The following is a 144179-nucleotide window of genomic DNA, read 5'->3' on the forward strand; positions in this document are numbered from 1 at the left end:
TTATAGACTGTGATTGATTTTGTTAATGTGTCATCATATGAGAATATGTGATTTATTGATTATATAAATACAGAATGAATTATCTGGTTAATCCAATGCAACCTGAAAAATATATTACCGTTTGTAAGTCAATTATCATTGACAAAATGCTTCTAAAACATTAGAATTCAATTTGCTAAAGTTTGTCAATATTTCATTGTATTCAAGGGCGATATTGATACACTAACTCGGCGATGAGAGTGCATAGATCTTGTAAATTGTATGTTGTTTTTTGTATGAATATTTATAAATATAGCCACTTGAAGTCATTAGCCAAGAAATAGTTAAGATTACTTACTGAAATCTAATATTGTTATTACTACAGGTGCTAGCATTCTTCCTTATTATTTGATCCATTTTTGTAGAAAAGTATATGAGCGTATCTCTTGCAAATTGAAGTTAAAGTAATTTAAAATAATTCTGTTTTAAGTATCACTTTTGACAAGGAAATTTATGTAGAGTTTTATATTGAATATTTTTTTTCATAAATGCCTTTTACCAATATCATCTCTGTCTGAATTTAAATTGTAATTAAGAATGCAATTGTAATAACTGTAATAAGAATAAGATTCTTGATTCAAATTGTAACTTAATGAAATTTAAATTTTATCTAAAAATGAATGGAATTTAAATTACAGACAGCAAGAATGAAATGAATTATGTTATGATTACTATTGATTATTGTCATAGAGTTTTTGATACTCAAGCACTCAGTACTGTTGACTGTAGTACCAATTTTACCCAAAGTCAATTTGATATGCCTTTTTGATATTGAATAAAATAATAACAGTCACCATGAAGGGCAGATAAAAGTACTTTGAAAACACTTCAAAAGTATTTGTAATAAGAAAAAATGGAAGAAAAAGATCATAAACAACATTGTTTGACATTGCCCTTTTGAAAGCAAACATTACTGTTGTATACAAGTGAATCTGCCAAACTTGAATCTCTTGTGACCTTAAGAATCTGTTCAATTTTGGTGAATTTTGAGGTGCTCTACATGATCTCTTCTAAAAAATTGCTTCCATTTAGCCAATTATTTGACTTAATGACATTTGACTGTGGCAGAGTCAACTGTATTTCTTTCAGTCCATTTTTTTAATCTGTTACCTGTTTGATCATCCTAACAAATAATTCCTTTTAATTCCTTTAAAATGTTTATCTATCTTTTTTATCAAAGATTCCAGAAGTAAGTGTAATTTCTTTTAACTCTTACCATTGAATAGTTATCAACAGTTACTATCTCAAATTGTCTGCTATACAAGAAGCAATGTTGTTAACCTTTTCAATGAATGTGGTTTAAGGTCCTACTTATAGAACAAACTTTAAGGTATTAATTGTCCTCATGCCAAATCTAAAGAGACCATTTTCCAAAATAGTACTTGACTTGAATCACTTTTTGTATTGTATATTAAACTCACATATCACCTTTTCTGCATATTGCAACTGTACAGTTAGAATTTGACATTCTTGTTGCTTAGTATGAAAGTAACCTGTGTATATCAATAAATGTGGTTGTTTATTTCATGTGATTTTTTTTTTCAGATGTAAAGTGCATGTTATTTATTAGCAAGAAATGAATTTGTTTTAGTGGTTATTATGCATTTGATGCAATACTTTTTTGTTTTTGTTAAGAAGCAAGGCACAGCTGGGCTGTGTTATTTCTAACTGTAAATAGATGTAGAGATGTACATATATTTCAGCTGATGTTAGTGATATATTGTGTTTTGGAAGGTTAGACATGGAGTAGAGTGTGATTTCTGTTTTATTTTGGTGCTTTATAGCTCATCATGAGTGACCTATGCATTAAAATGTGTGGTGTAAGATGATGCTAAGAGCATCCACCAGGATTCTTTTGCCAAAGTTTGTTTTTATTTTGAAAAAAAACATCAAAAATGAGATTGCAGGAATTAGTTGGGTTTTGTTTTAGTTGTATCATCGATGATATACTTTGATCAGATGTATTTGATTTTCCTTGTTTCTCTACCCCTCTCTCTAGTTATAAAACATTAATCTATGCATTTATCATTGTCATACACTGGCAGATGTAAATTTTTCAAGCACTTGTGTAGTCTTTTAATAATAAGCCAGTTCGTAGTTCCTTTCTGCGCATGATCAAAATATTCTGCTCATGATCAGAGGAAGGTCATTTGTACTAAAGTGACATGGTGGTTTAAAATCTAATGAGATAAGCACCAACTTTGATGTCTTGCTTATTCATATATTTTTTTGAATTGTGGTTTTCATTTACATTCACAAAAAACAACAATGCGTCCACGAACGACTGGTATTCCACAGTTTGCCAAGTACATTGTACAACATGCTATGATATGCATTCAAAGTAGGAATGCAACAAATACCTTTACAAAGTGTTCATTGGTGTGCACCTGGTCTATTCAATTTCTTCATCCTGCTATGTAAGGCAAGCTTACGTAATATCTTGCTTTGAAATCTGCCTATCATAATGAAAGAAATGAAAGGTCATTTGACCAAAATTGTCCATGAAGTAACTACGAACTGGTCTATTACACTGTGTAAATGCATTATGACCATGATGTTGCCATAATTTTTATGTATTTGAATTTGATTTTTAATTCATTTATCATCATCTATAAAAAAAAGTATAAACATGGTGTGTAAGAAAATCATTCCAGTAGATATATGTAGCATTCCTGACTTGTGTGTATAAGACTACAATGTGTGTAGACGTCATTTCAAGAAGTTTGGCTAGAGAGGGCAGCATATACATTTATGCTAATGAAATGAACTATGTATGTTTTTATTTCATGATTGATATGAAATATAAAGAATTGCCAATGATTCAATCAGTAAGCTCAGTAGCAGTGTAAGACATTTATAGAGATACCAAACACTCAAATGTTATCAAAGGTCTTAAATTAATTTTGCTTATATCTATCTACTAATCCTTATTAATTTAGTCCCTTTCATTTGACAGAAGTGAAGTATACCATTCACCGCAAATCCCTGATTTATTAACGACATAACCATTACGAAATGGGCATCATTCTTAATGGAAAATAGATGCTCACTCTGTACATGTACATTGTTTAATCAATCGTTTGAAAAGAAAGCTATCTATGCTCAAACTTTAATGGAATAACCTATCCAAGGAGTTTATTTGGAATTTCTTTATAGGATTCTCATAGTTGTCACTAGAATATTAATAAGGTGTCTCAGATATACATGTTGTATATCTTATCTGTAAATAGGAATGCAAATTTGCCATTATTTATTTCATTTCACTTTAACATTCTAACTTTAGAACTCACTGTAATTTTTTTAATTATCTTCAGTGAAATTCGTTTTTACACTACTTTATAATCATAGGATTTATATTATTTGCTAGTCTGAATGCAAATTAGATTTTTGGTTCTCAACAAGAAATATTGTTTTATATTATATCGAGATTAATACAGAATAAACCACTGCAAGTTCTGCTAATCAGTATATTTGTGTGTGTTTGTAGAATAATTGTTAACTGAAAAAAAAAAAAGTAAAATAAGAATTATGAGAAGAAACATTTGAAAAGTAAGATGTGGAGGGAGAGAAAGGTAGAAATGGAGGGAAGAAGAGAAGAGAGAGAGAGAAGAGGGGGGCAGAGACAAGACAGTGACAGGTAGAAATAAAGGTGCAAAACTAGAAAAAGAAGAGAGAGAAAGTGAGAGGAGAAATAAAGAGAAAAGAGAGGGAAAGACAGAAAATAGGACAGAGGCATAAACAGTGGTATATCCCAATCTGCTCATCTATTGCATAATTACAATGCTATTTGGCTTTGAAGCAATACACACCTTGGAATTTCCTGAACTTGTTTTCAATAGGGTTTATGAAATGCCAATTTTTTGAAATTGAGTTTCCCTTTATAGGTATTTTGGGGATGGCGAAAGAAGAGAGGAGCAGATAATAAACAGCACATCAATGGTGTGGAGCTCATCCGGCATCTCGCAACAAAATTTAACGCAATTTTATATTTTCAGCCCAGTTGACACTGTAGTGAATTATATTGGTGACATAAATTGAGGATATAGAATTGAAATTGATGAACAAATGACATAGAAGCATTTTTTGTGATCTATGAATAAATTTCATATGAATTAAGTATTAATAATTATCTAGTCAAGTTTCTTAACTCTGTGTAGAACATTGGTGAACCTAATGTAGCACTCAGATGGAACAAAAATAACCAAAGTCAACGAATAAATAAGTAATTTTTGTGAGTTTTTTAAATATATTGATAAATTAGCATATTCAATGAGTTTCAAAATTCTATGCTGAAATTTTGTATCACCACCTCGAGCTATTATATAAAGCAAACAAAATTGAAATTGATCAACAAATGAGGAAAAAACATTTCTTTGTAATTCTGTGTAGAAGTTTGGTGAACCTCATAAAGTTCTACAAAATGGAAGAAGAAAAAAATAGTAAAAATCGGTCAACAACAATTAAAGAAGAAAAAGCATTTTATGTGAATTTTTAAAAATATGAATAAATTAATTTCCCATAAATTAGCATAAAAATTGTTCTAGTCAAAATTTCAAATTCTGTGAAGAAGATTGGTGAACCTCATGAAGCTCTTCTAGATGAAAGACAAAAATCAAAATCGGTCAACATATAAAAAAGAAGCATTTCATGTGAATTTTTCAAAATATGCATAAATTAATTTTGCATAAATTAGAATAAAAATTTCAAAATTCTGTGTTGAAGATTGGTGAACCTCATGAAGCTCTACAGGTTGAAGAAAAAAAAATTGTTCCACAAATAAAGAAAAAGAAGGATTCCATGTGAATTGTAAAAAACATGCATAAATTAATTTCGCATAAATTAGCATAAAAATTGTTCTAGTCAAAATTTCAAAATTCTGTGTAGAAGATTGGTGAACCTCATGAAGCTCTACCAGATGGAAGAAAAAAAAATCAAATTCGGTCAACAAATAAAGAAGCAGCATTTTATGTGAATTTTTCAAAATTTGCATAAATTAATTTCGCATAAATTAGCATAAAAATTGTTCTGGTCAAAATTTCAAAATTCTGTGTAGAAGTTTGGTGAACCTCATGAAGCTCTACCAGATGGAAGCAAAAAATTCAAAATCGGTCGACAAATAAAGAAGAAGCATTTTTTGTGAATTTTGAAAAATGCGCATAAATTGGCATATTTAATGAATTTCAAAATTCTGTGTAGAAGTTTTGAATCCCCCACCTAGTGCTATCATATAAAGCAAACAGAATTGAAATCGGACTTGAAATGGCGAAGTAGTAGCATTTTGAAATTGTGGACGGACGACAGACGCCACGCCACAAGCTCATCTTGCCCTTCGGGCCAGATGAGCTAAAAAGAGAGGAGAGGGAAAATAATAAGTATAAAGAACAGACAAGACATTTAAAAGAGAGAAAAAATTGTGTAAGAATACATCTCTTGATCCTTTCATTCTTTTTAATTCAAATAGCATTACCTACCATGGTGATAATTACTCCAATGGATAATTACGTTAAAATCCCCCCCCCAAAAAAAAAAAAACCCAAAGAAAACCTACGACTTCTAAAGCTTGTTCTTGCATTCTTCATGTTTTATTACAAAGATAATTCATCCTCAAGCTTATTCAGCAGATCCTGATTGATTGGAGAGAATGTGAAAGGAATTATTCTAAAGAACATGTTATCATAGGAACCTCACAAATCAGCCACATAAAATTTGAATTTAGATTTGATGTATTCACACAAGGAAACAAATCATGTTCTTGGTAAATTTGAGAGGTTTCTACATAAACACGATCAGCTTTCTGAATTAAGATCCTACTTTGTAATGATCCTTTCTCTTTTGTGGACATCTAGACAACAGCAATTGTAGCTTCAAGCAAACTGCTCCTTTTTTTCTCCCTCCCTCTCAACCCCCCCCCCCCCTTCTCTCTACCTCCTGTCCTCCTTTCTCTCACCCTCTTTCTCTAATCCATTCTACCCCTCTTCTCTCCTTCTTCACTCTCTTCCTCGCATCTCTTCAACATTCATCTCTCCCAAGACTAATCCATCACTTCCACAAAATGTGCCTTTGAGATAAATGTGAATACTTACAATTTCTGCCCTCTTTAGAATAAAAATTAAAAAGGGAATCAAACTTACAATTTACAATACTCATTAAATTCTGGATGCAATATATTTTAATAACATGGTACATAAGATTTCAGCAACAGTTATATTCATTATTTAATAATGATTTCTCAATTTATGCAAAATGCCGTTCATTCATTCCATAAAGCAGTAACTGCATGAACACTCACTTCAGCAAGACATGATAAAGAATTAGTATGAAATTTCAAAAATTTCAATATTTTCAAGTATCTTACAATTGAGGTAAATAAAAAAAAGACAAAGCACTGCATGAAATTTAAAAAGTCTGAACATTAAAGAGAAAGATTCTAGCATTACAAATAGTATACTATTTTTAGTATTCAAGCAATATACTTCCTTCACACTTTATTTTAGGAAAACAAGCATTTTTTTTTACAAAAGCTGCAATAGAATTTTTGATTATTGTAAAGAGAAAGTAAATTCAACAAATTATCATTTGATATTTCTGTAAATATTTGTAGAGGTATATCATTGCATTCACATTTATAATTCATAATTACCATTACAAAAGTAATAAAAAAGAAACAATATTAAATTTGTATCATGATTTACAAAAGAATTTAAAAAAAAAGATCATTTGTGATGTATACTAACTTCAAGCTATGCAGTAGATTGACATTAATAATAGGGTTTTGATAACTACTTTGTATAAGCTTCATTTATCAAACTATGACACCGGTAACTCTACCTAGGTCCAATCTCTTGGGACCAGAGATATCTGTTTGACTTGGGCAAAATTTAACTTAGAAGAGGTATATAACACGTTTTGAATAATCAGGTGTCAAAAATTGCTTGGACTTAGGCGATTATTTGACTTATGGAAGGTTGACTTAGGCAGAGTTAACCTGTACTCAGTTCTGTATAATAACCCCCACCCCCAAAGAAAAAGAAGTGTCATTGAAATACATCATCAAGATGCATATATTTTGACTGAATAATGACATTTACAAAACCATCCCAGGGTATAGTTAATGCCATGATAGAAGAATCTCCATCTTCAATGAATAATTTTGTGAGTAAATTTTACACTGCACTACATCTACTGAAACTAATTGCACACAAGAAATAAGGTTTCAGAAGATACGAAGTGGTACTCAGCTGGAACACTTTGATTACATTACCTTTCTCATATTGACCACAAGAAGATTAATTTACATCAATGAGCTAAATTTCAAATATGGGTAAGAACATCTTTACAACCCTGAGATCATTAATTAATCATTTTGCAGAATGTTTTTTTTTCTAATGCCCATCTAACTACATGACAAACTTCATATAAAATAAACATGCAGCATTAGAGAGAATTAAAGATGATTTCAGCTATTACAACACTTTACCTTTTCAGGGCTTCACAAATTCCTATGAATTTTCATTGCAAAAATTTGTTGCATAAGACAATTAAGACAATTAAACTAATGACAAATATGAAAATGGTATGAATAAAACTTACCATTATGGTGGGAGACTCAAAAGCAAAGGTTGGCTATTATCTGAAAAATATGGTACATGCTTATCATCCTTAAAAATAAATTTGTCATGTTTTTACAGTTTGGGGTACTCTCTAATTAAATCCACACCATGATCATTGTAACACAATCCACCCCTCCCCCTCATTTTTATCCATTAGATTTGGTATAAATTTTATGTCTATGTTAGATTTCAAAACTTAAAACTCTCTGATAATACATAGTACTGAAACAGACAAATGTTGTTTAACCACATCGAAGTTGAGGTACAGTTTGAAAGAAAAAAAAGAGACTGAAGTATAAAGATTGACTAAGTAACCCATTTTTAGTTTCTCTTTTTACAAACTAGATGTGTTGTGAGTTCTATAGGACACAGCTTACCCCTCTGCTTCTCTTTAAAAAAAATGAGCACAGACCTTTGACCCATGTCCTGTGGACTATGAAGACTGACAAATTTTCATTTTACCTCTATTTTAGTGTGATGCACCTATACACCAAAATTATAATTTCATGATACTAGTTTTATACAGAAACCACAATTTTAGGATAAATGGCTGAAGGGAAGGATGGACAAAAAAATGATATGGTTGACCTTCAAAAACATCTGCAAGGAGATAGATTAACTTACCATTTTCTACAAAAAATATATTTTCAAACAAGTTGACAAAGGAATTGATTTTGAGCATGAAAATAAGTACTCTAACATAAGTTTGGAAGGAACAGCTGGTTATTGCTCTTTACACATTTTGATAAGTGCACTACCTCAAGATATGACATTAAAACAAATAAAAAGAGTTTCACGTTGCAAGATACAGAGTTATTGAACATATTTTCCCTCCAAAGATCTCAGCAGCGAATTGTACAAAGCTACATGCAGTGTATTTTGTCTGCAAGAACACATAATTGCTATACCAAACATAATTAATAACCTCAACTTTCAAAATATTCACTTTATACAAAGACATTGTCTTAAAGCAGGCATTTGATAGATTACACACAGGACGTTGAAGGGAGGTATAATCGCCCAAGAAATATCGCCTATCTTCTTTCAGTGTATGAATTACCCATTATTGTCATGGATTGAAGGATGAAGAAAATGGGTGCAAAATACTCACTAAGAGCCAAGTCCTAGATAGATTAATAAACATAACTTGGTTAATGCTCAAAACCATCACATGCTTTCTTGGTTGTTCATTACGTATACTGACTGTGAACAAGGTTTCAATGAATTTTGTGACATTTCAAACCTCTCCTTCTAAATACTCCCTAAACCCGACAAAACCCAACCGATACCAGACCTCTCTACGTCCAATGGAGTGGTTGCTCCAAACCCAACCAGAGTAATAACTAATCAGTATGGAAGAATAGGATTAACCAGTCCTCTCTACGCCCAATGGAGTGATTGTCTCAAGCCTAACCAGAGAAACAACCAATCAGCATGGAAGAACAGGATTGAAGATAAGATCATCTCTTGCCCAACATATCAATACATAAGATACAGCTGCTCTTCCTGATTACACATGAGCTGAAAAGAGAAAGGAATATTGATAAATTTGAAATTAAATACGAATATGATTTTACTCAAATATGAATATCCTTAAGAAAGCAACATCTAAGCTATTGTCTATAGAAGCTTAAAAGTGCCACACAGAGGTTCATAAAATCATCTTGTCATGTCTTCATCTTTTAGAAGAGATGATCAGATGGCAAGATCTTGGATCCAAGACATGTGATCATCTTTTCTTAAAAAATGTAGACGTGATGAGATCTCAGATCTTTTCATCTGATCATCTCTCCCATCGGATGTAGACATGACAAGATCCGAGATCTCGTCATCTTATCCTTTTCACTAAGAGATGTAGACATGACAAGATGATTATATGAACATCAGGGTGGCATTTTTAAGCTTCCATAGTTGTCTAATCAAGGTTTGTTATTATTAATTTTGCTGTAGCAGCACAGATATCACACAAAAATGAGATCATAAGAGAGAGGGAGAACACAAAAGCAAGAGAGAGCAGGGAAACAAGAGGAATAAAAGAGAAGGAAAAAGAGGGAAGAAAGACGAAAACAAAGGAGGATGAGTGTGTGATCAATACTAATGGATAGGAAAGTTTTTTTCTTCAGCTTTTCTTTCAGCTCTTACTTCTTTTTTATCACTTTTTCTTAAAATATATCCCTCATCTGATATATTGCCATTCTCTCCTTACAAAGCTGCCGGCATGAGGGAGAAGATGAACTTAAAGATTTAAAGGGAATGAAGTTATGAAGAATATTAAGGAAACTATCAGAGGAAGGAATAGCTCTTCAAAAAAACAAGATGCATGAATCACTATTAATTAAATCAAACGAGTGGGCAGGGTCCATAGAGCAAACAAAAATCACATTCTTGATTACTGAGTAGGATCAATGACTGTTACAAGCCTGACCTGGGATTTTTATTGGGGACTTCGTGTTTAATGGTCAGACCTCACAACCCTTTCATTCAGCCAATGAGATCAAAGGATAAGAAAAAATACTATGATGTTGGCATCTGAGTTTTGTAGTCTTTGAATATTTTTGTGTTTTTTGCTATGCTTATGAATATTTAGGAGGATTGGTTGATGAGTATAATGTAATATGGTATTACTTATAAACTAAATACTGAGAGTAATAAACTTGCGACATTTCAATTTCTTTAATTCAAAGAGTCATGAACACTTCGTTACATTTTTTCTATTTATATTGTTATATAAAGCAAGGGGTTGATTCTACTTTTTGCCCTCCTTAAGTCATTCTTAGTATTTGTCTTCCCATACATCAGTATAGCAGGGTAAAATAATACTTACAATGATTGACTGAACCTAATTTCTCATGGTTGTTCCTGTCTTCTTGATTTAAAATTCTCTAGCATCTCAACAACATCGGTATGTCCAAAGAGTCTTGCATCATCTATAGGGGTGTGGCCCCATCTGTATAGGATGATAAACAATAATTGATTCTTAGCATCTTTTGGGAGTATTCAGCATATGTAAGGATGAGTTAAGTATGACTTAGAGTCGCACTGAAATGCCGACGCATACATGATATGCAATGCGCAATCTTATTGATCAATACGCAGTAGTATGCATCCTCATGGTATGATCTGACCAATGGGGTGATGCTTTTTATACCCCATGCAAATAGACATTTAAGTGCAACTCTAAGTCATACTTAAATCTTTGTGAAACACCCCCTGTTGCAGTGAAAGTTGCAATCAAACAACTACATAAAATCATACACAACTTTATTTTCAACCAATCAATAGCATGCATTTGGGACTTGTGATTGATTTTTGCTTAATTGTCATATATGTATACATCATATATTACACTCTAGGAATGGGATAATCATGAGGTCACTAATGATTTGCAAAAATTACTAATTTTCATTGAAAGTTTATTCTTGATATTATATTACTGTCTCAGAATTTTATTCTCAATCCTATTACATATTTTTCTTCACCATTTGGGTAAAAACTTCCGTTTGAATATGTTTTAAGGAAGATGACTGCTAAAAACACAATTTTCCAGTTTGATTTTAAATACACCATTATAATCATTTTTAACACAACAACTGTGACATAAGAATGAAGTATTATTATATCAAGTCAATTCGAGATGAATTTTGCTGCTTTTATTTAATTTCATGTCTTTATTTATTTTTTTAAAGGTACTTGACACTGCAGTGGGGGAGGAGTGAAATAACATCACCATGGCAATCTTTCAGAAAGTTTTTTAGCTTCTATGACTCACACATCAACAATAGTTGTATGATAATCAAAATGGTAGAGATAATAAAAACTGAAAACACAGTTGGTATTGCAAAGAAAGTTAAACAAAAGCTTAAAAGTCGGCGGTGCATTAAAGAGTGTTCACATACTATGAACAAGGTTCATAAAGCTCTACCTGGAGTGGGGGACCAAACCTTGTAGCCACTTTTGAAGAGTTGTTCAATTACAGTGTGGGTCAGTATTGTTTTGGGTGACTCACATAATAGGTTAAAGTGGACATCAAACAAGGTTAAGAATGGAGATGGTATAGATAAAGGTACTAATAGTGACTCATCATCTAGGGGCAGGGGGGGGGTAGGAAGGGCTGAAGGTTCATAAGTGGCCTGGATACATGATGGAGATAGAGAGATGGGCTAATAACTTAAATATTGAACACTAATTTCATCCTCAAAAGTATTAATTGTTTTTCATCAGTCTTTTAGCAAATCCTTTTAAGGAATCCAAGAAATAAATGGTGTCACTAGGTGTGAACGAGAGGGTTAGAGCCAGGGACTTCAGCAACCATATTGCAATCTCAGGCAAGTGAAGCTGCACCCTTTTACAGTCAATATATTTTTGTAGAGAATATACACACCTATTTCCAATAATTAATATACATAAATGGGGAGTTTAATGATATAGTGGTGAACACATGGAACAATGTCAAAACATAGGAAGGAAGACAAAGAGAAATAATAAGAGAGAAAGAGAGAGGGAGAGACATTTAAAATAGAGAAATGAGGGGGGATACAAATTAAATTAAAACAATTCAACACTGCAAAGACAATTTAAAAAATGAATTGGAAAAAAAAATACATACATACATTACAATAATCAAAGAATTGAGATTTAAAAACCTCAAGTGGAGACAAAATGGGGATTAAATCTCTGAATAGGAGTGTATTGACTAGAACAACATCTTGATTGAGATAATGACTTTATGATGATGAGGGGGTGAGGTCAGGGATTAAATCCTCAGGGCAAACTTCTTTTTTTTAATCTTTCCCTTTGGTAACTTTGTTTTAAAGTTGTGTGTTTGATCTTTAAACAGATCAAATGAAACATTGTCCATTTTCAAATACTTTCTAGTTTTTTAAATTGTTTTAAAGAAAATTCTGGACAATTAACTATAATAAATAATTTATTCTGCAATAAGCATTTTCCAGCATGACTGTATGTTGTAGAAAGTACTTCCAATGGGAGTTATACATGCATGTTCCCATTGTTTTGTGGTCCATGCTTCAAATGAGAATTTCAGCAAAATTGTAAATAAATAAATCCTTAATTGACATTTAATGAAACATTAATTTATTGGTTAACTCACACTAATAATTGGTATTTTAAAAGAAGAATAACTTTGAATTTTTTCTCAACAGAAACTTGTTTCCAAATTTTGGTGCCTACATCTTTTTTCCAAGGTGAAATAAACTGCATATGTGATAATAATATTATCCAAACATATCGAATTTACACAATCTATGAGATTTCAATCTATGATATGCAATAACGCAGGCCAAATCAAATCAACAATATAATATAAGCATCATTCCAAAATAAATTGACGTCAAGATTATTATCCTCCTGTAGTCCAACAGAGTAAGAAATTCCCTTGTGCTGATTCAGAGCTGATATGTTGACATATCAGTAAATTGGCAACCTATCATCAAGTTGACAATCACTTCTGATGCAATTAAAAACCAGTTACATGCACATTTTAAGTTTGTTTGGAGAAGAGAGCAAAGAATAAACAAAATAATGGAGGAAGGGATTCCCAACTAAGACATTTCAAAGTCAAAGTTACAAGTGTTTATCATCTTGAGGGATGCAATAAGCAGATAATTGGATGCCCCCCCCCCCTCTTCATTAAAGGTGATGTAAGTTTAGTCATCATCATTACAATGATGAGATGGGAAACAGCGGTTAAAGATTAAATCCAAACTTATAAAATTTGAGATAAATTTGACATCACTTCTATACTTTTCAAATAAAAAATTTATGAAAGAAAACAAAAATCTTGATAAGCATTCAAATTCATAATGAGTATTTACATTTACTTTCAAATTTATGGTTAATTGGATCCTGGATTTACCCACTTGATAAATTTACACGAATTAACTTTTTCAGCAAGAATTCTCTTAATTCTCCTACTGCATAACTTATATTGAATTTTGGGGGTAAGCAATCTATTTAATTTTCATTAACTAACTTTGAACTTGTTGGAGACTGAGCTTGCTTATATGAGAGCTGGAGTATATATATGGAAAACATGTGTTATAGTGAAAACATTCAGTCTCTTAACAGGTTAAAAGTTAGACAAGATTGAGGAATATTAATATATTAATATCGAAGGGTATTTCATTCAGTTGTCTTAATGTAGTTAATTTGCTTGCTTGAGAAGATGACAAAAGGATGAATGTTACATACATGTAGAACAAAATAGTACAAAACAGTGTCAGCATTTATGCAGATGAAACTCTCCATGTTACTTTAACTCTGGGAGAGTCCACCTTCAGGGCCAGGACTACTCCAACAACTAGAGGTGTTTCCTTATGACATAGACATAGACTGAGTCATTGTCAAACTTGGCACTCCTAGACTTACTGGCAACATCATCCTGACATCTAGAACTTAAGATGAGCTTTTAATTGTTTTTTAATGAGGTGGCATCATGCCACTCATGGAGCTCTTTCAAGAATGTGTTACTTTGGTAGAATGAACACCAACATCTAAATACTGTATAGATGAGTGGAGTTGTAACTTTCTTGATAGTTTTTTGGGTGCATGTGTGTAAAATGGGAGTGGGTATGCAAACAAGTCAACATTTTTTTCTACCCCTGCCCCCCCCCCTTCAAACACTATTTCCGAACTCTCCTTTATCTTCTAAATTCCATCTTTCATTCATCTTTATATATCAATTTCCATTTTGCTTAAATGATTATAAATGTTAATGTACTTTCACTCTCATGCTATATTATCTTGTAAATATTTTCATTTGTTCTTTTGTTATTTAATATTGATTTTTTTTCTAATCTATACAAGGACCTGTGATACATGGAATACTGACATCATTCAGTTGAGTCTCATATATGTCTATCAACCAGAATTATAGCAAACTAACCACTAACCACCAATAGGTTAGATAATCTGATAACATACACATGATAGACACATCTCCCTCATAGCAGGCTTTAAGTTTGGTTTTAACTGGGCACACAAATGATTTTTGAAGGATGTGCATTTTTATGAAAATAGCAAGGTGTAACAGTCTTATTTCATGCTGCAAAAAGTTGCAAAACCACCACAGAGGTTTGGAAGCTTTACCACATGATCCAAGCATTGTTTTACAAGAAACAATACAATAAACCAAATAAATTTGGAATGAATTTTCATATTTTTGTAAAGTGTGCAGCAAGGAAATGGGAACAAATGAAGCCATTTTGTTTCAGATATCAGAAATGATTACACTGACTCACTGGTGATCTAAGTGTGTTGTTTTATCTAAAGACAACAGGTTAATTAGCCCTAATCACTTTATGACCACCAGAGCAAATATGAACTCTAGGAGATAACAGCTTTAATCCTATGGCCTACTGCTGGCTATTGAAACCACTAGACAAAGTTTGATCTTAAACTCATTGAATGACTTCTGATTGATTGAATTGATTGATGGATGGATAGACAGAAGGACTGACAGACTGATAGATCAATGAATATCTGAATTGATGAACAAAGTATCACTGCAATGATGGCAGGCTTACAAAACAAATAATCTAATGATAAGATACATTAGAATGATGGAAGAGGGATAGACAGATAGGCAGACATTCATGTATATGTAGTAGATGGATAATAAAGTACATAAAAAAAAATCACCATTATATTGGTATTATTGGTAAGTCAGGTAACTAGGAGGTTAACTACGGTTCAGGTGAAGTAAATAAAGATAGATAAAAGATTTAGTAAGTAAATTATATAATTATAATCATGAAATCATATGGTAGTAATCCCTTCATCTTTTGCTTACTATTAATAACTTTGCAAATAATCAAGCAGTAATTATGCAATCAATAATTTTAACATTCTGACTGATCCTCCAATAATTAATACCTGGTCTGAAATATATTTGTACTGATCACACAATTGACACAAATATAAAAATAGACAATGAAGCAAATCAGGATTTTTCATTTTTATTAGCTCTCAACTTAGGGTTTTAATTACATTATTGCATAACAATAAGTATTATACATTCGTTCTCTCCCTCTCTCCTATTCACTTTACTGAATTCTCTTGGTTTCTTTCTCCCTCCCATTCATCTGTCTTCCCACCGCTTCCAATCTCCTCTCTCCCCTTGCCCTCCCATCATCTCTCACTCCAATGTCTGTCTTTCTCTGTATTGTCTGCATCTCTCCTTGTGCACAATCTTTTTCTGGTTTACGCTATCAGTAACATCATGACAATCAATGCATTACTGTTGCCTGGCTACACAGATATCATTCTAATCAAGAAATTGTAAGACATTCATAGGGTACTTCATACACCTCATATCTGATAAACTAAACTGTGTGCATTATGAGTCATACGGTTAACAGACACTGCTTCAATGTAGATGTAAGAGGGCAGCAAACAAGAAACTGTAATGGTAGATAGAAGATGGGTATCAAAAGCTAGGGTACCTGTTTCTTTCTTTAACTCAATAAACATCCTATTCTGGGTTTGACCTAAATTAATATGGTGAACATTTTGAGCCAAACTATCTACGCTATTAGAATATCATGTATCATAATTCTTTCACATCTTTCGATATATATACTGGTCCTGATAGTATCTTTCTGGAAAAACTTGCAAAGTTAATCTTAAATACTCTGAAGCATAAAAACATGAAAAGTTCTTGACGGTTCTGGTTATTAGTAATCAAGAGATGGCAGCATTTTACAATTAGAAAATATACATTTGAGAGGGAATAAGATGGTAGGAATACTCAAGTACATGTACAGAATTATCTTCTTTCTTTTTTGCTTTTATTAGAGTATGGAAATGGCCTTAATAAAATTTGTTAGATGAAGAAAATGTATGTCAGGGATGAAGGCAAGGGATATAAGAGTGAACTGCCATAGCAGAACATTTTTTAAATGAACAAGAACTACATCATCATCATCATCATCACCATCACCATTATCACCACCATCACAACCAGTACCTTCATCATCATCATCATCATCACCACCACCACCACCACCATCATCATCATCATCATCACCACCACCATCATCATCACCATCATCATAATCATCATCACCATCATCATCATCATCACCACCACCACCACCATCATCATCATGTCATCAGTATCAACATCAGTATCAGTATTTTCATTATTATGAATTATTACAAGTTCTATCATCATTTAAATGATGGGTCTAACTCACCTGTCTAGTACATCAAGACTTACACTGCACTTCTCAAGTAAGAACTCCACACATTCTAGATGACCTGTAAATAAACAAATAAAACAGAAAAACGATCAACGTCGTTTCCTATGCAGCATTTAAATAGTGTAATGGACAAAAATAAGCTTTTTGCCAGAGAAATGAATGACTTATTTTATGTATTTTTTATTATTGTCAAAATATTAAACATGCAATGCTTTATACGTACTGGTTTTCTTGTAGAATGCTAAATGGTGTTGACACCTTCCCAATAATTATTAACTATCATAGCAGCCCCTACACCCAAACATCATATCTTAGTCATCCTTTCCATAAAGTCTAAGATCTGCTGTTTGACTTATTAGGGAAAAATTCTTATGGATTTTACAATTGACTGTGGTTATGAGGGACTCAGATGTAACTATTTCATTACACCAATGGCAATACGTCTAGATTCAATTACATGTAAATACTTTGATAAATTATCTTCTGGGAGGGAATTTGTCATAAGCATTGCAATATATGAGAATAAAGTTGAAATATTCTACCTTCTGCAGCTGCAAGATGGAGAGCTGTCCTACTATCATAGTCACTCTCAGACATGTCCATACCTTGGAGGAAGTACTGCCTCAAAGCACTAGCATCACCATTATAAGCACCAAACAATAACTTCATGATCCTTGTTGCCTAAAGTGTAGATTAAGAGAAGGTTAATGATTTAAACCCCTTGAATACCGGTACTCAATTCTGCAATTCAATAAGTATTGATAGGGAACAACAGCCTGATTCCAGCAGGCGATGGGTTAACCCTTAGACTATTCAATTCTACAATTCAAGAGACTTTGTACATGGACTATCCACTTCAACCACTAATAATGTTTGAGATTTCAAAGTTTGAGGATTATATCTGCAAGTTTTAATCAATACTGCTTCCAAATAAAATAGAGGCATTACAGGTGACAATGCTGCAAGGGCAAACTTAAACACTAAAAATCTATCAAACTCTATTCTCTATCACTATACAATTTTGTAGATTATATCCCAGACAACCTGCGTGCCATTTTTCCGCGCAATCGTGTGATCGATGGCCAAGATCTAAAACATGATGAAAACTATAACATTCAGGTTTATATACAATGCACTCTCAGCTAAAAATGACCCAATCAAATCAAGGTTTTCAGAAGTTTATTACAATAGCTTATAACACGTCATTGTCTAACCTGACTGTGTGTTCTTTGCGTAACAGGGTCAATCTTCTTTGCTGAATGATGTCTCAAGTTATCATAGTTGTGGAAGTTAAAGTGTGTCACCAGATCCTGCAATGATAAAGATTGTATAGTTTCATCCTACAATATATTGTAGATATTCAACACACACCTGCATCAAACCAAAACACAATTGAATTTCATATAATCAGGCTACTTTATATTTGTTTGTATAATACTACAAACAAACTTTTTACAAAGGACTGATCATGGTAGTGATGTTGATGATTTTCTCAAACTGAAATATTTCCAGTTATTTGTATCAATTCTGGGAGTGGCACATGATAATACGCTCTTCTTGAAACCTGTCGGCAATATTTATAGTTTTTTTTTACTGTATGTGTTTAAAGCTGTGCTCTTCCATAATAAAATATTGCTTCTTTTCCCTACTGTGAGTCCACACAGTAGCATTCTCAACAGTTGTGTAAATTTGGTATGACAGCTGAAATATATCACACTGAATAATGAATATTGACAACAGCACTATCAAGATCAAATATGAGATGGTAAAACTACTAGCTATATACAAATACCTATAGAAATAAATTTCCTTGGCAAGTACAAATGGTAATTGCAACTGGGCAGGAGCCCATTTCATAAAGTTGCTTGCAAGCTTCGTCATAACTTAGTGCACAACTGGTAATCCTTTTCTGCCCTGAATGACAAACCCTAAAATTTCCATCTTAAAAAAACACAAGAGTTTTTTATAACCCTAATCAAATCTTCAGAAATAACAAACTTTGCATGCTTCTTAACAAAGAGTATATTAATCTACATAAATTGGATTTATACCTCAACTAATGGGGGAAAAAATGACTAAGAATCTTATTACGCAGAAGAAATGGTCACCAATCCTGTGTGAAGTTGCGAGTAACTTATCCAACAGCTTTATGAAACACAATCCACACCCTAAATTCTACTTTGTCAATTGCTGAATGTAACTTTCTCAAAATGTCATTTGCATAACTTTTTTTTAATTGTGGATTAAATGGACTTGACCTTTACGATATTACCTGACAGAACTGAATACCTCTGGTGCTGTTACCATAGCTATCAAGCAGAGGAGACCACATCATTATACCCATGATATTAGGTACTACCAGCATCACTCCACCAGATACACCTGATTTAGCTGGCATCCCAACCTGCATTGCACGGATACAACATGAATGGAATGCTTTATACCTCTGCTGGGTGTTTCATAAAGCTGTTTGGAAGTTAAGAGCGACTTTAAGAACGACTGGTGAACCTTTCTTTCGCGTGTAACCATCGTCAATGAATATACCATTTACCACAATAAAGGATCACCAGTCGTTCTTAAAGTCACTCTTAACTTACGAACAGCTTTATGAAACGGCCCCCAGGTGTCGATCACTACCTCATCACTTAGCAATGTACATGTGAAATAGTGAAGGGGGCCTGTTCCATAACACTTGCTATCAATAGTAAAAGTTTACTTTCAGAGATCAAATGGCAAGATTTTAATAAGTACCAGTATTCAATTGCGAATGAGGTTAAGCTTTAGTGAAGGTGGTTTTACAACCAGAGAAAATCTTGGATTTATCACATAAGTCAAAATATGGATTGTATCATCATAAGTTTTCCTCTGTTGAAATGAGAACCTATAATCTAAAATCTTTCATGTAACTTGCATCATCTTGTCCTGCAGTCGTTCTTTTTTTTTGGGGGGGGAACCAGCTTTTTACTATTCAGACAAGCCACAGGATGCATTATGGCTATCAATAGAAAATTGTTTTAAATGTGCAATGTAAGGGCAGCAGTGCACATACGAAATAGGTCAACTTCAATTTGTCAATTTGAAGACATACATTATATTCAATAACAATGCATTTCGATGGAGCTTTGGTTTAAAAAGCACAAAACATCAACAAAATAAATAGATTATCAAAGCAGGGATGTTTCATAGAATAATCAACCTTTTTTGGGTATCCAACCTGTTTTTCTTACTATTACTTCACAAATTTCAATAAGCCATGATCATTTTATGGCATTTGAACTAGAAAAAAAAAGGTCAAATCATTTGGGGGTCAGACGTATATACTCAATGGAACTGACCAGCAACATGTTTTACATGACATTTTCAAGGGAGTTACTAATCTTTTACAATCTCTGAACGAGAAACCAATGACTTTATTATTTTTAGGGTGACATACTTGCCTGGAAAGCAAACTGTCCTGAGAAATCATACATTCCACAAGATAGCATGAGGCTGAGTGTGTCTCTAACAGCAACGGATTCAAACACTTTCTTGCCAGTCAGAGGACAGATCCCACCATTGGCAAGGGTAGCTGCGATGACGGAAGCTGACTCACAATTCACTTCCAATGAACAGATCTAATACAGATGGAAAAAATGAGAGCTCATTGATTGTACAAAAACTGAAAAGAACACCATCGAAAGAAGGAAAGGGTACTGATAATAAAATGGAACAAGTGTATTAGATATCTAAATCTTGTCTTGCCTTTAAGAAGCAGTTAAATAGCACATAGACTGTCAATTATCTTTTGGAGTTTTCTATCCATTCATCACCGTCTCCCTTACACCATTACTCAATATCATTAGTTGCCCGTTCATAAATCATGTAGCTTGAGCACTATAAAAAACAAGTGGAATGCCTCTGGCCGTCTCACCTGCATCACGCGGTTCAATATAGCAGCAGTGCTCACTTTGAATACTACTCTAACTCGCACAAGATGTTCAGTGATACATGGTTACTCTTATTTCCCTTTTTTATGAACTAGACCAATAAACTTAAAGAGATATGATGATTATTCAACAAAAAAACCCCAACATGGCCAAAGTTCATTGACCTTACATGACCTTTGACCTTGATCATGTTACCTGAAACTCGAACAGGATGTTCAGTGATACTTGATTACTCTTGTGTACAAGTTTCATGAATCAGATCCGTAAACTTTCAAAGTTACAATGGTAATTCAACAGATACACCCAATTCGGCCAAAGTTCATTGACCTTTGACCTTGGTCATGTGACCTGAAATGCGCACAGGATGTTCAGTGATACTTGATTACTCTAATGTCCAAGTTTAATGAACTAGACCAATAAACTTTCAAAGTTATGATGGTAATTCAACAGATACCCCCGATTCGGCCAAAGTTCATTGACCCTAAATGACCTTTGACCTTAATCATGAGACCTGAAACTTGCACAAAATATTCAGTGATGCTTGATTACTATTATGTCCAAGTTTCATGAATCAGATCCATAAACTTTCAAAGTTATGATGGGAATTCAACAGATATCCCCAATTCGGCCAAAGTTCATTGACCCTAAATGACCTTTGACCTTGGTCATGTGACGTGAAACTCATGCAGGATGTTCAGTGATACTTGATTAACCTTATGTCCAAGTTTCATGAACTAGGTCCATATATTTTCTAAGTTATGATGACATTTCAAAAACTTAACCTCAGGTTAAGATTTCGATGTTGATTCCTCCAACATGGTCTAAGTTCATTGACCCTAAATGACCTTTGACCTTGGTCATGTGACATGAAACTCTAATAGGATGTTCAGTAATACTTGATTAACCTTATGGCCAAGTTTTATTAACTAGGTCCATATACTTTCTAAGTTATGACATCATTTCAAAAACTTAACCTCAGGTTAAGATTTGATGTTGACGCCGCCGCCGCCGCCGCCGTTGCCGCCGCCATCGCCGTCGGAAAAGCGGCGCCTATAGTCTCACTTTGCTTCGCAGGTGAGACAAAAATCAGGAAAAATACTTTAGAAGTCCCCCCCACAAGTGCTAAAATGTAACTGTTTAAATTCTTTGTAGGCAAAGTTATACTAAGTTTAGAATACTTTGCTCACATACAGGTATTTTTATGACACATATAGTGGGAACAGAAAAGCCTTTATTTAAAAAAAATAACCCAATGTGGAATTTTAGAGGACAATAATTGATGATATCATTGGTATAGCACATGCTCAGAGGAATGGAGCACCAGCACATCTAAAGACATTAGAAATCATGCCCACGGTCATTAAACTGACCTGGAAGTAAAGGTCAAGTGTATCTACTGGATCAGCTCCAGCAGGGAAACAGTTGTAGTCCTGGAGAAGATAGGCCAAAGCAAAGTTCCTGAATCCTGTCTTCTTCTCTGAAAGAAACCTGGACATGAGTACAATTCAATAACAGTAATATTGCTTGTTAAAAACAGTGAAGGGTAAAATAAGGATATAAGTGGAAACAGGTTACTTCATTATTTTGTAGAAAACATGCATGGTAAAGAAAAAAAGGGGACCATTTGCTATGTTAATATGAAATTTACAGGGGGATATACTCAAATTAATAGTTCAATTCATTTCCCACACTTTGTATCTGATGAAAAGGCGCTATATAAATGAAGCGTATTATTATTTTTATGATCATTATTAATAGACTGTTTGCATCTCTCTGACAAAATGGCAAGAATGCATTTCATACTTGGATAACTAAAGAAAATGGGTAGTGGAAGATGGAAAGAGGCAAATATCAACTCAGAGGTAACATAGGGGTAACATATACAAACTGTGAGCTGTACAACCTATCATGAAGAGATTAAAGGGGAATGAAACCTTTGGAACAAATAGACTTGTGTAGAAACAGAAAAATCAAAGAATAAGAATAAAGAAAGTTTGAGAAAAATCGGACAAATAATGAGAAAGTTATGAGCATTTGAATATTGCAATCACTAATGCTATGGAGATCCCTCCATTGGCAATGCGACAAGGATGTGTGATGTCACTGATGAACAACTTTCCCTTTGGTGGACTATAAAATACCCTCAAAATGTCTCTTTTTGCTTTTTCTTATGATGATACAAACTCTTTATCCATGATGTATTCTTAAAAAATATGTATTACATGCCCTCATGTAGAAAGAACACATGATCTAGGGATAGATGTGATAAAAGAGGCAATTCAAGTGAAATATAAACTAAAGTAATGGGGAGAGTTGTTCACAAGTGACATCACACATCTTTGACGCATTGCCAATTTGCTATCTCCATAGCAATAGTGATCGCAATATTCAAATGCTCATAACTTTCTCATTATTTGTCCGATATTTCTCAAACTTTTGTTGATCTGTTTCTTTGATTTTTCTGTTTTCACACAAGCTATATTGTTCCAATGGTTTCATTCTCCTTTAAGTTCAGTAGAAGAAAGGCTTTAATACTTGGATGATTAAGTTAAGGATGGTTTATCAAACTTACGTGGCATTGCTGAAGCCAACCATCTCTCCCCCAGCTGCTTCTCTAAACTTTGACATGATGAAATCAAATCTATCAGCTGCAGTTAGTTCAGGCTATGGAACATAAAAGGGAATTTAAAAAAAATGTTCAAACAAATCCAAAACAAGGACAATATGCAAGAACTTACTCTAAACCCTAACAACCCGGGTGTAAAAGTTGCTTGAGACTTCAAAGAAAAACATCATGAGACATCGCAGCAAAATCTTTTTGTGATTTGGACTTATCGTGTGAAGCGGGGGGGGGGCAACCCTTACCCCCCCCCCCTAAGAAAATACAAAAAGCCTATAGGTTTAGAATGTCAGTGGCATGTTAAGAGTAATCTGACTCAAATGAATAAAATTACTCAGAGAGCAAACTGAAATGATATCCTTCTGTTGCACTGAATATTAAATGACATTTTATTTACTCAGGGCAACCTTTCATTTTAGCAAGCTCTGCATAATATTGTCATTATCAAACTTCTCCCACTTTAATAAAGCGCATGAACTCACAGGAGGGTATTTCTCAATCATACATTTTGCTATGCTGTTAAAAAATAAGTATAAACTTGAGCATTACAAACCTTGATGAGGGCAGCAGTCACTATGGCACCAGAGTTCAACATGGGATTATGAGGCATATCTAAAAATGAAAAAGAAACCCTTTTACAATGACATCACTACAGACATTTTATACTTCATGCATTACACTACATCTATTGGCCAATAATTCTATACAGAGATATCTGAATTGTTTTGCTTTGAAACATACCTATCATATCACAAATAATTACTGAAGTGCATCCATGACATTAATTTTATTTTTTAATGAGTAGCAAGTAGTGAACTGAGGCTAAATGGTGGGCCAAAAATAGGGAAATCTTCTGGGGCCAGTAATACAAAGAATAGCAATCAACGTAAAACATATTTTTACAATTGATTGCATTGTCTTCAATGTATGATACCGTAAGTAACGGTGTATTAACCGCACCTTTTTCTCGGCGGGGCAGAAGCAAAAGTCGGGGGTGCGGTTTATACACGGTGACGGGTCTGAGCCAGCCCGCCGTAACCCCTCCCGTACATGTACGATGTCTGCCAGTTCACAACACATCGAGTGGCCGGGCGTAGCCGCCCAGGCAATGTCGTTTAGAGGGGTATGAGCCGCGGGTAATGGGAAGCGATTATTGCAATATTAATTAAATGTTGTCCATAACAAACGCACCCACCTTCATGACACTAATTTTGACTTTATTCTCGATTCAAAGTAGTGAAGTTCCCTGGCGAATTTAAAGAGACGCCAAGCATACTCGGTAATATTTTGTCACCGCTGAGCGAGAGTTGAGTGAGCTTAGAGATTGCGTTGTAATGTGGTTATAGTGCGACTTAAGCTGGCGCTATTCAAAGTCCCGTTTCGCGCCAGCTTGTTTTTTTTCCTTCCTGTTTGCTTTTCACAAGATACCATGTAAACCACGCACGAGAGAGACGGCAAGAAGCCGTAAAAAACAAATGGAAAAAATGCCAATTTCTTTGTTTCTTGAACCTTCCTATAATCCCGTATCCAAAATTCATGCTAAGACATCAAATTTCTGAAAGTGATTGTGAGATTGTGATGCAAGAAATGTGAATGTTTCTTCCTCCTACACTGGGCCTGGGAAAGACACAGATCATAATTTGATAAGATGTACTGGCATGACTTGTACTGTATCGTAGTTTGCAATGTAATGGCAGTGCTGTGTGTGTAGACTGTGAGGTGAGCGAGTGTGTAAGTTGCCAATATTGTCGGGACCGTTCTTTCTTTCTAACATTTGTAGATGAATTGATCAAGAACAGCATATATCTGCATACCGGTAATCTCTTTGGATACTTTGAAATCTTAAAAAACTTAGATTGTTTCTTCGTACCTCAAATATGCATGTAAATGTGAGAAGATTTTTTTTTTTTTTTTTAGTCCAAAGTTGGGGGTGCGGTTAATACACGGGTGCGGTTAATACACCGTTACTTACGGTACATTGTGAAAATCAAGCGTATGATTAATCACTAACCTTTTATAACATGCCCTAGGTGGTTTCTCCTTAATTTCACAACTAACTAAAGTAGCCATGTTGCCTTTTGGGTTACATAAAAATGTCAACTTACGTGTTTTTAAATCTACAAGAAATTATTTTTTTCAATGATTTTTCACATATATTTTTTACTTTTACATGAAACTTACTGTTATTATTGAGGAACAAGGCATTGAAGGACTGTCCGCTGGGTTCGAATCCGATGTGTCTGTGGACAAAATCAGATCCCATGAGAGTAGAGGCAAGGGCGTAAGCAGGTGCCTTACTGCTTGATTGAAAAGAGAATGGGTCTGTAGTGTCTCCAAAGGAGCAGCGCTGACCATCGACGGTACAGATACTCACTCCCCAGGAATTGGGGTCCTGACGAGCCAACTGAGGGATGTAATCTGCAATCTAGAGGTAGAGAGAGGCTGTCAAATAGCTGAAAGGTATTGATATGCATGTACTTGTGCATATAAATGTTGATGCATTACCTCTGTTCCTATGCAATATAGTTATAACTAATTACCTGCTTGGTCATTGCATTGTGTAGTATCAGTTCTTCACAGCAAAATACTATGCTATGCTTGGAAAATATTAATCAGAGTTTCCATTCAGAATTTACAAGGGAAATGAAATTATGTTGATATTCATCATGAATAAGATGATGATGATGATGAAGATGGTGGTGGTGGTGGTGGGGATGATGATGAATCATGATGTTGGCGGTGAATGTTGGTAGTAAAGACTATGACGGTGGTGGTGGGTGGTGATGATGATGGTGGTGATGGTGATGATGATGGTGGCGATGGTGATGATGGTGGTGGTGATGGTGATGATGGTGGTGATGGTGATGATGATGGTGGTGGTGATGGTGATGATGATGGTGGTGATGGTGATGATGATGGTGGTGATGGTGATGATGGTGGTGATGGTGATGATGGTGGTGGTGATGGTGATGATGGTGGTGATGGTGATGATGGTGGTGATGGTGGTGATGGTGATGATGGTGGTGGTGGTGGTGGTGATGGTGATGATGATGGTGGTGATGATGGTGGTGGTGATGATGGTGATGGTGATGATGATGGTGGTGATGGTGATGATGATAGTGGCGATGGTGATGATGATGGTGATGATGATAATGATGATGGTGGTGGTGATGATGGTGGTGGTGATGGTGATGATGATGGTGGTGATGGTGATGATGATAATGGTGGTGGTGATGGTGATGATGATGGTGGTGATGGCGATGATGATGGTGGTGATGGTGATGATGGTGGTGGTGATGGTGATGATGGTGGTGATGGTGATGATGGTGGTGATGGTGATGATGGTGGTGGTGGTGGTGATGGTGATGATGGTGGTGATGATGGTGGTGGTGATGATGGTGGTGGTGATGGTGATGATGGTGGTGGTGATGATGGTGGTGGTGATGATGGTGGTGGTGATGGTGATGATGATGGTGGTGATGGTGATGATGATAGTGGCGATGGTGATGATGATGATGATGATAATGATGGTGGTGATGGTGGTGGTGATGGTGATGATGATGGTGGTGATGGTGATGATGATGGTGGTGGTGATGGTGATGATGGTGTTGGTGATGGTGATGATGATGGTGGTGATGGTGATGGTGATGATGATAGTGGCGATGGTGATGATGATGATGGTGATGATGATGGTGATGATGATGGTGGTGATGATGGTGATGGTGATGGTGATGATGATGGTGGTGATGGTGATGATGATGGTGGTGGTGATGGTGATGATGGTGGTGGTGATGGTGATGATGATGGTGGTGATGATGATGATGATGATGGTGATGATGATGAATAAAATAATGATGAGATGATGGTAACAAATGATCTCACCTCTCCAGATTCATTATTCTTTGCTTCTAAAAATGTTTCTTGAATAGTAGCAGCAAACTCTGGAAAGTCTGGGATGATTAATTTGTTCTGAAGGGCACGGCCAATTAAGACAATATTGTCTTGTATGCACCTATATGAATAGAAAATAGATGTCTCTTTTAATACAGAGTATATAGTATATAAGCTAAAGATGCTGGATGGCTCAAGAGCTATACAGTTCAAGAAATGCTCAATAGTTACATAACCATGGAACCATGAAGAACTTATGAGCTACATGTATACTACGCAACATCCCCCCCAAAAAAAAAAATTAATAAAACCAAGAGCTATTTATGTTCATCACATCAATCGCAAATCTTATAATCAACAAATGAATATTGTAAAGCTTTAAATGGAGAATCTTTTTCATCTGGTGCAATTCCATAATACAAACTTCATGCATGAGTAACTAAAATAAATTTGAAGAAAGGCTATAGAAATGTTTCACGACTTGGGCCTAATCATCACCATCATCATCTTTGTTGTCATCATCATCATCATCATCATCACACCATGATCTCTTATCAGCATCAACATCACACCATATCCATTGCCAACAACATAGCCATCAAAACTGTCACCATCATCGTGATCATTACCACAACCACCACCATCATCTTCATTCCCCTCTTTATAGATATGAATATTATTGAAGGAAGACTTACTCCTTGAATTGATCAGCAGTGAGGTGCTTATCTCCTATTCTCTCTGGAAACTGAGGAAGATGTTTTGTACGGAATTTATCCATCGATTCCTTTAGTCTTGGGTCATTCAAAGTCAAGCCTTTACTTTGAAGAGCCTGGCAAAGACAGAAATGCAGTTGATATTCTTTTTTAATGATACCTGTTCTCGACCAATACAGAAAACAACATCATAACAACAGTAGTTAAACACGGAAGTAAGAAAATGAAATCACCAGTGATAGAATACCTGTTTATATGCTTTACAACATTGAAAAATTATTCAAGAAACCAAAGCAAAAATTTTGACTTACATCGAAGAATGTACTGACAGAGATGGTTCCATCCCCTTGGCTTAACATGTGAAACACAAGCTCTTCAAGACTGGGAAAACTGTATTAAAGGGGGAGCAGCAAAAAACACAATGAAACACAGATTTTATCTATGTATACAAATTTGCATGGGTGACATCCAGCGATAGAACTTACTGAAATGAGAGTAAAAAGAAAATAGCTGCAGGGGTGGGTAAATTTACAGGGGATATTTTTCTCATTCTATTCATTCCAAATTTCACTTTGAAATTGTTAAATTCAATTTTTATCTATGCAGATTATACGTAAGTTTGAAAGATCAAAACTGTTTTAAAGCACAACAGGAATATCAATATCATGGGAATGAATATGGTGTAACCAGGTAAAAATCACCTCTCTATTAATATCTCTGCCCCCCCCCCCATCTTGCTTTCTTTTTACAACTCCCTCCCTCCTCGCCTAATATCATCCCTGCTTACCACTTAAAGTACAGAATTATTGAGGTATTTTACGGGATAAAACAACTATAAAAGGAATATTTTTAAAATATATGCCAATGAAAAGCAAATGTTTAATATTTCAAGCATATTGTACATGTATATATATTCCACTGAAAGGGAAAAAAATCATGAAAATCAACTTGAGCAGAAGCAAAAGCAAAAAAAAAAAAGCAAATGTTTTAAAAAATGCATTTGAAAAATTACAGAACAGGATAATTAAAAACTGTAACATGCTATCAGGAACCCATTTCATTCAATGCAGAAAAATGTGAGTGCTCATAAACAATTAATTGGTATACATACTGTAGTTTTCATTTTGTTGACAATTATCCAAAGTTACAAACTGTCCAATTGGTGATGTGATAATTTGAAAAATACATAAAAATGGAGTCTAGATTTTCACTTTTTGGAAAAAGCCACCTGAGAGTTTCTTCCAATTTTACCTTAAAGATAAAGCTTCACGCCCCTCAAACCCTTTCTCCTCTCCCTTGATTTGCTCTCTTGCACTTTGCTCCTTCTTTTACCTCACTTTCAACTCTTCTACAATACTGACAGCTCTGAATATATGTGAACTTCTTGAAAATGAATTAGGACTACATGTCTATGCAGTGATAAAGTTCATTATTCCAAAATACCTTCCCAGCTTTTTCATGCAAAATCGAAGTTATTATATAAAATATATGCAGGAGTTTATGCACTCATACAACTCACGAGGTAATACTGGAATATATATAAATGTGACTGTAAATCTATAATAGGGCTAACTACATGTATCATTATCATAGCGAAGTTGCTTGAAACCACATCATGAAATAACTGCAGCCAACTGTTCAAGACAGTAATATGAAACCAGTTTGAGTCTGCAGAAAGCGATGTCACCTTCAACGAAAAAGCATCATGGATGAAATATATTTGATGAAAATGACTTTTTTTTTCGAAATTGTTGCAATTTTGTGTCTCGCCAAGTATAAAAATAACCAGAAATATCGTGATTCCCGAGGGCATGCAACAGAATTGTATCAAAGCTTCATTGTAATATGACTGGGATGGAATAACACTTGCCTTTAAGAGCCTTGCACGTAAACTTTAATGTTGACCTGAAAATGACCTTTGACCTTACCATGTGACCTCCGACTGCAGCATAACATGCAGGTCCCCCAAGTCCATCTACCATCCAAGTTTGGTTGAAAAGCACCTTACGGTTGCGGAGTTAGGTAAGGTTGACCTGAAAATGACCTTTGACCTTATCGTGTGACCTCCGACTGCAGCATAACATGCAGGTCCCCCAAGTCTATCTACCATCCAAGTTTGGTTGAAAAGTGACTTACGGTTGCAGAGTTAGGTGTCATAAGAGAGTCTTGCATGTAAACTTTAACGTTGACCTGAAAATGACCTTTGACCTTACCATGTGACCTCCAACTGCAACATAACATGCAGGTCCCCCAAGTCCATCTACCATCCAAGTTTGGTTGAAAAGCGACTTACGGTTGCGGAGTTAAGTGTCATAAGAGAGTCTTGCATGTAAACTTTAACGTTGACCTGAAAATGACCTTTGACCTTACCATATGACCTCCGACTGCAGCATATCATGCAGGTCCCCTAAGTCCATCTACCATCCAAGTTTGGTTGAAAAGTGACCTACGGTTGCGGAGTTAGGTGTCATAAGAGAGTCTTGCATGTAAACTTTAACATTGACCTGAAAATGACCTTTGACCTTACCATGTGACCTCCAACTGCAGCATAACATGCAGGTCCCCCAAGTCCATCTACCATCCAAGTTTGGTTGAAAAGCACCTTACGGTTGTGGAGTTATGTGTCATTAGATTTGTGACGGACGGACGACATTTGGATCCCTAAGTCTCGCCTTCACCTTCAAAAAACTACAGAAAATTGTCAACTTTACAATTCAATATGCAATTCTAAATTTCAGACTGATAAAATCAATAAAAGCGGAAAAATAACAGCAATTTAGTTTACAAAAGCCTATTCTGTCAAAGATGATGTATACCTATGTCCTTACAGGAAATCTAATATTGTGAAAAGCTTGATGGATTTCATGCATACAACTCCACTCTTTTTTTTGCAATGATGTCACAATGGAAACAAGCATGAGAATTGCAAAAAAGACGTATCATTGATAATATCATACATGCAGGATCGAAATTGCATAAAAAATGAATCAGGAAGTTTAAAGTTGGGCATGAAATCAATTGATATGATTCTGCTTTCAGTATCCAGAAGGACTTGCATCCAGTTTTTAATGTACAGACTGACATCATACAGCATAGATGGTTGTATTCTCAAATTAAACCTACATTGTAGATTGTAAGTTTAATTGTAGACTAAACAAACATTAATCCAAACTTAATATGTACAATGTATGCTTGGCCTTTTTATCCAACATTTTTTTCAAAATGCTATTTATTCCAAAGAATTAATTGACATTCATTGACATAAAAGTACTCATATCACCACTTTCTTCTAAATTTAACAAGAGAATTATTTTGGGGATTGATATTCAATACAGGATTTATTTGGTGAATAAGTTGACAAATGTCACTTCATAAAAATGTGGTCTAAATTTACCAAAACGCCGGGTTAATTTTTTCAGAACTAAGAAAGTACCATACTCATATGATATATGTGAATAGAACACATTCTACAGAATTAAAGGTAAAAGTAGAGAAAAAAAAACTGAAATGAATTTCATTGAGACAGGATATTATTTTCAGAGGAGAATGAAATAATTGGAAAATATATTCAATTAAATTTGCATTATTACTAAAGTTAAAGAGTATTCAGTTTTTTAATATAAAATTGTTTTTAATGGTACATGAAATAAACAGTGTACAGTACTATGGTGCCCAAAATTTAGGGGTTTTTTTTTCATAATCAGAGAATGATCTTGAGAATCAACATCACAAAAATAAATGGTTGCCAATTTTGATGAATTGATCGGAATAACAGTGTAAATGAAAATGAACAAAACTGTTTCAAATTTTAAATCTCTCACCTTTTCCTTACTGTAGACACATATCCACTACAGAATAGAGACAAATCAAAATATACTACCATTTATTTCTACATTTTCAATAAGGATGACTACTTGCAGAAACTACAGATAGGGGAAGGGCAAATGTGATTATTGACGAACATAAATAGAAATTTAATAGAGTAGATGTAGAAGATGAAAGACAAAAACAAGTCAGCAAAATGTAGAGTTTAAAATTGGGATCAAAGTGAAAAAATCATTAACAATGTCATACAGGTAGGACGGAATGGACAGTCTATCACAGGGATTGTAATTTGTATATAATGAGACTCTCCATTCTTGTGTTGAAAAATATAGAAAGAAGAAACTTCTGATTATAAAACTTAGAAAAGTATACATTTACATAATTGGAAACATGCTTATTTTCTTGCCATGGCAAACGTTTTGATAATCGTTCAAATGCTCCTTTCTCAAAGGGTCAGCACTGACCCGTAATCAAGCTGAAATTTACATGTAAAAATGTAACAAGCAGTAGAACCCAGAACTACATGTATTACGTCATAAAGCATACTTTGCTGGTCCTACTTAACAACACTACATAAACAAGACAAAATATAATACATGTAGTCTAGTTTTCTTTTTATTTCTACTGCCATTTCAGGTGCTCATTGGAAATAAAAGGATTTTATTAAATAGTGATATGTGTAGGTACATGTACATGTAGATCACAATCAAATGATAGGCTGAAATGTATCGCATCACACGATGTGACCAGTCTAATTTACGGACAAATTCACTAACAACTGATACGAATGACAAGTTCTGACTGACCATGGTTTTTAGATGAGGATAGATTACCAAATATGATCCACATTACATTTATATGTCCATGCTATCTCGTACTACATGTATTTAGACATAAATTTTCCTCAATTTCACAACGTATATGCAGGGGCCTGTGGCAGAAAGAGTTTAAATGCAAGTGAAAATATCAAGAGCAAATCCTGTATATGGGTGCTTCATTGGCTGAAAATCATATTGCGTAAGTTTTTTGAGTTGCGTTTGATTGCAACTCTTTCTGCAAAAGGCCCCTGGACATACATGTATACAAATAAGGGGACTGATAAATCCTCTCACTATTTTTTTTCTTTATCATTATTTGTTTCGGAGAGGAAAAGGGAACTGAATCACTAAGACCTGCAGGTCTCTCCTCCTGGGCCCTGTTGTACAAAGAGTTACGATTGATTTGATCAATCGTAACTCTATTGAAATCCATCAGTGTCATAATTTTTTTCATGAAAAATTTGCACAATGTCCTTTTTATGCAAAGAGAAGCGCAGTGAAATTTTAAGAAAACAATGAATGCATGAATATACATCACAGCTAGAAAATAATTTGAACAAACATGCATAATAGATGTTGACGTTGCTGGCCGTCCATAGTTGCGATTGATCGGATCAATCTTAACTCTTTGTATAACATGGCCCTGACTGATTGGGGGGATGAAGGTGGACCATTACACCGGGATTTCCCCCTATGTGTAGTCTGTTCTTAACATGCAAAGGTGGAGACTCACCTCTACACAACGTCGTACTCATGAAACAGTTTTTTCATTGTAACATACATGTAGCCTGCATCTATAGGGGAGACGTTTACACACAATACAGGCATCAGTCATCCACTAGGGGTGGACTCGAACCCATGACCTTTGGTTCGACAGGCAGAAGCTTTATCGATTGAGCCAACTTTGCACTCTTATGTACATGTATTTTAACATTATTTTTTCCTCGTTGTACATGTAAGGCACAAAAAGGTTTGAATCATAATATATGTGGAAATGCCATGAAGTATTGTGATTTGACAGTCTCCTTTGGCAAATCCGCACAAATTGAAATACTTCTCAGACATACACCCTTTAATGAGTTACCGTAGTGATATCATTGACTCTCCAATAAATCACCGTGTTGTGAACTGTTTCTGAGGCAGTTTTCAGTGTAATGCCATTTTACTTTTTTCTTTTTATTCAAACTCAATTTTGAAAATAATTGACTGTCAGTGTCAGAGTGGTGAACGAAATGCAGCCCTCTGTCAAAAATGCCATCACTGATATGACGGGTATCTGTTGGGCTTTAATTCGAGCTAAAACTGATATCTGGACTATTGAGCCATTTCAATTCATTCTAATCTATTTTTTATACATCAAAAAAGCTTTGAAATGAGTGAAAAATAAAGACGGAATCAGCTGTGTTTAAAACATGATAGGCACTGCAAACATGGAGGTATCTACATGTACAATGTATTGTACAGTAAATTGAGTCATGAATATTGCAGTCAAACTTTTAATAGCAACAATTTTACTTTACATTCAAAATTTATGATGCAATATGGTTTTTGCTAGCAAATATGTGATGTAAACATCTTTTTTTAAAGCGTGCACATCTCTCACAATAAGGGGCGGGTGCTTTAGAGTAGATGTAAGCCTAAATTTTTCATGTATAGGCCCTATTTGAATATCACTAAAACAAAACATACTGCAATGACAATCTGAGCTTAACAACTGTGAAACAAACAGCACACTTCCCCCCCCTAACATGATTTTCTCATTACATGAAACCCGGGGGGGGGGGCACTCGACCAAAAAAGTGGTGGGTGTGTGCCGCGGGCGAGACAAAAAACGGGGGCCTTGGAGCGGGCTTATTGTAAAAAGGAGGGTCCTCGGAACGGGCTTCGGAACGACAAATGTTTGTGAAAACGGGGATCCTTGGAACGGATCGCCAGCGTGTGAGTGCGTATGCATCCCTATGGAACGGTCATGTGTGCATGATGCAGCTAGCGCGGCCTCTGCCGGGGGAGCTCTGCGGCCGCTTTTCACCAAAATTGCGGCTCATTCAATGCGATCGGAGCGGCGTAACGAAAAATATGCGAAGCTTTGGAGCGGATTCTCTCTTCTTTTTTCTCGATAAGAAGAAAATGCTATGCCTTGGAGCGGCTTTCTTTGTTCTTTTTCTCAACAAGGCAAAAATGCTATGCCTTAAACGGAAATTTGAGTGTGAAAATGGGGGTCCCCTCCGCGGCACATACCCACTATGCATTATATACTGAGTGCCATGAAACACGTACAATACATACTGAAAACCATCAGGTACATGTATTCCTGTATTACGGGGGGGACCATTCCCATAATCGTCCAATTTGATTGATCTAGAAAGACATGATGGAAAGGCAAAATAAATCTAGAAAGCCACATTGAATTGGAGTTCTAATTGAATATCCACATAACATTCAAATAAACAACACTTTGATCGTGGGCATCCACAGCACAGAAAGACATACATGTAGATGCTACAGAACAAAAATGCTGATGAGCACTGGGGGAATGTGATACTAAAATATTTCTAGCCTAAAATAATAATATAAGTGGGAATCAACCTCATACTTGGTGATAGATAGTTCACTCTCTCCATAAACGATACATTATTTGCCTAAGAGGGGTGTGTAGTACTGAGAATGGTACAATATCATCCACATTACTTTCTGTAAAGCAAAATAGTGGTCATGCAATCATCTATTTCATGTCATAAAGATGACTTGTTTCAAATGGTTTAACATGTGAGTGGTTCTGCTGCTAGAAACCTCATGCAAGAGATTAAACCAGTAATGGGGAAAATAGGGAAGGGTGATATTACAGTAGGGGAAGTCGGGGTATTAAGTTGTGACACTTTTTGCATTTTGCATGTTAGAACGTATATGACCAATAAAATTGCCTTTAAATTTAATTCTTAGGAAATATTTTTCACCTATATATAACTTTCTACCCCTACACTGAAAGTCATTGTGACCTTTGAAAAAAACGATGTCAAATGGCTCAACTTGCCCCATTTGTGGGGTAAGCTGTGCCACCTTCTGGGGTAAGTTGAGCCACAAAAACTATATACAAAATGTATGTGGGAATAATCAGCATGTCAATTTTTTATTCAAAGTCCTTTCACTTGGTAATTTGCTATACATACTAACATTCTTTAAAAGTAAAAGAACTGCCACATGAATTTGCTCCTTTCTGCATGCACATCAATGGCTTTTTAAGGTTTTTTTTTATTATACATTACCATAAGAATTACCATGGCTCAACTTGCCCTATGTTGGCTGGCTAAAATGACCCCATTCCGAACTTCATGCGATATTTTCACAGCCACACATTTCTAATGCATCCATCAAGTAAAAGACCATGACAAGAATGAGAATCCATACCTGGAATATTGCTCTTATTTCTTTTAAGTGTGTGGGTCAGAAGCACTGATCGCTTTCACACTTTTTTTTTGTGAAATTTGTATTTTTCCATCTAAAAAAGTACTTTTTGTTTTAAAGTTGAAAACAATGTGGTGGGGTTAAGGTTTATGTAATGGGTCATCAATACATGACACCACCATAATGTCTGACTCATTCATTATTGGTCTAGGGTGGTGGCTTAACTTGCCCCTATGCTCAACTTACCCCGCCTTCCCCTAATCTATTTGTACATTGAGGCAATTCATGAATGAAGAATGAAAAGTATATGAGACTGGCTACTTTATAATAACTCTCTCACTGCCTGTAGGTGTATACCCTGGCAAATGAGAGTCTTTCACCTCACTTACAATGTAATACAAACTCTGAAATTTGAAATACTGTGAATGGAATGGAAGCTTTCTGCCATAAAATAATTCTGATATTGGTACCAAACACAACAACTTTTAAGTACATGTATTAGCTAATTTCAATCAGATTCTCATTTTGAAATCTAAAAAACTTTAAGCTTGTAATAAGTTTGGTACATAGTCACTATGATGAAAAGGGAAAGTTGATTCCTTGTAGAGTCTGTGATACTTTGTTCAGTGTAAAGCAAGGTTTAGGTTGGAAGCAATGCCACATAAGATCATGAGAAGTGAACAATCAATTAAATGTATATCCCAGTATAATGAATGCACATTTGCAGCTATTCGTAGTGAAGTGATTTTATTATATTCTCTGTTTTTATACTGTACAGACCAATTACATTATCAACTTCTTTTCAATAAAAAAAAATGCCATGCATATATGTATTACATCATGTGTACTTTAAAGTACATGTACATGTACTAGGGTTGAATGAAACAAGGCATCACTAAAACTACAGTGTAGGCCTACTATTTATAGTGCACGCCAATGATGCTGGATAAACAAAAATGGATTTTGATTTAAGCAGCATGAATTTGATTTATATCTTTTTAAAACAACCAATGCATTAAAGCTACAATGTAAGATACCTTTCCTGCATTTACTCATCAACTACAGACTACTTATGATGTACAGATATGGTGAGATGGAAAAGAAAACCCACTCAGCTTCCACAATACAAAGCAGCAAATGAAGTTCATGAGAAATCAATGCAATGCAGGCCTTGAACGTTGCACATTTCACTCACAAATAAAATGTGAAAAATCACAATATAGTGTAGCATATAGTAGGAATTAGACCTGGGTCACTAGGACTTATGACTGACCCTTTAAAATGGAAGGATTGCCAGAGATTTGAAAGTAGTATTTAAACATGGTATGATAGTAACCTTCTTCCAGATAAACATGTAAAAAATGAACTGCTTCTGAATATGAAAATGTCGATTCACTATTGATGCCACTATTAATTTGCACTTTGTTTTTTCTATGGGTTTCAGTTCAATTCATTCATTATCTAGCAAAATAGTGAAAGATAAAAAATTGATTCTACATGTAGCTGAAAGTACATGTAACGACAGTCTAAAAATGAACAATGTAGATTTCAAGGTTTAAGAAGGTGATTTCTACATTCAAGTTAATAAACAAGATTCAATTCAGACAAAACAATCTGAGAAAATTAATTTTTGTTAGATCAATGTCTGCAATACGAAAGATTTATTGCCATGCATTATCTTAATAAAACAAAGACAAATAAAAAATGTAAAGAAGTCTTTGTTATTTCAGCTGAATATTTTTTTTCATATAAAATTCAGATAGAGGTCATAGAACTACATGTATCTTCAAATATCTTCCCTAATGTACACTTCAACGAAAATTGTCAATAGGGAATGAACAACAACTCAACATAATTTCAAAGCTCAACTTCATGAACAGTAAAGACGTACCTGGCACGAGTATGTGATGACCTGTGTTCACAGGAACAACAAAACACATATTAAAAGCACACAAGTATTGAAAACAATTCAGAGAATATTATCACAAATAAAAAAAAAAGAATATTACCAAGTAAACGAAATAAATGAGACTCTTGAAAAAAGTTTTCAAATTTGTAATTAGTGTGACTCCCTAGCAACCTGAATTTCTTGAAAGCTCTTCAGATATGCCAACATGCAGGGTGCTACATAGCACCTGCCTGATTGTCTGGGGCAAGCAAAAGTTAGAGTCGGGCAAGTGTTTTGAAATAAAGACCAAAACTACTTGCCCGAAGCAAGCAAAATTCTCACAGTAGAATGACCAAAATTAGGGCTGATATGATGTACTGACCCTAATTTTGATCATGGCAGGCAAGATAAAATCACTTTGGAAAAAGAAATGCAGTATTGGTAGATCAGTTCATATCAAAAGAGAGAAAAAGGTCAATGGTTTAAATAACCGCAAAACTTTCCTTGAAGGGTAAAACTTTATTCAAGGACTTTTACAGGCAAGTGAAATAGATTTTGGGGCAATTATATTCCAGCCCCAACTATTTAAAACTTTACTTAGTCAGGCAAGTGCTTCTCAAAAGTTATGTAGCTCCCTGCAACATGGCATTATACAACTGTTTATCATATCCATCCCTGATATTCTAAAATACCCATGGGTGAGTAATCTACATGTTGATCAATAATTATGTAAACCACTTCATAAAAATTGTCAGCACTCAGCAATGACTGGTGTTATTGAAATCCTTTTTTATTGATTGAACACAGGCCTTCGAATGTCAAATGCACTCATTTGGTCAGTGCTGACAAGTTTCCTAAAAAAGTACCCTCAATTGATTGCAATGTGTTGAAGGCAGCAGGTGTTAAGCTTTCATTCAATTATTGAAGCATCACTCACCCTGCTAATGATCAAATCATATTCAAATAAAGAAAATGAAATATTAGTTTGAAAGAAAGTACTCTTTGCATTTGTCATATTTGACTTAGATTTCATTAGAGATACATGTACTTCACTAATTTCTCATATTTCTGTTCATGTTTACATCAGAATCATTACGCACTAGTAAGAATGGTCAAGAAAGCAGAAAACTATTTTTAATTTTATCCAGCACCCTGACAAAGAAAGGTTAAAACATGTACAAGTACACCTTCGAATACTAAATGGTTATTGATTATCAAAAAGAGCTTCATGTGATCATAAATCGTGCATTTCAGAATTGGCATAAAATCTAGGAAATCACATGTCAATTTCATGCAATTTTCCAAATGAAATATCAAAATTACATACATGTATATGGCTATTAACCTTGAAGCAACAGGCCCATAATTTTTAGTAAGCAAGCCAAGCCTGGGTACAGAAGAACATCCTATCAAACCCACAAATTAAAATCTTGCAAAAAGGAAAAATCCAGTGTGACCTAAAAACATTTGAAATTCCTATGTACATGTAGGGCCTAAAACAAACATCCCCCCCAAAAAAAAAAATAACAAGTGGAATACCTCTGGCTGTCTCACCTGCATCACGCGATTCAATATAGCAGCAGTGCTGACTTTGAAAACTACGTATATAAAATAATTATTCACAAAAAACACCATTCATGTAATGATGGAATACTACGTGCATTGACATTTGACCTTGATCATGTGACCTAAAACTTGTCAGTGATACTTGATTACCCCTATATCCACATTAAACTTTGAAAGTTATGAGAGCAATCCAATACTAACTTCTAAAATGGCCAAAGTTCAATGACCTTAAATGACCTTTGACTTCGGTCATGTGACCTGAAACTCGCACATGATGTTCAGAGATACATGTACTTGGTTACTCTTATGTCCATGTCTTATGAACTAGACCAATACACTTACAGAGATATGATGGTAATTCAAGAAATACCTCCAATATGGCCAAAGTTCATTGACCTTAAATGACATTTGACCTTGGTCATGTGTAATTCAACAAATACCTCCAATATGGCCAAAGGTCATTGACCTTAAATGACATTTGACCTTGGTCATGTGTCCTGAAACTCGGACGGAATGTTGAAAGATACTTGATTACTTTTATGTCCAAGTTTCATGAACTAGACCAATAAACTCAAAAGTTTTTTGGTCGCGATTCAATATAGCAGCAGTACTGACTTTGAAAACTACTATGAAATAATTATTCACAAAAAACACCATTCATGTAATGATGGAATACTACGTGCATTGACATTTGACCTTGATCATGTGACCTAAAACTTGTCAGTGATACTTGATTACCCCTATATTGACCTTGTGACAAACACACTGAGAGAATACTGAGTAGATCATTTGGGTGTGGAAACGACCCACAACGAATAACAACAACAACTTAAAAGTTATGATGGTAATTCAATAAATACCCCCAATTTGGCCAAAGTTCATTGACCCTAAGTGACCTTTGACCTTGGTCATATGACATGAAACTCAAGAAGGATGTTCAGTACCATTTGATTAATCTCATGTCCATATATTTTCTTAGTTATGCTGTCATTTCAAAAACTTAAACTTAGGTTAAGATTTGGTGTTGACGTCCCCGCCGCCGTCTGAAAAGCGGTGCCTATAGTCTCACTCTGCTGTGCAGGTGAGACAAAAATTACTGTTAAGTGTTAACATTATTGACAAGTTAATTATTATGACTCTTGTCAAATATATACATGTATATGTATCTTGTCAGATATCATTATTATTCGTTCAATATTACTCAACTACATGTTCATATTTTTAAAGAAATGTTTGTTAAAAGTAGTATCCTTCTCATCACCTATTCTTTCTGAATAAAATGTACATGTAAACCTTTTTTATATGGATGGACTGTATAATTTGTTATCTGTTTGCACATGTATTGATTGGAATTTTACTCTGAACAAATCTATGTAATTGATTCATTCTTTAGCTGCAAGTTTGATTTTATTAGAATACCATTTTTTAAGATAAATATTTGTTTAACATGGCGAAGAAATCCTCATTCTTCAAAATAACTTACCCGGTGTTGGTCTCTTCATTAAGACAGAAACTTGTGGTTTGGAAGCCTCTTGCAAAAAACAGCCTATGTTTAGATGGGTGATGCGGTGCAGTCAGTTGCATATTGTGACTCTTGACAGCTGTACATGTAGATAAACATTTCTTCATCTGTGTCATGGATTTCTGTTGCATGGAAAGCAGACATCGCCATTTTGTGGCCATCGATGTCATCATGGTGGTTGACTGGGAAATCAGAGCAAAAATCATATGAGGATAAGATTAGGGCATAGGCAAACATGTAGCTCTCTTAAATTAAAAACATGGGAATGGAAGCAATGAATCCATATTTCATGAAATGATTACAGCCAAAATGGCTACAAAATTAATCAATTTTAGCTTAGCTAATATGTAAGTAAGTAAGTTGCCATCTTGGATGACATCATCATTCTTAATACAGACGTATTTACCAGTCACTATATATTGCGATTTGTGCTGCTGCTTTGTGCTTGTAATCTATGTGCATGCGTTCGGAACTTGTCGCTCACATTTATTCGCCAGGATATCGAAAATTCTAATCGGAAAGTCTTGATAAAAGCACAACTCATTGAACGTGGAGGGCAGCAACACACGGCTGCCATTTTTTCTAAGGAATAAATCATCGATAACGTATATTTTCAATAATTTATTGCATATGTACACATGTAGTATCAAAAGAAAGATTAGAGATTAACAAAAATAATGGACAATCGTTCAAGATATGTCATTTAGAATTAAAAAAAGAATAAAAATCTCTAAACCCTGTCACCCGAATTTGAAGAAATGATTACACATGCAGGCTCGCACTAACACATTACCGTCGGCGAATGGGTATGATAATAAAATGTCAGAAATTATTGAATAAATCCCCAGAAACGACGTTTATTCCTGTCTAGCTCGTGCGTTGCATTCTCAGTAATTATCTAGTGACATACGCATCTTGTTCAGGATCACAAACAGTGCCCAGAATGTTAAATTTTCAGGACAAAATACATGTATATGAAAGTTAACAAGTGGAATGCCTCTGGCCGTCTCACCTGCATCACGCAGTTCAATATAGCATCAGTGCTGACTTTGAAAACTACTCTAACACGCACAAGATGTTCAGTGATACATGGTTACTTTTATGTCCACTTTTTATGAACTAGACCAATAAACTTACAGAAATATGATTGTTATTCAACAAAAAAACCCAACATGGCCAAAGTTCATTGACCTTACATGACCTTTGACCTTGATCATGTGACTTGAAACTCGCACAGGATGTTCAGTGATACTTGATTACTCTTATATCCAAGATTCATGAATCAGATCCATAAACTTTCAAAGTTATGATGGTAATTCAACAGATACACCCAATTCGGCCAAAGTTCATTGACCTTTGACCTTGGTCATGTGACATGAAATGCGCACAGGATGTTCAGTAATACTTGATTACTCTAATGTCCAAGTTTAACGAACTAGACCAATAAACTTTCAAAGTTATGATGGTAATTCAACAGATACCCCCAATTCGGTCAAAGTTCATTGACCCTAATGACCTTAATCATGAGAGCTGAAACTTGCACAAAATGTTCAGTGATGCTTGATTACTATTATGTCCATGTTTCATGAATCAGATCCATAAACTGTCAAAGTTATGATGGGAATTCAACAGATACCCCCAATTCGGCCAAAGTTCATTGACCCTAAATGACCTTTGACCTTGGTCATGTGACATAAAACTCACGCAGGATGCTCAGTGATAATTGATTAACCTTATGTCCAAGTTTCATGAACTAGGTCCATATATTTTCTAAGTTATGATGACATTTCAAAAACTTAACCTCAGGTTAAGATTTCGATGCTGATTCCTCCAACATGGTCTAAGTTCATTGACCCTAAATGACCTTTGACCTTGGTCATGTGACATGAAACTCTAATAGGATGTTCAGTAATACTTGATTAACCTTATGGCCAAGTTTCATGAACTAGGTCCATATACTTTCTAAGTTATGATGTCATTTCAAAAACTTAACCTCAGGTTAAGATTTGATGTTGACGCCGCCGCCGTCGCCGTCGGAAAAGCGGCGCCTATAGTCTCACTCTGCTATGCAGGTGAGACAAAAAACGAAAGGTGAAAAAAAAAAAATAAATAAATCGCTTGCGCTTCGCCCTCCCACTTTTTATATAGGGCCTATTAAGTACAAGATTATTTCACATTTATGTTAGAATAAAGGTAAGAAGTGACTGAGCTGATCAGGAAAATATAATTTGTAAAGATAATTTCGGGCCTCATCCCCTATTGGCGAAAGTCAGATCCACCCCACCAGCGTTCTCGCCAGTGTATAACACGCATGGTGCAAACACCATGCGTGCGGAAATGGAGACCAAGTGGAACCATGCGTAAAATTTCAGCGACATGCGTGGAAAAATTAAATGGAAATATTCAGAAAAAAATAATACACTCCATGAACTCATCTTAGTGATAGCAACTTCATTTATCGGGTTGCGCCGAAGTCCCACCAACTTAAGACCACTTACAGGCCTACTACGGCTAGGAAAGTGGCAAGGCGCCCAGCTAGCTCGCGGCTGCTATTGCGGGCATATGACGGCACGGTACGGTCGTTCCGTTGCCTATTCCCCCGTCTGCCCCGCACATCACACCGGCTATGCTCCATGACCTACCGGTAGCTGCGCTTACTGATATGATGGGAGTGGAACTTGGAATAAATGCATTGTATATACAAGGAACATGTACTTGTACTGTGTTTGTCATTTATCCCGCCCTCTATACACACAATGAACGAATAGCAAAGGAGTTTGAGAACTGTGCGTGACCGCTATGGTGCATGGATGTTAGGCCTGGGACGATTGTCATTTTTACCATTCAATTATTTCCTGAAAAAATAATCGAATGATTCGATTGTTCGTCGGGAATCAGGTCTTTTAAGTCACAATAGTTGACCTACTTTATGGTGAAATCTCCATTCAAAGTCACATGTTTAGAATAAATGAAAGTAGGACCTTTTTCCCCTTCTCCATGATATTTATATCAAAAGAAACTACATGAAATGAGATTAAAACTTTCAGTTTATTGTTCCAATGAAAATCCTTCCTAAATCCATGCTGGTACTCTGGTATTATGCATGCATCCCTCCAAGTGCCACACCCCTGCATATGAATGAATCAGCCCAGATCTGCCAGTGCAAAGTCCAAAGATGTAAACAACTCATTCATGAACTATTCTTTGAGACTGACCCCAGGTGGAGCATTTCTTGAACAATTTCATCCCTTGCCCACACCATGTCCCCGCCCCCACTTGTGGCACTGCCCACGATTCTACACATGTATTTCAAAAAAATATTTTGCAAAATATTTAATTTGAAATACCTTATAAAATTACGATTTTTTATCATTTGAACCTACATGTATAACTGGGTCTATTTTTGGAGACTAGTCGAGAAAGTACTGGTGAAGACGGGCGCATGTTGGAATGTAGTTTTCATTGTGTGAGGGGGATAGAAAAAAGGTTGCATTATTGTTTTGAAACAAAGGAATTCTCCGGCTCCCACCCTTATCTTTCTCTCTCCATCACACACACACACAGATGGGGGAGGGGTCAATTATTTCTGAAGTCATGACCTCTCCTGATAAGGGAACCACTGCCTTCTTCTTTGTTTCCCCAAAAGTTTCATTGGCTATCCGAAGGTCCAATCAGCTCAAGTGAGCTTGGTTGTGTGTTTTCTTGTTTTGAGCACACAGACAATGAACTCATTTTGTGTATCGAGGGCAAGGTTGGGTGGGATTAAAAAAAATTCGGAGCGCTTTCATGTTGGTGTGTAACTGTGAATGTAATACAATCATTGATTATTTTTGAAAAATTATCTCGGTAACATAATTTTTAAACCTGTATAAAGTGTCATCATTGTTTTCTTGTCATATTGTTATTATTACTTGGGTATTTGAGTTCTCCCAATGTCATAAATCGGGATCTGCCGAACATTCGATTTGGGTAAATCGATTGGTGATTGGCGGAATGCCAATCGAACCATTTGATCAATCGATGTTTACTCCCAGGCCTAGCATTTATGTGCATTTGTGTGGGCTTAAAAATACGCCACAATGGGGCTTCCTTGGCGTCTTTATTTCATGAAAAGGCCGTCGCTTCCGCGCTCCGCGAGGGAGGGGTGAACCCCCCTCCCGCACCCACCCCCCGGGAGTGGCAGCAAAAGTCCCCGACATGGGTGAATTTTTTTCTGGCGAGAACGCTGCACCCCACCCAAGGGTTCATTACCATCCTGCCTGTGGGGAATCTACAGGTATGACTATGGTATGCCAATGCTGTATACAGTACACTATTTAAAAAAATCATTAAATATCTCTATTGTGACCAAAAATACTAATTTCTATACGGTTTCAATTTATTTTTCATTAGTAACTTGGTGGTCATTTTTGTATTCACCAGAGCACTCGAAAACTTGAATTTTTGGCATATTTTTGTGTACGCCCTCTATTGGTGGGAAGTAAATATGGCACAACAATTGTAGTTTTTCAATCTCTATTTTTAAATTAAGAAAAAATAACTTGAAGAATCAAATTTACTTAAGAGCCAAATTATATGATGAATACATTATGTAGCTGTAATGGAACATGACAGTGTAAAAAAATCAGGCATTTGTCCCGAAGAAAAAAAGACTTAAGCCAAACACTGCCAACCTTATTTCACCACACAGGGAGTAACAGAGAAAAAGGTCATAACCTTGTTCATACTCATAGAATAAGTGGATCCACTCTTGTGACACATACACACACACATACGCAGAAAAAAATGGTGCCCCCTTGAAAAAGCGAGGACTCCCTCCCCCCACCTGAAAAAAATCCTTGCTACGCCCACTCATTCTATGAACAAGGTTATGATATAAATCATGAGCTACGGCTATGCCCCAGGGGAGGGGGTGCACTCTTTATAAATGCATAGTGGGTATGTGCCGCAGAGGGGACCCCCATTTTTACACTCAAATTTCCGTTCCAAGGGCAAGGCATAGCATTTTTGTCTTATGGAGAAGAAGAACAAAGAAAGCCGCTCCAAGGCATAGCATTCTATTCCTATCGAGAAAAAAGAAGAAATCCGCTCCAAAGCTTCGCATATTTTTCATTACGCAATTCCGATCACATTGATCGTCTACAACGAGCTGCATATTTTGTTGAAAAGCGGCCGCAGAGCGCTGTCCTACCATCGCCTCAGCTTTCCACAAGCACTCCCGGTGGTAGACCAAAAGCTTCAGTCTCTGTATTTTGGTTGTTCTGCTGAACTGCATTGGCTCCACTCACCATACATAGACTGAAGTGGTTGGGGGTCCGTGGCTACAGACAACGTATAGTGAACTAGCGTTTTATAGATCGCGATTTAAAACTGTTTTTTGAGCGAAATTTAATGATGAAATTCAGGGAAATACAAATAATTTAAGTAATTGCATACCTTGGACCGGATTTATTGATAAAATAATCCACTGGATGATTGAGAAATCTGTCATCTAAGCCATTTTCTCCTGACCTGACGGTTTATCTTGCAAGTTGCCATCTTGAATGACGTCATTATCGTTAATGTCTCGATATATCGCGATTATAACTATTATCGTTTGTCTTCGTGAGTGTATCGTATCGTATTATTGCCTTGTAGGTGTGCTGGTGGAATGCAATATCGATATCACATTCGTACATTGTTGACGCCATCCGCGTTCGATTGTAAATATTTCATAGTTTGGCTGCCATTTTGACCTGTTTTCCTGTGTCGTACCCAACTAAACATCGGTAAAGTATAATTTTCATGCATTTTCATCTATATCGTTTAAATTTTTGTAAAATTGAATATTTAAATATTAAGAATGTTTAGTTTAAATATCCTTAGATTGTAACCTCAATGTGTAAAAGAACCTCAAACTTTGGACTCTGGTCGGACAAAGGTGCTGGGGTTATAACAAATGGGAGCCTACACGGACACTTTACCATCGGTGAATGGGGATTACAGTAAAATGTCAGAAATTGTTGAATAAATCCCCAGAAACGACAGTTATTCCTGTCTATCCCGGCGGAGGCCGCGCGAGCTGCATCATGCACACACATGACCATTGCATTCCATGGCATAGCCATGCTTACGCACTCACACGCTGGCGATCCGTTCCAAGGACCCCCGTTTTCACAAACATTTGTAGTTCCGAAGCCCATAAGCCCGCTCCAAGGCCCCCGTTTTTTTTGTCTCGCCTGCGGCACACCCCACCACTTTTTTTGTTGAATGCCCCCCCCCCCCCCCAGCCCAGGCTACACCACTGCCTGGTTTACTCATTGCCATACCGAGTTAGTTGCCTTTTCAAAATAACAACCAAACGTGCATATGTACTTACAACCAGATGCTGGTGGTGATTGTATGTCAACGGACAGATACAGATACAAAAAAAGGTTTTCTAGGACTTTATAGGGTAGCGGGGCAACACATACGGCTATTACGTTTACTTAAGCATGCAATTCTTGTCCACACATGCCTCATCGGCAATTATCACAATTTTGTGATATACACGTTCGAATTGCACGGGAGCTACATGAACGCCCACTATTACTAGACTGACTAGCTAGTGACCGTTGTCAATATGGCTACAGAAATTACATATCTGACTCTTGATACTCACTAAAAATTATTTGCTACTGACTCAGCTACAGTCCAGATTTTAGTCCTTATCGTGTAAACGATCCAGCAATCAATCACTAGAACGTAAAAAAAAAGTGCAATCTGGTATTATCAATTTTGCAAATCAAATCGTCTACCATGCCGCCGAAGATGGCGTTATGAAAATGAGCAAGTGGAATATATTATTAAAAACAAACTTTTTAATGGCTGGGAAAATAAAAAGGTAGACCAGGTTTACCACTTCTTGGACATTGGCTACAACATATTTAGATCTTAGGGGTATATTTCGCACGGGATTGTAAAGTTGAAGATAACTTGAACTACCCCCCCCCCCTTTCCCGGGCGCGGGCCTGGCTGGTCTCTGTCCGTCATGTCCCCCTGTCCCTTTTGTATATAAATGTGTCCCTCTTCTCTCCCCGCCTCTCTCCTTAGTTATCATATTATATTATATTGCCATTTCTGTGTTGTTTATCTTATGTTCTTTGAATTCGTAATGAGGAACCTTAATCTAAAAGCATTGCTTCACTTAGGTCTCATCGTCTTCCTTTAAAGTATTTTAAAAAAAAACAATGTTTTCTGCATACTCTTTTTATGTACTCTGATTATTGTTTCATACACACTTGTATGTTTGTCATTTATTCAAACTCAGAGTTGGAAGACAAATAAAATGTTCTTATAAGGGAATCTTGAGTAATATTAAAAGACTTATTGGTTGGTGGAAGCAAAGAGATCTTAGGATGTATGGTAAAATAAAACTTTTGAAAATGTATGCATTTTCAAAACTACATTATGTTTCTTCCCTGATGACAGTCCCAAAAGAAGTTTTTCAGGAAATTGAAAAATATTCTTTTAACTTTATTTGGGAAGTAAGAGATAGAATAAAACGCAAGGTTCTATATCAAGACTATTCTGTTGGAGGACTGAGAGCTCCAAATTTTGAGGTCTGTTAAGACCCAACGAATAATGTGGAGTAAACGTTTGATGGACGAAGGGAAAAGTTCGGGTTCGGGAAAGCAACCTTCGAATATTTGTTTAGGTCTTTAGGTGGTCGAATCATATTTCTGTGTGATTATAAGTACAATGAATTTTAAACGTATACCATCAGCGGCGTACCTGGGATTTTCTACAGGGGGGACAAAACTGGTCGAAAAATTTGACAAGCAAAAAAAAGGGTCTTCAATCAAAAAGCTCTTTAATCGTATCAGAAAAAATATTGAAAAGCAAAAAAAAAATAATAATAATAAAATCTAAAAAAGGGTCTTCAATCAAAAAGCGCTTCAATCGTACCAAAAAAAATGAAAAGCAAAAAAAAAAATAAAGGGGTCTTCAATCAAAAAGTCTGTCAATCGTACCAGAAAAAAAATTAACAAAAAAGGGGGTCTTCAAGCTCGTCAGGGGGGCAAAATAGGTATTCAAGCTCGTCAGGAGGGCAAAATAGGTTTTCAAGCTCGTCAGGGGGGGGGGCAGGGATAAGTCTTTTGTATGGGTTGTGACTCGTCAGGGGGGCAGACTGCCCCCTCTGCCCCCCCCCCCCGTAGGTACGCTAGTGTATACCATTGCTTTACATAGATATGCTGAAGGCATGGCACGAGTTGGATAAGTGTAGACATTTTGGAGGGAAAAGTAATCCCATTATTTGTAATAACAAGCGTATATATGCCTCAATAATAAGACCTTTTTTATATTGAATTATTTCAGAAAGGTATAGTTAAAGTCTTGGATATAATAGTTAGAGGTCAATTAAGACCAGTTTTATACTGGTATAGGCCTAATCTGAAATTTTCATCTGAAAATTTGCTCGAAATTCAAAAGATATTTTCAGTAATTACAGAAGAGTGGATACAAGGTGATTTATGGAAATGGCTACAGACAACTTTGAAATTCAATTGATGATATGTGGGCATGTTCAGAAACTATGTGATATAAAATCTAGACGAATTATGACCATTTCATTGAAAATTTTCAAATTGATTATGTATTTCATGTTACAGATGGGCAATCTGATTTGGGAATGGGGGAACTGAAAGAAGTATTTCTGAGACGGAAATGTGCAATGTTATGCAATAAACACAGAGAATTTCAATACAAACAATTACAAGGGGCTGTGTACACGAAAGGGAATTTTTTTTAATTTGGTTTTGAGACAGATAATTTGTGTTCCTTTTGTAAAAAAGAAGTTGAGTCTTACCAATATTTATTTTTTTATTGTCCTGAAGTTAAGCGATTATGGGAAGAGATGAGTAAAATATTTCAACTGAAGGAACTTTGGCAATGACAGTTGGAAAACAATTTTCATGGGGATATCTGGAAATACTACAAGAGTAACTTTAATAAAATGTATTATACTTAATTAAGAATATCATTGTTAGTTCATAAAAACAGGGAATATTGCCAACCGTACAGAAATTGACACATTCGGTTAAAGAGAATAGAGATACGGAATATCAAATAGCGTTTGAAAAGTGGAAGCTGGGGGTGCACTTAAAAATGGGAACAAATCAATGCATACCTTTCTTAATACTATGGAAATTGCTTCATTTTGTTTCTGTTTTGTTTTGTTTATTCGTTCAAATACAGATAGTTGTACCACAGCGGGATGCATCTTGCGTTGGTGTACGGAGATGATGGATGCGTGAGTTTTGTGACGGGGACGGGGAGGTGGTGGTGGTGAGTTGAAGCAAGGAGATATGAGAGGTGATATCTCCTTGGTTGAAGTGAGCTTGTGTGTGTGTCTGGTGAGAGAGATGAGGGGGGTAAGGTGAGTGTGTAGGGATGTTTTAAGATAATAACCTTCCTCTCATTAACCGTTAAAATAATCTTTTATCCTCTTTTTATTTCTTGTACAATAATTTAATTTTCTATTAATGGAAAAAAAGTCATCTTTTATAAAGTATGTTTTTTTTCTTTATTTTGTCAATTGATATGTTTTTTTTCTTTTATAGTTTCACATTGTCATAGAAGAGAAATTTGGCAGTTTAATTTCATTTGTAACCATTGAAAAAATAATTTTCATCTCATTGACATTGATAAATATATTTATTTGTTTATTTGTGTATTATATGCAAAGAAACTTTATTTATATGAATCGCTAATGATTTGGAAGAGGAAGAAAATAAAATATTATTAAACAAAAAACAAAAAAATATACAATTATATATACATATATGTATATATATATATATATATATATATGTATAATATAACCGTATAAGATATGTACTACGTAGAATATACATCTTCTTCATAATTTCAAATAAACTCTACCTAAAGTAAATTTCTTTTCAAGTCATATCCGAAAGCCACAGCACGCCTACGATTGCTCTGCGATTTTTTTATAAAACATTATAATTTGGTACTTATTGTAGAAGCATGCAGTGGCGTAGCTAGGATTTTTTTCCCGGGGGGGCACTGGGGGTCCTTGCTTTTTCAGGGGGGGCACCGGCCATTTTTCCGGTGTGTGTGTATGTGTCCACAAGGGCGGATCCGACTTTCGCCAATAGGCGGACGGGGCCCGAAATTATATCTTCACCTATATCAGTCACTTCTTAGTTTTATTCTTATAAAACAACATAAACATAAAATAATCTCATAAGCCTTATAAAAAGTGCGAGCGCGAAGCGCGAGCAATTTTTTTTTTACTTTAATGTATTTTTTCCTGAAATTTAATTTTCTGGGCAATGTTATGTGTGATCCTGAACAAGATTCGTATGTACCCCCAAGCGTGAACAGAAATGTTTATCAACTGTTCTAGCATTATCGAAAAGGGACCTGTTAAGGACTGCTTACAGTTAACCACGAAGACGGTATATATTTCAATAATGCGAGCGCGAAGCGCGAGCAAATTTTTGACATTCCGACCTTAAAAAAATGGTCATTCTAATTTTGTAAGTCATAAATATGATATAGTCAATTGGGTATCATTAATAATGCGATCGTGAAGCGTGAGCAGACAATTATTGATATTCTGATGTAAAACTGGATAATTTAAGTACATTTTAAATAAAGAACATGCACGCTATCGCGCATGTTAAATATTTAGACCTAAAATCTGGGCATTCTGAATACATTTGTTTAATGGAACATTATGGAATACACGTAGACAATATGAACTTGGCAAACCAAACAATGTGACCACGCAGCGTGAGCGTAAAATGCTGATATGTAGACCATAAAACGGACATTTTACAGAGCACTTAAATTTGTAAATGAAAAAAAAATAATGAAAACTCGATGTCCGAGCTAAAATACTATGTTTTGCATATTGACTTCAAAACTTGCTCCACATCAGCCTATTGAGCAAGATATGAATCCCATCGAACAGGCAATTATGGCGCGAAGCGCCAGCAAAAATTGTTTATAGTAATGAAAAGATGAAAACATGAAAAGATTTTTTTTTTAATTGCAAGTCTTCCCCTCACATTATTTCATTCAGTCCTCCTCTTATTTTCCTCTTCTTTTTTCTTCTGTCTTTTTTCTTCTTTTCCTTTTTCTTTCTCCTTTTCTTTCTTTTCTTTTTTTTGCTCTGCCAATTTTTTCTGGGGGGGGGGGCACCTGGGGGGGCACGCCAAATCTCAGGGGAAAGAATATCTTTGAATATATTGAAAGAATATCTTTCACTTGAGAGTCAAAAAGAAGATGCAAATGATATGTTATACGGTTGATTAAGCCTGAATACTGACCTAGGTCTTTTCTCTTCTCTACCAGGTATTATTATGTATTTTACATAGTGTGATTGAAGCTTCGATATGTTCTTTCTTCTATTTCTATTTCTTTTATCTCTTCCTATTCTCCTCTTCGTGTTGTTATTGTCGTCAACGTTTTTGCTGTTGTTCTTCTCCTTATTTATTTTCCTTCGTTATCAGTTTCTTCCGTCTCCTTCTACTCCTCGTCCCCATTATTCTTCTGTTGCTCCTCTTCCTTCTCCTTCTTTTCTTCTTCTTCTTCGTTATATTCTTGTATATATCTAATTTATTGTCTATATATATTATTTATTGGTAATACTAAATTCTAATTTTTTTCCTTCATTTTTAATATGTAAATAGTATAATTGAACCATTTTATTATCTTAATTCAGGACCCCACTGGAAATAAGCTTTCGAGCTTTCGTGGGTCATCCTGTGCAAGCCTGTTGTTTTAATGCTACTGTATATATGTTATGGTGACTTGCCAAATAAAATCAATCAATCAATCAATCAATCAATCAGGCCCCCCCGTAGCTACGCCACTGGAAGCATGGAATGTTTTAAATCATCTTATGAATAACTTTGCTCAAATCTCAATCAGGTCCGTATTTCAATCAGAAAATAGATCAATTGGGATCAATTGTTAATGCCAAAACTGTGTTATATATGTTATTTCAAGCATTTTCTGTCATTTTTAGAGAAAAATAAGGTAAAAGTTATATTTTCGCCTTGTTTTTGCAATCTCGTTCTTTGAATTGATCTGTGATATTGAACTGCGGAAGTCTTACGGTACGAAATTGATTTCCTACGCAGTTATATGCGCGTCCGGAAATATGATAGTGTCCGGTAATACAATACGTCACTAGTATCATATAAGTTAAACTTAAAGGTGCTTATTCCAAGGTAGGAGTCCAAAAAGTCACGTAAATTTGCATTGCAGCGTTGCACCCGCATGTTCGCCGTCTCGCTGATCTGAAGGCTGAAGCTCCGGCCAAGCCATCGGCATCGGGAAGTGATGTGAGGTTTGTGTGCCGGAGTAGATCTGCCGTGCGGAATGGCAGAAGGAACTTGGAACTTGGTAGGAATCCAAGGTGTGTCGCGTACGGTCACCAACTTAAGGTTCCGATTTTGTTTTTTTTGAGTGCTGACTTAGAAAGTTGCTGGTTGGAATACAACTGAGGAGGGGAGATGGTTCCAGTCCCGGGGGGGGGGGGGGGGGCACTCAGTATAATGCATAGTGGGTATGTGCGGCGGAGGGGACCCCCATTTTTACACTCAAATTTCCGTTCCAAGGCATAGCATTTTTGCCTTGTTGAGAAAAAGAACACAGAAAGTCGCTCCAAGGCATAGCATTTTCTTCTTATCGAGAAAAAAGAAGAGAGAAATCCGCTCCAAAGCTTCGCATATTTTTCGTTACGCCATTCCAATCGCGTTGAATGAGCTGCAATTTTGGTGAAAAGCGGCCGCAGAGCTCCCCGGCGGAGGCCGCGCTAGCTGCATCATGCACGCATGACCGTTCCGTAGGGAGGCTGGCGATCCGTTCCAAGGACCCCCGTTTTTACAAAAATTTGTCGTTCCGAAGCCCGTTCCGAGGACCCTCCTTTTTACAATAAGCCCGCTCCAAGGCCCCCGTTTTTTGTCTCGCCCGCGGCACACCCCCACCACTTGTTTGGTCGAGTGCCCCCGCCGGGTTCCAGTCTTTGACAGTCCTCGGAAAAATGAGTTTGCATACTGTTCTGACATGTTTAATGTAGAATTGTTGATCATGACCCCGTCTTGCTCAATTTTCCTTCAGAGAGATGTATTCCTTGTACTTATTGTAGTTGACGTCCATTAAACCGTGGATCATCTTGAATAAACTGGTGATTCGGGAACCCTGTCTTTCCTCTTGGAGGGGGATCCAACCCAAGGAGTCCTTGGCTTCAGAGCAGTAACACTAGAGTTGCCCATAAGTGTTGGTGGTGAACCTACATGTAGCTGCTGCATTCTGGACCCTTTCGAGATCTTTTATGTTTGTAGTTGTGTAGGGATCCCAAGCTGAAGACGCATAGTTAAGATGAGGTTTAACCAGCATAGTAATACAGCTTCTCCTTCGTCTTAGATGAGGATTGGTATTCCGGCCTATCGGGTATTTGCGTGTTCACTGGTAGGCCGGTATTCCGGCCAATCGGGTTCAAAGGGTTAACATATGCTAACTCTCAACGAAGCCTGGAATTGATTCCCATATATGTTATTTACACGTATGGTACGTACCGCCCTTGCCTTGGGGACCTCGACACGTCTTCAGACAGTGTCGCGTGTACTTGTTCGGGCTGCCGCATTAAGTACCGAAAAGCAATATAGGCCTACGTGTAATAATTTGAGACACAAAAGAGATCATATCATAGGGATTTATAATCTCTCAGTTCATTACACGAATCCAATATAAAAGAATATTGGCAATTACTCAATAATGAGCGCAAAGGAAAGAAATGAGGAAATGCTTCATTAGGGGATTTTGTGAATCATTTTAGTCGTTTCGGTATAGGTAAGATGCACAGTCCTCCTCAAGCCTGGGAGATGATCCTTAAGGATTTTCTGTCAGTCACTTTAAAAGCAGTAGAATTAATGATTAGGAGACTTAAAATTCAAAAGCATGTGGAAAAGACCTCATGATAAATGACTTTCTTTAGAGATATCCTGTAGAGATGCTTCACATGATGGTAAAGTTCTTTAATGTGGTACTGGACAGTGATATTGTTCCAACTGAATGGTGCCTAAAAGATAGGGATTATCGTTCCTATTTTTAATAATAAGGGTGTAAAAACTAATCCTGATAAATAAAGAGGAATAACACTGGTTATGATTAGTTAAGGGAAAAGAATCCAAGCACTTATATACAATTTTGAAGTTTCTTTTGCATTTACAAGGAGACATACAATCTCCATCAAAATCACAATGGTTATCATTTATCACAAATATTTTTCATTATACAGGGCAAGGGAATGTGTGGTTGGCACACCGCACAGGGAGATGGATTTAGTACTGCATGGATTTCACACACTGCTAAACTTCAACTTTTTAATATGTTTCTCAAGAGTGGTGGGCAGTCACATGAACAATTATAGAATGTTTAAGGATACTCTGACGTTTGAAAAGTATTTACAGATCCTGTGTAAGAAAAATTATGTCACTTCAAGAAAATTCAGATGTCGAACAAATGGATTGCCTGTTAATAACGGGAGGTTTGATGCAAGCCTGACAGATGAATTGCATTGTACTCTATGTACACATGCATACTATAGGAGATGAATTTCATTACATTTTTGTTTGTCCCTTTTTTCACAAAGAGAGAATTCTGTATTTACCCAGTAATCTAATAGCCAGTAAACCAAATGCATTGCACATGCCCAAGCTATCCAATTCAGATAATGCTTGCCACTTGAAAACAATTTGTCAGAATGATTGTTTAATTTTTTTCAAAACCAAAGAAAACAGACAATAGTTTGATAGAATGTAAAGTAGATGAGAATGTGTGTACACTGAGTGGTAGGGTAGTCAAATGTCCTTAACGCCTTCACGTACCAGGTTGTACATCTATATATTATCACTTATGTTTTTTGTATTCATGTATACATGTATGTTTGTACTCTCATACTCGAGAGGTGGTCAACAAAGTCAATAAAATCTTACAATCTTCCAAACATTCATTTTTACTTCTTTTAATTCCCCTACACTGATGGTTCTCTGTCACGCATGCACAATTAGTGACTCTGCAGTCCCTAATTAAAAAAAGGAAAAACAGGGCCTTAATAGTCTATTCTGGTTGAGTTCTGTCTTTTTCATTTGATAAATCTGTGATAATGTACAAACCTATGGCAATGTTTATAAAGAAACTTTACAGGTGCCATTATTTGAAATCATATCTGGATGGATGGAGCTCTGATGATAAAGCAAAGTCACAAAAGATTATTGAGGAAATTAGAAAGTTTTGTTTAGTTTAATGATAATAACCTCAAGTCAAATTATTGTTAATGTTATAAACTGAATTCACAATTTTGAACACTTCAGGCCCTGCAATCGGAACCATTTCTACAATGGCTGAGAAACGAGCAGCAGAATCAACGTATACCCGGACTGCTGAAAATGGCTCATCACCACCTTGTAAGAAGGTGATGAAGACCGACCGCCAGACTGGAATGTCACCTCTAGTAGAATTGAAAGAGAAGGCCAGTAGGTTTGGTTTGGACATTCTCAGTGACACCTTTGCCAAGAAGATGGATGAACTTGATCAGCTAGCTCCACTAAGAGAAGAATTCATCATGCCTAAGATGAAGGAATTACCAGATGGTAAATCTTACAACTTTTTACAATTGAAGAATCAGGTAGTTAGTTAAAAGGGAAATCCAACCCAAGTGGACAGTTGCTTGAAAAGATGCTTTAGTGAAGCTCATAGGTGAAGGTCGTATTAAATTCAGACAATATGAAAATTATGAATATTTAACTTTGCAACATTTTTTAATCTTTGTGGTAGTGGTATTAATGTTTTATGATGGAAGGTAGGGACTACTCCTTTATTTTCTCCAATACACTGACTCACATGTCATCTGTTTTTTAAGTTTACAACTGTAACTCAGAATTGTGTGCCAAACTATTGTCAAAATAGTAAGTTCTTTATATTCTTGTAAGTTTTAATTGTCGTTTGAATGTCAGTTACCTATTTTGCTTCAGCCCTAGCTTTCTCTTTCTGATGAAAATAAAATGAAATATTCCAGGCGTACATGTACCACTCTCATTGCAAAACTGGTTTATAAGTTATGAAATAATGTTTTCTTATTAATGCTCTGTTGTTCATTGTTAATCAGGAATTGCCTACATTGCCTCTATTCTCATTGCTGTCATTTCTATTTTCTTATATATTAAAATAATCAAGGTTTGCCAAATTTATGTTAAAATGAATGGGTTTTGCAAAGGTAAGCCTCTGTGTTTACTTCTTTTATCACTTGTAGTATAAATGTCAAGAGATGTTTTGCTCTTCGTGAAGCATGTATCTAGGTGTACACAGTGGGGATAGCCTGTTAGTTAGAAGATGTCTTTTTGTCATTGGTTTCTAGAAATGGCATCTTCATATTACTTGTTGCAACCCCCCCCCCCCCCACCATTTCCACATATATTCATAGATCTGCAAAGCAAATCTAAAAGTTTGTATTTCTTTGTCTTTGTTTATTTTTTTTTTTAATATTTTTTTCAAATATGATGATTTTGTATTATGTTTTTTTTTCAGTTGGAAGTGAATAATGTGAATCCTAACATTGATTGTTTCTTGTTGTAGTTGATCTATCTCTGGTTAATAAAGAAGATGAATGTATCTACTTCTGTGGTAATTCACTTGGTCTTCAGCCCAAAGGACTCAAATTCTATTTTGATGCTGAACTGGAAAAATGGGCCAAAATGTGAGTAAAATAATCTGATATCATATTATTTGACTGTGTTAAATAAAATATTAGGTTCACTGACCCTAAATGACATTTTACCTTTATTGTATGACCAAAGACTGGTGCGAGATTATCAGTGATACTTGATTACCCTTACACTTAAGTCTACATTTCATGAAATAGATCCATACTTTTCAGTATATGATAGCAATTCATATACTGAAATACCCCCAACACAGCCAAAGTTCATTGACCTTGGTTATGTGACCTGAAACTCATGCAGGATATTCTCTGATGCCTGATTACACTTATGTCCAAGTTTCATGAACTAGATCCATATACATGTACTTTCAGAGTTATGATATTTAAGAAAATAAACCTTGGCCAACCTTTGTCAAATAACCATTGACCTTGGTCATGTGACCTGAAACTCATAAAGGATAATTCAGTGCTTTTTGATTTCTCTTATGTCCAAGTTTCATGAACCAGATCCCTAAATTTTGAAAGTTATGATGGGAATCAACAAATACCCCTAACATGACCAAAGTTCATCGACCCTAAATGACATTTGACATGGGTTATATGACCTGAAACTTAGGCAAAGTGTTCAGTAATATCGGTACTTGATTACCCTTCTACAGTTATGATGACATTAAAAAAATTAATCTTCGTTTAAGACTTTGATGTTGTTCCCTTAACATGGTCTATTGTCCCTAAATGACCTTTGACCTTGGTCATGTGACATCAAACTCAGGCAGGATGTTCAGTATTACTTGATAACCACTATGTTCATCTTTCATGAACTAGGCCGATCAACTTTCTAAGTTATGATGACATTTCAGAAACTTAACCTTCAGTTAAGATTTGATATGGACGACGATGCCATTGCTGTCGGAAAAGCTATGCATATAATCTCGCTCTGCAATGCAGATGAAACGAAAAACCAGGCTTTAAACACAGATAGTCTGACCAGGCGCTCAATCATTCAAGGAATTTCTTCCTACCAGTTACCCATTTACTACACCTGGGTGGAGAGTAGCAAATTTAGGTACACTAGAATTCCAAAGGATGTGAGTGCTGCAGTGGGATTCCAACCCATAGACCTTGTGATTTAAAGCAACAGATGCAGAGATGTATATCCACTGAGCTGCAATAGTTTTCACATAATGTGGAGACAAGCAATAGCAACCAAAAATATTTCAATACTAAATTCAGTATTCAATGTTTAACAAAATGCACACAGAGAATCAAACACTGAAAACACACATATAAAAAAGGCCTATACATGTACTTTTACTTCAATACTATTGTTTTCAAAGTGCGTTATGGATATATTTGTATCTCTGGTTTTAAGGTAATTGCATTGCTACATTATAAGAAAATTGCATGATTTTCAGAATGCCCTGGGCTTTGTCTCCATCTGAATAGCTTGGATATTAAGCCCCAGTCACATATAGACACGGATCCTCACGGATCAACACGGCAATGCCGGCATGATCCGGGGAGGTCCGGGATAGTTTTGCCCCGGATGACTGTAAACACGGCATCAACACGGCAGCTTCACACGGATCTACACGGACCATGCCGGCAGAGCACGTCGTCAACACGGACCAACACGTCAGCAACACGGACCAACCCGTCAGCTACACGGACCAACACGTCAGCAACACGGACCAACACGTCAGCGACAAGGACCAACACGGACCAACACGTCAGCTACACGGACCAACACGTCAGCTACACGGACCAACACGTCAGCTACACGGACCAACACGTCAGCTACACGGACCAACACGTCAGCAACACGGACCAACACGTCAGCTACAAGGACCAACACGTCAGCTACACGGACCAACACGTCAGCTCAAGGACCAACACGGCAGCTATATTGACCAGCACGGCAAATGAAAATCTGTTCATAACAATGAGCTGATATTTATCTAATTATTTATTTATTTATCTATTTGTTCATTTTTTTCTCATCCTTGTCGCAAAATTATCATGTTGTGTTTAAAAATATATCAAAACTTCCTTAACCAGTAAAAACGCAGTTTTTATACAACACAGTTTACTGTTTTTACAGTAATTGTTAAATGTTAAGTACTTTAAATCTTGAAAGACAAATGTAATTTCGATTTGATTTGATATCACTTCATTGAAATCCCAATAAAGGAATGAAATTTAGAAAGTCTATACAAAACATAATAACAATTAAGATAGGCCCAGGTTATGACGCATATTACTGTCGATGCAGGGCAGTAGTATAAAACTTAATGTACAATTTCGATGTAACAGGTACATAACATATAACATATACATATAAAATATTTTTTTAAAAATGAAATGTGAAATAATAATAACAGACAAAGTAGTGGGTAAATATTAGGAAAAAAGAGAAAAAAATATATTCATACATGCACTAAGTTTACAAATATTAGGTTGGGGCCAATCTCCTAAGCGTAAGAAAATATCCTGAATCATTTAATCATCCACTTGAATAAATTAAGCATGTTTGTGTCAACTGTTTAACAACTACTGAAAAGTTCATAAAGTAAATAGCGCTGTAATGATTTTGATGGGGAAAAAAGAACACGGACTGCCAAGGATACTCCAGGCAGCCACACGGACCTACACGGCAGCTACACGGACCTACACGGCAGCTACACGGACCTACACGGCAGCCACACGGACCATCCCGGATGGCTTTGCCAACCCGGCAGTCCACGGATGACGCCGGATGTTTTTGACAGTCAAAAACTGCCGTGTTGGCCTCCCGGACGTTCAAGGACCAACACGGACCACCCCGGACCTCCAAGGATGCCCAAGGCGCCAACACGGATCTCTCCCCGGACCACCCCGGATCAGATCCGGGATGGTCCGGGGTGGTCCGGGCTCTATATGTGACTGGGGCTTTAGATTCCACTTGAACTACATGTATATAGCGACCTAGATACTGAGTCATTCTATCAAATTTGTTAGCCATCTATCTTAAGTCCATCCATCGATATATATATAGGAAGCTATTGTTGCTAAGCAACCATCCTCTTAAAAGATTAGGACATACAGTGCTCTCAGTACATCTTCATTCCTTTGTTAATTTGATTGTGCAGTATATTTTGGCTATCTACACTGTACATTTAGCTGACAATGACATGCATGATTTTGCATGAACATCTATAATTTATGATACCTATATACTTCATTTTCTGTTTTATTATGATATTGTTTATGTTTCACTTAAAACATATCAAGGTGTTTGCATTCACAAGATGAAATATTTGGGAAATGAAGGGATGAGGTGGGACTGACAATGTATTCCTTTTTAAAATATTCATCCAAGCTTGTAAAATATTTTGACCGGGGGGGGGGGGTCAAAATTGCAAGGGTGTAAAAAATCAAGACAAATGAGTTATAAAGGATGTACTTTTGCCCCAAGAGTCACACTACGTATTTAGAGTACGATTTGCGTGAGAGGTGGGGCTGTCTAAACCCACTGATGTAGGTGAAGGTAAAGCTGACGTTCGTGACATAAAAACAAAAATATTGCTGTACTTGTTTTAGGGGGTCAATTCAGGAAACTTGCCAAAAGTATTGTTTTGTTTCCAAATCTTGTTAAGGGTAGGGTTCACATGCCAATACTTGTTAAGGGGCACATTTTCAGAAAATGGAAAATATGTATTTAAAGTGCTTTTCGAGACCCCATGGACCATGGAAAATTGGTTTGAGTCTGAGGCAACCTAGATAAGTGACTTTACTACAGTACGTAGGAAAAGTAAAGGGCAAGGTGAAAATAATAGGTACACAGGTCGTTTAAGGTCTAATATCAAGCATTAATATTGCACGGTATCTGCTCATCAGTGGAAGTGGCCCCCAGGGTTTCTTTCCTCGCTTTTGATCATTCCGAATTGTCTTTTCCATCGTTCCCAGTGCTGATTTTCATTGTCTGTATTCTGGATAATTCAGTGCTGGGGTTTTAGAGTGTAATTGTGTTTTAGCCATATGAGTAGTCCCATATTGTTATAAGCTACATGTAATAGACCTCAACTGGTTTTATCTCAATGTAAGTAAACATAGCGTTGGTCTATATGTATATTGCTTATGGTTACGGACCATGGAAAATTGATTGAGTCTGAGGCGACCTCAGTGACCTTACTACATGTAGGATAACCAAGGTAAAAATAATAGGTACACAGGTCGTTTAAGGTCTAATATCAAGCATTAATATTAATGCATGGTATCCTCTCCTCAATGGAAGTGGCCCCCAGGGTTTCTTTCCTTGCCTGTGATCATTCCAAATTGTCTTTGCCATTGTTCCCAATGTTGATTTTCATCTTCTGTATCTTGGACAGTTCAGTGCTGGGGGTTTTAGAGTGTGATTGTGTTTAGCCATACAAGTAGGCCCATATTGTTAAAAGCTTTATTGACCTCAACTAGTTCATCTCAATGGAAGCAAACATAGCCTTGATCTATATTGCTTAAAGTTACAAACCATTGACCATGGAAAATTGGTTTGAGTCTGTGGCGACCTAGATAAGTGACCTTACTACAGTATGTAGGATAAGTACCGTAAAGGGCAAGGTGAAAATAATAGGTACACAGGTCGTTTATAAAGGTCTAATATCAAGCATTAATATTGCATGGTATCTGCTCATCAATGGAAGTGGCCCCCGGGTTTCTTTCCTTGCTTTTGATCATTCCGAATTGTCTTTTTCATTGTTCCCATTGCTGATTTTCATTGTCTGTATCCTGGATAATTCAGTGCTGGGGTTTTAGAGTGTAATTGTGTTTTAGCCATATGAGTAGTCCCATATTATTATAAGCTAATAGGCCTCAACTGGTTTTACCTCAACGTAAGCAAACATAGCGTTGATCTATATGTATATTGCTTATGGTTACGGACCATGGAAAATTGATTGAGTCTGAGGCGACCTCAGTGACCTTACTACATGTAGGATAACCAAGGTAAAAATAATAGGTACACAGGTCGTTTAAGGTCTAATATCAAGCATTAATATTGCATGGTATCTGCTCATCAATTGAAGTGGCCCCCAGGGTTTCTTTCCTCGCTTTTGATCATTCCGAATTGTCTTTTTCATTGTTCCCATTGCTGATTTTAGTGATTTGCATTTCAGTTATATACTATTATTTTGGTCATGTATATTCTAATATCTTACTTTTTCCAACATATTCTTAGACTATGCTTTTGCAACCTGCACCTCGACCCCTCCCCTAACTTGATAGTATCAAGGTGTTTATCTTCCAAACTGGTTTCCTGAATCGGTTTCTAGTAAACAAGTTTTAGAAAGTATAATGAGAACGGTCTCTTTGTAAGCAATCATGGCCTTGATCTACTATATTGCTTATGGTTAGGACCATGAACTGACTATGAAGCTGTTCTCACTATGCTCCTAAAACTAGTTTAGTGGAAACTAGTTTAACGTGTAGTGAGAACGGTCAAAGCGGTCTTGGAAGCAATCTTCTAAACCAGTTAGGAAAACCACCTTGCGATGTAGTTTTCAAGATCGCTTTGCCTCGTTAAACTGGTTTTAGCGTAAGTGAGGATACAACCGTTCTTCAGGAAACGATCTTCGCACATTTTGAGCGCGCTACTCCACACGACAGGTGTAAAATGCCCATGCTGCGGTTTAGAATTTTGCGCAAAACGTGTCACCCCACTGAGAGTATTTCCATAGCAAAAAGAGCGCTTTATGTGAAGTGATTTTGAAAACCACTTTCGTGTGATCAAGTGGGAATGCTAGCAAAGCGATCTTCCAAACTGGTTTCCTGAATCGGTTTCCAGTAAACTAGTTTTAGAAAGCGTAATGAGAACGGCTTCCATGGAAAATTGTTTTGAGTCTGAGGTGACCTACATGTAGATTAGTGACCTTACTACATGTATGTAGGATGAGTAAAGGGCAAGGTGAGAATAAGACACCGTTCTCATTATGCTTTTTAAAACTAATTTACTGAAAACCAGTTCAGGAAACCAGTTTGGTTTCAGGAAACTCAGTGGGTGACATGTTTTGCACAAAATTCGATACCGCAGCGTAGGCATTCTACACACACTGTGTGGAACAGCTCTCAAAATGTGCAAAGATTGCTTCCCGAAGAACGGTTGTGTCCTCACACTAAAACCAGTTTAAAGAGGCAAAGCAATCTTGAAATCTAGATCGCGAGGTGGTTTTATGGACTGGTTTGGAAGATCGCTTCGACCGTTCTTTTAGGAAGTAGTGAGAACGGTGTCTAACAGGTAACAGGTCATTTTAAGGTCTGATATCAAGCATAAAAGCATTGATTATCTTCATGTAGTTGGCAATTGAATGGTGACCTATTTATTCCCCAGATTTAGCTGCAGCTTGGTGCATTGAAGGAAGTAATCCTGCCTGGTACCCATTCACCTCACCTAGATTGAGTGCTGCAAAACGTGGGTAAAGATATGAAAAAGAAATAAAAATCGTTATTCAAGTTGGAACAAATTGTATCACACTCTAGTCCTTAAGAAAGTTATGAACTTGCAAAAGTTGTACATGTAATCACATAAAGAGAAGATGGAGGTGTGCCACATACCAGTGTGTACATGATGCAATTTAGAAAAGACCGAAGCTGTGCTGCTTCATGTAGCTAGTTTCATGGGCAGTATTCTACAATCAACTTTATCTTTACGTTTTTAATATTATCTCTAAAATGAAACCGGTATTCATTTTAAAGATAATATTTAGAAAATACAGATCACTCTTATCTCTCAGGTAAAATATGAAAATAAATATCAGGTACATTTTTGCCTTGTGAATATAAATATAATAGAGTATTGAAGTGAAAACGTCACAAAAACTTTTTTTGCATTTCAGCATTATTGATACCATATTTTGGTAGAGCATGAAGAAATACCTCCAAAACCCAAGTTTGATGGGAATCGGTCCTTGGGGGCCTTGGATATACATGTAACCTAATGACCCATTGTTTAAGTTCAATAGTTTATTGACCTGGTTCTAAACTTTAGGAACTAGGCAAATAATACATTGATTTCAATGGGGCTAATTCATATCTTGTGGCGCCATGGACCGATTCCCACTGAATTTGGGTTGTGGAGGTATTTCATCATGCTCGACCAAATATGGTATCAATAATGCTGAAATGCAAAAAGAGAATATTGACAATGTCACATTTCGGTAGTCTATGATATGCAACAGAGGAGAGTCTGCATATGTGTCTGGGACGTCCATCCCGTATGCTACGCAAATGGTGTGTTTGTGCCCTGGTTACTTTGAAGCATAGGCAAAATAAACTTAAAAATAGTCAATAGTGTGGGGTCTATTAGTCTGACTGTGAAATAAAGGGAAACTAATAATACTGATAATGATTGCACATTTATAAATGTGCAATTTCTATGTACATGGATATACTCAACTGCCCTTTATAACCCCGGCTATAGCCATGTAATGTGGGTAAATGTCTTGCTGAAGGAAAAAACGCAATGGCTGGGAATCGCACCCATACTGCTCAGATTGAAAACCAAGAGTCATAACCACTTTGATTCCCCCCACAAAAATTATCATTGACAGTTAATACTCAAAACATTATTCTTGTAGATTAATGAAATTTGTCCAAAGACTCTTTTTGACTTACTGTATATTGTGTATAAAATGATCCATGAAATGGTTTTGTATTGACATCTCATAAAAGATGAGAGTATTGTTCATTTTGTAAAAGAAATTAATGTGTATTTACTATAGTGCAAGCACATTAGGTGGTTTCAGACCGCCTCGAAGTTCGCCAGTTCCAGTATTCTCTGATCGGGAAATTTACCCCGATCAGAAAATACCAGGTATTTTGGTAATGTGAAAGCAAACTACGCGTAATTTCCCCGAAAGAAAATACCCGCTAAATAGTAGGTACTTGGCAAAATTACGAGAACTTTCGCGGGGATTTTTCCAAGGTCGCAGGTATTTTGGCGATGTGAAAGCAAATTACGGGAACTTTTAGCTCAGCGTGTCATTGGGCGCGGCGGCGTGGGTGGCTGCTGGGCTAGTGAATTTGAATCTCGCACCTTGCCTGCTTATCAGACCATACTGCGCATGCTCGTAACTTCAGGAACTTATCCCGAAGGGTACGTTTCGGGGCGGTGTGAATGCAGGAATAATTAATGGGTATTTTTTAGCCAAAAAAAGTTCTCGTAATTTAACAGGGATTCTTGTGATCAATGCGGTTTGAAACCACCTAGTGGGATGTTATGAAATTGACACACTCTTACTACTTCGCCACACCTGGCAGAAAGGATTTTCATTGGTTGAATAACATGAGAGTGCTGTTACACAGCTTTTCTTTCTGGAAAGTGCTCCATGATGAGGGGGCGTTTCATAAAGCTGTTCGTAAGTTAAGAGAGACTTTAAAGATAAATGAAAGTAGTTGCAGTAAACAATGATTACACGAGAAAGTGTGTGAAACCAAGCTTAATTGTCACTATATCATCGAGGATCTAGATCTGGTACAGTTACATAAACTGAACTTTGTGAAATCTTGAAATTTACGCTGAAAAATGTTCACACTGAAGATCACCAACACAGATGAGCGCACGAGGGACAGTGTATTGTTATTGCTTTGAATGTCAGCCCGATGCTTGACCTGAATCCTGTGCTTATTTGCTAATTTCTCAGCAATTACACAATTTCTTCCAGAATCTTTTGGCACATATTTTTCATTTATACAAACAGACACTTATGTGGTCATTTCATTGGATTCTGTACGAAATCATTTTGAAATCTTTACCACAACTGGAATTATCTTTAAGAACGACTGGTGAACCTTTCTTAAGCGCTAAATAATCACCAATGAATATCATTTACCATAAGAAAGGATCGCCAGTCGTTCTTAAAGTCGCTCTTCACTTACTAACAGCTTTGTGAAACACCCGCCTGTTCGTAAGTTAATAACGACTTTAAGAATGACTGGTGATCATTTTTTGTGCTAAATGGTATATTCATTGGCGATGGTTAAGCGCATAAGAAAGGATCACCAGTCATTCTTAAAGTCCACCCCAACAAAAACTTGATTTGAATAAAAAGAGAAAATTCAACAAGCATAATGCTGAAAATTTCATCAAAATCGGATGTAAAATAAGAAAGTTATGGCATTTTGAAGTATCACTTCATTTCACAAAACAGTTATATGCACATCTCGGTCGGTATGCAAATGAGGAACTGATGACATCACGCACTCACTATTTCTTTTGTATTTCATTATATGAAATATTAAATATTTTTATTTTCTCATCATTGTCATGTGAAATGAAGTTTCATTCCTCCCTGAACACGTGGAATTCCATTGTTTTAATTTTTTGTGCTTCAGGCAAGGAGGTCCTAATCATCAAATTAGTAAAAATTTAAATATTGTATAATTCAAACAATAAAAAACAAAATAAATAGTGAGTGACATCATCCACTCTCTCATTTGGATGTAACTGGCTCGTTCATATAACTATTTTGTTGAAAATAAGCGAAACTTTGAAATGTCATAGCTTCTTATTTTACATCCGATTTCGATGAAATTTTCAGCATTGTGCTTGTCTGATTTTTCTCTATTGATTCAAATCAATATTTTTCTGAGGTGGACTTGACCTTTAAGTTACGAACAGCTTTATGAAACACCCGCCAGGTATGGAGATAAAATGACAATAAAGGAGATAAAATGGATCTCAGAATACCACTCCAGATCACTTTATTTTCCCTGCAGTTTCTGCCTTGGCTGTGTGCATACATGTGGCAGCTAGAGCTATAAAACAGCTTTATTTTTATTTTTTGGTCAAATTTCCTTTTCTGATCATACATGTATGCATGTACATACCGGTAAATGTTTGTTAACATTCAGGATGAATAAATAAAAAGTGTATGTTCCAGGAGTTACTGATCATGTGATGCTCAATTTTGTAGATTGTACCTTTGATATTTGATGATCAAATAAAGATGATTTATACTGTATAGGCCTAGATACCTTTACTTCAATACTGTTGTTTCCAAAATGTGTTTTGAATATAACTGTAACTCTTGAGGTAATTGTATTGCTAAAAGAAAATTACATAATTTTCAGAATGCCTTGGGCTTTGACTCCATTCGCGTGGCTGGGATATTAGATTTCACTTGAATTATAGAGCGACCTACATACTGCGTGATCAAACTTGTTATCCATCCAAAGTCCATTCATCGATACATAGGAAGCTTGCATTGAATATAATATTGAGTCTCAGATGGTTGCTAAGCAACCATCTTAAAAGATCTGGACATTAAGTGTATCTTCATTCCTTTGTTCAATTGATTTTATTGTAGATAAAATGGATCTCAGAATACCACCCCAGACACATGATTTATTTATTGGTCAAATTTCCTTTTCTGATCATACATGTTTGTTAATATTCTGGATGAAGTATCCTCGAGGAATTACTGATGTGTTGCTTAATAATGTTTTTTCAGAGGAGTACACGGACATTTTTGTGGTCAGATGCCTTGGGCTTCCTGTGATGAAGTACTTGCTACTGACATGTCCAACATTGTAGGTAAGATCAGTCACTTTAATAGATACATGTGGGCGTGTACATATATGGATGATATTAGGATATTTCATTTAGATATTTGAATCCTCACAAGAAATAATAAATTTTATAAATACCAGCTCTATTTCAAATGATCATGATTATTTTATTTCTCCTCATTCTACCATCTTATTCCTCCTTCCCTCTCCATCCTCTTTCTCCCCTCCTCCCATGTGTTATCTCCTTCTCCTCTCTTCTTAGTCCTCCTTCTCACGTTCCTCTTCTTACTCCTCCATCCCTCTTCATCCTCTTTCTCCCTCCTCCCTTCCTTTTTCTTTTCTCCTCTCTTATTTCTCTTTCTCACCCTCCTTCCTCCTCCTTCACATCAAAACACTCTTTCTCGCCCCACCCTTTCCTTGTCCCCTCTTCTTAGTCCTCCTTCCCTCCCTCCTCTTCTTCCTCCTTCCCTTCTTCATCCTCTTTCTCTACCCTACCTTTTTCTTGTCCCCTCTTCTTAGTCCTCCTTCCCACCCTCCTCCTCTTCTTCCCCCTTCCCTTCTTCATCCTCTTTCTCTACCCTACCTTTTACTCACCATCCTCTTCTCCTTCCCTTCTTCATCCTCTTTCTCTACCCTACCTTTTACTCACCCTCCTCATCTTCCTTCTCCTTCCCCTCTTCATCCTCTTTCTCCCCTCTTTTCTCTTCTTAGTCCTCTTCTACCTCCTCCCCTCCCCCTGACCATTTTTTTTTAAATGGGGAGTGACAGCAGCAACATTTTGTTACTCGTTCTTGCAATAATATCATGGACTTTTTCTCTGTTTCATTTCTATTTCTCTCATATTTTTAGGTTGTAAAGAAGAGGAATTGGCAATCATGAATGGTCTCACTGTCAATTTACATCTATTAATGGTTAGTAAATCAACATTGTTACATTCACTTTGATAAACTTCTATTTTTGCAAATATCTTTTTTTTTTTCTTTGAGCCAACTATAAACCCATATAGTGAATCCATTCCTGAGAGCTTTTATGATTCATATTATCATAAAAATCATCCAATCAATTATGAAGTTGTTAAACTCCTAGACTCCCATAGACTTTCCTCATAACTTTCATAACAGTCACATTTCAATCAGTGCCTCATTGTTCTCTTCTGTATTCTTTCCTTTTTCAATTTTTTTTGTTTACAGATGTCCTTTTATCGTCCTACAGAAAAGAGGCATAAAATTCTCATTGAATCAAAGGCCTTTCCCAGTGATCATGTAAGTTAATATATAAATATTTATTATATAAATATATAAAATAATTATTAAGAAGAAATCCAATTAAAGTTATTGAATAACTGAATTGTATTCAGTTGATTCAGTAATTATACAGTGATACCTAGGGCGTAGTCATGTCAGAATGTCTTTATGGATTCCTATGGCATTTTATGGATCAGAATCACAACAAACAATGAAGGCATTAATCAGTCCTCTGTACCTTATGATAATCTGAATAGAAAGGATGAAATTTGGATAGCTTTTTAAAAATCTTAATCTTAAATTTCAGATGGATGTTGGGAACTTGAAAACATTAGTAAGGTGCATGTGATAGTAATATTTCTAGATTTTTCTTAAAAATTGATGCGAGCATGTCTCGACAAGGATGCCCTGCGAACTCAACTAAAAAAATAAGTACCGGTATGCAATCTATTACTTGGAGATTATAGGTACTCCCTGTAGTAAAAAACTTGAACCATAATTTTGTGGTATATCGGAATGAGATAAATTCAAGCAAGTTAATAAGAAAGTACTGCATGGAAATTTGGTCAATTGGTTTTCTGTGCACAGGAGATTGACCTCTATCATAGGTATTTGCTTTGCTTTCCACAAAACCTAGTGTCAGCGAATTATAATCCACTCCCTTGAAAATCATGAATATCTGAGTAAAAGAAAGACAATTTTACATTATACATCATAAACACTAAAATCATATTGTATAACATGCTGTTGGTATTTATTAATTCAAAAGGTTTTATTCAAGGTGATGGAAGGTAGTGAATTTTCCATATGACACTTGTTTTGAAGTTTCTTCTTTTTTCCTGTTTATAAACACAGTATACAGTGGAATCTCAAATACGTCTCAATGGATATGATCCAGCAACAAGCATTATATTCCTGGAACCAAGAAAAGTATGTGTTAATTAAACTTTATATTACATAGGTTATGTAGATTCCAATCAGTGATAGATCAATGCGCCATCATGCGACCATAGCTGTTAGGATCGCATTTTGTTATATTCTAGGGTTTGACATCACCTCAGGGAATGTAAATGTGTTGCATTGTAAATTGCAGCGTTATATTCACTAAGGTGACGTCACTGGCTGTTTACAAGTTGCGTAATCAGGTAGTTTCTTGATGTATGCGCTAGTGTTTATGTGTCAATTGGATTAATAAGAATGCACTTAATGTTTTTTTTTTTAATCTTCATGACTTGGATAAATCAGAGCTGCAGCAAGAATTTTGGGTTAATCATAAAGCCAGAGTGATGAATGCAGTCTCTGATGGCGAATCTACATGGACTATGTAATATAACAGATATTGCCTTATCTATCTTTTTGATTTACATTTCAACTCCCCTCCGGAGCTATATTATTCCCTTGGGAGAATATTTTCACTCAGCGCTGCACACTTCGGCAAAATATAATCTCTTGGGGAAAAATATAACTCCGTCGGGAAATTGAAATGTTAAATTCAAACTGTAGATGGGCAATATCTGTATAATAGATTCACTCTCCAAAAACTGGCATAATTATCGATTTGCTTACATTCCATTGTAGTGATATAATGAATCATCATTTTTGACTGAATATTTTCAGTATCCTGTTTTCATTGTCCTGCATAGTGGTAATATCACTAATTATCATGTGCCTATATTGCCTGATGCTGAAATACAATTAATAATAATAATAATACACTTCATTTATATAGCACCTTTTTGTCAGATACAAAGTGCATTAAAGAAAGAAAGAATAACAGAATCACAAATAGGGAGTATGAAACATAAGGAATATGTAAACTACAAAATCATGAACATTTCATTGACTTTATATACATTGGAATCAAGCAGGAAGGGCATGTAGTTTTTAACAGTTGGCAGATAACATCAAAGATTAATTTCTTCATGAAATTCTATAGGCCAGAGCTTTTTGCAACCAATCCTTTTCCAATGAGAACTTGTCTAAAAGTAAACCTTCTGAAAATGACCTACCATAATTTTTCTATACTTCTGACTTCACATTGACATTTATTCTTGATTTTAGGGGGAGTATGATATAAGAACAGAGGATGTGCTTAGTGTGATTGAGAAGGAAGGTGATGGTATAGCGGTCATCCTACTTGGAGCCTTACAGTATTACACCGGTCAGTTTTTTAACATGCCTGTCATCACAAAAGCTGGACATGCAAAGGTGAGTATTCCGTCGAATGGTCTAATAAGAGACTACCAAAAGAATGACACGATTAAACCTGAAGACAAAGTACCGAAGTGGGGTCATGGCTAGCTGGTTCTTAACAGAGTTGCAGCTGACGATCGTCTGTACACATTTGTTAGACTTTGGCCCGTCTGAAAAAATAGGTTGCAAGCGATTAAATTCTGATAGCAGCCATTTTCTTATATGAGAAGCACGCTTTCATTCGGCGGGTTCATTTGTTTAGAACCAGGCAGCCATGACACAATGGCAACTGACGTCATCGCTTCGGTACTCTATAAAAATGAATAGAACATAACATATTAATGAACAGAACATATTTCAAGGTAATCCAACCTCATAGCCTGGAATTTGTAAACAGTCTTTGACAAAGTCATGGATGACTGGGTGTGAGAGTGCAGTGGGTTCACAGTCCTATGAATAGGAAAAGAAGAGAGTCATCACTGTTTCAAGAAAACTTTAACTTTCTTTGAACATGTAAAAATAAGGAGAAAATATTGAATATTAGTTGATCATCTATGCATTCATTGGAAGGAAGACTTAAAGGTGACAGCAATTCATTTCAGGATATAGAACACCACCCTCTACTCGTTCCCCCCCCCCCCCCTTAGATAATGGAAACCCTTTGTTAATCACTTGTGCATTTTTTGTCTCACCTGCGAAGCAAAGTGAGACTATAGGCGCCGCTTTGGCGACGGCGGCGGCGTCAACATCAAATCTTAACCTGAGGTTAAGTTTTTGAAATGACGTCATAACTTAGAAAGTATATGGACCTAGTTAATAAAACTTGGCCATAAGGTTAATCAAGTATTACTGAACATCCTATTAGAGTTTCATGTCACATGACCAAGGTCAAAGGTCATTTGGGTCAATGAACTTAGACCATGTTGGAGGAATCAACATCGAAATCTTAACCTGAGGTTAAGTTTTTGAAATGTCATCATAACTTAGAAAATATGTGGACCTAGTTCATGAAACTTGGACATAAGGTTAATCAAGTATCACTGAACATCCTGCATGAGTTTCACGTCACATGACCAAGGTCAAAGGTCATTTAGGGTCAATGAACTTTGGCCGAATTGGGGATATCTGTTGAATTCCCATCATAACTTTGAAAGTTTATGGATCTGATTCATGAAACTTGGACATAATAGTAATCAAGCATCACTGAAAATTTTGTGCAAGTTTCAGGTCTCATGATTAAGGTCAAAGGTCATTTAGGGTCAATGAACTTTGGCCGAATCGGGGGTATCTGTTGAATTACCATCATAACTTTGAAAGTTTATTGGTCTAGTTCATTAAACTTGGACATTAGAGTAATCAAGTATCACTGAACATCCTGTGCGCGTTTCAGGTCACATGACCAAGGTCAAAGGTCAATGAACTTTGCCCGAATTGGGTGTATCTGTTGAATTACCATCATAACTTTGAAAGTTTATGGACCTGATTCATGAAACTTGTACATAAGAGTAATCAAGTATCACTGAACATCCTGTTCGAGTTTCAGGTCACATGATCAAGGTCAAAGGTCATGTAAGGTCAATGAACTTTGGCCATGTTGGGGTTTTTTGTTGAATACCCATCATATCTCTGTAAGTTTATTGGTCTAGTTCATAAAAATTGGACATAAGAGTAACCATGTATCACTGAACATCTTGTGCGAGTTAGAGTAATATTCAAAGTGAGCACTGCTGCTATATTGAACCGCGTGATGCAGGTGAGACGGCCAGAGGCATTCCACTTGTTTATTCTTAGGGGGATTTGTACACTATAATACGAAGACCCTATATTATTATTGTTTTAGTTAGGTGGGGATTTTTTTATAGGGGAGTTGTTTTTTGGCCTTGTAATTTCTTTAGTTCCTTTTTAGGCAATGATAACTCCCCCTTGCTTTGGCAAATCGCGATATTTCTGGTTATTTTCACAAGTGTGCGAGACACAACATCGCTTTTATATGCCTTGTATATTTTTGGAAGCCACTGAAATGACTTTGTTTCATTATCGTACAATGGCATAAAGAAGCCAGTAGCATATCAAGCAAATGTGAATTATTTATATTTTACCTAGTGACCTTTTTCGTGGGTGAAACTAATGTATTGACACTCCTTTTGATATGTTGGGCAAGCCATCATGTACTAACATCAGTGTAGACAAATATTGCTCATTTATAGGAATTGCCAATATTGATACTTGCTTCCTTTTGGCATAGGTTGATTTCATATTCTTGTGTCATATCAAGAAGCCTTACAACATGCTTAATTACTCGCTGCTTGCCAATCAGAGATTAGTTCTCCCAATTGAAATTCTATGCATATATGTTTGTTCTGAATATGAGAGTGTTGTATAAACAGAAACAGAATGACGATATTGAAACGACCATTTTCACATCAAAATTATAGAAATTTCAACTGGAGTAAGATTTTTAAGGAAAATAAAACGTGAGAGTAGCATTTTTTTCTTTTTATTTATTTTTGTGGTTTAATTGCTTGTGCTATAAGTAAGTTCTCACGTAAAAAATGAATATCTGAATATTTTCAATCATAGTTTTATCACAGACAGGCTTAGCAAACTGATTGAGATTTTATCACTAATACCTTTCCTGTAATTAATAATAATAATTATACTTGCTTATATAGTGCTTAATACTTTGTCAGAAGTCTCAAAGCGCTCTACAGTACATGCAGCATAATTACCCGGGGTTTAGCAGTGCATCTGTATACATGTAATAATCAGTTGTAAATACTGTACTGTGCCCTAATTAACATACATGCCTGGGGGTAATATACCAAGAGACAGGTTTATGTAGGATGAGCTGAGTGCCTTGTTGCCATGAAAAATAATGATGTTCTCACATGTTACCATGGAATCATAATATCTAATAGAAGCTTTATAATATTGTGCAAAGTTTCAGCCATGGATGGTATTTTGGTAGATTGTCTTGTAAATCTGTGATATGAAGAAGAAGAGTTTAAAATGTAATTATGTTTTCTTATCAGTGTACATGTAATTTTGTTGATCGTAGATACTTTTCTTTGCTTCTTTATTCTGTTTGTATTCTTGTTTTCTTCCCCCTAATTTTGAATTATAACCAAGCTACCAAAACCCAATATTATAGCTATGTTCAACACTCAGTGTGATACCTCTTTAATGATGATAATAATAATACATAACATTTATAAGGCGCTTACTACTGGTGTTTCTAAGCGTACTGTGTTCTGTTTATGGTTTGTAATTGGGTTTTAAAAAAAAGTGGCACTGGATAATGAAACAGGTAATAAAACTATTTTAATAATAAAAAATCAAAACTGGTGTGCACCTCCAATTGACCGACCCACAACTGTGAATCATCTGTTAAACAGGTAGGTTTTGAGTAGGGTTTTGAACTGATTCACAGACTTGGCATTATGGCATTTAAAATGATAATCTAATCCTGCAACAAAGCAGGGTGCTACATAACTTTTGAGAAGCACTTGCCTAGTCGGGCAAGTAAAGTGTTAAATAGTTGGAACATAATTGCTCCAAAATCTATTTCACTTGCCCGAAAAGTCCTTGAAATAAAGTTTTACCTCTTCAAGGAAATTTTTGCGGTTATTTAAACCATTTACCTTTTTCTCTCTTTTGACATGAACTGATCTACCTGTTACTGCATTTCTTTTTCCAAAGTGATTTTATCTTGCCTGCCATGACCAAACTTAGGGTCAGTATATCATATCGGCCCTTATTTTGGTCATTCTACTGTGAGAATTTTGCTTGCCCAATTCGGGCAAGTAGTTTTGGTCTTGACTTCAAAACACTTGCCGACTCTAACTTTTATTTGCCCCGGACAATCAGGCAAGTGCTTATGTATCACCCTGAACAAAGTATTGTTTTGAACTTGTTAAATATCAGTTAGATTGTACATCTGTTTGCTTTAATATTCTCCTGTGATTGTCCATCAAGAGAAAAATTCTCTCTTAACTACTTTTCCCCTTTGAAATATGTCTCTAAAAGGTACTTTGTCTCCCTTCCTTCCTCTCGCTCTCTCTCTATCTCTATGAAAGTATATTGTCCAGTGTCCAGACACTTCAGACTGCATGTATGAACACTCCCTTCCAATGTCTATATTAATGTGTGTTCTTTTTAATCTGCATTCACACAGGGTTGTTATGTTGGTTTTGATCTTGCACATGCTGTCGGTAATGTAGAGCTTCATCTACATGACTGGGATGTGGACTTTGCAGTTTGGTGTACATACAAGGTAACTAAATCTTTACTTTATACTACACCAATGTCCCTGAGAGAAAGCAATAAACAGGAACTCTGTTGAGTCATATTGGTAGTTATAAATAAATGAAAGAAACAATGCTATCACCATATGTTTTAGGTTTTCACATCACTGATGCATGACACACATTAATATGGTTTGTGGGTTATATTTTAAATTATTAATTTGATCAAATCCAGGCATGCATCACTATTCAAACCTTGTATGGTTTCATTAAAACTTAAAGGTTTTCCTTTCAAAACTCTGTTTGTCTGCTGATCTTTTAACTCTATTTCTTTAATAGTGATTTTTGTTTTTGCATATTACGTCCATGGTCAAATGCCAGAAGAAGAAAAATAAGCACAGCTGTTACAAAAAGATATGAAAACCCATTTGATAATTATGTGTTTCAAAGTAATGAATTAAGATATTAAAGGACAAGTCTACCCAAAAAAAATTGATTTGAATAAAAAGAGAAATATCCAACAAGCATGACACTGAAGATTTCATCAAAATCGGATGTAAAATAAAAAATTAAATCATTTTTTTTTTCATTTTCTGGGGTAGACTTGACCTTTAAATGAGCTGATTATATTAATACATTAGCGTGTATGACATGATAAACTTACATTTTCAATATCTATGTTTCAGTATTTGAATTCTGGTGCTGGAAGTTTGGGTGGCGCTTTTCTTCACTCTAAACTGGCTCACACAATAGAACCTAAGTATGTATGCCTATAGTATATTAAAGGTATTGTTTAACTTTGTGAGCAGCCGATTTAAACAATTCTCAAACCAAGATGAAACAGGTGTACAAGTGCATGTATTAGAACTAATCAACCCTGAAAACAACCATTATTGAGAATGAAAAGCTAAAACTACAAGGCAAACCCCAATTATGTAAATAGGCGTCTTATAGACGCCTAAATAGTACACATAAGTGTATGGGATGAAATTAAGATGGCGTTTCCGGTCACTTTATATTTCAATTTTTGAAGCACTAAATAATGATTTTCGAACGCAATTTTTTCTGGGCTTCATTTTTGTAACATATCACAGACACAGGTGACAAGTGTGACCTTCTAGCTCAGATTTTTTAAAAGTCAAACCAATGTTAACCAATCACTTTAAGGTAGATAGATAGATAGATAGATAAATGGATTTTATTAAAAACATCATGTCTCGCAGTAAAAACTGAAATGAACATGAATTACAGATTAAAACAATTACAAAGACAAAAAGCAATATAAAGTATTAACATAGGAATTTAGATTAAAATTAAGGGGTCACTCTCGCAGTGCACTTAATTTCGGCAAGGAGGAATACATTTCCAGGCACCCCAAATGGGGTACCTGTAGAAAATTAACTTTGAATGCAATCATCCAAAGTGCACCACGAAAATGACCCTGTAAATACTTGACATGAAAAAAATCTATATATAAAAAAATACTAAGTTCTTACTTCGGTATAACAAGGCATAAATTAAACTAGATTCGATTCATAAAAAATCATGAGTACATAAATGTGATAATGGGCTCATGTGGGAAATCTAAGAACATTGGATGTTGATGTCCCACTGTGTCCATCGCCAGAGTTATCTCGGAAAATTTCATTAAGAATCTTGATAGTGATTTTCATTCCCAAGATTGCTCTGTGCTAATCGGATGGTATGATTTTTAGGTACTCATTTTGTTGTCAGTAAACAATTGCTGAGAAATCACTTTTTGAAATGCTCCTCTGGTTGGCCTGTATTTGCTACTCCTGGAGGATGTTACAATCCTCTTAAATATTCCTAAGTACAATCATGAGATAACTTTGTACCTGCTTTACTAGAATTGATCTTTATTGCTAAATACTATTGCAACTCTTGATGGGTAGAACTGTCATAATTTGGTTATCACTTCTGCTGCACATAGTTTTTGTGCATACCTAGGCAGCTTAACTGCTATAGAAAGTGCATGCATAAATTAAAGTTAAGGCCGGGTTGGTCAAGGTGGAGTTCTTTAGCTGTTGGCCTTCAATTTTTTTGTTAGCCTAAGATAAAATAGGGTTTATCTTTGATTCAAACCCATGTCAATGAGTTATCTGTACAAATATTCATTCATGAACGATGCTGCTTGGATGAAATCCTGACAAACTTGAGATCAACTGTGCAATGGAATATTGCACAGAGCAGACCTAGAAATGTAGTTGTCAGAAGTGATTGTAAATGGATATATTTGATATGTTTTTAAAGAAGTGTTTCATTCAGATATAGTTGCTTCATTTGATCACTGACCTACAACTTCTCTCTCAAGAAGAGATGAGTTGGTACTTCATGTACAGATAACTTTGTTCATATCTGCCATCCTTAGCTGGATGACACCCATCTGTCACAGTACAGGTTGTGCATAACCTTTGGTTAAAATTATTCAATCATTAAACAGTTCTGCTCACCTCTGTGAATTGTTTAGATGAGGAAACATATTTTCATCATATATTTCCTTGAATTTATCCTCTCATATTTTCTATATAATATATGAAATAGAGATTATAACAACTGTGTTTTGTGTCTGTTTTCAATCAGGCTTGTTGGATGGTGGGGCCACAAGTTTAAGAGCAGATTCGACATGAATAATGGTGAGTTTTGAACTAGGTTCAAAGTATAGGCCTTTGTATTGATAAGCCCCCCAAAAATGAATGGATTGAGCATCATGAATGTATTTTGCCATTATCATATACTTGTAGTGACAATTACTTTTTTTTAATTATTATTTTTTTTTACAAATATTGGAATGGTATGCTATATTACATGAATTTGTGTGTAATGATGTTTTTTCAGCATACATATTTACACACACACATGTGAATGTTTCATGTGTGAAGTCTGTGGTTGTAGGGTCTTTTTTAATTGCCAGTCTAGATTATATAGATCACTTCTTTGGAATTCCTTGAAATACACGTATGTCTGACCCCTTGTGTGACACCTTTCTAAAATTATTTGTCTCCCTTTTCTGTTTATATAAAAGTGTAAAACTTAGAAAGGCTTGATTATGGCAAAAAAATGTAACTGTTAAACAAAAGTATAGTCAGATAATGTTATTTAATGTTACCAAAGTTTTAGACAGGCTTTTGTAATTACCAGTATTACTTTTTTTTCTTTTCCCCCAATTTAAGTTAAAGAGTGTGGAAATAAATCAGAATTTGTTAGAATGTCTACTAGTATTTCTTATCAAATTTGGCACTCCATACTATAGATTTTTTGATAAACCACAAGTACTAATATCTCAAGAGTTAATAGCTGATATTGTAATGCTAATCAAGGAAGGTACACTGGAATTTAAAAATATTTAGCACTTAATATATATCACGGCTATTGACCACCAGAAAAGCATACATTATGGCAACCACCATTTACAGAAATAAAAAGAAACTATGAAAAAATGATCAAGAAATTAATAGATACATAATGCTAATGACACTTCATAAATATAACGTTTGAATTTTAATGGAAGCGTTTTGAGAAAGCAAAGATAATAACGTTTAGAAAGCTAAAACAATAGTGATGAACTCTCTGCAAAACTTTTTTTTAATGCATGAATCAAGCAATGATTTGTTTTGATTGGGATTCAAAGCTTTGTGGCAGGACACAGGTGGCTATAACTCATTAGCAGACCTATTTATGATACACCCTCTATAGTCTTACATGCAGACCAAACTATACATGACTTTTGAATTGTGCACCATGGTGTTATAACGTCGGACATAAAAGTTGCCTGAGTCTTAAAAAAAAAATGGCATGAAATATTATGATTTTCATTGCAAAAAAAATAATGAGGTGGGCTGAATAAGGAAACCCATTTCCCTAAAGTTATTGCACATAACAAAATTGTTTATTAGGAGTAGACATTGCGATTATTGATATTTTATTCTAATACTTCATTCATTATGTTTTATTACCTTTATTGTATATTCTCACTTTTTTAAACCAAATAATTCTATATTTCTAGGGGCGAATCCATCATGCCCCCCTTATATAGGGATTGGGCCAGGATATTTTCATCATCTACCATCCAGTAAATATGAAAATTCCTTTTAGAATTGGACATCTATGACCCTTCACCATAAAGCATTCAGTAAGCCACAATGGGAGATTTAAAATTTACATCAAATATAGACATCAGGGGTGTGAGAGTTCAGATTTTCAGCTGATTTCAGATTTTTTTGGTTTTGATTTTCAGCTTATTTTTGGCTTTCCTCTGTACAAAAAGTATGGGAGCTCTTTATATTTCAGCTTTTTTCAGATCTTTTTATTTGTGACCACTCACACCCTTTAAAGACTTAACATTTCTAACATGCTGGAGTGTTTGCTGCAACTTATTTCAAACATTTTCTTCTTGGACTACATATGACAAGTTAGCTCTACACTCCAGTGCGGATGAAGCTAATTGAAGTCAGATTGTTGACTTATTGATCATTTTTGGTGATGGATCAGGTGTTTGTCAAAACAAAATGTGCATTGGAAATACTTGTTTCACACAATTATCTACCTTTATTATGGCAGTAAGCATACAACTTTCAATATAGTTATATAAAAAAAAGCTTGGCCACTTGCACTAATATAGTATTGACCCACCAAACTTTCTTGTTGTAGAAAGCCTTGCGATTAAATGCAACACACCCATGTTACAAAAAATTGTGCTGTGTGCTTTTATACAACATTGTAAATACCCAAGATGCCTGCATTACTTGTAAGATCATGAAGTTAAACCATGGACCTATTACTACTACTACTACTACTACTACTACTGCTACATCTACTACTACTACTACTACTACTACTACTACTACTACTACTACTACTACTACTACTACTACTACTACTACTACTACTACTACTACTACTACTACTACTACTACTACTACGTCTACTATTACTACTACTACTACTACTGCTACATCTACTACTACTACTGCTACTACTACTTCTACTACTACTACTACTACTACTACTACTACTACATATACTACTACTACTACTACTACTACTACTACTACTACTACTACTGCTACATCTACTACTACTACTACTACTACTACTACTACTACTACTACTACTACTACTACTACTACTACTACTACTACTACTACATCTACTACATCTACTACTACTACTACTACTACTACTACTACTACTACTACTACTACTACTACTACTACTACTACTACTACTACTACGACTACTACTACTTCTACTACTACTACTACTACTACTACTACTGCTACTTCTACTACTACTACTGCTACTACTACTTCTACTACTACTACTGCTACTACTACTGCTGCTACATATACTACTACTACTACTACTACTACTACTACTACTACTACATCTACTACTACTACTACATCTACTACTACTACTACTACTACTACTACTACTACTACTACTGCTGCTACTACTACTACATCTACTACTACTACTACTACTACTACTACTACTACTACTACTACTACTACTACTACTACTACTACTACTACTACTACCTATGCATTACTTGAAATGAAATGGCTTGACAATATTATGAATGTATGACAGAAAATTGTTTCTTCTTCAGAACACATTTAAGAATTAAGCCTAGTTAGAAATCCTATTATTAAACAGTGATCCCAACTGTGTATTGTGCATCTACATACATGTATAGTCCTTCATACAGCACTCGCTTGCATACATGTATATTTTTTATGCACTTGCTTTGTATGTAGGGCAAATACTTGGCACATTTAGAGTGCATATTATGCATTTGTACTGCATGCTATCTGCTGCTCTGTGGTTCTTCATTTGATTGGATGTAATATGTTATTGTAGCAGATGATGCATGCATATTGTATGAAAGGGGGGGGGGGGCATGTCTACGCATCTGACAATTCAACTTAAGATTAATCATGATTTTTTTTTCTTTAACATAAAATGAGTTATGCTCCTCATATTCTTATGAGTATAAATTATGGCAAAAATCTCATAAAAGTTTTAGAGAAATGTATGATTTTCTTGGAAAAAACCGCCAGTCATTTTCAGATTGAACAACAAGATGGTGCCCTATGTCTGCGCACCCATTTACTTTACACACAATTCAGAGATTTTGATGAGAAAGGATGCATTTTGAGGCTGTCACAAGAATGCGAGAAACCATTTTTAGTCAGATTTTTAAAATGAATATCCTTATATATATTGCATGTGTAAAGTTTGTGGTCATTACATATCTTCTTTAACTGAAATCGTGCAGATACAAGTGTGCACAGACAAGGGGCACTGTGCATACTTACGGGAACTTACACCTGAAAAGTGGTCCTAAAAAAAATTTAGCCATTTAATTTATTGATATGTAATAGAAGTTATTTCATCTTTTCACATTAACTTTGGTGGCATTAATTTATTTGTAAGTTATTGGTACATTCATGAGTAATGCTAGATTTTGTATTGTTATTCTGTAGTATTATCCCTTATTCCATTATGGTAACTTCTAAGTTCATCACATTATTAATATAAATGTTGCATCACTACTTGTATATTTTTATCATTAGTATAATCATTATCTTCTTTTGATTTAAAGTTTGCTGGCTATTTTTAATCAAGCACTTACCGCCTACATGTATATTATTCTTTTTCTTATCCATGTACCTTTATGTATTCCTCCATTAGAAAAATGCTTTGATATGTAGTCGCAGATTTTATTTTATTTTTATTTATTTTTTCTATTTTTTTTTTGGGGGGGTGAGGGATAATTTTTCTGGGGGGGGGGCTGCAACCATGGTTAAATTACTACTACCCGCCGTTTCTTTTGAGAAGTGAGGCCTAGGTTACATATGCAGCAATCATCATACAGTTTTTGCTTGCTGCATGTATTTTAGAGGTTGTTATATGGTGCTAGAGGCTGTGATTTTTTACAGAGCTTTTGTAGTCATCGTGCAGTTCTCATGTGTTGGGATTCAGAAACGGGTCTCTCTATGTTCAAGAGAAATAGAAGTGAGAGATAAAGGATAACTGATACTTTCAAGTAAGGAGTTTGTGTGGACAGAAATTGAATCCCATTTTATTGCATGTGACATCATAGTCAATGTAATGTGACCCTGTTGACTTCCTAAACCCTTGTTAGACCACACTTAGTGTGTACGACCACAGGCAGAGTCTGCAGAATCTTTAGTGTTATGCTTATTGTAAGCAATACATCTACTGTGAGAGACTATGAACTAGTTATTGTTGCTGTGGTTTCAAAATAGGCAGACCTGTCAGTTTTTACTTTTTTTACCTTCCTACATGTAAATTGTTTTTCCTTTTCCTTTATAATTTGTTGATCTGTGGGTCTAACTTTTACTCAGTACCACTGGACATTCGTGGATCAAAAGAAAACGAGACTGGAGTGTATATGCAGGAGCTGCTTTGCATCCACTATTAAGAGTTTTCCTCATCAGATGTATTGTTTACATTTCATGTAACAGCATCAGACTCGTAAATGCAAGGACAAAAGCTGCAGCCTCTTCCAATATTATGGGCAACCACTAGCCAGATAAAACTAAAACTGAATATCAGGGTCAATTTCTTTTAAAATGATGGATCTCTATTCATTTCTCATCCTCATGTGATATACATGTGTCCATTGTTTTATTTAATGTTGCAGAGCTTGAACTATCTCCAGGCATCTCAGGATATCGCCTTAGTAACCCATCCATCTTTGCAGCTTGTCCCCTGAGAGCAAGTCTAGATGTAAGTATATCAGAGATGCCAAGTTCAAAGACCAACTATGCGTGAGATTTTCTGTGAATTCTGAGTGAGATCACACACATTGTGTACAATGTAAATGGGGATAGGCTGTGGTAGTTGCGTGAGACAGATTTGAGGGGATGAAAAAGAATCCAAAATGCTTGAGTCTCACGCATAATGCGGGAGACTTGGTAGCTCTGGTATATGCCAAGCCATGTTCTTTTGTCATCCCCCACATCACACACCTGTATCTCTATAAATAGAAATAAATACAAAATGCCTGGTGCATTTTGAAATTGGGTCTTTATTTTAATGTACAACTCTGTTTTTGTCTCACCTGCGAAGCAAAGTGAGACTATAGGCGCCGCTTTTCCGACGGCGACGGCGGCGGCGGCGTCAACATCAAATCTTAACCTGAGGTTAAGTTTTTGAAATGATGTCATAACTTAGAAAGTATATGGACCTAGTTAATAAAACTTGGCCATAAGGTTAATCAAGTATTACTGAACATCCTATTAGAGTTTCATGTCACATGACCAAGGTCAAAGGTCATTTAGGGTCAATGAACTTAGACCATGTTGGAGGAATCAACATCGAAATCTTAACCTGAGGTTAAGTTTTTGAAATGTCATCATAACATAGAAAATATATGGACCTAGTTCATGAAACTTGGACATAAGGTTAATCAAGTATCACTGAACATCCTGCATGAGTTTCACGTCACATGACCAAGGTCAAAGGTCATTTAGGGTCAATGAACTTTGGCCGAATTGGGGATATCTGTTGAATTCCCATCATAACTTTGAAAGTTTATGGATCTGATTCATGAAACTTGGACATAATAGTAATCAAGCATCACTGAAAATTTTGTGCAAGTTTCAGGTCTCATGATTAAGGTCAAAGGTCATTTTGGGTCAATGAACTTCGGCCGAATCGGGGGTATCTGTTGAATTACCATCATAACTTTGAAAGTTAATTGGTCTAGTTCATTAAACTTGGACTTTAGAGTAATCAAGTATCACTGAACATCCTGTGCGCGTTTCAGGTCACATGACCAAGGTCAAAGGTCAATGAACTTTGGCCGAATTGGGTGTATCTGTTGAATTACCATCATAACTTTGAAAGTTTATGGATCTGATTTATGAAACTTGTACATAAGAGTAATCAAGTATCACTGAACATCCTGTTTCAGGTCACATGATCAAGGTCAAAGGTCATGTAAGGTCAATGAACTTTGGCTATGTTGGGGTTTTTTGTTGAATAACCATCATATCTCTGTAAGTTTATTGGTCTAGTTCATAAAAAAGGGGAAATAAGAGTAACCATGTATCACTGAACATCTTGTGCGAGTTAGAGTAGTATTCAAAGTGAGCACTGCTGCTATATTGAACCGCGTGATGCAGGTGGGACGGCCAGAGGCATTCCACTTGTTTTAATATACTGTTGGAAATAGAGGAGTGTGCACTCCGTCCATGTTTTGTTACATCATGTTACTTGATATGTTTCTGGTAAATGATAACTTATTTCTGTTTTTATTGTGTTAATCCTACTACAGTTGATCCTAACGTCTCAGGATTTTTAACAAACAAAATTTTACTTTGCAATCGAAGTTATATCAGTATTTATCATATCATGCCTTAATTATTTTGTAGGTGTTTCGTAAGACCAGTATGTCAGAGCTGCGAGCCAAGTCGGTGGTCTTAACAGGTTACTTAGAGTACCTGGTAGGTCATTACTTTGGTAAGGACAGTCCCCATAGGAAGAACAAGGAGTTTATCACCATCTTGACACCTTCTAATCCAGAGGAAAGAGGTGCCCAACTATCCCTTTACTTCTCCATACCAATCAACAGGATACATAGTGAGATGGGCAAGAGAGGTATAGTGGTAAGTACATCATAGAATAAAACCTTGACAGGTTTCAGGTTGGTGTTGGGGGGGGGGTTCACACACACTGAGTGTATCTCAAACTTCTATTCCAAATGTTGTACTTGTCTGTATTAAACTCATAAGATTGTATCGCTTATTAGGACATCTTGTTGCAGAAAAGATCAAGAACACTCGCTGTTATGTAGATAAATATTTTGAGAATAAGATCACACAGGAGATAGCTTTTCAGATGCCTGTTACATATAACAATCTGTTTATGTTGTTCCATGCATGTGTTTCTGGGTGTGATGAAAAAGTCTTACTGCAAACAGTAATTGCTTTTTATTATCATGATTTCCATTTTGTTTAGACCATTTGCATCATTTTGGTCTCATTACCTGAACGTACGTCTCTCATGAATCCATGCGTAGCTTACAAAAATAAGGAAATATTACTTGTTCGTATTTTTCCTGACATTCTCATAAATTGTTACTGTGCTTCAAATAACTTAGTTTAATTTTTGTCAAACAAATGTACTGTGATGATTATTTTAAACAGCATGTTTTCAGGGTTGAAACCAAACGTTCATAGCATTTCACCTCTTTTTCTTAATTTTTTTTCAGTGTGATGAGAGGAAACCCAATGTAATTCGCATTGCTCCAGCTCCCATGTACTGTAACTACTTAGATGTATGGCGGTTTATTGATGCTCTCCAATCCATTATGGACATTGCAGAGAATCAACCTGATCTTGACTCAGAGCTTGACTGATGAAACCATTCTTCTCTCAAACATTCTTCAGGTATCCTGCACATATATTTTCTTGGAATTTTTGTTTGTTTAATATTATTGCTGTGGTTTATCACAATGGATGAAAATGACTTTAGCTCACACATACAAATCTAACAGCAACATGCAATCAAGCTGTATTTAGTATTCCTATCTTTTATAGGTTGTATGCAATTTTTTGCTGTCTTGCACATATTCTTTTTTTTTTTTTTTTTTTCAAATGCCACATTCCAGGACTATCCATCCTGGTCCTGTTTCTTTAAGTCTTATCACTATTGTAAAATTGCCATTATTGTAAGTTCTATGGGAAACCTTGATTGTGATTGGCTGCTGAGCCTTGTTACCATGGTAACTGCTATACTGGCAGAAGTAGGACAGTTGTTTGAAAGGGACTCCTTACTAGTCAAAATTGTTTAGGACTGGGCATAGGGACTTGGTTGTGAGAATTGTCTTGGAAATATTATATATATAGTTTGATACAGTTCTGACTTATATAACATTTGAGTTACATTTTATTCAACCACCATTCCACTCGTCAATGAAAAGTGGTCATAATTTGATATAGCAAAGTTGCCATCTGAAGTATAATATGTCAAACATATACTAGTACATGTATGATCAATTTTTTTTGAAAGTTTTATGCATTAAATTTTTTTCTCTCAAGTCAAAATTAGACTGTCGGGTGATATTTTGTCAAATTGTTGAAATTTCTTCAAATGTTTTACCACTTCTCAGGAATCATGTATGTATATGATCAACATAACGTACTATTGTCAGAAATCTTACTAGTAGCTTGTATATTGCTTGTATTTGGAAATAGTTATGTACAGAATATGGAGAGGACTACTGATGATATTGCTTACAATGGAATTTTGCTGTAATCTGTATGTGATATCTAAAAAAAAAGTTGTATACATGTAACTATGTTTCTGTTGAATCTAGATCTTCTTAACTGATTGTTGTTCTGTTGCATTAAACTTATCAACATTTTAATAGTAAGAATTAAACATTTTGGCTTGCACAGTACTGCCAATTTAAGACTGATTTTTTTTCAAAGTCCTCTCTTGGGTGAATTGCTTCCTGAGAGTAGGGGAGATTGGGGTTAGTTGGAACATTTTTCACAAAAATGGCTGTAAAATCCAAATAGATTTTACTCTAGAAACAATCCATATATCAGCTTGAAGCATATATCTAAGGGCTTCAATTGTGCCCCATAAAATTTTTTTTCTGTGATCTGATGGTTACTGAAAAATTCCGCCTTGAACAAGACCATCGCAAGCGTTCCAACTTACCCCATATACAGGGTTAGTTGGAACATGGTATGGAGTTAGTTGGAACACTGCATGGTCAATTAAGAATTAAACTAAAACTACTGACAACTGTAATATTACATGGTTTTAGCCGACTTGCTTTATTTATTTAAAGTTCAAATATTAAAGGTGTATATTCTGATTTGTTCAACTTTGTTTTCTGTTATACAGCCACTCACCCAAGCTGATTGTGTAGTAGAATTCCACGTATTTGTGTGCGTTTGATCTTACTTGCAATTAAGTGTATCAGCAATTTCTTATACTTCTGCATCAAATTTACACAACAAAAATTGATTGTTTATATTTGTTTATTAATTCATTATGCAAATAAGCTTATGAAATCTGCCCTGAATTTGTTTTTTGTGTATGTTTTTGCCTTTAACTCAGTTTATTTACCTAGTAGAATGCTAATTTTTGGTGATTTATTAAAAATACACTGTATCTACGAAAAAAAATGCAAAAAATACAATTTCTTTTAAATGTATTTTTTGTTTTTAAACTTTTTTTAACTTGTACATGGGATCATGTTTTTGAGCAATTTTTGGTCCGATATGTAATTGTTGCGTAATTTCGAAACTGGGCACCCGGGCATCGCAAATTTGGTCTCAAATGATGTGCAAGACTTGGGAGTAAAAAGTCAGCGAGCGGTGTGGTAAAAAAAATTCGCGCAACGGTGAAGTGACAAAATTTGTCGAGGGAGGGCTCAAATTACCCCCCCCCCCCATTTGATAAGGGTTAATATTTCGTTAGGGGCCTACAATAGGCCTTAAATGCACACTCAGACCTAATTTGAGAAATAAAACAAGCATGGCTTACAAGACATGTTTAAAAAAGTGTGAAATACTGTATACATTTTTTTCTCATATTCAATGTTTTTATATTCATAATTATGTTTGGGGTAAGTTGGAACATGTTCCAAATAGCCCCCTTTTTCCAACTAACCCAAGAGGCCCATTTGACATTCACAAGCTTATAGCACATATAAGGGACTTCATAATGGCACATTAATAACCTTATTTTGTTGCTTGGTAATAGTGTGTATTATACCCCAAACTGGCCAACTTGATCTATAAACTTCTCGGAGATAATAAAACATTTCTGAAAGAGAAAAAAAACTTACTCAGAAGGTGAAAAAACAAAAATTCCTTTCTAACTTCACCAGGCTTGTTGCACATGTGTTGTCTGTAATATGGTGGATGGCTGTTGATAATGGCATTAAATTGAGGGCAGTATGGCATAAATTTATTTGAAGGCGTTAAAGGAAATTATAATGTTTCAACTTACCCCGCGTTCCAACTAACCCCAATCTCCCCTACTGTGGAGCCCTTCTGCCAAAGAAATATTGGACAAATATGTATTTGGGCATTAATTTTAAAATCATTCTCATTCAGTAAACCTACTGTAATTAGTATAGGAAAATTGGTTCAGAGAATGTCAAGTTTTGTGTGTGTTTTGTGTCTTTACTTTGATGCATGTACATAAAGATGCTCAGTGCTTTAAACAGGCTTTCTTTTTTGTCTTTTTTTTTCTTCAGTTACACATTTACATGTATCTTGGTTTCTCATTTTTATTTTTGTTTCCATTTATAGTGTCAAAGGTTTATGTTTTGAGGATACCTAAAGTTGAAAGCTTAGTTTTACAAAGATGTTTCAATTATTTTTAAGAATAATTATTTGTGTATAGCAGAGATATCAATCCTGCAGGGATGAGGCACCCCCTACCGTGATTTTTTTTTTTTTTTTGGGGGGGCGGTCTGTAGAAGGGTTCATTTTAGGGCATGCTTTAAAGTTTTCCGCAATACACTCTTAGATGTTTATTTCCAATTCGTCCAATTGCCAACTCGTCTACTACCAAATGGTCTATCATCAGTTTGTCTACTCACCACATGGTCTACTTTCATTTAGTCTAATGCCATCCCGTCTAATAACCAGTTGGTCCAATAATTATTTAATCCATATACCATTTGGTATAATTGAACTAAAGTGTAAATTGTGCAAAATGAATGAAAAGAAAATGGGTTTTAGACCAACTGGTTATTAAGACAAAATGGTAATAGACAAAATGGTGATTTGACAAATTGATTATTGGACCAAATGTTGATGGACGGAATGGCAATAAACTAAATGAAGGTAGACCATGTGGTGAGTGGACGAATTGGCAATTTGCCCTCTTAGCAGGGTGCTATATAAACACTTGCCCGATTGCCCAGAAAAAGTATAAGTTAGAGTCAGGCAAGTGTTTTAAAGTAAAATTCTCACAGAGAAGAATGACCAAAATTAGGGTTGATGATATGATATTGACCGTAATTTGGGTCATGGCAGGCAAGATAAAATTACTTTGGAAAGAGAAATGCAATAACGAGGTAGATCAGTTTAAGTCAAATAAGAGAAGAAAAAAAAGTCAATGGTTTATAAAATCACAAACTTTCTTTTGAAAAGTTATGACTTTTTTTTCAAGGATTTTTTTTTGCCAGTTAAATAGATTTTTGGGCAAGTATATTCCAACTATTCAAAAATTTGCTTGCGCAATCGGGCAATTGCTTTTAAAAGTTGTGTAGCACCCTGCTCTTATATACATGGTGATTGCCAGTACAGCACATACTGCTGTAATGGAAACCATACTTGGTCATGGAGATACGGTACATGTACTAGGGGTACAATAGCATCATGCATTCAGAAATCACTAGCAAAATATTTCTGATACATTGCTTTTGGAGGTCGCATGTAAGGTCATAGGTTATTTAAGTTAAGTTTATTCAACTAAATTTAACTCTTGACTAATTCACTTGTGTCCTTCATATAACGAGGCTACACAGTGCACAATATTATCACTCTTGCTTCTCTCTCTCTCCTTTGTTAGAACATGATTTAATGCTCATCCGGCTTTTACAATTCATCAACAATTTTACAAACTGGCCTAAACCTGGGTTTTTCTCCAAAACATGATAATTGCGTTCAAGGTTTGTAATGTTTTTCTGATGCTCATAACTATGTTTGAAAGAAATCAAAGCATTTATTTATACCAACTTAAAGAATCAATTCCATTCTTTTATAATGTGCAAAATTTTGTCCACAATTCTTATGTAGCGCAGATAGGCATTTCATAAACTGTTTATTTCTAAGAAAAGAGGGGGTTAAGGTCACTCCATAAAATGATGCGCATAGTTTTTAGCAGCATTATCCATGGTTTATGCCAGTTCTTAAAATTATTGAATGCATACATGCAACATCTGGGTTTGGGTTTTTTACCCCTGCCTTTGCACCATTCAGGAGACTGTTTTAGTGTAAAACAATGCTCAAAGACGTATATCAAAGGAGGGGACAAACTGGCTCTTGCGTAATTTAATCTTATTCCTTAAATAATAAAAATTTTGATCTTGTACTTTTTAATCAATTTAGTTGATGGCATGCCTTCAAATAATGAAGAAGAAAAATCAATATAACAAAATACGACCAGAAAGTATGTTTAAACGGGGGGTGTTTCACAAAGATTTAAGTATGACTTAGGTCGCACTTAAATGTCGACGCGTACATGATATGCAACGCGCAATCTTATTGATCAATACGCAGTAGCGAATGTCCTCTTGGAATGATCTGACCAATGCTGTCATGCCTTTTATACTGCGCGAAACTAGACATTTAAGTGCGACTCTAAGTCACACTTAAATCTTTGTGAAACAGCCCCCTGGTTTGTAAAATAACCAAAAAAGTGTTGATATTCTATATGTATGTGTTTTATATTCCTTGTACACATTATCTTTGTAATATACAACAGTAGGGGAAGGCAGGGTAAGTTGAGCATAGGGGCAAGTTGAGCCACCAGCCCCAGGCCAATAATGAATGAGTCAGACATTGTGGTGGTGTCATGTATTGATGACCCATAGCATAACCCCTAACCCCACCATATTGTTTTCAACTTTGAAACAAAAAGTAGTATATTAGAGGGAAAAATATAAATTTCAGCCAAAAAAGTAAAAAAGAATGTGAAATAGATAAGTGGTTTATAAACACACACGTCTTTACATATAATCAAGACAGGATAACAGCATTATTAGTCCAGGTGGGTGTTTCATAAAGCTGTTCGTAAGTTAAGAGCGACTTTAAGAACGACTGGTGATCCTTTCTTGTGGTAAATGGTATATACATTGGCGATGGTTAAGCGCATAAGAAAGGTTCACCAGTTCGGACTGGGGTAAGTTGAGCCAAACAGCATGGGGCAAGTTGAGCCCTGGTAATTCCTATGGTAATGTATCTTAAAAAAAAACAAACCATAAAAATTGATTGAAATGCTGGCTGAAAGGAGCAAATTTACATGAATGCTCTTTTCCTTTTAAAGGATGTTAGTATTTATAGAGAATTAGCAAGTGAAAAGACTTTAAACAAAAAAGTGGCATGCTGATTCTCCCCTCATACATTTTGTACATAGTTTTTGTGGCTCAACTTACCCCAGAAGGTGGCTCAAACTTACCCCATATATGGGGCAAGTTGAGCCATTTGACATCGTTTTTTTCAAAGGTCACGATGACTTTCAGTGTGGGGATAGAAAGTGATATATAGGTGGAAAATATTTCAGAAGAATTAAATTTCAAGGCAAGGTACTTACATCGACAAGATTATTAATCATATCAATTCTAACATGCAAAAAGCAAAAACTGTCACAACTTACCCCACCTTCCCCTATAGTGTTTATCATGTATGTTGAAAGTGAGAACAGATTGTACCTTGTCATGATGAAATTGATATTTTAGCACAAATTTGAATTATAGACCACTCCATGCTGAATTCTTGAAATATTTTGAAGATCTTAGAATATTCTATTTTTGTCAATGTTGAATGTATTTGAATATTTTAAAAAACCTTTATTCATGTACGTTTGCTTTTTGTAGATATTAGATTTATGTCCTATGTTTTCACACAAAGTAGTAAACAGTGAAAATAGATTTAAATATTTTTAACTGATTTTATATTTGTTTTGAGTGAACCAAGATGGAAACAAACAAAATGACTTGATATAACATTTTTTTTTACCATAATGTGAATGTATACAAATTAAAATATATCAGGAATCTTGAGGCAATCATTTGCTGCCATATATCGTTGCCATATACAAATCATTCAGAGGTTTTATTGGGGTACATTACATTGTACAGTTCAAAGTGTATATTTTTGAATCGTGAATAAAATGATAATACTGCTGTGCTAAAAAATACTCTGAAGATATTCGTTTGTTTGATACATTTTTATTAGCATAGTTATAGGCAGTCATTTTATTGTAAGTAGGAAATATTCTTTGTTTTATCAGATTGACTGATTCATTGGTATACACGTCATTGAATTACTTGTTGATAAGTGATTGGTAATTTTAGTAGGTTTACTACAGATAGATCTGTAGGCTGTTTGATAATTGATTGGTTGATTAAAATGGTAGTTGAGGGGTAATTGACTGTTAGTTAACTTATTGATTTATTTAGTATTTATTCATTTTATTTATCCTTGATTGATTAATTTATTTATGGTTGGTTTGGGTTGGTGGGGCGGGGTTGGGTGTAAGGGGGGGGGATGGATGGGTTGGTTGGTAGGTAAGAAAAACAGATGAAATGTGTTTCATATTTTCCATCAAGAGTGGTGTTTCACAAAGATTCAGTTATGGGTAAATCAGACAAGTATATTATCAGTTGAATTCAATGGTTTCATGAAAATTGTTCCCATCCTAAATATGATTCTATGTACAAGATTAGCATCCATGATGTGGTTTACCTACATGTAGCAGTATTAATTCTTTGAATGCACGGAGCATGCTGGGAACCGATAGCTTGAGCCATACCTTCATAATTGTAATAATAATGCCTATCATCTTCTGAAAAAGACGATATTTAAAGAAAAATGAAAGTAGTTGCAGTAAACACTGATTTCACAAGAAAGTCTGTAAAACCAGGTTTAATTGTCATATCATTGAGGATCTAGATCTGGTACAGTTACATAAACTGAAATTTGTGAAAATCTTTAAATCTACGCTGAAAACTGTTCACACTGAAGATCACCAACACAATTACACAATTTCTTCCAGAATCCTTTGGCTCATATTTTTTATTTATACAAACAGACTTTTCGGTGGTCATTTCATTGGATTCTGTACGAACTCATTTTGAAATCATTACCACAACTGGCATTTATCTATTTATCTTTAAATCCAGCTATTATTGTCATTATTATTCATGGGCTGATAGGCGTTTCACGAATTAATAACTCACAAATTTATTCATTGATAGATTTGTTGGGTTATTTTACTTATCATTTGTGGTTAAGGAATTAGAATAACCTTTTGTTTTTATTTTGTACAAAAATCACATTATCCTATTAGTTCAACAGAGTAAGATTTAAAGAGAAATGCCAGTAGTTGCAGTAAACACTAATTTCATGAGAAAGTCTGTAAAACCAGGCTTAATTGTCAGAATATCATTGAGGATCTAGATCTGGTACAGTTACATACATTGAACTTTGTGAAATCTTGAAATCTACGCTGAAAAATGTTCACACTGAAGATCATCAACACAGATAGGCACACATGGGACAGTGTAGTAATATTGCTGGAATAAAGACCCGACGGAAGTGACCGAATCCGCGCTTATTTTGATTATTTCTCAGCAATTACACAATTTCTTCCAGAATCCTTTGGCACATAATTTTTATTCATACAAACAGACACTTGGGTGGTCATTATATCAGATTCTGTCAAAAGTCATTTGGAGATCGTTACCAAAACTGGAATTTATCTTTAATTTATCTTAACATGAATGAACTATTCTTCAAAATTGTGCTTTTGATAATCATTTATTAGTTACATCAAGACATAATATCACATTTGCTCTTCATCATCGCTGGCAAGGACTAGCTCTTTTTGTCGTTGCGCTTCGCAGATGTTGTTTTTGCTTTCTAACTTCTCATGCTCAGTTTTAATTCTATAAACCAAAACAACCTAAGTTCATCACGCAGCAATATGAAATTCTGTTCATTGTTGATGGAATTTTGATTCTCAAATGTTCCAGTAACTGCAAAAATGTCCAAGCTCCTGTCAATTTAATGCTCTAGCGCCTATTAATATGGCGGCTCAGCTACAACTGGGGTAATAATATGATACCAAGTATCAAAGCGCAGTTGAGTATATGCACATAGTAACTGCGCTATATAAATGGACATATTATTAATTTTTCTTGACAGAATATGCATATGAATCGATGCTCCACCTAAATCCGACTTGATTTTGTATTTCAACAAGAAATTATATGCCGGTTTTTACATTTCCAATAGATTTAGATAATATCTCAAAGAAACTTGTACTACATTACTAATTAGAAGCTGACTAAACTTTCTTTTATGTTTCTCCAAACATAGTTTCTCCTAATACTTCATCCAAGATCCAAAATCCAAGATCAATGCAAGTGTCTAATAGTTTTGTTTTTAAAAAATAAAGTCCAGGCAGACTATACTGATGGAACATTATTTTTAATGCTGAAAACACTGATTCCACCATGTTCTATTGTCAACAAAGACAATGCTCAAAAGAAGACTAATTGAAACTTGTACAATGGACGACTACGTTGTTGATTGTAGATCGATGTCGATGATCAGGGGTACTTTCTTGTGATGCAGCCACTGTGCTAGAGCACGTGGAGGAGCCCACAGGATCTCTTCGAGTACGAAGACGATTGCGAGCTGCATAGGAATGGTTAGGAGATCACTCGCCGGCATTGACATCACTAGTAAACATAGCTTCTCCTGTATTGAGACAACAAAATTATAGACAATTGATAATTTTCTCTCTCTCTCTCTCTTTGTACATGCTGAAAGCACAAGAGAAACCAAAGTAGCATTTTCCTTGTTCTATTCATTTCTGCATACTAGTATACATGTATATACAGAAAGTACAATAGTATTTTGAAATTAAATAAAATGATTACATTTTTAAATCCTCATATAGTTTATTTTTCCATTTTATAGGACAAACACCACTAATTGCCAAAGAAGATATGCATGGTTTTTCTCAACAGATTTATCACTTTTTTAAGAAAAGGAAAAATCATTTTTCTGTCAAAGTTGACAACAAAGCATCTCATTCTTTGAAATCAAATACAGAAGAATCAGAGAACTTCAAGTTCATTCCAGTTAGGAAATGATTTTTATAATATATCTTTATACCGAGAACTAAATTTGCATGCAAGAACAAAATGATCCTCAAAAAAACTTTTGAATTTTAAGAAATGACTCAAAAGTATAAAAAAAACTTAATCAAACCTTTGCATTAGGAATTGATTTTCCATCTTCAAGTGAAAATTGTGAGAGTTTATTGAAAAGATTGACGACATCCGTGTCATGTTTGCCCAATACATCCTCGACACTTGCTTTCAGATCCATGTACCTGATGATAAAAAACATCGAATCGTATTAGCCAAGCAATGTAAAGTAGGACATGGTGAAATGAATGACAATTTTTTTTTATGATGCAATTAAATTAGATAAACACCAGTAAATTGACATTTATATCTGCATCATCAGGGCCCATGTTTTCAACTACCAGCTGTTATTTCTTCAAACTTGGCTGCCACCATGAACATACAGGTATGATTTTAATAACATAATTATAATGAAGCAGTTTGATTGAATAAGTCCTCACCATGGAGATAGTTTGATTTCGTCACTGTCATCAATAGTCATAACAGGGCCAGCCTGATGAGCTCTAGCTGATTGTAGATAAAACACCGTCTTCTCAAATAAAGGGCTTAATGTTATCACCTGAAACTTGTGTTTTATCACACGTTGTCTGTCCCTAGTAAGATGAAATGTCAAACAAATTGAAAAGTGAATGAAACGATTGAAAAACAAAGCATATACAGACAAAACAACATTCCTGCGTGCTGTTCAAGAAGTTGTTGTATTCCTATATAGAAAAAGAATGTATCCTCTGAGTGAATCTACACAACCCCAATACTTTCTTTAATTCTGCAACTTACTTCAGCCTTTTCAGAGTAATCGTCATTTTTTGGATTTACACAAATAATGGTGCTAATGTAACAGTCACATTTCCCCTTTGGCGGCCGAACAGCCGTTTTATCATTTTTCTTGTACCAGCTACATTTGGATGGTTTGACTATAAAAATGAGATAAAACGGCTTGTTTTCGACTCGGCGTACAGCAGGGGAAGTATGGGGGAAATTAATTGGGAGTGGTTAATCTATGATTGAGGGGAGAGGTTGCAAATATATTCAGAAGATGAGCTGCGATTTCCTTTCAAACAGCAACATAATGATCACTAATAATATATACCTATCAAGTCGTTCAAGATCCTGTAGAGCTTCTCTGGCTAGTTTCTTCTGTGTCTTTAAGAAAGTCTGTTTGATATCTTCTAATGTAGCTTCGGCGTCAGGCTCAACCTCAACGCTTGGTTTACTACCAGATGTGTTAGCCTGGGGCCGTTTCACTTAACGAAAAAAAAATTAAAAAAGTAATGTACATGGACTCATTGGCCCATATTCTGAAGTCAGGTTTAACTTAGACCATGGTCGAACTCTGTGCTAAAATTAAGGGAAGCCAAAATTGTAAAAAAAAATTATGAAGTTGTAGGTTTCTTATTTTTACTGTGCTCTTTCCCGATTCATTGATGGTAAAGACAATCATCTAGTTATACTTCCTACACAATTATGAATGATTTGAGAGCCAAATGAGCTGAAATATGATATCTCTACTGTAAGTGATTTATGTAACAATTGGCTATCCATACTTAAACTACAACTTTAAACCTGAGTTTAAGTTAAACCCGACTACAGAATATGTTCCATAGATTACATTTCAGAAGATGATAAGTACAAGAACTTTATCTTTTATTTTTTAGTTATTTACAACTGAGATTACTCATCAGCTTATTTGAATCTTCAAGGAGACACAATATAACATTAAGAGTTCAGAGAAGATGGAAAGAGGATTGAAGTGTCTTACCCTTTTCGTCACTGGCTACACCTACAGTCATCCAATAAGGTTGTTTCTGTTTATGATCCATGTGATTCTGATGCCATCTCATGACAGCATTGGCAGGATGAGCCACTATATAAAAGAAATGAAGCAGATTATGACACCTAGATAGTTCCTTGTCATTTGATTGGTTGTTTGATATCGATCATTCAGCCCATTTTACAATGTCATCAACCGTGCAATTTTGCTGCATACTCGCTGTACGCGACAATCAACAGACCGACTCTTGCACTGCATTAACATATTTTGCATCGTAATTCATTAATGTCATATGAACAAGCATCTATTTAGGTGTCATATAAAGCAAATAATGAATGTTCTTATAATTCGTGCAATATACGCAATACTTCATTCGATGAAATGAATGATCCATTCAACTCGGCTACGCCTCGTTGAATGGATCATTTCATCTTTCACCTCATGGAGTATTCTGTCCATTGCACGAATGAAAAAAAAAATCATTATTTGTATATTATAACTTTATGGACTTATCCTTATAGACTGGATAGAATGAGATACTGGTAGAGTAAAGGGATATATAGGAAGAATGGAGGCAACTATACCATACTCTCAACAAAAAAATTGATTGGTTGACATAATGAACCTACTCATGACATTTATTTGCAGCCATGTCCAACGATTAGTAAAAATTAAAGTTTTACGTTTTATCCTATCCATATTATGACGCACAAAACAAGACATATCCCAATAATTTCTTTCTTATTAAAATGTTTTATTCAGTTAGATGTTCATTATCGTATACAAGGGCATTTTGTTTACCTAACAATTGCCTTTGGTGGATGTGATTGTTATCAATAAAAGATCTATGAACAAAATATTTCTTTAAATTTTCATAATGCTGTCAAAGGCTGTTATTTCAACAGAATGCCGAAAAATTACGATAAATGTTTAAATCTGATTGAAGATGTATATTATGACAAAAATGAATGAATTATTGACCAATGGTCAGACAAATGATAAGAAATAAATAGCTAAAATAATGGGATCATCAATGAAAAAGGGATTAATAATGAAGGAATAAATAAAGGAATAGATAAACTATTGAAAAAGAAGAAAGGTAAACATAAAACAATGAAAAAAGATTAGAGAAAAGAAAAGTAATAAACATACTTGATAAGAGTGTAGGTAGCATGCTATTTCGTTTTCCTGAGCCTGGAGGTTGTGCCGTTATAAGATCCTCCCATGTATCAATTCTATTCTCACGTTCTAAACGAAACCCTTTACGTGCTAAACCATGGTAACCAAATCTAAAAAAAATCAGAAAATTGCATATAAAAAGAGGAAAACAAACAGACCCTGATTAATGAGAACATATAACCTACTGAATATAATGTTATATATTATTATATTTTATTGAAATAATTCTAGTAAGTGGCGGAGAGAAGTTGAAAGTGGGGGAGGGGGCACAGGGAAAAAAGGGCACCTCTTCTTAAAACAAAGAAAAAATGGCTTATCTACAGTGCTTTAATAAGTTAAAAGTTTTGAGGGGCTAGATATGTCATATCACATAAATCTATAAGAAGTTGCGAGCGAAGCAAGCGAGCAAAAATCTTGACATTTTAATGACGAAAATCCAATTTTGTGATAGATTTTGACAACTAATATTCAGAAAATGATATATTTCACCCTTCTCTCTTTCCTTTTCCTTTTTTTCTTGCTCATGGAAAATGTGGGGAGGGGGCAAGATCCTCCCAAGCCCCCCACATATGTACGCCTATGCTTATCTACCCCACTCATATGACTCGTGAATCTTTAATAAGGCACGTAGGATTTTCCTTACAAGCTATGTCATTCATAAGTAGTAAAAATTAAAATACTGTTTTCTTGTTTCAAAGGGGCACTCGTTAACACATGAAATGATCCTTCTCAGGTGACAATATGAGAAAGGGCACCTATAAGAAGGCAAAGGAGCACTTGCAAACGTCATATAACTGGTCCTTCTCAATTATGAAAGGGGCACAGAACACGTTCATGAGGGGCATGGGCGGAAATCCCAGGGGGGGGGGTCATGTCCCCCCTACCCAAAATAGTAGGTGGGACACAATATCAAATGTCCCCCCCCCTACTATTTTTTTTAATGATGGAGAAAACTATCACTATTTTCGACTAAATGACAGACTTTTGGTGAAAACCTTTTTTTTTGGCCTGTCCAATTTTCCAGGGCCTGGTCCCCCTACCTTTGGGGACAGATTTCCGCCTATGGTGAGGGGCACTTTTCTTGGGTAAAAGGGGGCACTAATTTGGAGAAAGGGCACTTACAAGAAGGCAAGTGGGCACTTGCTGACACATAAAACGGGTCCTTCTTAGGTGAAAGGGGCACAGAACACGTTCGAGAGGGGGCATTTTTGTCTCTTATGCATAGCAGAACGAGACTATAGGTGCCGCTTTTTCGGCCGCGAAAGCGGCGTCGTCAACCCTGCTTTTGAAATGTCATCAAACCATATGAAACCTAGTCCATGAAACTTGGACATAAGGGTAATCAAGTATTACTGAATATCCTGAGCAGGGGCGCAATGCGACCCCCCCCCCCCCCTGGATGAGTGGCGAATAAAGCACACTCTTAAACAAGATTGGATGTTTTATTATGTGTCTGACAAGGAATCAAATTGCTGAATAAAATCTTCCCAAACTTTGGCTTTATGTTAGTAATTATTTTTGGTCCGACACTTATTCACCAACAAAGTGGAAATTGTATTGAATATAACCATAATACCGTGGCCAAACATTATTAATTCTGTGTTCACAATTTGAATGTACACTGGCTTGACTTAGGGGAGCACAGAATGTCCCTCGAAGTACGTTGTATATATTACCAAAAGGATTATGTAACATTGATAGAAATGTTTTCAGGGTGGGTAACGTAAATATCCATCTCTATATTCAAAATATCTTGCATCTATCAAGCTACAAACGTTTATGTTCTTGAAAAACCGCGGCATATATAATGTAACCCATAGTTTTAGTGGCCTAACTGCCTACTGGCGAGCCTGTCCTATTTTTGAAACAAACATGGGAGGGGTGATATATATTTTCATTCAATCAGTTTTTCTCCCAAAGAAATTGCATTGAATGTAAGCTCTGGATGATCATGATCATAATGTGAACAGAATCATCAACCACAAATCTAATAAGGGCGTTGTCAAGCAGTGCTGATATAAAGTAGGGATACGATCACCTGCTAACTTGGTAGGCCTACTCTGTTGAATTCAACAACAAATTTGATAAAAATTCCCATTAACCCACTTAAGTAACTCACTCTCTTATACTTACTTTAACTTACATACTTATTTTCTTACTTACATACATACTCACTAAGCTTACCTACTTACCTACTACTTATTACTTATAAACTGACTTATGAACTGACTTACTGACAAACTTTAATACTTATACCCTAAGAACTGACTTACTTTTTCCATGGGGCGGGGCTTGGTGATTGGTTAACATCGCTCTTTCCTTGCATGCTAAGTGTTGACTTGTTGACTGCTGGTAATACAGGTTTAGAACTTTTCAAATGACCCAACATAGCTTGTTCTCCAGAACTTACTGTGTCTGCTGAGGAGTGAGCTCGGGTCGTCGCTTCCATTCCTGTCTGTACAGGACGGGTAGGCTTGCTTTGACTAAATAAAAGAAAATATAATAATTTGAAATATTATGACATTCAACTCCATCTAATTCAACGGAAAGTGGCACTTCATGTGATTGTAAATATACACTGTAAAAATGAAAGAGTAGAAAGGGGTAAATTGAACTTTATGAAGGCTGAGGAGTTATAAGGATGGAAAATGCTGTCACTCCTCGGCCATTTTGTACGCTTTTCCACCTTATTGCCTTTTTAGTGTTTTAGAGTGTATGTAGGCCTTATATGCATGTATATTAAGTGATATCATATTTTAATATATGAATTTCAGCTTAATCTATTATTACAGTCATGGTGCTTTGATCTCTTCAAATCCTTTTCTTCAAACGTGTGCTGTACAGGGATGACAGACATTTTCCAGAGTGGATCGAGGAATAGAAAGAAAAAATAATTTACTGAAAACTTAGGGCAAGAAAAATATTGAAAAACTCATTTTGCTCATGAACAAAACTGTGGGCCTATAGGCTTCCCACTTCTGTCTGATAAAACTGATTGTCAGCACTCTTATACTTTATATCTACTCTCTTGATTTGATGTGTCTTTGTGGTTCAATCGTACAGAATCAATGTGGGCCTGATGGGAGCAATTTTGAATTGGAATAAAAAGTACAGGAAACAGGCTGAAGGGACATTATTCAAGTATAAGTGAGGTTTCACTTTTATATATATATATATATATACTAATTTTTTTTTAAATCCATCTTCAGGATACTTTATGCTATATACTTTCACATCATTATGGCATATGGACTTATCAAATTAAACATTGTATTAATCCACAATTGTTAACTACCTGATTATTGCTGGTTTCTCCCACACCACATCTCGGTACATGTGTTTGACTTGATCATGTGACAATGGAACACGTGACCTGAGATCTCTAGTCTTGATGTTATGAAGTGCATTAATGATCTTGAGTATACTCCGCACCTTACCAAGCCAAAGGTTCCTCTTTCGTTCATAAGCTCGTCTGCAAATCAGAGAAAGGTGTGCATAGCACAATTTCATAGGTTATAAAGTGAATCATTTATTTATGGTAAAAGAAAAGCTGAATGACAATACAATTTTTGAGATTGATGTTTTTCCTTGGGAATGATATTAATATAATGATATTTTGATAAGCAAAAATGTACAACGCATGTATCTATTCATCTCTCGGTCTATTCATTTATCTATCTATCAATGAAAACTCTAAAACTACTATACATCATGATTTGAATGAATAATGACTCACCTTTCTGTGTCTTGTCTATCTTCAAGTGTTGGACCTGGTGACCCGGAAGGACTACCTAGGGGCGACCATGTGCCCATGGTGGGTGCTACTAGGGTTAACTGTGATTTCTGTTTGTTCATCTCACATTGTCTCTTCTTCATTTCCTATTTCATAAAATTAGTTGAACATTTCATCACTCATCAGGTCTATGAATTGCAATAAAATTTTAATAGAAGTGGATTGTTAGACGTTGAATAAAAAAAATAGCTACTTTATATAAGTTTTCCATTTAAAGTTCATCCCTATAGAATGAAGTCAAATGATTATCGATTGTTGTCAGATCTCTTCATGTTGATGTAGCTTGGAATTTCTTTAATTTTGTACTATAAACTTATGAACTTTTGTCGTTGCTGGGGTTTAGTTGGAGTATTTATCTCTATTTATTTATTTAATTTCTCCTAGGGGGGGGACTGAAATCGTAGGTTCCACTGTTACCTTATGATTATGTCCTGTATGAAAATGAGTGTACCTTTAATTGTTTGACACATTTTTCATAGCTTTGTCCACCCCTTTCTGCCTTGAGTAGCATCTCTGATTCCTCTAGTCTCTGTTGTATGTAAGCAAACCCTGATGTGATCTGAGCTCGTTCACGAAGTTTCTCATCTACATCAAGCTCCTTAACACGTTCTTTGGTCGTCAGGTCCTATTCGGGAAAGATTATCAGATGAAAAATAAATACCAATTCTACTACTATTTCTACTACTACATATACATGTAGCAGTATTAGTTTGTAGTTGCTACAACAACAGCTACTGCTACTACTACTACTACTATTATGTCTATTATGTCAGCCACTATGGATGATTAACCTAGACGTAAAATGTTTCCAAGGTAATTGGTTATATACCAGCTTAGCGTTTACCAGCAAAATATGCTGTCCTGCCGAGTTCCTGCGGGAGTTGCCACAACAGAAACAGAAACTACTACTACTACTACTACTACTACTACTACTACTACTACTACTACTACTACTACTACTACTACTACTACTACTACTACTACTACTACTACTACTACTACTACTACTACTACTACTACTACTACTACTACTACTACTACTACTACTACTACTACTACTACTACTACTACTACTACTACTACTACTACTACTACTACTACTACTACTACTACTACTACTACTACTACTACTACTACTACTACTACTACTACTATACTACTACTACACTACTACTACTACTACTGCTACTACTACTGCTACTACTACTACTACTACTACTACTACTACTACTACTACTACTACTACTACACTACTACTACTACTGCTACTACTACTACTACTACTACTACTACTACTACTACTACTACTACTACTACTACTACTACTACTACTACTACTACTACTACCACTACCACTACCACTACTATTACTACTACTACTACTGCTACTGCTACATCTACTACTACTACTATTACTACTACTACTACTTCTACTACTACTACTACTACTACTACTACTACTACTACTACTACTACTGCTACATCTACTACTACTACTACTACTACTACTAGTACTACTACTACTACTACTACCTATGCATTACTTGAAATGAAATGGCTTGAAACTATTATGAATAAGCTCCTTAACACGTTCTTTGGTCGTCAGGTCCTATTCGGGAAAGATTATCAGATGAAAAATAAATACCAATTCTACTACTATTTCTACTACTACATGTACTTGTAGCAGTATTAGTTTGTAGTTGCTACAACAACAGCTACTGCTACTACTACTACTACTATTATGTCTATTATGTCAGCCACTATGGATGATTAACCTAGACATAAAATGTTTCCAAGGTAATTGGTTATATACCAGCTTAGCGTTTACCAGCAAAATATGCTGTCCTGCCGAGTTCCTGCGGGAGTTGCCACAACAGAAACAGAAACTACTACTACTACTACTGCTACTACTCTACTACTTCTACTACTACTACTACTACTACTACTACTACTACTACTACTACTACTACTACTACTACTACTACTACTACTACTACTACTACTACTACTACTACTACTACTACTACTACTGCTACTACTACTACTACTACTACTACTACTACTACTACTACTACTACTACTACTACTACTACCACTACTACTACTACTACTACTACTACTGCTACTACTTCTACTGCTACTTCTATTACTGCTACTACTACTACTACTACTACTGCTACTACTACTGCTACTACTACTACTACTACTACTACTACTACTACTACTACTACTACCACTACTATTACTAATATACAGGAAGTACTATACAAAAAAAATAGGAATAACGACGAGGATGATAGAACGATGATAATGACTACGATTTTTATGAATATGGTGATGAGAATTGTAAAAGAAAAAGAAAGGAAAGGGAAATAAGCATTTTCAATTACTTATTACCATAGTGGTAATTAAGCTATATATTGTTGAATACATAACAATTCTGTTTCAGAACCAAAGGATAGGGGGTGCAGATTTATAGGAAGATTGCGTAAACAAGTACTGGTCTTCTGAGGGCAAGCAGGTTTTTTTTTATACTGATTATTATCTGGGAATCGCAGCCAAAAGGATGCTCAGGCATGACGCAATCATACTCCCTGGACAGATATAACATATAGACAGTATAATTATTGCAAAATTTGTACTTAAAAACAAATTACCTTTACTGGTGTTTTGACCTGCTCTGCCTTGGTAGGTGACAACTTGTGATCTCGACGACCAAATCTTGAAGTCAACGACTGTAGTGGAAGCTGTGTGAGAAGGGAGAAAGAGACAGACATTCACAGAGAGAGTGCGTTCCTTGATATTTGTTCCGGCGACAATCGCTCTGCTCTAAATTCAAGACGCTATAATCGAATGACCAACTTCAACCCTGGGTTTAACACTTTACCCTACCCTTATACCGAACCCCAAACCTAACATGAAATCCTTTTGCAGCCCTAACATAACCCTACATCTTAGACGAAATTAAGCCCGTAGTAATTGTCTCAGGAGCAAATGTCATGTCACAACACATGAAGTAGGATTCGAACCCACGACCCTATGATTGAAATGTAAGAATCAGAATCACTAGACCACGACTTCCATATTTGTTTTCAATCGAAGTACCGTTTTGACATTTTAATACCGGCATACATTTAAACTAAACATGCTTATTTTATCAGCAATCTGTGATATGTTTGAAATTAAATCGAGCAAGCGGATACGTGATTACATTGAATTTTGATTGATGTAATGAAATTCAACTCAATTCCTTACTATTGAATTATATTGGTATTTTCAGCATGGAAATTCTTTTTAAAATGTTAGATGGAAAATTGGCAATTCCATTCCCTGTAAGAAAACACCTTCCTAAACATTTTTATGTCGTAAGTTTTTTGTTTCATTGACTTCTATCGAATAATGTTATTTACCTTTTTAGGTAGATAGTCTGCCATAGAATTAAGTATAAGTCTTTGACTGTTTAACTGTATGTCCCCTATAGAATGGTAAGCTTTATGATTTGGAGTGAAGAATCCTCTGGTCAGCTGATCTTGACGTCTCTTGCAATGCTTCTGCCATAGCATCGGATCTCTTTCGTTCACTCTCGTAAGACTGGTACGGATGCGAAGCTTCTCTAACTTGTAAGGGGGTGCTAGATAGGAATGGTTATAACAACAACTAAATCAATATCAACGGTAACGATAATAATGTTATTTTTTATGATGAAAGTAATGATTATGATAATATTAATATCAAGTTAATGATAACGGAAAGAATATCAATAGAAAGTAATTTTACAAGTGGAGCGTTTGGTATTTCGCCTGCATTTTTTTATACGCGATTCAATATAGCAGCAGTGCTGACTTTGAAAACGACTATAGAATAGTTATTCACAAAAGATACTATTTGTATAAAACAAAATACTAAGCTCATAGAACCTAAGTGACATTTGACCTTGATGGTGAGACCAAAGACTGGTGCAAAACGATCAGTGATACTGTACCCTTGTGTCAACATTTCATGAACTGGATCCATAAACTTTCAATTATGACAGTAATTCAGCACATATCCCAGCCTGGCCAAAGTTCATTGACATTAAATGACCTTCAACCTTAGTCATGTGACCTGAAACTCACGCAGAATGTTCACTGATACTTGATTGCTATTGCGTCCAAGTTTATTATAGATCCATATACTTTTAAACTTTTCTAAAAACTTAACATTGGTTAAGCCTTCATTTTAACTCCCCCAACATAATCTAAGTTCAATGATCGTGAATGACCTTTGACCTTAGTCTTGTGACCAGAAACTCAGGCAGGATGCTCAGTAATACTTGATTACCCCTCCCGCGGGGGGGGCCACTTACATTGACGAGTGGATACCATGCGCGACCAAAAAAACACGTAAAAAGGATGTCTTTTTCACGATAGGGCACGTTACGTACGTAACGTGATAAGGGTGTCAAAAACACAAAAATAATGAAAAAAGGGTATCTATTTCACTAGGAAAATTACGTGTTTAGGGTCGAATTTGCAGGTATGATGAGACAAAATTAATATGTCTTAAAAAGGATGTCCTTTTTGCCCCAACACTACGTGTTTAGAGTCCGATTTGCGCGAGGTCAGTGTAGAAGGTGGGGTCGTACTAAATCAAATAAGGTAAAGCCGACGACCGAAGGACCCGTAACAACAAAACATTCCTGTACTTGTTTAGGGGTTCATTTCAGGGAATATTTGCCAAGAGTATCGTTTTGTTTCCAATACTTGTTAAGGGTAGGGTTTCACACGCCAATACTTGTTAAGGGGTGCATTTTCAGAATATGGAAATTACGTGTTTAGGGTGCTTTTCGAGACCCCATGGTCGCGCATGGTATCCACTCGTGAATGGAAGTGGCCCCCCCCCCCCCCGGGTTACCCCTATGTCAAAGTTTCATGAACTAGGTCCGTAGTAATGACATTTCAAAAACTTAACCTTAGGTTAAGATTTCAAAGTTGACGACGGAAAAGCGACATTAGTCTCGCTCTGCCAATCAAGCGAGACTTACTGGAGAAAAGGTTTTATAATGATAAGAATAATACTACCAATAATAACAATAATAATGATAATAATAATGATAATAAAAGTAATAATGATAATAATAATTATATTAATGGTATTACCGGGAGATATTACCGAAAATAATAGCAATGATCAAGAGAAAGAGAGGGGGAGTGGAGACTGACAGTGATTATTTCTTTTCATCAAAGTTCACATTTTCACTCTTATTTTAAAATGCTACCTTTCGGTGTCTTGAAATGTTCTCTCACAAATTTTGTCATCTCCATGCTTTGTGTGTTATGATAATCTTCTTCTGACATCATGACCGAGTAGCCGCCAGGGTTTGGGGCTGCACTGGGATTGGCACCCGATGTAGATGTGCCCGTCGCAGGAGCCATTTTGCTTATCTGTAAAAATAATCATTTTCATACAATGAACCCCAATACTTTTTCTACTGATTAAAGTTACGAAATGAAATATTGGTTTATATGAATTCGGCTACACATATCAGTGAAACTAAGATCGTGGTTTGACAAAGTAGTGTGCTGTAAGTATTCTATGAAATATTATTAATTTGATGTAAACCGAACGGTATACCTTAAAGATGGATTTAAACAATTGCGGCGGTTTACTGCCTGTTATCATGGTCATTTAAAGCAGGCGCGGATCTGGGAAAGGGGCAAAGTGGACACGTGCCCACCCCCCTCCCCTTTGAAAAGCACAATTAAAAGTTTGTGATGTAAAAATGCATGAAAACAGAAGCGTGCCACCTCATTTGAAATTAGAGACTTTTTTTTTGCTTGTCAAATTTTTCCTCCCAAAAATCCCCCCCCCCCCTTGGAAAATCCTTGATCCGCCCCTGATTTAAAGCCATCAAATATTGTAGCCTTATAATGTAAAATTTAAAGATATTTTTTCGCCTGTTTTTGCTTAAAGTGATAATAGAAACAAAGAACAAACTGGACATACATATATAGGACCAAAATTGTGCCTGACAATGGTCTAAACTTGAGATTTCAAAGATATTAAAAAAACAGGACTGGGCCTAGTCTTACAAAGAGTGATCCGATCAACCTCAAGTATATTGTAAAAATCCATCAATGTCATATTTATTTCTTTGTGAAACTTGCACAATGTGCTATGACAAAAAAGCTTATCTGAAATGTCAAGAAAATAGTGAATGTATAAACAAATAAAACATAATTGTATAATATTTTGAATAACATGCAGGCTGCAGGCTGCAGGCTGCACGGGCCTATTAGCGTTGGGAAAGCAAGAGATATTCATTCGAGTCAACCCATTGCTATTTTTTTTTATTTTGATATGGCTGATTGACAAAGTGTATGCATATTGTTCATCTAACACTGATTCTATTTTTTATAAGTACTGAACTTCCTTTTCCCAAATTGGGAAGAAATATCACAAATTTTGGACTATATTTTGACTTGCGGAAGGATTAGGGCTCTGTTGCTGTGTGAGGTGATGAATCTGCTCCCCCCTGACGATGTCTTCAAACAGGCCAATTTATTTTTAAAATGAGCCGGTCGAGGGACCCTTTTCTGGTCAGATATGGATTGCCAGATATATATCCTATCCACTGGTAGTAAACATTCGACCCCCGAATTTCATCCTTATTTTTTATGAATTTTTTAAAGTGCCAATTTAACACACGAGTCTATGGGAAATGAATTAGGCCTGTGATACCTGCATTTTAGATGCTGGCTTTCCATAGTTACGGATGATCGAATCAATATTAACTCTTTGTAAGACGGGGCCCAAAACTTTATATATGACATTATGAGTTAATTAATGAATGCACTTGATCTTGAAAGAAAATAAAATACATGTAGTATTAAATAAAATAAACTTACCGAAGATCTTCACTATCAGTGTTTTCGAGATGGCTCTTCCTTCTTCTGTAATCAAATACTGCATCGGTGGTTTTGTTCTCCTAACAACATTTCTTAGGTGAACTTTCAACCAATCAGCGAATGCCTATGTTAATTTAAGAGTGCGTGCGCACATTGCGTGGAGTTTACAATTGTTACGTCACACTGTTGCGCAGATTTGAGGTTGCGTACGGCAATGAACTTTTTACGTCACAATTTGTTGTCGTGTACGTGTTTTGTCTAGGTGTATAGGATGAGGGCTAACCTCCAAGTGAACCATTTTGCTTTTTCTTTTGATAGTTTCTATTTTGGTTGAATATTGTGTTTTTATTTTCATATTTTTCTAGATATCCTTTTGATTTTCGATTTTCGAAATAATATATATTGCTGAAATGAGTACATTCTTCATTTATTTTATAGCTTTTAACATTAGGAATAGGGAATGTGAATAAAATAATGTTACGTCAATTATTTATTAATACATGCATGTATTTCAATTAAGGTAATCGCGGTATTGTTTTTGTGAAGGAAGAACGATTTATTCAAAGTGTTTTTTTTACTTTCACCACATATGATTGGCCCTACCTTTGTGACACACCCTCCACTAAGGTCTGCGACAATGTTCAGGACTGAATGAGTCAGTCCGACTTTATGAAAAATAATGTATCATAATATTCTATTCAAATCCATGTTTACAGATTCATTTCCGATATTGAACATTCTATAAACCGAATTCACTTTACATTAAATTTAAACAATGATTGTAATAAGTGTTAATTTCGTACAGTACGAATAAATAGCAAAATCAGCTATTGATTCACAAAACATCCCAGTCACAATAACCACATAAATGTATATAATATCGTACGTCATAAAGACCATGTCACTTTTGAAACGGTTGGCAAATAAAAAGAAAAATGTATAGAATTCCGAGGTAAAGGTTTATGATATGAAAACCTTCACGGATTTGAATTTTCATAATGACCTCAAAAATAAATAGAACGCTTCTTTTACAAAAAAGAATCGTAAACGCTTAAAACGAATAGTGTTCATTTTGTTCTCATACCGACAGTGTCACACTTTATTTTTCTACAACGAGATATCAAAGATAAAAGATCTCTATAACTGGCATTTAGGAATTTTCATGTTTCAGCTGTAAAAGAAGTACTGCTGCCTAGTCTTACGCCTTTTTTTTACAAGATCATGAAATACATTTACATCCCGCTAGGCAATTTGATCAATTTCATTCTTCGCTCTTGCGGACATCCCTTGCCCCAAAAGTAAAAAAAGACAATAGTATTTACGGGAACTAAGTACTGGAATGAAATTCATCAATCTGTTCAAGTAATTCCAAGGATCGCTCCTTGAACAAAAAAAAAAAAACCCGACTAATTTACCATAGTACATCCAACACTTTTTAAAATATACTACAGCTATTCGATCTTCAAAAATGAATGCTTGAACTATTTTTCTCTACACATAAATTTATAAACATTTAATCTTTTCTCTCTTTCTTGCTTCCTTTCTTTATAAAAAAAATCAAAGCCCTCTGTTGTTTAATTGATATTTTTGCCTTTTTTCCCAAGACAATGTATAATGGTCAACAATTTTATACACAGTATATACAATCTTATTTTAACTATATGACTTAAAAATTGTATTTAATCTCAGAGGCAGTAAATTTTCTACAAGCTCTGCTTCTTTTTAGTGTCTCATTTCCCATATTTTCTACGTTATTTTATTACGATACTGCAATAAACAACAATGAAAATTTAGATCCGAATTTGATTTCCTCCATACAGGAAATAGATCATTCAACAAAACAAATATAAACAATGGTCTTACATGTCTTGAAGAGCTAGATGTGCAATCCAAGGTTATGATATAAATCCGAATAAAAATCCAAGTCAGTTGGCGACGATTCCTTTAATTAAAATTCACAATGATGGTTATGATGAAATTGATGTTGAAGCACGATGAATAAAAAGAGTCACTGTAACGAGTTGCAATGTCTGTAAAGACGATATTGATGGTGATTAACAGTCAATTTCAGCAGTCTTTGGGTTGAAATGCGTTCATTAAATCAGCTTGATGATCTCGATGAGAACTGAGAATTCCTCTCTCAAAGTAACTTTAAACAGTTCATTGATGGCGTGCAAATAATTCCACAGAAGATAAATGTTGTATTCCAGTTGGAAATAAACTGTGCTATGACACAAAGTCTGGTGTGAAACTCCGAGTTCTGATCTGATATGCTGATATGATGATGTCCTTGAAGAAACTGCCAGCTAATAAACAAATTATTCACTATTCTGCAAGCTTCTAGTATTGTCTACGAAAAGAACATTCTGCCAATTTCTAGAGCAGTCTAATTTTAGAACATTCTTGAATGACCTCAGTGAAATTAACAATGTAAACAACATAGCTAATCCTATTGTTCTTTTCACTGCAGGCAGGCCTTATTGTCTACATTCCAGAAATAACAAAGATTACTCAGCTATCTAAATAGCATGCCTAACAAAGCTTAACTGAGACATTCTGGAATATTCTTAATCATTACACGGTATAAATATCCTTAAAGAGGAAATAACTAAATAAATGAGTGTAATTGCTCTTAATTCTTATATAACAATGTGCAATCAAGCAATCGGTTTCGTCTGTGTATCTAAGATTAACAACCAATTTACTCCAATATTTCATGAATCACTTTTCCACTTTTTGTATGTTTTATATTGAATTATTTAACTGTTCATTTTGATACATGAGAAAAACGCTTGAACTGAAAATTCAGAAAATAATGTAAAGAATATAATTTACAATATTGACATATACGGCATTATAAGCCTAATATGGTCTATACAATTGGATATCTATACGATATAAAATCAATCTTCTATCAATAAGAATGTACAGTTAGTATTTGTTATATCGAAACAAATTCTCTGAACATTGGCGTATATATACTGCCCCCCCCCTCCCAGCCTTATTTCGTGATAAATATTGACATGATATTCAGAAAATTCACCCTTTTACCTTTCCTTTCTTTCCATTTTCTCTTGTTTGTAAATTTTGTTCATAAAACTCTTTCCTTTTTTTGGGGGGGGGGGGGGGATTCCATGGACCACAGGCGCCCTTTCCTTATCATTTGTGCCTCTTAGTGCCATTGTGTTCAATCCTAGTCACGGGTAACCATGCTAATAATCGTCTGCTTGCTCTTCTCATTTGAAGATCTCTTCGATGACTTGTGAATGATGGTGTATAGATAGGGATTGAGTGACGAGTTGATTGGTAAAACAAACACCACCAACCAGGCGTAGATATCTGGTGTAACATCAACCCCGACCGTCTGGACGAGAATACCAAGAATGATAATGGGCATCCAACAGCAAAAGTCGGTGCCGACGATCAAGAACATCATCAAGGCCATCTTGATTTCGTTAGAAGCTTCTGCCCTGCGACCGACTTCGGCCTGATCCAGACGAATCTTGATGAAAATAATGATATAAGAGAAGAGGATACTGATGAAGCTAAAGAGGTTTACTCCAAGGAACAAGAAAATGGAGAACTGCCATGTCGAGACTGTGGATCCTGATGCAACATTGTAGATCACAGTGTTGTACTGGGCAGATGAACGCTGGTCAATTACAGTAGAGATGTCCGTTGATTTCCTGATGAATGGCAGACCAACGCAGACATCACTAAGACCATAGGCATCGGGTATTACATTGTTCAGCAGGACACCGATAAGACTTAGAGAAATTGCGACTATCCAGATGACAATAAGAGCAACACGAGCAGATGTGGTACTAAGGCGGTGTTGGCTGAAGGGAAATACTATGGAAATAAAACGATCAGCTGTTATCAAGGTCAGGAGAAAGACCGATGCTTCGCTGCTAAGGACAGATAGGAATCCTGCAATCTGGCAAGTGACACTGGAGCGCCATTCATCAGCACGACCTTCCCAGAAATAGGATTCCCCAATGTAGATATCCATGACTGCAATGAGTACCATGTAGATTCCCATAAAGAAGTCAGACACAGCTAGGTTAGTGATGAACATGGACTGGATCTTACCAACCGTTGTCACTGAACGGCTTCTGATTCTCAAGGTGATGACAAAGATGTTACCGAAAAGGGCGCTCAAACCAAGGATCCATATGAAAATCTTGATGGTTGTGTTCTGAAGAAAGGTTTTTCGGCAGGTGAAGAGAGGGTGAGCAGGCTTCTGGACAACGCAAAGAACGTAAGTCGGTAACAGGCAGCATAAACGCTGATCATATACATATCTATAAAGCAAGGATAAAGAAAATTCATACATTACTTTCAAAACTTTTTTTAATGAAACAACAAAAGTTATCGAACTGACAGTTCTTTATTCATCAGTGACTTCGTGGAGGAAATCTGTTTGTATATTTTTCCCATCTTGCCCATTAACTTTTCAAGTCCATTAACCGGATTGATTGGTATATTGAAACCACTTCTTAGAGGCTGCACGTGAAATCAGAAGCGAGAAGAGTCAACTGCATTAGACTAATCATGTTAAATCGATTAATACTTTTAAACAATTTAAAAGAGTATTGAAACAACACTTAAAAAATGTCCCCACTCTGTAATGTTAAATATTCTTTCTAATTTCATGTGTATCATGTAGTCTGATATATAACTTTTTAGTTATGATTTATTTTATCAACTTGTTTTACATTGTTTCATCATCTATTGTTTTTGCGTGAAAGTTTGATGTCAAACTTATTTGTACTTTTTCATATCTTAGGTTTTACGATTCATGAGTCTTGTATTAGTTACGATGCATTTAGCGCTACTTAAAAACTGATTATAGTATAATTTTCATATGTAACCTTGAAGTAATGATCGTTTACTCAACCTGTTTTACAATTATATTTTGCGAAAATGTTTTTTCATGGCAAACTTATTTGTTTTTGTCTTTTTTTATATTAAGTTTTACAATTCTTCGTGTAAATTTAGTTGTCTAGACTTAATTGATGTAGTTTGTAGATTTTTATAGGTGTTTTTTCATAGATGTACATTGTTGTCAATTACTGATGTAAGGACCCCATTAGAAATAAGCCATCTCGGCTTTCATGGGCAATCCTGTCAAGGTATACACTACTGTTCATATTTTCATATACTTTTTCATAGTTACCTGACTAATAAAATAAATCAAGCAAGCAGTTCTAGAGTTATCCTGAACCGACGAGTATTTTGATTTGAACAGCTGAGTGTCGAATATGAGAGTCCCATGTACCGTAATAGTGGATTGATAAAATTGTCACCTTTAAATACATGTGAATCAGATGGACAATCATGCAGGCATAGGTCAACAGTGGCAGCGAAACCGTTTTTAAAGTGGGGGGGGGGGGCTGATCATGCAAAAAATCACAATCATATGGTAATTTTTACGTTTTTGTACACGGTTCTGGAAAAAAAGTGGGGGGGGGGGGGTGACGCCCCCTAGCACCCCCCCCCCCTCCCCCGCTTCCGCGGCCCCTGGTCAATATTGCTTCGACTCAACCACTGATGTAATCATTAATATACAACATATTTTTAAAAGGTACTTACAAAGCCGTCAAGGAATCCAGTCCATCAAATATGCCGGGGTAAAGAAGGTATGGTTCTGGACTCAGCGATGAAATTACTCTAACATAATAGAGGAAAAACAGGGGCAAAAACAGAAGAAACGTTTAGAGAGGACAACCCAACCGTATCATCATTGTTGTTGTTGTCGCCTTCAAACAAATTCGCAATGAAGAAGCGTTTAGACGCGTGATCTTTATTTCACTGGTGATTGAGGACAGTACCACCACGATTAAAATTCATTTTAGATTTATGTTTATTCTATTTTCACCAGAAAAAATATGAAGTGATATATATACAATGACAATGTGTATCATAAAAGAAATAATGAATTGAGATGCATTTGTATATAATCTACATATTAGTTTATCAGTAAAGAAAACAAAATTTCAGAGCATTTTTTTTTATCAAACATCAATATCTATGGAAATGGAGGATACACTTAATAGCAAATGCATGTTATTGCGTTATCTCTCAAAGATTAAATTGTTAGGTTTTTCTGTTGCAACTATGTAAATTAGCCCCCTTTATCAAGATTCGTCGTTTGTTGTATACAAAGATTAATAACAGTAACATCTTGATGATCACATGTGGTTTAAAAGACGTAAATAAATCACACAGACTGAATAACTCGGTCAAAACTCACAAATCAGTCACAGTAGATAGATTGTGGAAGGCTCCCGGTTCAATGTATCTTAATTGATTGTTGTTAAAATTTCTGTTTAAAACAATAAAATGCCATATGAGAGAGGGAGTAAGCTTACAATGAAAATTTGACGATTTAATTATTCAGAGTGAAACATTTTCTTTCTTTTTTTCTAAAGAGAAAACACAGTAAAGAGGAAATATTTGTATCTGGAGAGGAGTGAGAGATGGAAAGGAATTAGTTTTTATTTCAATTTAAATCTTTAATTCCAAATCATTTACATTAAAAATTGCATATAAAAACAATAACAGTAGCATGAATATAGAACATGAACATCAAAATACATCTAGAGCACGAGAAGAAAGAAAATAATTTAAACTAAAACAGCATAAAAAATGGAAAAGGTGGGCAAGATTAAAACCAGGACTGAGGCTTCTAGGTTTTATCCCCACCTTAATTGTGATTCTCTATAGAAATCATTTTTACTGTGATCATGAATACTTGTATATTAAACATAACTTTACACAATTAATATTCACATAGAGGCTTAAAACAAAAGAGGGGGAAGACAGAAGAGGGGGTGGGGAAATCAGATATTAAATGAAGTGACATTAGAAATTATAATCAAGAAAAACAGACTGAATCAAATTATTATTCATTGTAATCTATGTAAACAAATATTTAGGCTATTTATTCGAAGACATTTATATCAAGTCATTTCGCGCAATAATTACAAGTATAATTTTTTTAACAATACTCGCGCAAAATAACAAATTATCTGATAAATTTCCCTTAACTACATATCATCATGTTAAAGCTTGTAATTAAAACGACTTTCTATACATTTATGTAATTATCATTATATCTGACGAAATTTTTGAATATCCGAAGAACATTTTTTCACTCATCTTACGTTTTTTATGCATTGTTTTATGTATGATATCATGGTTATTGCCTCTTAGCAATGTTACTTACATCCTCTGTAGGTTTCGTAAGCCAGTAAACATTGAAGCATTAATTGAAGTCATAAGGTTTCCATGCAGTAGGCTTTAGTGTTACCGTGATGACGTCATGGATTACGTATCATGTAGACAAATTTAAACATAAAAAGAATAAGATTGTTAAGCAGACAATATACATAAACTAGAGGAGCAGAAGAGGAAGTTTGGAAAGAAATCATCGGGATACATATTCACATTTGAATGGTATGCGCTTTAAAGCCTAAATAAACAACAGAAACAAACGACAAGTTTACAGCTATAAAAAAATGTAAATCAAGTTTAAGTGTTTGCCTCTACCCCAAATTATGGCATAATTAAAGTTAGGGGAAGAAAAAGAACAACAACATAAACAACAACAAAGACGGGGTTTAAGAAAGGGAGAGAGAGAAAGACAGAGAGGGGGCGGAGAGGGTCGCATTAAACAAGGAGAATAAGTAATATACCATGAAATAGATCACTTCAATTTTCTTACTCAATACAGACTTTAAAAAAAATATTTTATCACCATCATACAATCTCCTATATGACTACTATTCTTACAAAAAATCTTAATGATTAATGATATATGCATATTTTATCATACTTATGCTTATTATGTATGTTTTAAGTTTAAATTTATTAATGCATATGTATTTTAATATGTAAGCCTATACTTTTTTATGGAAGCAACTTTGTAAGAGTCATTCAATCTTAATTATCTTTCCCCGAGAGAATGTTAAATTTATACTTGTCTGAATAAAATATTTTTGAATTTCAATTTCAAAAAGCAATTTACCCTTTCAAATTTAATAGTGTGAACAATAATGTATTTTTCTATCAAATACCTATCTGATATTGCTTGTCAAATAAAAGCAATTTTTTATCAATTGTATTGAAAACTTTTTTTAAAAGACAATGTTCAAAGAATTTGTTTACATTTTTGTATCAGTTTAAATCCCGTGCTGGCTTTATTACATCTCAAATAAGAATTATATTGGTATGGTGGGGGTGCAATAATAGTCAGATTCACCCTATTGTACTCTTCAACCTACAACTTCAAAGCTCGCGTGAGAAATCGAATAAACATCTAAATGAAGACATGAGACATTTTGATCAACAAAATAATGAATATTGAAATACTTTTATTTCAGCACGTGTTTGGAAGGGACTCAATTTTGTTATTTGGATTTGTCATTTGTCCTTGCAGCACGAACGAAATCGAAGATATTTGAAAACAAATTTTAGATCTTCAATCAATTTTGATCCGCGATACTCCTTTCTTCTGTATGGTAGACTAAAAATATCATAAGGGATAAACTATGGGGTAATTTTCATTTAAAGAAACACCACATCTTGGGAGAGTGAAATCGATTTATCAGGATGGTATATAGCTACATGACAATCAGATTAATCAAATTAATCTGATTGATCAAATTAATCAAATGGATTTTATTCGAAATGTAGTTGATAGGGGAAAATGCGGTGTACGATATAGAATTGGATTATGAAATATTTGAGGATAATGGGGAAAATATATGTCCCTGGCATCAAATTTTCTTTTATCCAAGGCCCGGCATGTGATATGGTTTCAAAAGTGCAATTTATTAATAATCTCATTATCTTAAAACACATCTTATATTAGGAAGTTTTAGGATAGATGCAAGATCCATCTGCTCGTAAAAGAAATGTAAGAGAAGAAATAAATGAAATGATTGAAATTACAAACGAATAATGTTTGTGGCAAATGAAAATAATTCGCCATAACAACAAAATATGAATATGGAGATGAGGAAAAAAAACATTTTAAAAACATAGAAGAAGAACAAAATTAAAGAAGTGAAAGAAAAAGGAGGAGATGATGATGATGATGGTGGTGATGATGATAATGGTGATGATGATGATGGTGGTGATGATGACCATGATGATGATGATAAAAGAGAAGAGGGGAAGAAAGGTGAAGAAGAAGGTGATGAAGGAGAAGAGAAGAACAAGAAGACGAAGAATGTTATAACAAACTTATGACATGGGAAGGACGAAGATAACACTGAGACTTATGATATAAATAAGAAGATAATTTAGTTGCTGCTGATGATGATGAATACTTACAATCGTTCGAGTGTTTGACCAACATCTTTGAAGGCACCAGCCCTGACATGAGTTATTGTATTGTTTTCCAAGTCTCTACATAGAAAAGCAATGTTTTTATATACCTCATTGTAGACAACCTTGCTCTCTGATAGATGCCTTTTATGGATTCCTACATTTATGTCCATCAAATATACAATCAAACGTAATTATAATTATATTTTTTAGAAAAATCAAGAAAACAATATTCTCGAATATACTTTTTCTCCGTGAATTTTTGTTTGTATTGCGAGCAATAAATAATAACTTTCATCATTAAATCACAACAAATACAAAGGTAAGTAATACTAGTTATGATTATTTGTGTAAGATAATACGCGTGTGTAAGGGTCAGGGTGTGAATGTGCGTATTAGGTCATGAGTGTGTGTGTGTTGGTAGTATCTATAATTAACATACCACACTTTATGAACCACCTTAAAAAGTCGTAAATGAAAATGTCTTTCTCCAAGCCTTTTTTTTATAGGTCTATAAAGTCAATAAACCATCTAATAAGAGAAAGTTGATATATTGAATTTCCAGACCGAATTAACTGTTTATCAGTGTACTCAATGTCGTTCTGTCAACATTTCATGGATTTACTGCTGCTGGGAATGTCTCGGGGGTTAATAAACAAATTTTTCATTTTTAAATGCATTATGTGTGAACGAGTTAATGTTTTCATTTTGCTATATACCATATATACTCTGCATGACAATCTCTTTACGTAGAGAACATCGCTATGGCTATAAATGTTGCATGTTAATTCAAACATCAGACTAATAACATAGCAATTTGAATCCTTGGACTTGATATTCGTTCATAAATGTGGCAATTTTCACAAAATTGATTGTATTGTGAATCTATCCTTCCCTCAGATAGTTTTAATACGTTTATTTCAAATCCGAAGGCTGGGAGTTGATTATACACTACAACAAACAATGACTTCTTTGGATACTGATTTCAATAATTTCTAAATCGAATGACATAATTATGTCTATTCCACCAAACTTATAAATCTATACAAAATTGGGAAATCAATGGTATTCCAAGAGCCAATAAGCCAAACTTAAATGCAACATAAATTAATTCAGATTAAAAACTAGCAAAAATATCGATGAATTAAAGTATTACAATCAACTGATTAAGGTATCGTTCTTACATGGACTTAATACGGGCGAGGCCTTTGAAACAATCCTCACTGAATTCATGAATCGCGTTTGATTCCAAGTACCTATGAACGAAAGAAAAGTTTAGAATATGAATGAGAAAATTAATTCAACAGACAAAAGGACAATTGCTGTACGCACTCATGTACATGTACATTCACTCTTAATCACACTAAATGGAGCGAGTACATTTTTAAAACGTGAGGCGAATATGGGCAAAAATAATGAAAGTAAAGAATGCTTTTACTACACCACCGTTACTACTGCCACTATACTGACACTTAACTATACTACTATGGCTATACTCGCAATTCGGTTATGCCTCTTGAACTTCGACTCTTAAATTTTTCTCCTTTGGAAATGTTTGAGAAGGGAAAATGTACTTACAAATAATTCAAATAAGAAAGGTCTTTAAACGTCCAGGCCTCAATGAAAGTTATTTTGTTGTGCGCCAGGATTCTGTAAAGATCCAAATAAACAATTAATTCAATACATTATGATCACCAACATTTGTCGTATGATTAATTAAAGGACATATAACTGTTACTTTTCAAATGTAATGACTTTGACATTATTTAGAATAAAGCGATATTTCGGGTCAATAAGAAAAAATTGTAAAAAGTATTTAAGTTATGAAACCAAGAAATGAAACCAAGTAACCTACATAAACCTTCTTTTTTTCTTGTCAAAGTTTTCCTGGAACAAAATAACCGGTGACAGCCCGCTAGACCGAAGGTCCGCGAGACCGAAGGCCCGCGAGGCCGAAGGTCCGCGAGACCGACTTTTTTTTCCCTTCATCGGTTGCCGGTTGAAAGCTTGATATTCCAAGCATTTTGGTAACAATGATTAAGATGGGTAAGATGGGTAACAATGATTAAGATGGGTAACTAAATAAACAATTGACGCAAGCGCGCGAGCTGAAAATTTTGATATTTCGATCTGAAAAAGTTGACAGTTTAATGGACGTTTTTTTTAATAAAGAACAAGATATCCAACCAAATATTATTGCAAATCGAAGCGGGACTTTTTTTTAGGTTTAACTGAAAACGGGACATTCTATTCACCTATTTAATCATGAAAAGTATGGGTTTATTGCTAAAGAAGTGATGCGAGCGCGAAACGCGAGCTGAAAATTTTTATATTCCACTCTGAAAAACGGATATTTTGAGCACGATTTTGCATAAAGAACGAGTTGTGCATCGCAATTTCACTTGCCGATTTCTTTCTAACATTACAATCTTATTTTATTTTTACACATCCGGAATTAGTGGGGGGGGGGGGGTAAAACGAGATGTTTGCCCCCCCCCAGGATCGACGCCTCTGATCGTAAGTTTATATTGTAAGTTAGCAGAAACACCCCCTCCCTGCACCAAACCCCCCTATAGAGAGACGTTTCGTGCGCGCAGTACGTGTTTCGCACCACCGCTAGGGCGGTGGTGAGCAGGCGTGCTCGCATTATAATTTGTTGGTGAGATATGTGTCTCTTGAGTCATGAACTCCTAGCAAAGGTTAAAGTTAATTTTCGAGTCACGGTTTAAAGAAATTACATTCTGGTGATTGAATTTCATTCAAGAAATGAATCCTATTGCAAAAGATGGTCTCCTAGTTCATGGCAATGAAACGGCCCATTTACCGGTACCCAAGGGCAATAAAAGTCCATATATTCCCATCTGACTTTTCAAACACTGAAAAAAAGGAGATGTGTATGAGCAAGAGTAGTCATGAAGAAGGTTGTGAAACAGAGTTAGGTTGTGTGTATTGATCCAGAATTGGAGAAAAAATAGGCCATCTCCCCTCCCATTTATTTAAGTGATACTGCCCCTGGATAATAATGTAACACTTATTTGTCATTAAATAAATCAAATAACAAAAACTAGGATTTAAAAAAATATTATATATGAGTGACTCGGTTTACAAAAATTTAAGGATTGCATTCCCCCTCACCATTTATAAATATCTTTCCGAAGCTGATATGCTCTTCCGATTTGAATTGCTTGTTACCTTTTTTTTGGGGGGGGGGCTTCCTACAAGGCTGCACCTCTTGATCCACGAGACTCAAGCTACGACTGATTTTTTATGAACATAAAAAAATTCTGCCTTGCCTATCTGTTTCAAAACATGTCCTCAACACTAGCGTACCTACAGGGGGGGGGGGAAGTCTGCCCCCCTGACGAGCCACAACCCATGCAAAGGATGCATCCTTGCCCCCCGACAAAAAGTTGAATACCCTTTTTTTGCTTGTCCAATTTTTTTCCACTGTGAAATGTCCTTTATATCCTATTGATGACCTTTCTTTTTTTTGCTTGTCAATTTTTTTTTGCCAGACAATCACAATCTTCTGGTTATTTTTACGTTTTTGTACATGGTTTTTGAAAAAAGTAGGGGAAATGAAGCCCCCCCCCCCGCTTCCGCGGCCCCTGCTCTAGATTAGCCATGCATGTATCAGTTGTCCACTTATGTCTACACAAGCGCACAGAAATACAATTTACAAACTCTTCATTCAATACATGGGACTGAGCTTCAATTGCTAATGGATCAAGCTCCCGGTACGGAACATGCGCATCGAAAAGATATTTTAAAGCGAAAACCCCACATCGTCTTACCTAACAGATAAATATATTCATGTTGAAATGTTAAATAAATGTATTGATATTGCATCAACTGGAAATAATGAAGGAAAATCCGAAATATATTTCCCAAATCATTGAAGAGCAGACGATTCCTTCGGACGTTCGAACAACCATCGCATGCTCACGTCGCGTGACATTTTATTGACCAATCAGCGAGCTCCATTTTTGCCCACCAAATTCGATGATTTTGTCCGATCTCGTCGCTGTGCAAGCTCGTATTTTACCATGGAACTCGACTTGATTATGCTTTTGAAAAGGTGGAAAATACGGCAAAAGAAATGATAATACTATGTTCTTCACATTCATATAATTTTTATTTCGGAGCAATAGCGTAATATATGATTTTAAGGCCGGAGAAAAAGGGCGAAGATTACTTCATTGTTTCCTTACATTCAAATGAGATTTACACAATGATTTTGCGAGAAATATCGTCATTTTGATATTTGATGGGAAACCTTATAGTTTCCGTTTCAAAATGAGACCTTATTCACCTTATTTGGTTTCATGGAAGTCCTCAAATCGAGGAATGAAAAGACGTATGCCCAACCCTCATTAGTATGCATACTGCCGACGTGCGTGCATACGAGCTGAGTACAGAGAGTGGAAATTACGCGACTTGCGGTCTGACTGAACGCCACTGATTCTATATAGTTACAGGGAATTATTTAACACCCCCCCCCCCCTCCGTTAACAGGCACCTGTTACGCCACTGCACTCGACCGTGGCAACCGATGAAAAAAAAGTCGGTCTCGCGGACCTTCGGTCTCGTGGGCCTTCGGTCTCCCGGACCCTCGGTCTCGCGGTCCCTCGGTCTCGCGGACCCTCGGCCTCCCGGACCTTCGGTCAAGTGGTCGGACCCCAAATAACCATAATTTTCGAGTGAAACTCTTTTTATTTTGGCTTGTCAAATCTAAACCAGCCCCCTTCTGTAAAAAAAAATTATAATAATAATTCCCAAACGCCCTGGAGAGAGAGAGAGAGAGAGAGAGGGTGGGTGGGTGGGAGAGTGAGGGGAGAGGAAAAGAGAGTGCGACAGGAGTATGATTAGTTAATTAATGAAATGAACCACATGAGTATGATTAGGAGGGAGGGGCGCCATTAAGGTGTATATAGCTAGAAACAGAATCATGCGTGATGAATAATGAGGATGAATCACTCACAGTTTCTTAAGTCTGACTAAGCCATCGAAAACTCCAGGGGTTAGATGTGTTAATCCACAATGTGTCATATCACTGATTGGAATGAAACATTACATTGATATAAAAGAAATACATTATTATGTATTCAATTTTCCATTCCACCAGGCTTCAATTATTGTGCAGAATATTATTTTATTCTTACATGTGATTTATGACTCTCGATATTAGCAATTGAATGCATGTTTATCATGAAGTATCATTGACATTTCCGTTAATGTCATTTGAAATATAAAAAAAGAATCATTAATGAATCGAAATCTTGATAATTCTATTGAAAATCTATGATACGAAGGGCATTGTAATTACACTTATTGTAGTGATTGTAATGAAATTCCATTCCTGGTTCTAACTATTATAACTGGCAGAGGGACAAGACTGTGGGTCCTACATGGACGAACTTGGACAAACCAAATCAATAAATATTCAAGAATACACGGCTGCCTGCAGAGAGTCTGTACCAAGATATAGTATGGTGATAAATTAAGATAAGAACAGGTAACTTACAGCAAGCTAAGATTGGGAAGACCGACAAATGTTCCAACTTCCAAAGTTTCATGATAAATTTCGCGAAGGTTGCTACAATTGAAACAAACAAATTACTAACTCAATTATCTTCTAAAACCCAGTACAACTTCACATATAATGATGGATATCAATGCATATGAAAAAAGTTTACACTTTGAAAAAGCCCTGGGAATTAAAATATGTACAATATGTGGGTATTTTTTTTCACATACGATATTGGGTTTGGGTCTCATCTATCCAATGAAAGTAAAATTTTTGAGAGAATGTTACACTTGAGTGAGCACTGTCCAATTTTGTAAAGCACGCACAATTCTGTTTGCGCAGAAATGCTCGTTTTCACGCATTGTCAAGGCTTTTGCCGAAAGGGTGGGTGCTGTCGCGTTAGGGGGTGTTGACACTAACGCGAAGATTCGTCCAAAGCCCCCCCCCCCCCGTTTGGCCGAAAGGGTATGTTGGGAGCGTTAGGGCGCGTCAGTGTCGACAACGCCCCCAAATGGCACAACCGGGGGGGGGGGGCTTTTCCCGAACCTTCGCGTTCAGTACACTCAGCGGCTAATTGTGAAGGCGTACGGCCGGACGGCTAGCCAGGGCGGCAGGGCGATGGCACGATCCGCTCATCGCTGCAGAAGCATATCTGAACAGTGGCGACAGAAATGATCCGAGTTTAAAGAAGCTTAACTTACCTAGAATCAAAATGAATCGTTGAAATGTCTTAAGAATATTTTCAAGCAAGTACTTGCATCACTCTTTCTTGAAAAATGCATGATTCTGCGGAAAAGGAACTCAATTTCGTCGTATCACCGTTTCGACATTATCGTCACCAGAGACAATGTAGCGCGGCGTGCGTTCGGGCATTGCGCAATACCAGGGGATTATACTTAGAGAAGAAAAGACCACGACATGGCTGCAATGCACGAATAGCTCAATTGGTTGAGAGCGACGCCTCGAAACCGGTGGTTGCAGATTCAAACCCTCTCACCTTAAACGATGATTTTGTTTTTTATTTATCATTATAATTCATTATTATTATTGTCATTCTTTTATATTATGTTGATGATGAAGATTATGATGATGATAATCATCTGTGATATTTTATTATTATAATGATCATTATTCATCATCATTATCATCGTTCTTATCTTTATTATTATTATTATTATTGTTATTATCACTATCATTATTATTGCTATTATTAATATTATTATTAATATTATCATTATTATTCTTATCATTATTGTTATTATTATCATCATCATTAAGTATTATTTTTATCATTATTATTATAATTATCAATATCATTATTTTTTATTATTATTATGATCCATAGGACTAGTAACATGTTAGTATTTGGATTAATTATTATAATTATTGTAATTAAAATAATTCCTTCGTTTTTTATTTTTTTCTTCTTCTTCTTCTTCCTCCTCCTCTTCTTCTTCCTCGAACTTCTTCATCTTTTTTTTCTTCTTTTTCTTCTCCTTCTTCTTCTTCTTCTCCTCTTCTTCCTCTTATTATTATTCTTATTCTTCCGCTTCTACTTTTTCCTCCTCCTCTTCTTCTTCTTCTTCTTCTGCTTCTTCTTCTTCCTCTGCATCCCTCTTCCTCTCCTTCATATTATCATTATTATTAGTATCATTATTATTATTATTATTGTTATTATCATTATTATAATATTTATCATTATTATTATTATCATTAAGTATTATTTTCATCATTTTTATTATAATTATCATTATCATTATTATTTTTTTATTATTATAATTATGATCCATAGGAGTAGTAGCATGCCATTATTTGGATTAATTATTATTATTATTGTAATTAAGATAATTCCTTCGGTTTTTCTTCTTCTTCTTCTTTTTCTTCTTCCTCTGCATCCCTCTTCCTCTCCTTCATATTATTATAATTACTATCATTATAATTATTACTAAATTTGTATTTTTATAATTATCGTTGTCTGTGATATTTTTTTGTTATTGTTGTTCTTCATCATTATCGTATACTCCTTCTTTTTCTTCTACATCATTTTCTTCTTCTACTACTACTACTACTTCTACTTTTTCTTTTTTCTTCTTCTTCTTCCCTCTTCGTCTCCTTCATATTATAATTATTAATCATTGTTGTTGGTGATATTATTTTTCTTGTTATTGTTGTTGTTCTTCATCATCATTATCTTATTCTCCTTCTCCTTCTCCTCCTCCTTCTTCTTCTGCTTCTTTTTCTTCTTATTGTTATTGTAATTATTATTATAATTATTATTAATATTACCATTATTATCATTATTATTATTATTATCATTATTAATGCTATTATTATTATTATTAATATTATTATTAAAAACAAAATAAAACGCACCCTTTCGGCACTTCCGGGGGGGGGGGCTTTGGACGAATGGATGCGTTCCAGTGAACGCGACACGACGTAACGCTCCAAGCGCACCCTTTCGGCTAAGCCGGGGGGGGGGGCTTTGGACGAATCTTCGCGTTAATGTCAACACACCCTAACGCGACATCACCCACCCTTTCGGCATAAGCCCTGTGTCAAGGGGAAAGGGCGAAATCAAACTTACCCTGCGAAACATTTCTCAAACATTTCCCTTGCACTTTTAGTCATTTGAAATAATATGGATACATTTAAGCATTTGTAACAAATTTGCCACCCAAACTGAAATTCTAACACTTAGTAAGTACAACCTTTACCCTTTTTGTGCCAGCTGAATCTGAGGACATAACTGAATCTGAACAAAAGTTTATATCAGACATCTCCAGCATTTTTTCACAAAGTTTTTATCATTTAAAGTAGGTTTACATTTTATTTTCAATTTAATAATTGTTTTACCAAACTTTTCCCAAGCTTGACAATGAGTAACCAAACGAAAATAAAGTCTAAGCATTTTCATGTAAATCACAGCTCACTGTAAAGCAAATATCGTCACGATGGCCTCCGTGTGTGGGGAAGTGGGATGGGGTGCTTTGCACTCATCGAAGTGTTTTGGGCAAGGAAACAAGCTGAAAAAAGGTAATAAAAGATATCTTCAATTCAATTTTACTAGCTAAATTCCAAGTGTTCTTCATGATTAAGGGTCTACTTTTATTCACATAACTATGTCAAAGTTCTGCGCAAAATAATTCTTCACTAACTTTTAAAAAGTTAGTGGTGCTCACTCAAGCGGAAATATTTTTTGACAGTTATAACGTCATTTGCTTAAATGTATCTGTACCAATGTTAAAAGGTGGAAAAATCTTCAGGATATTACAAATGTATAATTTTACAGGATTTTTTTCTAACTTTTTTGATACGCACTGTATAGTAAGCAATCAGCAACTGCGAAGAAAGAAATGTACACGCTGAATAAAGTCAAAATGAGCAAGTTGAGAATTGTAGCTCACAAATACTCACAGAATAGTTGCAAGTTTAGCGGTGATGTTAGCGTAGTTTGTTCTCCAGGCACTTGAAGCATTAACCCAGAAAGGTAACCAATCTGATGGTCCACAGTCGTGATTCGGTTCATACTTGATGTTATATGGTGAGTGACCACACGTGTATCCGGTGGGACATTGAAGGGAACCTCGTATCATGAAAATATGAATGGTTTTAGTGTTCAAACAGTAATGTTTGGCAGCTATTACAATTACTATTTTGTTTTCGAATTATTCATAATAATGATAATAATAAAGGATATTTATATTGCGCACATTTCCACCTTGTAAGGTGCTCAAGGCGCTCCTATATTACCCGGCTAAGCTAGGCGTTCATAGCGCACACAGCTTCTTAAGGAATTACTTCCTACTGGTACCCATTTACCTCACCTGGGTCGAGTGCAGCACATCGTGGATCAGTTTCTTGCTGAAGGAAATTACGCCATGGCTGGGATTCGAACCCACGACCCTCTGTTTCAAAGTCCGAAGACTAATCCACTGGGCCACAACGCTCCACAGGAATCACACATTAACACACACAAATTTGCTTACCCACACATAGGCCTCATACATCGGCCTCATACATCCTCGCATGTATTAACGCGCACCTACCCACAACCTCACGTAAATCAAGTACTTATCCCTAAAAAAAAGGAACCTAAAAATTGAGAGGTATAGAGATAGATCAACGTAAATACACACGCACACCCTCTACAGACACCCACACACCCTCACACACAGCGCACCTCTCCCCTCTCTCCCTAAAAACTGAATTGCGCACGCCGCTCACACACGAACTCTCTATTTAAAACACACACACACCCATACACAAGTCGGGAGTATATTTCGCATGATATTATACATATAACCCATGGAACATCGCAACTTAACATAACTTGATTAATGACATTAGGTATCACCACTTTTGGGAACTGAAGAAAAGAAATGAAGTCTCATATTTCCTTACAATTGTGTTCATCATCTCCTAGAGGACAATCAGACCAACCATCACACAGGAACTCCATCAGGAGACAGATATCACTTTCTTTACACTGGTAGCCATTCAATGGACAACCTGCATAGAGTGGTCATAGCAAAACGTGAATATATTACACGATAATAATACTAATAACATTTTCTTATATAGAAATATCTGAAAAAACAGAATATTTTACAGAAAAACAAAGTTTACAGTAAAGAAATAACCAAATCATTCTTTAAATTGTTATAACAGGAAAGATATTCTACAATTATACAGAACATGTCCATTTTAGAAAAGTGTGAAACAGTTTTATTACGATCAATTTGTAAGGTCACATACACCGAATACAAATTTTCTGTAATTTCACACGAATACATGTAAGATTACACAGTGCAGTAAGATTATAGGTGTTCTCAAGACTCTGCTATACATGAATTTCTTATTTTATAATTACAATTTTTTTAACAGTGTACAAGAGTGTACAATGACTTATCAAAGCTCAGATCATGTGACCAAATAAGGCTAGGGCATTGTGACATTAACCTGTAATCAAGATGACAGCGGGTTTTGTAAAGTTATAGTGGTGTGAGTTATATATTTTGGATCGTGACGTCAGATGATGACGTCTCTATGTAAATATATCTTTCCGACAGATATATACCCACGTAAAATGAATAAAAATATCTCTATGTCTTTATCATCATCATGATCATGTTCACCATCACCGCCAACGGCTTCACCGCCAACGGCTTCACCACCACCATCGTCACCACCACCACCACCAACATCATCACCAACACCACTATCCCACCAATACTATTATCATCGTCGCAATCGTCATCATCATCACCATCAAAATTAAAATAAACATCTGCACCATTACCGCAATTACCATGATCATCATTTATATTATACATGGTTATCTTCCTCTGATATTCTAATAGAAAATGATTCATTACTGAATCAGATGCAACAAAGTAACATGTAATCGAATTCCTAAATAATGAACGAGATGCAATTACAGCATAATTATATTCTTTATTATTAAAACCAAAATTACATGCAGACTTTGAAATTTTCGATGGATTTGCCGCCAACGTCCGAAAGGGTCGAACAAAGCCCCTGACTACTTTCACATCCCCCAATAATCTTCCTTACTTTTAGCATTGTTCTATATAGATACTGTGATTCGTTTTAAGAAGTCCTCTTTTGTTCGAGGCAACTGCCTTAATTTAATATGTCATTCTGATTTTTGTTTGTATAAATATGTTAACTGAAATTGTGAGGGCTTTGGGCCATGTAGGAAAAGCGCGTTATAAACTTCACTTTTCACATCTCCAATCATCATTGTAAAGATGATTGCTCTTGTAATCATGACTGTGGTGACTGTGATTAGCGTTCGTGATTCTAATAATGTTCTAATTTGGTATCACACGTGCTAAATATTCGTCATTAACCTTATTTATCACTGGAATCCTCTTTCAAATTGCGATTTTTTTTTAATCGGGTAAAGGGCGGATAGACATACACAATGAAAACAGGAAATAACTACAAATGAAAAATTGCACCGACTTATCAGACGTTTGCATAATTTCTATTAACTTATGCTCACTTCCACAGCCGACTTCGTCTGAAACATCATGACAGTCAACCTTCCCATCACACCTTGCGATGATGTCGACGAATTGCATTCCAGATGAGCAAGCGAATTCCGTGTCCTCAGCCATCTTTTCACAGGACATGTTATTACCATCTACAAAAATATGAATAATAAAATTACAACTTTAATGTTGAAAAGCACGCGTCTAAGCAGTGATATCGACCTCTGTTTAAATCATAATAATCCCACCTTCAAATATATTGCTGAAAAGGGCAAGACATTGAGGTTTCAAAGAAAATTAAGAAATTTACATTATGTTTGCACACGTTATGCAACAGTCATCATCATAATGTTTTAGAACGAAAAACTATCAAAATAAATGACTTCTTACATGAATATGAAACTATTTCAAATTGTATGATATCTCAGTCAACTGAAATAACTGAATGGAGGAGCCATGACGTAGTTAATATTATTTTAAGTCCACGCCGTGAAGTTGAATTCAATAGAACAGTTCGCAGTTACCTCATGGACAATTTTCGTCAAATGACCTTTCATTTCTTTCATTATGTTAGGCAGATTTCAAAGCAAGATATTACGTAAGCTTGCCTTACATAGCAGGATGAAGAAATTGAATAGACCAGGTGACTAGAATAGCACACCAATGTACACTTTATGAAGGTATTTGTTGCATTCCTACTTTGAATGCATATCATAGCATGTTGCACAATGTACTTGGCAAACTGTGAAATACCAGTCGTTCGTTGACGCATTGTTTTTTGTGGCTGTAAATGAAAACCAGAATTAAAAAAAATATACATGTATGAATAATCAAGACATCAAAGTTGGTGCTTATCTCAATAGATTTTAAACCACCATGTCACTTTAGTACAAATGACCTTCCTCTGATCATGCGTAGAATCTTGTGATCATGCGCAAAAAGGAACTACGAACTGGCTTATAAAAAGAGAAAAATCCAACAGGCATAACACTGAAAACTTCATCAAAATTGGATGCAAGAGACGAAATGCAAGACATTTTAAAGTTTTCGCTTGATTTTACAAACAGTTATCATGCAAATCCTGGTCTCTATGCAAATGAGGAGACAGATGACGCCATCCACTTAATATTTCTTTTGTATTTTATTATATGAAATATTGTGATTTTCTCCTCATTGTCAAGTGAAACAACGATTAATTCCTCCCTGAACATGTGGAATTAGTATTGTTTAATACTATATGGTTCAGTAAATTTTGTCCTTATTGTCAATTTTGTTTTAAATGAAATATTGTATAACTCAAACAATAAAAAACAAACGAAATAGTGAGTGATGGTCATCATCGTCTGTCTCATATGCATGTCCCTGAGTTTTGCATATCACAGTGATATATCACAATTGTGAAAAATAAGCGAAACTTTAAAATGCCATAACTTTCTTGATTAACATCCGATTTTGATGAAATTTTCAGCGTCATGCTGGTTTAATTTTTTTCCTTTTTTTAAAGTAACGTTTTTCTGGGGTGGACAATTAACGTTTAAGCAATAGTCATTAAACACATTTGTATGTTAAGATACAACCCCGAACCCCTTCCCCGGATAGTTCCTTTTGGTATAATTCATACATTATGCTTACCGCGTATTGGCATGAGTCGGAAATCGAACGCAAAGCCATCATCTTCCACACGGTCATCGCTACAGAATTCGATCACTACCGATCCAGAAGGTAAAATCAATGACGTCACATTAGCACTGACCAATAGAAATTCAATACCATTATCATGTGGGAGAGCAAGTGGGTTATGTATCAATGTGAGGGTGTCCCATACACGTTCAATAGAGAGAACATTGACGACTATATGGACCTATAACAGAAATATAAAAAAAGTGACGGGAGTATAAGGTTATATTCATTTTAAGAGAAAGGAAATTATACAAACGCAATATATTAATGATGCTTTATCACATATTAGTGTCTTTGCTTTATTCTATGGTTTATGGCACCTTCCTATCCAGTAATTATTTAGTTTAATATTTTTACGATTACAATCTTACTCCTATCACAGGGGGTATATGTTACTCTTACTTTGATCTCTGAAATATATCTTAAATAGTAGTAGCGGGAATAGAAGTAAAAGAGTAGAGTGGCATGATAGTAGTAGTAGTAGTAGTAGTAGTAGTAGTAGTAGTAGTAGTAGTAGTAGTAGAAGCAGAAGTAACAATAGAAGAATAGTAGCTGTAGAATTCGTAATAGTAATAGTAGTAGTAGTAGTAGTAGTAGTAGTAATAGTATAGTGGTTGCAGTAGTAGAAGTAGTAATAGTAGTGGTAGCAGTAGTAGTAATAATAGTAGTGGTAGTAGTAGTAGTAGTAGTAGTAGTAGTAGTAGTAGTAGTAGTAGTAGGAGGAGGAGGAGGAGAATAGAAGGAAAAGTAATTGAAGTAGCAACATCAGTCACAAGAAAAAAGTATAATGTATTCTCGTGCAATACAGTGGGTGATTTCATTTCTGGTGTTGGTGTTGAAGCACAAGTTAGATTATGTTTCCTAGCACCAAAACCTATTCTGAGTTTATACAATGATTTAGATCACAAATTGACAGCTCAATGCCCAGTGACTAACTTTTCAAGACTGCTATCTTCATTTTATGTTTGGCGTTATACTCGTAAAAACATTGACCTAACACGGAATACAATAAGCTCAACACTAGCTAAACTTGAAATCACCCAGAATAAAGACAATTGGATATCAACTGACCTCCAAATTCACAGGAAAATACAATGACAGGCGGCAAAGATTCGTGAACTTTATGAAGGGATAATGAATAAAAGGGGAAGGAGAAAGAAAATATATTTTATTACTCTGAAACAAACCTTGTAAAATTGAGGTACATCCACAGTCCATTCCTTGTGTGTTAGAGAGGGATAATGATCGGGAAAGCCGGGTGAAACTATGGTCGTCATATACTCACTACTGCAGTCACAACGCCCTGATTCTAATATCAGTATAGAACAGAATGACATGCATATTATTAGAAGTATTGAAAACTAAATAAGGTACACAGGGAATGTAATATACGCGATTTAAGGAATTAAAAAAAAAGTATCGACTTTGTGTGATTTTGATCGAGGTGTTTATGAATCGGTACTCCAAAATGAAAAGTAGGTCGGCTTTTTAGTCATGTTCTAGTTTGCAATATTCTTTTTGTACCTGGTAAAAATGTAATCAAAATTGTGAAAATATGGTTGGCTTCGAATAATAGAGTGACGGGCTTAAACAACGTGCTTAACATTCTAAACAGCGTTTATTCAGTGTATATAAAGTCTATCAGTACTTGCCCGTGAGAATGTGCGTGTGTGTGTGTGTGTGTGAGAGAAAATAAACAAAGAGAGAGCGTGATAGATTGACAGAGCAAGAAAGAGAGAGAGAGAGTGACAGGTTAATATCGAAAAGGTGTTATAGAGACGAGTTAATCAATAGCTTTAAGATGTTATAAGTATGGTATACCATGCTATAAGCATAGTAAGATTGATGATTTTTTTCTTAATACAACCGAAATGGAAGAGGAGAAGTTTTAGGGGGAATTAGAGGAATTATACGCTCAATTAATTCAAAGTGATACCAAAGTATGACAACAATATAAAATGAAAAGAACGTACAAACTATAGTTGTCACATGAAGCATCTCATTCATCATCAATATCCATTTACTCTCCGTCGCTTATTACTGAAATATTTAAAGGCAATAGCTTGTCAGAACTATTATCAAGCCAGAGTATAATGAGTGTTGCCTATACATTCAGATGCTGCAATGGTCATAAGTCGCTTTTATTTAAGACAAAGATTATTCTTTAGTTGCGCGTGTAATGCACTACCACGAATAAAATATCATTATAGAGTTAGTATTTGTGACGTATATTCCAACGTTAGAACGATTTTCATAAAATATCATAAGAATTTAGAAAAGTATAAAACGTGGATAAAGGGCCTCCTCCTTTTTCCCTTTCCGGTTCATTATTGTGTATTGCTAGACTTATACAAAAGCACTTAAATCTAACCTTCCATTTACCGTATCCACTGCATCTTATGCAATCAATTGTAAAGTGCAAACCGTATAAAAAAAAGATAAAAAGAAATGGTTCAAATGAACATTTCAAAGTTTACCTTAAAAATCCAACAACATACATTTAGCAGCAACGATGCAATCGATTTTTAAATCATTCATTTAGACCAGAGTTTTTTAACTGAAATGAATTGTAACTGGAGAAACCATACCATCCAATTTTAATTGAAAAGTGATATTACTTTCCTCTATTTCTTCATATTCGCCTTTGAAATCATGTCGTTTTAAAAAGTTCTTTGTTGTTATTAAATTCATTATTGATGTATATCAAACTGGATTCTAAAATTACTTAAGAATATGGGTTAATAGAATTCATCGTTAAGTTTGCAGCTCATTCATTATTGATTCATTATTATTCAATCAAAATTGATATGAATACAGACATTTTGATTATTTCTTTAGATCAGCATGCGAGAGAGGAAAGAGAGTGCCTACTGATAGAATTTAGATGCCCATTTTCTTCTTTTTTTTCTTCTTTTATTGCTTTCATATTTTTTTAACGGAAAGTGCTACTGGAATGGGAGTGCCCTTTGATTGATCATTTTGGGGAATAGTGTTTAGTGACTATGCTTTCTAAGGTACAGGAAAAATCCTTTTACGGAAAAGTATTAAAAATGGTGGGGGATCGTATTTTCATTTAGCTGGATTTTGCTCGGGAAGAAATTCAAAATGAAAGATCCAGTGGCGGAAGCAGAATTTACAAAAAATTAAAATGGAAGAAAAAAATGACTTCTTTCTTTATAATTTAGGTGGTCAATGCCACCTCTGAAAAATCTCCATCGTCAAATAGCTCACCTTTTTTGCTGGGAGAGTTTTTGTAAATATAAAGCAAATATGTGTTTTTCAATATTTTGATACGCTGCAAGGTCAGATAACAGTAACTGCTAATACCAGAATATGCATTTGTGAAAGATGAGATTATAAAACTGATATGAATTTGCAAATTGAAGATAAAAATATTTTAAAATGAAATATTTGTGCTATTCTTAATTTGCGTATTTATAACTTAGCTTAAAAAGAACACACACACACCGGCACCGATATCCGCAAGTTTTGAACCAATGCTGGTAAACAAGAGTTGTTAGCCGTTTAAAATACAGGGGTAAGATCTACCTAACTCTTGTAGGGATACATTTAACAAGTTTACCTAATCAACACCCTCTCTCCTGTTTTCGGTCGAAACTCACATTATGTTTGTATAAAAAGTTTATTTAGACTATCAATATAACATACATACAGTGGCCAAAAAAAAAAAAAAAACGGGAAAAGGAGAAAAAGAGGGCGAAAGAAAGAAAAACGTGGTGGAGGAAGAAGAAATTATTTTATATCATACTATATATTATGGTATATAATAGTATGTATATATAATATTATATTACATAAGGGTGTTTTTTATATCACGAAATATAGCTTGCTTGGGGCCTATGTGTTCATCGCTCCTTGTGCTCGCATGGTCAGTTTAATGAGATGAATAATCCTATTCAAGGGAATTAAATGGAACTAAAACATCCCGTTTTCAATTTCCTCGCTCTTCGAGTGTTTATCACTAAATGTAGTAACATATGATTTTCATCACTTTAAAATGTGATTGCCCCATTTTAAGGTCTGAAAAACTTTTCCAATTCGTGCTTATGTTGGCATTAGTGGATTAGTGAGATATGTCTGCTCTTCATGAATTCCTTAAAAACAGTCCTGAACATATCCCTTTTTCTTGTCTGAATATCAACAATTTTTAACTCGTGTTTCGCGCTCGCACCGTTAGGTTAGTGAAATACGTATAGTCTTAATGAATTCCTACAAACAAGCCTTAGAACGCCCATCTTCAGATCTGAATTATAAAAAAATCAGCTCGCGCTTCGCGCTCGCAATGTTTGATTGGTGAGATACGTATCATGTTCATGATTACAAAAACTACAAAAAGTACTTTATGAGTTAAGGTGAAATTCTAAAACAACCGCATAGCCAGGATTTCATTTTGGAGGGGCGGTAAATGCACGCGAAGTGTGCCAACACTCAACATTGCTTACATAGCGGGGAGAGAATGGAGAGGGGGGGGGGGGGGGTTCTCCCTTTCCGCGTGAAGCGCGAATCTTTCGACGTTTCATGAATTAAGATGAAAAGGAGCCGTCTCTCTTGTCTCTATAGTACCTATATCAGCTCCAATTCAGTTGATCTTATTGTGATTTTGAACCTTGTTTTCACAAGTGATTGTGAACGCACAAAAAAGGGATAAATATGGAGGAAATCAAAATAATTACACCACGCGAAGCGCGGAACCTGAACCCTAATCATTTTTTTTTAAAGAAAAGGGTATTCTCTAAGTTATATAAAATGCTTCAGATTTTATTACAAACAATTTAGCGACAGTGCATATCTTTAACTTGCAAAACAGAGAAGATGGGCATATACTGCGAAGAAAATATTCCTCCCCGCGCGGAGCAATGGAACACTGAAATTTCAAAGAGCGGACGTTTCATCAAATGCAGATATATCTAATACCCCATCTGCTCTTATTCAATTGATTTTATAAGATTATTGAACCGCATCAAAAGGAAAATAGAGAGCAAAATATCAAAACTTGTATGCTTTATTGAAATTGTATGAAAAAATGTGGTGTATAATAATGATAATAATAATAATATAGGGTATTTATATTGCGCACATATCCACCATGTTAGGTGCTCAAGGCGCTCCTATATTCGACTAATTTTCTTCGACTCATCCTGAAGCACTTCATATTGAACGATAAAAAACTGAAGTGTCATTCAAACTTTCAAACTGAGGGCGCAAAATAAGACGGTAGATTTATGTGCGGGGAAACGACATAAAGTTTCAAAGAATCTAATATTGTCCTTGTTTTATTTAATAAGACACGAATTTTACATCTTGATCCTCTTTTTAATTGAGGAAACTGTTTGCCCCCGCCAAAAAAAAAATCATGGTTGCTTAGTAATGAGCTGACAAGCGGGGGTAACGGCGGAAATTTATTTTTTTAAAAGAAAGATTTTACCCGCCCGGGGCCGGCACGATCAGAAGCGCGGAAGTGCTGCGTGATCAATTTGAAAAAAAAAAGATAACTTCATATGCTTCGGCCAAAACTTAGGCCTCACACAAGTCCTATATCTGAGGTAGAAAAAACAGGATTAGAGAAAGGGTGAGGGGAAAAAGAGAACTTCGATATTGTCATTTAACCGCGCAAAGCGCAGAAGCAAGATTTACACATAAAAATTTAGAGCGAGGGTGAAGTAGTTTCGTTAAAGTACTACTTCTTTTGAGAAAAAAAGTTAAAGAATAAAAAGAAAAACCCACAAAGATATCTTTCTTCGCTTTTCCTTTTCTCCTCTCTTTTCCCTTCTTTTTTTTCTTTTTAGGGGATGTTTCTTGGGAGCGACTGCCCCTCGGCTATGCGCCTGTTCTAAAAAGAATTTGCCAGCGCTAAGCTTGGAGCTCGCATTAGATGACTATGTTGAGATAGTATGCTCTTCGTGAATTCTTATATTAGAATAAACCATAAATGTCCTTGTTTGGGGTCAAAATATACAAAAATTTCAGCTCGCGCTTCGCGCTCGCACTGTTTGTTTTTTGATACAGGTATATATCATGATTGCAAAAAATGAGTCTGCTTTGTCTCTTTTTTTAGGTCTGAATATATAAAAAAATCAGTTTGCGCTTCGCGCTCGCGTTATTTTATCAGCGATATCGTCAGTCATGTCAGTAGGCCTATATATACCTGGCAAATGAGTGTGCTTGCTGAGTGACTCAGATTTTTGCTAACCCCCTCCCTCCTATGCTATGACCCACGGTACGCAGCTGCACACAGGCCTATATTGCAATAAACTCACTGTGATCTCGAAGAACAGTTCGTAGAACATGAGCCTACCAATTGATGGCACTGTGTCATTAAAGGCCTATATTAAATTTTTACAAAGATCAAATTGACGAAATACGACCCAGTTGTTATTAAACAATAACAGAGCAGTAAAATTCGTATTAATGAATCCTTATAAAAAAAAACTATATAATATGCGGGATCTCGTAGTGTCGTAATGTCGTAGTATCGTTCTGCTCCGAGTCCGACAAAGTTAACTGAAATTATAAGAGAAATTAACATCCTTCAACGTAGAAAACACGGAATTGACTCTGTTCTATGATTCAGTCATTTAAAGTGCCCTTCTTTTTAAAGTGTTGCTTTATCAGTCTCTCAAAAGAAGACATGATGAAAATGGAAAGGCCCCGTAAAATAGCGCAAAAATAGTAGGGGAAGATTTGGCCTCCATCGAATCCCACTGTACCGATCAAATCACAGGAAAAGTCAGCTCAATCATAAAAGACACTTCACATCCCCTCAATCATCAATACTCATTCAATCGTTCTGGCATAAGACTTCGTCTCACTCCACTCCGCCTTTCCAGTTTTATAACTTTATTTCTACCCGACTCTTCATAAAATTCAATTCACAAGCTCAACGCTAATCAAACTTCTGTTTTCAGCGTAATGATGACACTTATGTACTGATATCCGGGAAAGTTTCATGATAATCGTAGTCAACTAGTTATGATATTTATTAATATCATTATTATTGCTATTATCATTATTATTATTATTATTATTATGAATTATCATTATTAATATTCAAATAATAATTATTATAATAATATTCTGGACGGCTCAAACTTTTGTAAATGTTTTATTGTATCTGCTTGATACCCGAGTTTGTTTCTTTGTTTTGTTTATGCATGTCCATTATCTTACTTAAATTATACCAGTGGAAAATAAATTTCTTTGTAATCATCATGTTTGAGAAGACAAAAAAAAAGATATCTTGTATCTTGTAAAATATGTCAATTTAGCATTTCACTTCAAATGGAAAAAAAGTAGGAGACATTATTGGTAACAAGAGTAGGCTTACGTGCTTGGGTCAGCGTTAGGGAAGCTCGTGTTAGCAATAACCATTTAACATCGGATATTAGCAAGCTTTCAAGTTACCCGATGATGAGGATAGCATTGGTATCACGGTCACCACAATCCATTTTAATGCGACTTAAAAGCATGCATCCTCAAAGCATTGTCCTTTTAAAAATCTTGCTATAGTAATATGAACTCTTTGGTCATTTTTGGCCATAGGTGGATTGAGTAGAGTAGTATGCCAGGCAATTATGATCTTCAGGGGGCGGGGGCGACCTAAAATTTTATTTCCTAAGTTGAATAATATGGGTTAGTATAATTGCATGACACATCTCTTTTAAATACTCTTCTTCTTTTTCCTTCCTCTTCCCATTTTCTTCTATCAATCTGTTATATTTTGCGTCACTACTCGTTGAATCACATTGGGCGCCCCCCCCCCCCCGTAAGCCACGTAGCGCTGCTCCTGCCCAACAGGACACAATCGATGTTGGAAGCTCCTTGGTCATAGATAATGGACACGCTATCAATGTCCATCCTTTTTCAAATAGGATTAAATTAAATCCTATTTAACTTAATTGCAAAGTCGCGTGCGATCATGAAATGATCTTGTAATTTTGACCATAGCAGCATCTTTAAAAGCCCTTGACTGATTCATGGAATATTTCATCGCCTGAAGGATTAAACCCTAGGAATAAAATTACGTTATTTCACCATTTCATTCGATGAAAGTGGCTTTGATGTATGTTTCAGAAAAAATGTCCAAATTTATCGTCGCGCTTTATTGGGGGTGGCAAATAGCACAGTCCCCAAAATGTAGGTCAGAATAATTGAGCGCGCTTTATGCGCCCACTAAAGACCACCGCACACCTTACGACTGTTCGCGATCCGATTTTGGAACAAATCGCATTTTGCTCATTTTCTGAAAAAGTGAATGGAACATATCATTTTAGTCGAGGTTATAATTGATTGAAAGAAAACTAATATAACCATTTTGAAAGATTACAAACCTTTATTTTAGAATAAAGGCCAAATTAGTTTAAAATCGTAGGCAATCGTACGACTGCTATGACGTAATTACGACTAGATATTAAATTCGCTTTTATTCTAAGAAGGAAGATAGCACAGTCACAGATTGAACACAGGTATTCGTATGATGATTAAGAACATGACGCAGTAAGATATTCCAAGTCTCAATATTAGCATCAAATTCTACTACATTTTATTCTGAAATCGGGTCGCAGACCAATCGTAAGGTGTGCGGTCGCCCTAAGTGATACATTTTTTTTGCTGGTGCCCCCCCCCCTTATGTCGTGACCCACAGTACGCCACTACCACCGTATACTGGTAAAAAAAAGGTTAAAACTGCTGTTATCGACTCGCCGTACAGCCGCCGTAGAGCAAATGTGACCACGGTGACTGAGGTATGATTAAGGGACACAATAATACACGAAACGGAAGTATGGTTGAAAAGAAAAAAAAAATACACTGATAGGAAACTAAATATCAGTTTGAACGTAGCTTAAGAAGACAATTTGTAAAGACCTTGGAGGAGAGATGACAGGATTCGTCCTCTTCCCTCTTCCACCAAAACACGAAGAAAAAGAAAAAGAAGAAGAGCAGTTGACAAGATCAAAATATGATAATATCATGCCTTCTTTTGTTCTCACAAGAAATTACTACGGCTGTAATGTTGCGATTGATATCCACCGTTCGAAACCGCCAGTTTCACGGGGAAAACCTAAAAGTGATTTTGTAAATAAATATTTCATCTTGTATATATCAATTAACAAACTGGAATTTGAGTACTTGATAAAACCTCATTTTCCAAGCCACTATTAGCGGGATTATATCAAGTCACCTTTACTTAGTGGAGAAATATCTTGACCTTTTAGAAACCAGATTTTGACACTTTTCCGTAAGATTTTGACCTTTATAGAAACCTGATTTTAACACCTTTTCAATTGCTTCCGACAAATAATCATTTAAAATGCGGTTTTTAGAATAGTGTTGTTAATAATTTCATAAGTCAGATAAGTTCGCATAAATTTACATTGACAGTCGAGTAAATTTATGTCATATTTAAAAAATATATATATAGCTATTTCTTTTCGAAAACCGCTTATAGAATTCTTACCTTATGGACTAAAAATTATCCGACCGACAGAGGTGGAGCTAAAACTAATCAGCAGAACGGCTTATTTCATTTGACTTTCTGCATGACCTGTTGGTATGGAGTCATGTCGGATTCTTTGGTCCACCCATTTGCAAGGAATAAGCACATGCCTGACATTATAGTTTCTGCTGGTGGCTTCGAACTTGGTTCGAAGGAAACAGTTTGATGTTGCTCTATCTCTATCAAACCTTTTTGATTCTCAGTCCATTTCTTTTCTGCACGAATGTTTATCCATAGAATATGAAACGACCATGCCATTAAAAATGAGTTCCAGTGACATTCTTAGTAACTGTCTGATGTTACCCCAATCAGTTTCTACAGAATATAGGTCTACAAAAACTGCGGTACATTAGAGTATGTTTCATCAGTAGTACTGAGATGCTTATGAGTGTAAAGTGTTTCTTTGAATTCATATTTTCGCAGAGACTAATAAATTCATCCTATCTTTTGCTCAATGACTCTTTTGAATTTCCTCTTAGAATATACAAATTCTGAAAAGTTTGTGGGATTCCGAGCATTTATTTTGTATTCCTGAAGTTTTGAAGCGGCATAATTCTCAAGTTTAACCAAAAAGATATTTCATCTTCTGGAATCTAATCAATTTCGAGAAGGGTTATCTTTTCTCCGTTTCAAAGTATATATGTTATATGAGGGGATTCACAAAGGCAAATTAATGCCGTTGTAGATGTATGCATGTATGCTTCCATCTATTTGCATGAATGGTATACAGTATATGTATATTAATAAGATTAATAAGAAAATCACATCATGTTGATAAAGCAATTAACCTTTTTTTATTTTTTTGAGGATCTTTAATCGATACTATCTATATATATAACGTTACATTAAATGTAAAATGACATTTTTTAGACACAATTTGCATTTTGTCTAAGTTACTGTGATATTTAAGCTCATGCATCAGGAATTGTATTGAAATCTATCTGACTTCAACATATTCAAATCTGTGTTAAAACATGCCTTTTAAAAAGCACTTGTATTAGCCCTATACAAAATTATAACAAAAAATGTTCCATACGTATACAGACTATTTATAAAGCATTGTTCGTATGTGAGAACTGATTAGTGTTTTTATTTTTGGTTTAAAATTTCAGTAGGCCCTATTACTCGTAAATTTAGAGTTGTTATACATAGATCAGAAAAAAATCTTCATAAATAATATAGCCAAAGTCAGACAGAAATTTTTACTTTTGATCTGTGTTGGAAGTTGAATTTAACAGGTACAATCAAATTTTGGTGTGCCAACACAGTATTTACCATAATTAAAGATACCTCCTCATTAAAGATTCGCAATGTTATAATAAAGACAGCGAATTCAAGAGATAAACAATTCTTAATCATATTGTATTTTCCTTTTGACAACTATTACAGTGGTGAAATTTTTATTATTCTTTTAAGCGTTAATGGGTAGATATTGAATTTGAAAGCTCCCTGACTTTTCATCTCATGAAAAGCACTGCAGATAATGTAAACAAAGAAAAACATCTCTCGGTTGTAGTAGACCTTTGTTCATTTCCATCAAAATATAACTGGTCATACAATTTAGTAATCAATCTTGAAATAAATCATGTATGAAAAATATGCGATATAAATTACGAGGCACAAGTGCATGAAATGTTTACACAAGAAAATATCTTTATTTTTGTTTGAGGAAAAGAGACGCATTTCATCATGAATAACCTTCAGAGATTGTAAAACACTATACATCTATTTTGAAGAATATCCCACAATTCCCTGCTAGCTTTGAAGAAAAAAATGTTGTTCAATGATTGTCAGAATGGTATTATGAAAGGATGAATAAATTTGAATGAGACAAATACGAGATCGATTCGAATGCCTGGCCTTGTGTTTTACTCATAAATTCTTAACGTCTTTCATGTCCATTTTATCCTGTTACATTAAGAAGCAACATTATGTGTACTTAAATTGGGACTACATCAATATCTACGATAAGAGAAGAAAATGATGAGAGAACATAATGTGAGCGACAAAGAGAGAGAGAGAAGGGGGCAGACAGACAGAGAGCGTGCTTATGAATGCATTTTTGTTACTCCTCCTGGACTTTTTTCCAAATGTCACGACGATAGTTATATTTGTAACTGTGAACAGCTCAGTGCAAATATCTATATCAACCCCCGCCATCCTGAAACACTTTCTTTCCGTCATCTGCCCTCCAGAACTCAGTTTTTTTTCTACTCACCCTCTAGGCGCCTTCCAAGACTTTGGGACACTCTTCCTCTAAGTGTAAGAGATAATGCTGTTTCAACTTCCCTCTCTTCATTTCTTTCTTCTTTAAAGGGAGCACTTTTGTCCACCTCATAAATACCTCCATTTTCTTTCCATTTTTTTTTATTTGCTTTCTTTTTACCACCTCATTATTTGTGCTATGATTCCAACAACATTTCTTTAAGAATTATTTTTGTCTGCTGCAATATCAGTGCATAATATCTCTTCCCCCTCTTTTCTCCTCTATTTAGTTGGACCTTTATTACCTCCAGAACAGT

General features: G+C 35.4%; 5 protein-coding genes across 7 annotated transcripts in view; 1 reads left to right on the top strand and 4 right to left on the bottom strand.

Annotated features, from left to right (window-relative positions):
* Positions 1-8401: 8401 nt before the first annotated feature.
* LOC121428308 (glutaminase kidney isoform, mitochondrial-like) lies at positions 8402-47837 on the bottom strand. Of its 3 annotated transcripts, XM_041624868.1 has the most exons (18): positions 47682-47837; positions 41003-41223; positions 37957-37977; positions 31842-31868; positions 28332-28410; positions 28003-28136; positions 27299-27428; positions 25598-25841; positions 23970-24028; positions 23369-23460; positions 22167-22284; positions 20308-20484; positions 19143-19274; positions 18085-18180; positions 17413-17551; positions 16865-16928; positions 10474-10596; positions 8402-9170 (listed from the first exon to the last, which is right to left on the bottom strand). In XM_041624868.1, the coding sequence occupies exons 2-17, from the start codon at positions 41212-41214 to the stop codon at positions 10497-10499; spliced, it is 1824 nt and encodes a 607-aa protein (XP_041480802.1). In that variant the 5' UTR covers positions 41215-41223; positions 47682-47837; the 3' UTR covers positions 8402-9170; positions 10474-10496. The 3 variants fall into 3 exon arrangements, with proteins under 3 accessions (XP_041480802.1, XP_041480809.1, XP_041480818.1); XM_041624875.1 differs by lacking the exon at positions 31842-31868; XM_041624884.1 differs by lacking the exons at positions 31842-31868; positions 37957-37977.
* Positions 47838-53366: 5529 nt separating this feature from the next.
* LOC121428325 (kynureninase-like) lies at positions 53367-86439 on the top strand. Its single transcript, XM_041624896.1, has 14 exons — positions 53367-53453; positions 56413-56691; positions 57674-57794; positions 68240-68322; positions 69147-69208; positions 69488-69559; positions 70397-70471; positions 71603-71749; positions 75909-76007; positions 76665-76738; positions 78580-78632; positions 83672-83757; positions 85407-85640; positions 86246-86439. Exons 1-14 carry the CDS (start codon positions 53417-53419, stop codon positions 86390-86392), a joined length of 1569 nt encoding a protein of 522 aa, XP_041480830.1. The 5' UTR covers positions 53367-53416; the 3' UTR covers positions 86393-86439.
* An 8002-nt stretch (positions 86440-94441) lies between these two features.
* On the bottom strand, positions 94442-98922 carry LOC121428332. Its single transcript, XM_041624908.1, has 6 exons — positions 98874-98922; positions 97710-97814; positions 97041-97194; positions 96391-96543; positions 96012-96135; positions 94442-95495 (listed from the first exon to the last, which is right to left on the bottom strand). The coding sequence occupies exons 1-6, from the start codon at positions 98893-98895 to the stop codon at positions 95313-95315; spliced, it is 741 nt and encodes a 246-aa protein (XP_041480842.1). The 5' UTR covers positions 98896-98922; the 3' UTR covers positions 94442-95312.
* A 13794-nt stretch (positions 98923-112716) lies between these two features.
* Positions 112717-123961, bottom strand: LOC121428342 (G-protein coupled receptor GRL101-like). The gene is made up of 8 exons (XM_041624920.1): positions 123898-123961; positions 120495-120566; positions 120101-120172; positions 118923-118997; positions 116812-116883; positions 115837-115908; positions 115176-115253; positions 112717-113884 (listed from the first exon to the last, which is right to left on the bottom strand). Exons 5-8 carry the CDS (start codon positions 116862-116864, stop codon positions 112774-112776), a joined length of 1314 nt encoding a protein of 437 aa, XP_041480854.1. The 5' UTR covers positions 116865-116883; positions 118923-118997; positions 120101-120172; positions 120495-120566; positions 123898-123961; the 3' UTR covers positions 112717-112773.
* A 3895-nt stretch (positions 123962-127856) lies between these two features.
* LOC121405567 (suppressor of tumorigenicity 14 protein homolog) overlaps positions 127857-144179 on the bottom strand; it is an 18355-nt gene continuing 2032 nt past the window's right edge. Inside the window, exons 2-6 of the mRNA XM_041596499.1 lie at positions 133331-133452; positions 132096-132324; positions 130475-130615; positions 128848-128955; positions 127857-128029 (exon numbers count right to left, since the gene is read on the bottom strand). Of these exons, the coding sequence (XP_041452433.1) occupies positions 127857-128029; positions 128848-128955; positions 130475-130615; positions 132096-132324; positions 133331-133452 (773 nt within the window). The remainder of the gene's footprint in view (positions 128030-128847; positions 128956-130474; positions 130616-132095; positions 132325-133330; positions 133453-144179) is intronic.

This window comes from Lytechinus variegatus, chromosome 1, assembly GCF_018143015.1.
Source record: "Lytechinus variegatus isolate NC3 chromosome 1, Lvar_3.0, whole genome shotgun sequence".
In the NCBI taxonomy this organism is placed as follows: Eukaryota; Metazoa; Echinodermata; class Echinoidea; order Temnopleuroida; family Toxopneustidae; genus Lytechinus; species Lytechinus variegatus.

What these genes read in the sequence shown, in the direction of transcription:
- LOC121428332 (XM_041624908.1), bottom strand. Translation starts at nt 98,895, where the DNA reads ATGCTACCTACACTCTTATCAA. An exon ending in GCTACCTACACTCTTATCAA is followed by an intron (nt 97,815 to 98,873) that starts GTATGTTTATTA and finishes TCTTTTATATAG; the next exon opens with TGGCTCATCCTGCCAATGCT. An exon ending in GATCTTGAACGACTTGATAG is followed by an intron (nt 96,544 to 97,040) that starts GTATATATTATT and finishes TCATCTTACTAG; the next exon opens with GGACAGACAACGTGTGATAA.
- LOC121428342 (XM_041624920.1), bottom strand. Translation starts at nt 116,864, where the DNA reads ATGACTTCAATTAATGCTTCAATGTTTACTGGCTTACGAAACCTACAG. An exon ending in TTACGAAACCTACAGAGGAT is followed by an intron (nt 115,909 to 116,811) that starts GTAAGTAACATT and finishes TGTTTTAAACAG; the next exon opens with AAATTTTAACAACAATCAAT. An exon ending in CTATCTACTGTGACTGATTT is followed by an intron (nt 115,254 to 115,836) that starts GTGAGTTTTGAC and finishes CTATTATGTTAG; the next exon opens with AGTAATTTCATCGCTGAGTC.
- LOC121428308 (XM_041624868.1), bottom strand. Translation starts at nt 41,214, where the DNA reads ATGATGACATCGATGGCCACAAAATGGCGATGTCTGCTTTCCATGCAA. An exon ending in AATGAAGAGACCAACACCGG is followed by an intron (nt 37,978 to 41,002) that starts GTAAGTTATTTT and finishes CTGTGAACACAG; the next exon opens with GTCATCACATACTCGTGCCA. An exon ending in TCATCACATACTCGTGCCAG is followed by an intron (nt 31,869 to 37,956) that starts GTACGTCTTTAC and finishes TCTATTCTGTAG; the next exon opens with TGGATATGTGTCTACAGTAA.
- LOC121428325 (XM_041624896.1), top strand. Translation starts at nt 53,417, where the DNA reads ATGGCAGAAGGAACTTGGAACTTGGTAGGAATCCAAG. An exon ending in CAAAAGCTGGACATGCAAAG is followed by an intron (nt 71,750 to 75,908) that starts GTGAGTATTCCG and finishes GCATTCACACAG; the next exon opens with GGTTGTTATGTTGGTTTTGA. An exon ending in TGGGCAAGAGAGGTATAGTG is followed by an intron (nt 85,641 to 86,245) that starts GTAAGTACATCA and finishes ATTTTTTTTCAG; the next exon opens with TGTGATGAGAGGAAACCCAA.